Raw genomic sequence first — 118,891 nt, forward strand, 5'->3', positions numbered from 1 at the left:
CAGGATGAAAAGGGAGGAGTTATCAAGCTTTCATGCAATAGAAAGCCAAAGTCACGCCTCTTCCGGTGGACCGCCATGGGACCTTGTTTCGGAAAAAATATGAACAGCAGTCAACGGAGAGATATACAGTGCCTTCAGAAAGTATTCAGACCCTTTCACTTTTTTTCACATTTTGTTATGTTGCAGCCTTATTTTAAAATCGATAAAATTATTTTTTTCCCTCATCAATCTACACTCAAATTTATTAAAAAGGAAAAACTGAAATATCACATTTACATAAGTATTCAGACCCTTTGCTATGACACCTGAAATTTAGCTCAGGTGCCTCCCATTTCCCTCGATCATCTTTGAGATGTTTCTCCACCTTGACTGGAGTCCACCTGTAGTAAATTCAATTGATTGGACAAAACACCACCGAGAAAAATCCAGCGTTTTGCAGGATTTTGTAATATTGATGTTCTTGTTTGATATTTTTTTCATGTTTTTTTTTTGTGTGCAAATAACTGATGACTAACTAATGACTTATAAAGTATCTTTGATGCAAATGTTTGGGTTCTAGTTTTGTTTCCATTTATTCGATTTATGTTCATTCATTCATTCATTCATTATCCGTAACCGCTTATCCCATTCGGGGTCACAGGAGGGGGGAATGGAGCCGATCCCAGCTGTATGATTTATGTTCATATCACTGTTATTATATTAATGGTACTAAACCGTTGCTAGGTAGCAGGGCAGGCTATAGCCTTTGGTGATTTATGTTTTCTAATTTTTATTAATAACTGTATAATATCAATAAACAATTGGTCCCTGATATTGTTGGCTTAAAAGTGTTTAGTCAGTTTCACTACAATGAGAGTTAGTAGACCACAGTTGTGGTTCTGTGGTTCATCCCCACTGTAAGTAACATTGTGACTGTTACTATACTACTGATATCTACTACAGGAGGCTATGTGCACACAATGGATTCTTTGGCCATGACATTTAACCTGTGCATCAGCACATTCTACCATTGTGCTCAGTATAAAATCAATAAGAAACAACTAAATAGTAAACTTTTGACTCCAAAGAAAGTATTCTTATTATAATAATGAAATATGATCAAGTTAGACTTAGATAGTAACAAATAAGATCAATAACAATGTAAATAAGATAACAAAAAAAGAATCCAAAGTCAAGTATGTTGTTACTAAAAATATTGAAATCATCACCAAACAAACTTTGTTTGGACAAAATACACTTGGAGTATTGTTTTAGTAGCGTTACGGCCTCGTCTTTTAGAAACAATTCAGAAAAAAGACCAGCACAGCATTTTATGATGTTTTTAAAGGCAGTGTATTTAACACACACCTCAGCCGATCCTGGTATAGGTATGTCTATTTTTATTTAAAAATGTGTATATTTGGGATATTTAAACTCTGGTTTACAGCTAAGGTTGGAAAAGGAAGAATCATTCAGGAGTGGAGACATGGACACGTTTAAAGTGAATATTTAATTTAGATTAGATTGAATGGGCAACGTTGGCACCTTTAGCAGCCTCTGCATCAGTGTATGAATGTGTGTGAATGGGTGAATACTGACATGTAGTGTAAAGCGCTTTGAGTGGTCGGATGACTAGAAAAGTGCTATATAAATGCAAGTCCATTTACCATTTAAAGAGTTCAAATACAGGTTTATCAAGGCAGTGAGAGAAAATCAACGACTGTACTCTGAGAAACTCCAACAGCAGTTGTCAGTAAACGACTCTGCTTCTGTCTGAAAGGGTCTCAGATAGATACCAAATGCAAACCTAAAGCCCCCCCCACTCCCATAACGATGGCCAACGACCTGAATGAGTTCTACTGTCGTTTTAAAAGACAATGGGACAGTCCTGAACACCAACGACGACTCTCTCCATCCTGAGAGGGATGTTAACAGGCTGTTCAAGAGAAGCCACTGTAGACTACTTGCTCAGCAATAAACAGCAGACTCTAATCCAGAATGAACCAGATCAGCTGCAACTACTAATCAACAGACAGCACTCAAACTTATTAGTTTCTTCATACCCTTAAAATTAGAAAAGATTTACTGATAGTTGTAAATGAATTGGTTCATAATAAAGTATCAACTTGAAATGAAATCTTCAAACACACCGTGGTCGACCTGAACTTCAGCAGGTGGAAGCAGGAAGTCCAAAAGCACTTTTGTATAACATGGGTGATTTTAAGTTGAAATAAAGGAGGGCAAACAGAAGTTAAACCTCCAGTCAGCGAGTATCATGAACCGAACAATCAATAGTAAAGGCAATAATTTCAGCTTTTTTAACATTTTGAATGATGCCGTCCTAGAAAGTCTGTCTATCTATGCAACACAGTGGTTAAAAACTCTGCTCAGTTCTCTGTGACAAAGCTGTTTTCGTGAGGAAAGTTTTCAGGACTGTGACTGACTGAATCTAAACATGAACACTGTAGTTTGTGGTGTTTCAGGAGGAAAACTGTCTAAGTTCTACTCTCATATTATATTATATTGACTCCCTGACGAAGGCTTGATGCCGAAAGTTGGAGATTGCTTTTGCTAACGTGATTATGCCATTACAATAAAGGCATTTTAATTGTTTAAAAGGAAAGTGTCTTGTAGTTTTTTGTGTATACTCTCATATTAGTTTTACATTTTCTCCATCAGCTTTGTATGATACCCTGGAATGAGGACAGGAGAAAATACTTTGTTCTTGTTTGTTTATTCATCATGTAAACCTTCAGTTTGTTCACACATCCCATCAGTAATCATGTACAGATTCACTTCATCAACACAATCAGTTGGTTTGACCAGAATCTCAGCGATGTAAAAGAGAACAATGAAGGATCTCCTTATTGATTATGATCAGGATAATTACAGTGACAAAAAAGTGGGGAGAACATACGGTAAAGGAAGGTCTGGTGCCTTCTCTCTTAAGACTCATGCAGTAGAACAACCTAAAAATGCAAAGTCAGTTCAAGTAAACAAACATCATCATCATGAGCAGTGAAACAGACACAGGAAGGAGCGCCACTTGAAGACACTCGTGATTTACAGAACAACTCATGAGAAGATGTCAAAGAATCACCATAATGTTTGATCGACAGCTGATCTCAATGACACAACAATCAGCTCTCAGCAACAAACATTTAAGAGTTAAAACACAGAATTCAACCCTTAAATTACTTCTGTCTATTTCAGTTTACAGAACTCAGCAGTGACTCCATAATTGTAATAAAGCCAAATTCCAGCATAGAGAGGCTCAGTGAATGTGGTCTGGACTCTGTGGAGGAGGGTCATGGTTTGATTGTTGGTGGAGACGCTGAAGAAGGACAGAATACCTGCACTGTGATCCAGGTACACTCCTATTCTGGAGGACAGAGGACCTGAGACAGGAGTTTTAACATTGTTGTACCAAAATGCATAACGGTCTCTGTCAAATCTAAATGTCCAAGATTTGTCATTGTGTCCAAATCCACATTCATTCCAGCCCCCTTCTCTGCGGTTGTTCTTGTATGCGACTGCTATAAGAACTCCATTTCCTTGCCACTCCACCTCCCAGTAACAACGTCCAGTCAGGCTCTCTCTACTCAGGACCTGACCCCATACAGTGAATCTGTCCGGGTGATTGGAATATTTCTGATTTTGTTCGGTTGATGTTGCTTTTCTGTTCCCATCAGATAATAACACCACTTCGTGTGCTGTGTTTGGATCCAGTGTGATTTCTCGTGAATATTGTAAGAATCCAGCTCTGGTCTTGGGCTCTGGTTGTGACAGTAAAACATCCACTTCAGTCACTGTCTGTGAGACGTTTGTCCATTTCTCACTCAGAACGACGTGTAGTTTATCCATGACTTCTGACACAGCTGCCGTCACGTCCTCAAAGTAGCGCAGAGGACGGATATCGATGCTGGCTGTAGATTCACTGAGTGGTGACAGTGAGGGGTAGTTGTGTAGAAACTGGTTGTGATCCTCTGTGTGTGACAGCAGCTTCAGCTCAGCGTCTCTCCTCTTCAGCTCAGTGATCTCCTGCTCCAGCTTCTCCTGAAGCTCTTTGACTCGACTCACTTCACTTTTCTGCTGGGATCTGACCTGCTGCTTCACATCACAGCTTCTTTTCTCCATGAGACGGATCAGCTCGGTGAAGATCTTCTCACTGTCCTCCACTGCTTTATCAGCAGAGCGATTGACAGCCTTCACCTCCTGTTGGAGCAGCTTCACATCTTTCTCTCTGTCCTGGATCCTCTGCTGGATGTTGAGTCGACTCACCTCCAGCTCTCTCTGCCTCTCGGTCCTTTCTGCTGCAGCTGAGACGGTGTCGTGGCCTTTATGTTCCTCCACAGAGCAGAGATAACAGATACACTGCTGATCAGTACGACAGAACATCTTCATCACCTCGTCGTGACGAGAGCAGATGTTCTCCTGGAGCTTCTTGGAGGGCTCCACCAGCTTGTGATTTTCAAATAATTCATAATGAGGCTGGAGGTGTTTCTCACAGTAAGAGACCAGACACACCAGACAGGACTTGAAGGCTTTCAGTTTCCTCCCAGTGCAGACATCACAGGCCACATCTTCAGGTCCAGCATAGCAGTGATCAGCAGGAGCAGCTTGGAGTCCAGTCTTCTTCAGTTGCTCCACTAAATCTGCCAACATGGTGTCTTTCATGAGGACAGGCCTCGGTGTGCAGGTCTGCCGACACTGAGGGCAGCTGTAGATCGTCTTCTCTTCTTCTCCATCCCAGTGGGTTTTAATACAGTTCATGCAGTAGCTGTGCCCACAGGAAGTAGCCACCGGATCCTTCAGTAGATCCAGACAGATGGAGCAGGAGAATGACTCTCGGTCCAGCTGAACTCCTTGCAGCTCCATATCCAAACAGTGTGAGCTCTCAGAGTGGAGCAGGCTGTGTTTTAGAGCAGTAAGAAGAGGGAGGAGCAGGATGAGGGGGCGGGACCACAGCAGAGAGGGGGTGGGACCTGTGTGAGTAATGGAGTCACCCCATTGGTCAGTGGAGATGGGGCTTCCCCATTGGTTGGTTCAAAATGATTGTTATTATTTCAGCCGCTGAAGTCACGATCAGCTTATCCTCTTCTGTTGCTGGGCAACTTGTCCTCCCAGCAAAGCTCGAGCCAGAAAGAAGCATTTACAGGTTTTCTCAGAATTATTATTATTATTTTTTTACAAAACAATAAGATCAAAACTCGGAACAATTAGTTTGTTGTTCACAACAGATTAGAATTTCTCATTCATTCAAGCAAATTGCACTAGTTTTAGCACGTGTGCAAAAGAGTATAACCACTTGCACATCAAAACTGTCGTCCTCTTCACAACTTCTAAACATTCCTTCATCGTTTGAGCCACCACATGCAAAATGATCCATTCAGTTATCAAAATCTATTATATTAATATACATTTATATTCTATAAATTAGTACTCTGAGGAGGTACAACTTGTTTTTTTTTTTTGTTTTTTTTATTTATTTTATTTTACGACTTTACATGAAAAATCAAATCAAAACATAATTTTTTCTATTTACAGTATATGTAAAAATGTTGTTACACAAATAATTTTACTGTGTATATACAAATCCTTCTTCCGTGTAGCTACTACAGTATTGACATTTCCCAGTATACTTTGACCTGCAGTTGAAATGGGAATGTAAAAACGCTCAGTGTGATACACAACAACATTCACCTTGACCAGGAGTCAGCAACCTGCGGCTCTTTAGCTCCTCTCCAGCGGCTCCCTGTGGATTTATAAAAATGCAAATGAATAACTGTTTTTTATTTACATTTTTATTTATCATTATTGTAGATCTATTGTACGACGGATTATTAGGTCCACATTGAGGGAAAAAAATAAATCTGAGATTTGAAAATAAAATCATAATATTACAAGAAAAAAAGTCGTTATATTATGAGAATAAAGTCATAATATTATAAAGTAGTAATTTTCTTTTTTTTTTTCTTTTTTTCATGGTAAGTTATGACTTTATTCTCATAATGTTACTACTTTTTTCTCGTAATATTATAACTTTATTCTGGAAATCTCAGATTTTTTCCCTCTCAATGTGGCCCTAATACTCCGTAGTACATTTGCACTTTGGCCCTCACTGCATTAGACTTATATACTATATACTTAGACTATAAGCTGTGTTACCTTCATCACAATTATCAAATGTGTTGTGGCTCCAAACAGATTTTTTATTTATTATATTTATTTTTTTGCCTAAAATGGCTCTTTTGATACGATACGATACAACTTTATTGTCAGTTTGCACTGAAATTGATTTTGCATCCATAGGCAGCTCAGTTTGAAAAAAAGTACACATACAATAGACATACTGTTACCATAGACAGACAGACAAGTAAGACCCATCAGACAAAAAAAACAAAACACATCACCATTATTCATACAGAACCCATTACAAAATGACCATCTGTCCATTCACACGTCTTTAGCAGCACATTTATTATTATTTAGCAACAAGATGGACTGATGGACAAAATAGTAAAGGTTGCTGACCCCTGAGCTAGACTATACTGATATTCTGGTATGGTAGATAGATATCTAAATAGATAGATAGATAGATAGATAGATAGATAGATAGATAGATAGATAGATAGATAGATAGATAGATAGATAGATAGATAGATAGATAGATAGATAGATAGATAGATTTGATATAGATATCAATAGATCAATATATATTGATCCCAAATTGGGAATTCCTTGAGTTACAGCAGCAGGTTATCCAGAAAATGCACAGGACTGACCCATTGTCTTTCAAAACGACAGTAGAACTCATTCAGGTCGTTGGACAGGTGCAAGTCGTTAGTGGAGTGTGTGTGTGTGTGTGTGTGTGTGTGGGGGGGGGGGCTAGGTAGGTAGGTAGTGAGCAGGTAGTGTACAGTGGCTTCTCTTGAACAGCCTGTTAACGTCCCTCTCCAGGATGGAGAGAGTCGTCGTCAGTGTTCAAGACTGTCCCATTGTCTTTTAAAACATCAGTAGAACTCATTCAGGTTGTTGGACATGCAGACGTCGTTAGTGGAGTGGGGTGGGGGGGGCTTTAGGTTTGCATTTGGTATCTATCTGTGAAGCAGAGTCGTTAGTGGAGTGTGGGGGCTTTAGGTATGCATTTGGTATCTATCTGAGACCCTTTCAGACAGAAGCAGAGTCGTTTACTGAGAACTGCTGTTGGAGTTTCTCAGAGTACAGTCGTTGAGTTTCTCTCACTGCCTTGATAAACCTGTATTTTAACTCTTTAAACGTTGTAATGGCAATTTTCATATCTGCAGTTTAACACTGTACCTTTAGATAATCTCAGGGCCTCACATGTTCAATTTCGTCACCTAGGACAGTGACCTGACATTTTAGTTCTCTGTAACTGCAAACAACAGATTGCTGAAATACTTGTTATGTCTTGTGATGCTCTGTTGTCTGCTGTGTGCTGACGCATTGATACACTTTCTATCCTTCTCTTCTTTGCACTTATCTTCATGTTATGCTTTAAATGTATAAATACTGACTACTCTTTGTATTCGGGGCTCACTTGCCACAGTCCACAACAGGTGGCTGTGCTCGTGAGTCCATCTGCAGATGTTTTAGTTATTAATGTATCCCTTTTTATTAAATTCACTGAAAGACAAGTTGTTACGTTGGTTTGTGTCTTGTTTTAACAGAAACTGCCACCACAACGTGTCCATGTCCCCACTCCTGAATGATTCTTCCTACATTTTCCTACACGGCCACACTTCACTAAAAATATTGTATATTTCTCCAAATATTTTGTTGATTTCTTTTCATATTTTTTTCAATCTTTTTTTATTTAATTTAATTTTTTGTGTCTAAAAGATATGGTTTCAAAAAGTCATCAGAATCTGCCTTTAATGAGCTGCATGCCTCATTGTGTGGAAGTGACTGGGATCATAAGTGTCAGGCAACATCAGACTTGGCTTAAACATTACTTTCCCTAACTTTGTAAAACAAAATGTGACCAATAAATACATAGAAAATTCATTTAGTGAGTTGTTATTTATTCTTCAAATAATAAATCATACACCAGCAACTTTGTAAAAAATGTTGTAATGTAGCAAGAATTAAAATTAAGTGTAAACCTTTTTAATACAGCAACAAATTGGTCAAAATTTAAACAGGAATTAAAATTGTAGTAGATGATGTATATAGTATACAAAATAAAATTGAATTGAATAGATCGGCCTCATTGTCACCGATATCCAATCCAGCTATTTGAGTCTGTATCGGCCCGATATCTGTTCCGGTATCGGTGCATTCCTAATTATAACCTCTCCTATAACAGCATATTTAATGTTTACAACTGTATTTCTCTATATTGTCGTTAATTATCAGTTTGTTATGTTTAGTTATAATTACTGACAAATACTGTACAATCATGAACACTTAAAAATTTAATTATATGTGGTTTCAACTACTATTACTATAGTAAGTTATAAACCATTTATTTAATGTATATATACTGCGTATAAATGGGCTTAAAGTGACCACTTGGTTTCTTCAGCTTATTCTTGATTTTATTGGTAGACTTTACACCCTTATTATATATATTTTCTTTATCTCTTGTATTCTCTCATCGTCTTTACCTTTAAAAATGTGCACAGAATGCAATTCTCCGAGACTTTGCAGGAGGATGTCCTAAATTAAGATGCAAAAAAAAAAGACAAGCACGATCTATAATACCAATGTATATACAGTAGGAGTGGGAAAAAAAATCGATTCACCTATGTATCGCCATTTTTGTTTTTACGATTTTTAAATAAAACAATTTTTTAATGCCAGAATCGATATATTTGCTTCATTTGAGTCAATTTGGAGGTAGAAGGAAGTTACCACTTTTATTGTGGTAGTCAGAGTAACGTGACGTCATATCCGTTCTGTATCCGTCAACCAAACAAACCAGCCGGCCGCAGCGAGCCGAAACGGAAAAGTAGAAAACGGCGGAGGGTCAGCATGGATACGACCTGAACCCTCACATGTTAAATCCAGCGTGGTAAACACTACACATCCAGTAAAGAATGGAAACACTTTGGATTTCACACATTGACAGGAAAAGCAGAGCTAGACATCACGGCTAAAGCTGCATGCTAACTCTGTCACAGACAAGAAACGTCATCGTATCGCGGTAACGTGGCGGTCAAGCCGGCCGTCACTCTCATCTCCGTGGTCAAATGGGCCGACGCTACAACTGTAGAGCACCCAGATAATGACATTTATGTTAAATGCATTCAAACGGCCCCGATGGAGCTGACCATGGATGAATAAAGAGAACGGAGCTGACGGGAGAGCTAGAGACCACCTTGGAGAAGTTAGAGGAAGTAGACACGTGTGACTACGTCTGGTTTCCAAATAAGGTGTTAACAAAGGGAACTGTATATACAAAATAGATATATAGAAATAAGATTGATTGGATTATATTCACCAGAAGTATAAAACATTACATGTCCCTTATAAATTAAAAAGAAAATACCTCTAATTTGTGAGGGAAATGTCTTTATTCTTTGATTTATTAGTTGCTGGAAATTCTTTTATAAATAACTCCTGATAATGACTGATATATTTGACTTCAGGACATCTCTGACTACATACAGGCTGACATTTTTACTGTATTAATTTTGATATTTTCCAAAGTTCCTAGAAGTGTATGATTCAACTTTTCCCCATGGTCTAGTGTTAAAAAAGTGAATACAAATCGGGTCGAATCACAATACTTGTAGAATCGCAATACATATCGAATCGGTACCCAAGTATTGTGATAGTATCAAATTGTGAGATAGGTGAATCGTCCCAGCCCTAATATACTGACATATCTGCTCACAATACTCTGTCCTAAACATTGTACTTTGTGGTGTTTCAGGAGGAAAACTGTCTCAGTTATTCTCTCATATTAGTTTCACATTTTCTCCACCAGCTTTGTATGATACCCTGGAATGAAGACAAGGAGGAAAATACTTTGTTCATGTTTGTTTATTCATCATGTAAACCTTCATTTTGTTCACACATCCCATCAGCAAAGTCTGTTAAATGACTCTTGTTCAAGTATTTCATGTACAGATTCACTTGATCCGCACAATCAATGTTTCACAAAATACAGAATTCAACCCACTGTCCCTTAAATTACTCCTGTCTGTATTATTTGAGTTTACAGAACTCAGCAGTGTCTCCCTCAGAAACCCTGTGTGGCCCAAGTCCAGCATAGAGAGGCTCAGTGAATGTGGTCTGGACTCTGTGGAGGAGAGTCATGGTTTCAGAGACGCTGTAGAAGGAGAGAATACCTGCACTGTGATCCAGGTACACTCCTACTCTGGAGGACAGAGGACCTGAGATACGAGTGAAGGTACCGTTGTGGATAAAGCCATATTTCTGTTCGAAACAATACAATGACCAAGATTTGTCATTAAATCCGAATGTACAGTCTTCCCCTGTCCACCGGTCTCTGCTGATAGTCTTGTATGCAACTGCTATATAAATCCCTTTCCCTGTCCACTTCACCTCCCAGTAACAACGTCCGGTCAGACTCTCTCTACTCAGGACCTGAGGCCCTAAAGCACAGAACCTGTCTTGGTGCGGAGGATAAGTCTGTGGTCGTGTTATTAAAGTTACTTTTCTGTTCCCCTCAGATAATGACAGCCAATTTTGTGCTGTGTTTGGATCCAGTGTGATATCACGTGAATATCGTAAGAATCCAGCTCTGGTCTTGGGCTCTGGTTGTGGCAGTAAAACATCCACTGTCATCTTGTCATCTTCCACGCTGTCCAGTGTGAAGGTGTGCCAACACTCAGAGCAGATGACGAGTTTCTTCCCACGCTTTTCAAAGCAAGAGCGTTTAAGAGAGTTCTGCTGGGATCTGACCTGCTGCTTCACATCACAGCTTCTTTTCTCCATGAGACGGATCAGCTCGGTGAAGACCTTCTCACTGTCCTTCACTGCTTTATCAGCAGAGCGATTGACAGCCTTCACCTCCTTTTGGAGCAGCTTCACATCTTTCTCTCTGTCCTGGATCCTCTGCTGGATGTTGAGTCGACTCACCTCCAGCTCTCTCTGCCTCTCGGTCTTTTCTGCTGCAGCTGAGACGGTGTTGTGTCCACAGGGAATAGTCACCGGATCCTTCAGTAGATCCTGACAGAATAAACAGCAGAAGTTCTTTCGGTCCAGTTGAACTCCTTGCTGCGCCATTTCGCCTCGTGGCAGTGACTGTGTCAGAGTTTCTCTGACTTAAATCCAAACTCGGCTCCTTTTTATCATGTTCATATGCTAATCTGTACTGAATGAGGCTCGTCAGCTCCTGCCCTATCACAGGTTGGTTACACCCATCTTCACACTTGCATATCAGTGAGGGGGAGGGAACAAGGCGACATGTGCACAGAGCGGAGCTCGCTGTGTTTTAGAGCAGGATGAAAAGGGAGGAGTTATCAAGCTTTCATGCAATAGAAAGCCAAAGTCACGCCTCTTCCGGTGGACCGCCATGGGACCTTGTTTCGGAAAAAATATGAACAGCAGTCAACGGAGAGATATACAGTGCCTTCAGAAAGTATTCAGACCCTTTCACTTTTTTTCACATTTTGTTATGTTGCAGCCTTATTTTAAAATCGATAAAATTATTTTTTTCCCTCATCAATCTACACTCAAATTTATTAAAAAGGAAAAACTGAAATATCACATTTACATAAGTATTCAGACCCTTTGCTATGACACCTGAAATTTAGCTCAGGTGCCTCCCATTTCCCTCGATCATCTTTGAGATGTTTCTCCACCTTGACTGGAGTCCACCTGTAGTAAATTCAATTGATTGGACAAAACACCACCGAGAAAAATCCAGCGTTTTGCAGGATTTTGTAATATTGATGTTCTTGTTTGATATTTTTTTCATGTTTTTTTTTTGTGTGCAAATAACTGATGACTAACTAATGACTTATAAAGTATCTTTGATGCAAATGTTTGGGTTCTAGTTTTGTTTCCATTTATTCGATTTATGTTCATTCATTCATTCATTCATTATCCGTAACCGCTTATCCCATTCGGGGTCACAGGAGGGGGGAATGGAGCCGATCCCAGCTGTATGATTTATGTTCATATCACTGTTATTATATTAATGGTACTAAACCGTTGCTAGGTAGCAGGGCAGGCTATAGCCTTTGGTGATTTATGTTTTCTAATTTTTATTAATAACTGTATAATATCAATAAACAATTGGTCCCTGATATTGTTGGCTTAAAAGTGTTTAGTCAGTTTCACTACAATGAGAGTTAGTAGACCACAGTTGTGGTTCTGTGGTTCATCCCCACTGTAAGTAACATTGTGACTGTTACTATACTACTGATATCTACTACAGGAGGCTATGTGCACACAATGGATTCTTTGGCCATGACATTTAACCTGTGCATCAGCACATTCTACCATTGTGCTCAGTATAAAATCAATAAGAAACAACTAAATAGTAAACTTTTGACTCCAAAGAAAGTATTCTTATTATAATAATGAAATATGATCAAGTTAGACTTAGATAGTAACAAATAAGATCAATAACAATGTAAATAAGATAACAAAAAAAGAATCCAAAGTCAAGTATGTTGTTACTAAAAATATTGAAATCATCACCAAACAAACTTTGTTTGGACAAAATACACTTGGAGTATTGTTTTAGTAGCGTTACGGCCTCGTCTTTTAGAAACAATTCAGAAAAAAGACCAGCACAGCATTTTATGATGTTTTTAAAGGCAGTGTATTTAACACACACCTCAGCCGATCCTGGTATAGGTATGTCTATTTTTATTTAAAAATGTGTATATTTGGGATATTTAAACTCTGGTTTACAGCTAAGGTTGGAAAAGGAAGAATCATTCAGGAGTGGAGACATGGACACGTTTAAAGTGAATATTTAATTTAGATTAGATTGAATGGGCAACGTTGGCACCTTTAGCAGCCTCTGCATCAGTGTATGAATGTGTGTGAATGGGTGAATACTGACATGTAGTGTAAAGCGCTTTGAGTGGTCGGATGACTAGAAAAGTGCTATATAAATGCAAGTCCATTTACCATTTAAAGAGTTCAAATACAGGTTTATCAAGGCAGTGAGAGAAAATCAACGACTGTACTCTGAGAAACTCCAACAGCAGTTGTCAGTAAACGACTCTGCTTCTGTCTGAAAGGGTCTCAGATAGATACCAAATGCAAACCTAAAGCCCCCCCCACTCCCATAACGATGGCCAACGACCTGAATGAGTTCTACTGTCGTTTTAAAAGACAATGGGACAGTCCTGAACACCAACGACGACTCTCTCCATCCTGAGAGGGATGTTAACAGGCTGTTCAAGAGAAGCCACTGTAGACTACTTGCTCAGCAATAAACAGCAGACTCTAATCCAGAATGAACCAGATCAGCTGCAACTACTAATCAACAGACAGCACTCAAACTTATTAGTTTCTTCATACCCTTAAAATTAGAAAAGATTTACTGATAGTTGTAAATGAATTGGTTCATAATAAAGTATCAACTTGAAATGAAATCTTCAAACACACCGTGGTCGACCTGAACTTCAGCAGGTGGAAGCAGGAAGTCCAAAAGCACTTTTGTATAACATGGGTGATTTTAAGTTGAAATAAAGGAGGGCAAACAGAAGTTAAACCTCCAGTCAGCGAGTATCATGAACCGAACAATCAATAGTAAAGGCAATAATTTCAGCTTTTTTAACATTTTGAATGATGCCGTCCTAGAAAGTCTGTCTATCTATGCAACACAGTGGTTAAAAACTCTGCTCAGTTCTCTGTGACAAAGCTGTTTTCGTGAGGAAAGTTTTCAGGACTGTGACTGACTGAATCTAAACATGAACACTGTAGTTTGTGGTGTTTCAGGAGGAAAACTGTCTAAGTTCTACTCTCATATTATATTATATTGACTCCCTGACGAAGGCTTGATGCCGAAAGTTGGAGATTGCTTTTGCTAACGTGATTATGCCATTACAATAAAGGCATTTTAATTGTTTAAAAGGAAAGTGTCTTGTAGTTTTTTGTGTATACTCTCATATTAGTTTTACATTTTCTCCATCAGCTTTGTATGATACCCTGGAATGAGGACAGGAGAAAATACTTTGTTCTTGTTTGTTTATTCATCATGTAAACCTTCAGTTTGTTCACACATCCCATCAGTAATCATGTACAGATTCACTTCATCAACACAATCAGTTGGTTTGACCAGAATCTCAGCGATGTAAAAGAGAACAATGAAGGATCTCCTTATTGATTATGATCAGGATAATTACAGTGACAAAAAAGTGGGGAGAACATACGGTAAAGGAAGGTCTGGTGCCTTCTCTCTTAAGACTCATGCAGTAGAACAACCTAAAAATGCAAAGTCAGTTCAAGTAAACAAACATCATCATCATGAGCAGTGAAACAGACACAGGAAGGAGCGCCACTTGAAGACACTCGTGATTTACAGAACAACTCATGAGAAGATGTCAAAGAATCACCATAATGTTTGATCGACAGCTGATCTCAATGACACAACAATCAGCTCTCAGCAACAAACATTTAAGAGTTAAAACACAGAATTCAACCCTTAAATTACTTCTGTCTATTTCAGTTTACAGAACTCAGCAGTGACTCCATAATTGTAATAAAGCCAAATTCCAGCATAGAGAGGCTCAGTGAATGTGGTCTGGACTCTGTGGAGGAGGGTCATGGTTTGATTGTTGGTGGAGACGCTGAAGAAGGACAGAATACCTGCACTGTGATCCAGGTACACTCCTATTCTGGAGGACAGAGGACCTGAGACAGGAGTTTTAACATTGTTGTACCAAAATGCATAACGGTCTCTGTCAAATCTAAATGTCCAAGATTTGTCATTGTGTCCAAATTCACATTCATTCCAGCCCCCTTCTCTGCGGTTGTTCTTGTATGCGACTGCTATAAGAACTCCATTTCCTTGCCACTCCACCTCCCAGTAACAACGTCCAGTCAGGCTCTCTCTACTCAGGACCTGACCCCATACAGTGAATCTGTCCGGGTGATTGGAATATTTCTGATTTTGTTCGGTTGATGTTGCTTTTCTGTTCCCATCAGATAATAACACCACTTCGTGTGCTGTGTTTGGATCCAGTGTGATTTCTCGTGAATATTGTAAGAATCCAGCTCTGGTCTTGGGCTCTGGTTGTGACAGTAAAACATCCACTTCAGTCACTGTCTGTGAGACGTTTGTCCATTTCTCACTCAGAACGACGTGTAGTTTATCCATGACTTCTGACACAGCTGCCGTCACGTCCTCAAAGTAGCGCAGAGGACGGATATCGATGCTGGCTGTAGATTCACTGAGTGGTGACAGTGAGGGGTAGTTGTGTAGAAACTGGTTGTGATCCTCTGTGTGTGACAGCAGCTTCAGCTCAGCGTCTCTCCTCTTCAGCTCAGTGATCTCCTGCTCCAGCTTCTCCTGAAGCTCTTTGACTCGACTCACTTCACTTTTCTGCTGGGATCTGACCTGCTGCTTCACATCACAGCTTCTTTTCTCCATGAGACGGATCAGCTCGGTGAAGATCTTCTCACTGTCCTCCACTGCTTTATCAGCAGAGCGATTGACAGCCTTCACCTCCTGTTGGAGCAGCTTCACATCTTTCTCTCTGTCCTGGATCCTCTGCTGGATGTTGAGTCGACTCACCTCCAGCTCTCTCTGCCTCTCGGTCCTTTCTGCTGCAGCTGAGACGGTGTCGTGGCCTTTATGTTCCTCCACAGAGCAGAGATAACAGATACACTGCTGATCAGTACGACAGAACATCTTCATCACCTCGTCGTGACGAGAGCAGATGTTCTCCTGGAGCTTCTTGGAGGGCTCCACCAGCTTGTGATTTTCAAATAATTCATAATGAGGCTGGAGGTGTTTCTCACAGTAAGAGACCAGACACACCAGACAGGACTTGAAGGCTTTCAGTTTCCTCCCAGTGCAGACATCACAGGCCACATCTTCAGGTCCAGCATAGCAGTGATCAGCAGGAGCAGCTTGGAGTCCAGTCTTCTTCAGTTGCTCCACTAAATCTGCCAACATGGTGTCTTTCATGAGGACAGGCCTCGGTGTGCAGGTCTGCCGACACTGAGGGCAGCTGTAGATCGTCTTCTCTTCTTCTCCATCCCAGTGGGTTTTAATACAGTTCATGCAGTAGCTGTGCCCACAGGAAGTAGCCACCGGATCCTTCAGTAGATCCAGACAGATGGAGCAGGAGAATGACTCTCGGTCCAGCTGAACTCCTTGCAGCTCCATATCCAAACAGTGTGAGCTCTCAGAGTGGAGCAGGCTGTGTTTTAGAGCAGTAAGAAGAGGGAGGAGCAGGATGAGGGGGCGGGACCACAGCAGAGAGGGGGTGGGACCTGTGTGAGTAATGGAGTCACCCCATTGGTCAGTGGAGATGGGGCTTCCCCATTGGTTGGTTCAAAATGATTGTTATTATTTCAGCCGCTGAAGTCACGATCAGCTTATCCTCTTCTGTTGCTGGGCAACTTGTCCTCCCAGCAAAGCTCGAGCCAGAAAGAAGCATTTACAGGTTTTCTCAGAATTATTATTATTATTTTTTTACAAAACAATAAGATCAAAACTCGGAACAATTAGTTTGTTGTTCACAACAGATTAGAATTTCTCATTCATTCAAGCAAATTGCACTAGTTTTAGCACGTGTGCAAAAGAGTATAACCACTTGCACATCAAAACTGTCGTCCTCTTCACAACTTCTAAACATTCCTTCATCGTTTGAGCCACCACATGCAAAATGATCCATTCAGTTATCAAAATCTATTATATTAATATACATTTATATTCTATAAATTAGTACTCTGAGGAGGTACAACTTGTTTTTTTTTTTTGTTTTTTTTATTTATTTTATTTTACGACTTTACATGAAAAATCAAATCAAAACATAATTTTTTCTATTTACAGTATATGTAAAAATGTTGTTACACAAATAATTTTACTGTGTATATACAAATCCTTCTTCCGTGTAGCTACTACAGTATTGACATTTCCCAGTATACTTTGACCTGCAGTTGAAATGGGAATGTAAAAACGCTCAGTGTGATACACAACAACATTCACCTTGACCAGGAGTCAGCAACCTGCGGCTCTTTAGCTCCTCTCCAGCGGCTCCCTGTGGATTTATAAAAATGCAAATGAATAACTGTTTTTTATTTACATTTTTATTTATCATTATTGTAGATCTATTGTACGACGGATTATTAGGTCCACATTGAGGGAAAAAAATAAATCTGAGATTTGAAAATAAAATCATAATATTACAAGAAAAAAAGTCGTTATATTATGAGAATAAAGTCATAATATTATAAAGTAGTAATTTTCTTTTTTTTTTTCTTTTTTTCATGGTAAGTTATGACTTTATTCTCATAATGTTACTACTTTTTTCTCGTAATATTATAACTTTATTCTGGAAATCTCAGATTTTTTCCCTCTCAATGTGGCCCTAATACTCCGTAGTACATTTGCACTTTGGCCCTCACTGCATTAGACTTATATACTATATACTTAGACTATAAGCTGTGTTACCTTCATCACAATTATCAAATGTGTTGTGGCTCCAAACAGATTTTTTATTTATTATATTTATTTTTTTGCCTAAAATGGCTCTTTTGATATGATACGATACAACTTTATTGTCAGTTTGCACTGAAATTGATTTTGCATCCATAGGCAGCTCAGTTTGAAAAAAAGTACACATACAATAGACATACTGTTACCATAGACAGACAGACAAGTAAGACCCATCAGACAAAAAAAACAAAACACATCACCATTATTCATACAGAACCCATTACAAAATGACCATCTGTCCATTCACACGTCTTTAGCAGCACATTTATTATTATTTAGCAACAAGATGGACTGATGGACAAAATAGTAAAGGTTGCTGACCCCTGAGCTAGACTATACTGATATTCTGGTATGGTAGATAGATATCTAAATAGATAGATAGATAGATAGATAGATAGATAGATAGATAGATAGATAGATAGATAGATAGATAGATAGATAGATAGATAGATAGATAGATAGATAGATAGATAGATAGATTTGATATAGATATCAATAGATCAATATATATTGATCCCAAATTGGGAATTCCTTGAGTTACAGCAGCAGGTTATCCAGAAAATGCACAGGACTGACCCATTGTCTTTCAAAACGACAGTAGAACTCATTCAGGTCGTTGGACAGGTGCAAGTCGTTAGTGGAGTGTGTGTGTGTGTGTGTGTGTGTGTGGGGGGGGGGGCTAGGTAGGTAGGTAGTGAGCAGGTAGTGTACAGTGGCTTCTCTTGAACAGCCTGTTAACGTCCCTCTCCAGGATGGAGAGAGTCGTCGTCAGTGTTCAAGACTGTCCCATTGTCTTTTAAAACATCAGTAGAACTCATTCAGGTTGTTGGACATGCAGACGTCGTTAGTGGAGTGGGGTGGGGGGGGCTTTAGGTTTGCATTTGGTATCTATCTGTGAAGCAGAGTCGTTAGTGGAGTGTGGGGGCTTTAGGTATGCATTTGGTATCTATCTGAGACCCTTTCAGACAGAAGCAGAGTCGTTTACTGAGAACTGCTGTTGGAGTTTCTCAGAGTACAGTCGTTGAGTTTCTCTCACTGCCTTGATAAACCTGTATTTTAACTCTTTAAACGTTGTAATGGCAATTTTCATATCTGCAGTTTAACACTGTACCTTTAGATAATCTCAGGGCCTCACATGTTCAATTTCGTCACCTAGGACAGTGACCTGACATTTTAGTTCTCTGTAACTGCAAACAACAGATTGCTGAAATACTTGTTATGTCTTGTGATGCTCTGTTGTCTGCTGTGTGCTGACGCATTGATACACTTTCTATCCTTCTCTTCTTTGCACTTATCTTCATGTTATGCTTTAAATGTATAAATACTGACTACTCTTTGTATTCGGGGCTCACTTGCCACAGTCCACAACAGGTGGCTGTGCTCGTGAGTCCATCTGCAGTCCATCTGCAGATGTTTTAGTTATTAATGTATCCCTTTTTATTAAATTCACTGAAAGACAAGTTGTTACGTTGGTTTGTGTCTTGTTTTAACAGAAACTGCCACCACAACGTGTCCATGTCCCCACTCCTGAATGATTCTTCCTACATTTTCCTACACGGCCACACTTCACTAAAAATATTGTATATTTCTCCAAATATTTTGTTGATTTCTTTTCATATTTTTTTCAATCTTTTTTTATTTAATTTAATTTTTTGTGTCTAAAAGATATGGTTTCAAAAAGTCATCAGAATCTGCCTTTAATGAGCTGCATGCCTCATTGTGTGGAAGTGACTGGGATCATAAGTGTCAGGCAACATCAGACTTGGCTTAAACATTACTTTCCCTAACTTTGTAAAACAAAATGTGACCAATAAATACATAGAAAATTCATTTAGTGAGTTGTTATTTATTCTTCAAATAATAAATCATACACCAGCAACTTTGTAAAAAATGTTGTAATGTAGCAAGAATTAAAATTAAGTGTAAACCTTTTTAATACAGCAACAAATTGGTCAAAATTTAAACAGGAATTAAAATTGTAGTAGATGATGTATATAGTATACAAAATAAATTTGAATTGAATAGATCGGCCTCATTGTCACCGATATCCAATCCAGCTATTTGAGTCTGTATCGGCCCGATATCCGTTCCAGTATCGGTGCATTCCTAATTATAACCTCTCCTATAACAGCATATTTAATGTTTACAACTGTATTTCTCTATATTGTCGTTAATTATCAGTTTGTTATGTTTAGTTATAATTACTGACAAATACTGTACAATCATGAACACTTAAAAATTTAATTATATGTGGTTTCAACTACTATTACTATAGTAAGTTATAAACCATTTATTTAATGTATATATACTGCGTATAAATGGGCTTAAAGTGACCACTTGGTTTCTTCAGCTTATTCTTGATTTTATTGGTAGACTTTACACCCTTATTATATATATTTTCTTTATCTCTTGTATTCTCTCATCGTCTTTACCTTTAAAAATGTGCACAGAATGCAATTCTCCGAGACTTTGCAGGAGGATGTCCTAAATTAAGATGCAAAAAAAAAAGACAAGCACGATCTATAATACCAATGTATATACAGTAGGAGTGGGAAAAAAAATCGATTCACCTATGTATCACCATTTTTGTTTTTACGATTTTTAAATAAAACAATTTTTTAATGCCAGAATCGATATATTTGCTTCATTTGAGTCAATTTGGAGGTAGAAGGAAGTTACCACTTTTATTGTGGTAGTCAGAGTAACGTGACGTCATATCCGTTCTGTATCCGTCAACCAAACAAACCAGCCGGCCGCAGCGAGCCGAAACGGAAAAGTAGAAAACGGCGGAGGGTCAGCATGGATACGACCTGCACCCTCACATGTTAAATCCAGCGTGGTAAACACTACACATCCAGTAAAGAATGGAAACACTTTGGATTTCACACATTGACAGGAAAAGCAGAGCTAGACATCACGGCTAAAGCTGCATGCTAACTCTGTCACAGACAGGAAACATCATCGTATCGCGGTAACGTGGCGGTCAAGCCGGCCGTCACTCTCATCTCCGTGGTCAAATGGGCCGACGCTACAACTGTAGAGCACCCAGATAATGACATTTATGTTAAATGCATTCAAACGGCCCGAGGGAGCTGACCATGGATGAATAAAGAGAACGGAGCTGACGGGAGAGCTAGAGACCACCTTGGAGAAGTTAGAGGAAGTAGACACGTGTGACTACGTCTGGTTTCCAAATAAGGTGTTAACAAAGGGAACTGTATATACAAAATAGATATATAGAAATAAGATTGATTGGATTATATTCACCAGAAGTATAAAACATTACATGTCCCTTATAAATTAAAAAGAAAATACCTCTAATTTGTGAGGGAAATGTCTTTATTCTTTGATTTATTAGTTGCTGGAAATTCTTTTATAAATAATTCCTGACAATGACTGATATATTTGACTTCAGGACATCTCTGACTACATACAGGCTGACATTTTTACTGTATTAATTTTGATATTTTCCAAAGTTCCTAGAAGTGTATGATTCAACTTTTCCCCATGGTCTAGTGTTAAAAAAGTGAATACAAATCGAGTCGAATCACAATACTTGTAGAATCGCAATACATATCGAATCGGTACCCAAGTATTGTGATAGTATCAAATTGTGAGATAGGTGAATCGTCCCAGCCCTAATATACTGACATATCTGCTCACAATACTCTGTCCTAAACATTGTACTTTGTGGTGTTTCAGGAGGAAAACTGTCTCAGTTATTCTCTCATATTAGTTTCACATTTTCTCCACCAGCTTTGTATGAAACCCTGGAATGAAGACAAGGAGGAAAATACTTTGTTCATGTTTGTTTATTCATCATGTAAACCTTCATTTTGTTCACACATCCCATCAGCAAAGTCTGTTAAATGACTCTTGTTCAAGTATTTCATGTACAGATTCACTTGATCCGCACAATCAATGTTTCACAAAATACAGAATTCAACCCACTGTCCCTTAAATTACTCCTGTCTGTATTATTTGAGTTTACAGAACTCAGCAGTGTCTCCCTCAGAAACCCTGTGTGGCCCAAGTCCAGCATAGAGAGGCTCAGTGAATGTGGTCTGGACTCTGTGGAGGAGAGTCATGGTTTCAGAGACGTTGTAGAAGGAGAGAATACCTGCACTGTGATCCAGGTACACTCCTACTCTGGAGGACAGAGGACCTGAGATACGAGTGAAGGTACCGTTGTGGATAAAGCCATATTTCTGTTCGAAACAATACAATGACCAAGATTTGTCATTAAATCCGAATGTACAGTCTTCCCCTGTCCACCGGTCTCTGCTGATAGTCTTGTATGCAACTGCTATATAAATCCCTTTCCCTGTCCACTTCACCTCCCAGTAACAACGTCCGGTCAGACTCTCTCTACTCAGGACCTGAGGCCCTAAAGCACAGAACCTGTCTTGGTGCGGAGGATAAGTCTGTGGTCGTGTTATTAAAGTTACTTTTCTGTTCCCCTCAGATAATGACAGCCAATTTTGTGCTGTGTTTGGATCCAGTGTGATATCACGTGAATATCGTAAGAATCCAGCTCTGGTCTTGGGCTCTGGTTGTGGCAGTAAAACATCCACTGTCATCTTGTCATCTTCCACGCTGTCCAGTGTGAAGGTGTGCCAACACTCAGAGCAGATGACGAGTTTCTTCCCATGCTTTTCAAAGCAAGAGCGTTTAAGAGAGTTCTGCTGGGATCTGACCTGCTGCTTCACATCACAGCTTCTTTTCTCCATGAGAAGCATCAGCTCGGTGAAGACCTTCTCACTGTCCTTCACTGCTTTATCAGCAGAGCGATTGACAGCCTTCACCTCCTTTTGGAGCAGCTTCACATCTTTCTCTCTGTCCTGGATCCTCTGCTGGATGTTGAGTCGACTCACCTCCAGCTCTCTCTGCCTCTCGGTCTTTTCTGCTGCAGCTGAGACGGTGTTGTGTCCACAGGGAATAGTCACCGGATCCTTCAGTAGATCCTGACAGAATGAACAGCAGAAGTTCTTTCGGTCCAGTTGAACTCCTTGCTGCGCCATTTCGCCTCGTGGCAGTGACTGTGTCAGAGTTTCTCTGACTGAAATCCAAACTCGGCTCCTTTTTATCATGTTCATATGCTAATCTGTACTGAATGGGGCTCGTCAGCTCCTGCCCTATCACAGGTTGGTTACACCCATCTTCACACTTGCATATCAGTGAGGGGGAGGGAACAAGGCGACATGTGCACAGAGCGGAGCTCGCTGTGTTTTAGAGCAGGATGAAAAGGGAGGAGTTATCAAGCTTTCATGCAATAGAAAGCCAAAGTCACGCCTCTTCCGGTGGACCGCCATGGGACCTTGTTTCGGAAAAAATATGAACAGCAGTCAACGGAGAGATATACAGTGCCTTCAGAAAGTATTCAGACCCTTTCACTTTTTTCACATTTTGTTATGTTACAGCCTTATGCTAAAATCGATAAAATTATTTTTTTTCCTCATCAATCTACACTCAAATTTATTAAAAAGGAAAAACTGAAATATCACATTTATATAAGTATTCAGACCCTTTGCTATGACACTTGAAATTTAGCTCAGGTGCCTCCCATTTCCCTCGATCATCTTTGAGATGTTTCTCCACCTTGACTGGAGTCCACCTGTAGTAAATTCAATTGATTGGACAAAACACCACCGAGAAAAATCCAGCGTTTTGCAGGATTTTGTAATATTAATGTTCTTGTTTGATATTTTTTTCATGTTTTTTTTTTGTGTGCAAATAACTGATGACTAACTAATGACTTATAAAGTATCTTTGATGCAAATGTTTGGGTTCTAGTTTTGTTTCCATTTATTCGATTTATGTTCATTCATTCATTCATTCATTATCCGTAACCGCTTATCCCATTCGGGGTCACAGGAGGGGGGAATGGAGCCGATCCCAGCTGTATGATTTATGTTCATATCACTGTTATTATATTAATGGTACTAAACCGTTGCTAGGTAGCAGGGCAGGCTATAGCCTTTGGTGATTTATGTTTTCTAATTTTTATTAATAACTGTATAATATCAATAAACAATTGGTCCCTGATATTGTTGGCTTAAAAGTGTTTAGTCAGTTTCACTACAATGAGAGTTAGTAGACCACAGTTGTGGTTCTGTGGTTCATCCCCACTGTAAGTAACATTGTGACTGTTACTATACTACTGATATCTACTACAGGAGGATATGTGCACACAATGGATTCTTTGGCCATGACATTTAACCTGTGCATCAGCACATTCTACCATTGTGCTCAGTATAAAATCAATAAGAAACAACTAAATAGTAAACTTTTGACTCCAAAGAAAGTATTCTTATTATAATAATGAAATATGATCAAGTTAAACTTAGATAGTAACAAATAAGATCAATAACAATGTAAATAAGATAACAAAAAAAGAATCCAAAGTCAAGTATGTTGTTACTAAAAATATTGAAATCATCACCAAACAAACTTTGTTTGGACAAAATACACTTGGAGTATTGTTTTAGTAGCGTTACGGCCTCGTCTTTTAGAAACAATTCAGAAAAAAGACCAGCACAGCATTTTATGATGTTTTTAAAGGCAGTGTATTTAACACACACCTCAGCCGATCCTGGTATAGGTATGTCTATTTTTATTTAAAAATGTGTATATTTGGGATATTTAAACTCTGGTTTACAGCTAAGGTTGGAAAAGGAAGAATCATTCAGGAGTGGGGACATGGACACGTTTAAAGTGAGTATTTAATTTAGATTAGATTGAATGGGCAACGTTGGCACCTTTAGCAGCCTCTGCATCAGTGTATGAATGTGTGTGTGAATACTGACATGTAGTGTAAAGCGCTTTGAGTGGTCGGATGACTAGAAAAGTGCTATATAAATGCAAGTCCATTTACCATTTACCATTTAAAGAGCTAAAATACAGGTTTATCAAGGCAGTGAGAGAAAATCAACGACTGTACTCTGAGAAACTCCAACAGCAGTTGTCAGTAAACGACTCTGCTTCTGTCTGAAAGGGTCTCAGATAGATACCAAATGCAAACCTAAAGCCCCCCCCACTCCCATAACGATGGCCAACGACCTGAATGAGTTCTACTGTCGTTTTAAAAGACAATGGGACAGTCCTGAACACCAACGACGACTCTCTCCTACCTGGAGAGGGATGTTAACAGGCTGTTCAAGAGAAGCCACTGTACACTACCTGCTCAGCAATAAACAGCAGACTCTAATCCAGAATGAACCAGATCAGCTGCAACTACTAATCAACAGACAGCACTCAAACTTATTAGTTTCTTCATACCCTTAAAATTAGAAAAGATTTACTGATAGTTGTGTATAAATTGGTTCATAATAAAGTATCAACTTGAAATGAAATCTTCAAACACACCGTGGTCGACCTGAACTTCGGTAGGTGGAAGCAGGAAGTCCAAAAGCACTTTTGTATAACATGGGTGATTATGAGTTGAAATAAAGGAGGGCAAACAGAAGTTAAACCTCCAGTCAGCGAGTATCATGAACCAAACAACCACTGATAAAGGCAATAATTTCAGCTTTTTTAACATTTTGAATGATGCCGTCCTAGAAAGTCTGTCTATCTATGCAACACAGTGGTTAAAAACTCTGCTCAGTTCTCTGTTACACAGCTGTTTTCGTGAGGAAAGTTTTAAGGACTGTGACTGACTGAATCTAAACATGAACACTGTAGTTTGTGGTGTTTCAGGAGGAAAACTGTCTAAGTTCTACTCTCATATTATATTATATTGACTCCCTGACGAAGGCCTGATGCCGAAAGTTGGAGATTGCTTTTGCTAACATGATTATGCCATTACAATAAAGGCATTTTAATTGTTTAAAAGGAAAGTGTCTTGTAGTTTTTTTGTGTATACTCTCATATTAGTTTTACATTTTCTCCATCAGCTTTGTATGATACCCTGGAATGAAGACAGGAGAAAATACTTTGTTCTTGTTTGTTTATTCATCATGTAAACCTTCAGTTTGTTCACACATCCCATCAGTAATAGTGTACAGATTCACTTCATCAACACAATCAGTTGGTTTGAATAGAATCTCAGCGATGTAAAAGAGAACAATGAAGGATCTCCTTATTGATTATGATCAGGAGAATTGCAATGAAAAAAAATGGTGAGAACATACGATAAAGGAAGGTCTGGTGCCTTCTCTCTGAAGACGCATGCAGTGGAACAACCTAAAAATGCAAAGTCAGTTCAGGTAAACAAACATCATCATGAGCAGTGAAACAGACACAGGAAGGAGCGCCACCTGAAGACACTCACACATTTACAGAACAACTCATGAGAAGATGTCAAAGTACCACCATAATGTTTGATGACAGATGATCTCTGAGCAGTGAAGAAATTACACAACAATCAGCTCTCAGCAACAAACATTTAAGAGTTAAAACGCAGAATTTAACCCTTAAATGACTTCTCTCTATTTCAGTTTACAGAATTCAGCAGTGACTCCATAATTGTAATAAAGCCAAATTCCAGCATAGAGAGGCTCAGTGAATGTGGTCTGGACTCTGTGGAGGAGGGTCATGGTTTGATTGGTGGTGGAGACGCTGAAGAAGGACAAAATACCTGCACTGTGATCCAGGTACACTCCTATTCTGGAGGACTGAGGACCTGAGACAGGAGTTTTAACATTGTTGTACCAAAATGCATAACGGTCTCTGTCAAATCTAAATGTCCAAGATTTGTCATTGTGTCCAAATCCACATTCATTCCAGCCACCTTCTCTGCGGTTGTTCTTGTATGCGACTGCTATAAGAACTCCATTTCCTTGCCACTCCACCTCCCAGTAACAACGTCCAGTCAGGCTCTCTCTACTCAGGACCTGCCAACATTCAGTGAATCTGTCTGGGTGACTGGAATATTTCTGATTTTGATCTGTTGATGTTGCTTTTCTGTTCCCCTCAGATAACAACACCACTGTGTGTGCTGTATTTGGATCCAGTGTGATTTCTCGGGAATATTTTAAGAATCCAGCTCTGGTCTTGGGCTCTGCTTGTGAATTTGACAGTAAAACATCCACTTCAATCACTGTCTGTGAGATGTTTGTCCATTTCTCACTCAGAACGTCCTGTAGTTTATCAATGACTTCTGACACAGCTGCCGTCACGTCCTCAAAGTAGCGCAGAGGACGGATATCAATGCTGGATGTAGATTCTCTGAGTGGTGACAGTGAGGGGTAGTTGTGTAGAAACTGATTGTGATCCTCTGTGTGTGACAGCAGCTTCAGCTCAGCGTCTCTCCTCTTCAGTTCAGTGATCTCCTGCTCCAGCTTCTCCTGAAGCTCTTTCACTCGACTCACTTCACTTTTCTGCTGGGATCTGACCTGCTGCTTCACATCACAGCTTCTTTTCTCCATGAGACGGATCAGCTCGGTGAAGATCTTCTCACTGTCCTCCACTGCTTTATCAGCAGAGCGATTGACAGCCTCCACCTCCTGTTGGAGCAGCTTCACATCTTTCTCTCTGTCCTGGATCCTCTGCTGGATGTTGAGTCGACTCAGCTTGAGCTTTAAATGTTCATCTGGAGAGCAGATACCCTGCTGGTGAGTACAGCAGAGCATCTTCATCACCTCATCTTGATGACGAGAGCAGATGTTCTCCCAGAGCTTCTTGGAGGGCTCCACCAGCTTGTGCTTTTCAAAAGCTGGGGATTCATAATGAGGCTGGAGGTGTTGCTCACAGTAAGAGGCCAGACACACCTGACAGGACTTGAAGGCTTTCAGTTTCCTCCCAGTGCAGACATCACAGACCAAATCTTCAGGTCCAGCATAGCAGTGATCAGCAGGAGCAGCTTGGAGTCCAGTCTTCTTCAGTTGCTCCACTAAATCTGCTAACATGGTGTTTTTCATCAGGACAGGCCTCAGTGTGAAGGTGTGCCAACACTCAGGGCAGATGACGATTTTCTTCCCATTCTTTTCAAAGCAAGAGCGTTTAAGACAGTTCATGCAGTAGCTGTGTCCACAGGGAATAGTCACCGGATCCTTCAGTAGATCCTGACAGAATAAACAGCAGAAGGTCTTTCGGTCCAGTTGAACTCCTTGCTGCGCCATTTCGCCCTGTAGCAGTGACTGTGTGAGAGTTTCATTGACTTAAATACAAACTCTGCTCCTTTTGTTCATGTTCATATGTTAATCTGTACTGAATGGGGCTCGTCAGCTCCTGCTCTATCACAGGTTGGCTAAACCCATCTTCACACTTGCATATCAGTGAGGGGGAGGGAACAAGGCGATATTTGCACAGAGCGGAGCTGGCTGTGTTTGAGAGCAGGATGAAGAGGGAGGAGTTATCAAGCTTTCATGCAATAGAAAGCCAAAGTCACGCCTCTTCCGGTGGACCGCCATGGGACCTTGTTTCGGAAAAAATAGGAACAGTAGTCAATGGAGAGAGATAAATCACAGATACCACAGTATCAAGGAGAAAGTGAGGAGTATCCTGGCAGATAGATCCCATCCTCTCTTCAGCTAGTTTGAGCTGAACGAGGTGCTATAGAGTCCATCTGGCAACTAAAAATGTGGTTAAAAAATCCTTCATCCCAAATGTCATCAATATTCTTTACTCAGCAAAGTCACCGAGCAGATCTAAGCCACATGAACTGTTTTAATTTGTAACATAGCCTGTCTATATATCTGTTTTTTAATAACTCCTGTCTGATTTTAATGTTGTTTCTTGTGATTGGTGATTCGAAGACAAATTTCCTCCCTGGTGGATAATAAAGATGTATTGTATTGCATTGTAAATATCTTTTTGATCCCTTTTTAATTGCGTCATGAATCACACATTATGATGTTTGTCAATGTAAAAGATAATTTTGCACGTTAAGAAAGTCTCAGGGATTTCTTTCTTTGTAATTGTCTGTTAGATAAAAACATAGTAAACACAGTTTACTATCAAAACTATCAATTTGTGTATGGGGATATTGGATTTTACCGTTTGGGGTCTAGAATGTGACAGGGGGTCTTTCACAGGGTTGACACATATAATCTATAACTATGCATTATAAGCTTGTCATGTTTTGTAATGTAAAATTTGATAAGTTACCAGTAACTGTATCCTTCAGACCAATGCAGAAGAGGTTGTAGTGAAGTAGAAGTATAAAGTAGCCGAAAACAAGAATACTCAAGTCACAAAGTTGTACTTGAGTGTAGTACTTGAGTAAAACTATTTCATTATCACTGATGATTGTCTGAACAAACAGCTTTTACATGTCAAAGAAGGTAAATAGAAGATGAGTTGTTCTCAGTAAACGACTCTGCTTCTGTCTGAAAGGGTCTCAGATAGATACCAAGTGCAAACCTAACCCCCCCCCCACACTCCCATAACGATGGCCAACGACCTGAATGAGTTCTACTGTCGTTTTAAAAGACAATGGGACAGTCCTGAACACCAACGACGACTCTCTCCTACCTGGAGAGGGATGTTAACAGGCTGTTCAAGAGAAGCCACTGTACACTACCTACTCAGCAGCCAACAGCAGACTCTAATCCAGAATGAACCAGATCAGCTGCAACTACTAATCAACAGTCAGCACTCAAATGTATTAGTTTCCTCATACCCTTAAAATTAGAAAAGATTTACTGATAGTTGTAAATGAATCGGTTCATAATAAAGTATCAGCTTGAAATGAAATCTTCAAACACACCGTGGTCGACCTGAACTTCAGTAGGTGGAAGCATGAAGTTCAAAAGCACTTTTGTAAAACATGGGTGATTTAAAGTTGAAATAAATGAGGGCAAACAGAAGTTAAACCTCCAGTCAGCGAGTATCATGAACCAAACAACCACTAATAAAGGCAATAAGTTCAACTTTTTTTAAATTTTGAATGATGTCGTCCCATAAAGTCTGTCTATCTATGCAACACAGTGGTTAAAAACGCTGCTCATTTCTCGGTGACAAAATGTTTTAGTGAGGAAAGTTTTAAGGACTGAGACTGACAGACTCTAAACATTTACACTGTAGTTTGTGGTGTTTCAGGAGGAAAACTGTCTCAGTTATACTCTCATATCAGTTTCATATTTTCTCCACCAGCTTTCTATGATACCCTGGAATGAAGACAAGGAGGAAAATATTTTGTTTATGTTTGTTTATTCATCATGTAAACCTTCAGTTTGTTCACACATCCCATCAGTAATCATGTACAGATTCACTTCATCAACACAATCAGTTGGTTTGAATAGAATCTCAGCGATGTAAAAGAGAACAATGAAGGATCTCCTTATTGATTATGATCAGGATAATTACAGTGTAAAAAAAGTGGGGAGAACATACGGTAAAGGAAGGTCTGGTGCCTTTTCTCTTAAGACTCATGCAGTGGAACAACCTAAAAATGCAAAGTCAGTTCAAGTAAACAAACATCATAATCATGAGCAGTGAAACAGACACAGGAAGGAGCGCCACCTGAAGACACTCACACATTTACAGAACAACTCATGAGAAGATGTCAAAGAATCACCATAATATTTGATGACAGATGATCTCTGAGCAGTGAAGAAATGACACAACAATCAGCTCTCAGCAACAAACATTTAAGAGTTAAAACACAGAATTCAACCCTTAAATTACTTCTGTCTATTTCAGTTTACAGAACTCAGCAGTGACTCCATAATTGTAATAAAGCCAAATTCCAGCATAGAGAGGCTCAGTGAATGTGGTCTGGACTCTGTGGAGGAGGGTCATGGTTTGATTGGTGGTGGAGACGCTGTAGAAGGACAGAATACCTGCACTGTGATCCAGGTACACTCCTACTCTGGAGGACTGAGGACCTGAGACAGGAGTTTTAACATTGTTGTACCAAAATGCATAACGGTCTCTGTCAAATCTAAATGTCCAAGATTTGTCATTGTGTCCAAATCCACATTCATTCCAGCCCCCTTCTCTGCGGTTGTTCTTGTATGCGACTGCTATAAGAACTCCATTTCCTTGCCACTCCACCTCCCAGTAACAACGTCCAGTCAGACTCTCTCTACTCAGGACCTGCCAACATTCAGTGAATCTGTCTGGGTGATTGGAATATTTCTGATTTTGCTCGGTTGATGTTGCTTTTCTGTTCCCATCAGATAATAACACCACTTCGTGTGCTGTGTTTGGATCCAGTGTGATTTCTCGTGAATATTTTAAGAATCCAACTCTGGTCTTGGGCTCTGCTTGTGAATTTGACAGTAAAACATCCACTTCAGTCACTGTCTGTGAGATGTTTGTCCATTTGTCACTCAGAACGACCCGTAGTTTATCCATGACTTCTGACACAGCTGCCCTCACGTCCTCAAAGTAGCGCAGAGGACGGATATCGATGCTGGATGTAGATTCTCTGAGTGGTGACAATGAGGGGTAGCTGAGTAGAAACTGGTTGTTATCCTCTGTGTGTGACAGCAGCTTCAGCTCAGCGTCTCTCCTCTTCAGCTCAGTGATCTCCTGCTCCAGCTTCTCCTGAAGCTCTTTGACTCGACTCACTTCACTTCTCTGCTGGGATCTGACCTGCTGCTTCACATCACAGCTTCTTTTCTCCATGAGAAGCATCAGCTTGGTGAAGATCTTCTCACTGTACTTCACTGCTTTATCAGCAGAGTGGTTGACAGCCTCCACCTCCTTTTGGAGCAGCTTCACATCTTTCTCTCTGTCCTGGATCCTCTGCTGGATGTTGAGTCGACTCACCTCCAGCTCTCTCTGCCTCTCGGTCCTTTCTGCTGCAGCTGAGACGGTGTCGTGGCCTTTATGTTCCTCCACAGAGCAGAGATAACAGATACACTGCTGATCAGTACGACAGAACATCTTCATCACCTCGTCGTGACGAGAGCAGATGTTCTCCTGGAGCTTCTTGGAGGGCTCCACCAGTTTGTGATTTTCAAATAATTCATAATGAGGCTGGAGGTGTTGCTCACAGTAAGAGGCCAGACACACCAGACAGGACTTGAAGGCTTTCAGTCTCCTCCCAGTGCAGACATCACAGACCAAATCTTCAGGTCCAGCATAGCAGTGATCAGCAGGAGCAGCTTGGAGTCCAGTCTTCTTCAGTTGCTCCACTAAATCTGCTAACATGGTGTTTTTCATCAGGACAGGCCTCAGTGTGAAGGTGTGCCAACACTCAGGGCAGATGACGATTTTCTTCCCATTCTTTTCAAAGCAAGAGCGTTTAAGACAGTTCATGCAGTAGCTGTGTCCACAGGGAATAGTCACCGGATCCTTCAGTAGATCCTGACAGAATAAACAGCAGAAGGTCTTTCGGTCCAGTTGAACTCCTTGCTGCGCCATTTCGCCCTGTAGCAGTGACTGTGTGAGAGTTTCATTGACTTAAATACAAACTCTGCTCCTTTTGTTCATGTTCATATGTTAATCTGTACTGAATGGGGCTCGTCAGCTCCTGCTCTATCACAGGTTGGCTAAACCTATCTTCCACTTGCATATCAGTGAGGGGGAGGGAACAAGGCGATATTTGCACAGAGCGGAGCTGGCTGTGTTTGAGAGCAGGATGAAGAGGGAGGAGTTATCAAGCTTTCATGCAATAGAAAGCCAAAGTCACGCCTCTTCCGGTGGACCGCCATGGGACCTTGTTTCGGAAAAAATAGGAACAGTAGTCAATGGAGAGAGATAAATCACAGATACCACAGTATCAAGGAGAAAGCGAGGAGTATCCTGGCAGATAACTCCCATCCTCTCTTCAGCTAGTTTGAGCTGAACGAGGTGCTATAGAGTCCATCTGGCAACTAAAAATGTGGTTAAAAAATCCTTCATCCCAAATGTCATCAATATTCTTTACTCAGCAAAGTCACCGAGCAGATCTAAGCCACATGAACTGTTTTAATTTGTAACATAGCCTGTCTATATATCTGTTTTTTAATAACTCCTATCTGATTTTAATGTTGTTTCTTGTGATTGGTGATTCGAAGACAAATTTCCTCCCTAGTGGATAATAAAGATGTATTGTATTGCATTGTAAATATCTTTTTGATCCCTTTTTAATTGCGTCATGAATCACACATTATGATGTTTGTCAATGTAAAAGATAATTTTGCACGTTAAGAAAGTCTCAGGGATTTCTTTTTTTGTAATTGTCTGTTAGATAAAAACATAGTAAACACAGTTTACTATCAAAACTATCAATTTGTGTATGGGGATATTGGATTTTACCATTTGGGGTCTAGAATGTGACAGGGGGTCTTTCACAGGGTTGACACATATAATCTATAATTATGCATTATAAGCCTGTCATGTTTTGTAATGTAAAATTTGACAAGTTACCAGTAACTGTATCCTTCAGACCAATGCAGAAGAGGAAAAAGTTGAATATTTCTCTCTGAGTTGTAGTGAAGTAGAAGTATAAAGTAGCCGAAAACAAGAATACTCAAGTCACAAAGTTGTACTTGACTGTAGTACTTGAGTAAAACTATTTCATTATCACTGCTGATTGTCTGAACAAACAGCTTTTACATGTCAAAGAAGGTAAATAGAAGATGAGTTGTTCTCAGTAAACGACTCTGCTTCTGTCTGAAAGGGTCTCAGATAGATACCAAATGCAAACCTAACCCCCCCCCCACACTCCCATAACGATGGCCAACGACCTGAAAGAGTTCTACTGTCGTTTTAAAAGACAATGGGACAGTCCTGAACACCAACGACGACTCTCTCCTTCCTGGAGAGGGATGTTAACAGGCTGTTCAAGAGAATCCACTGTACACTACCTGCTCAGCAGCAAACAGCAGACTCTAATCCAGAATGAACCAGATCAGCTGCAACTACTAATCAACAGACAGCACTCAAACTTATTAGTTTCCTCATACCCTTAAAATTAGAAAAGATTTACTGATAGTTGTAAATGAATTGGTTCATAATAAAGTATCAGCTTGAAATGAAATCTTCAAACACACCGTGGTCGACCTGAACTTCAGTAGGTGGAAGCATGAAGTCCAAAAGCACTTTTGTAAAACATGGGTGATTTAAAGTTGAAATAAATGAGGGCAAACAGAAGTTAAACCTCCAGTCAGCGAGTATCATGAACCAAACAACCACTGATAAAGGCAATAAGTTCAACTTTTTTAAAATTTTGAATGATGTCGTCCCATAAAGTCTGTCTATCTATGCAACACAGTGGTTAAAAACGCTGCACATTTCTCGGTGACAAAGGTCTTTTAGTGAGGAAAGTTTTAAGGACTGAGACTGACTGACTCTAAACAATTACACTGTAGTTTGTGTTGTTTCAGGAGGAAAACTGTCTCAGTTATTCTCTCATATCAGTTTCACATTTTCTCCACCAGCTTTCTATGATACCCTGGAATGAAGACAAGGAGGAAAATACTTTGTTTATGTTTGTTTATTCATCATGGAAACCTTCAGTTTGTTCACACATCCCATCAGTAAAGTCTGTTAAATGACTCTTGTTCAATGATCTCATGTTCAGATTCACTTCATCAACACAATCAGTTTGTTTGAGCAGAATCTCAGTGATGTGAACGAGAATAATGCAGGATCTCCTTATTGATTATGATCATGATAATTACAGTTTCATAAAGCTCAAAGGTCTGCCAAACAAATAAATGTCAATGTAATTATAGTTTTTATTTCTAAAATATCTTTTAAAGCCAAAGAAGTTTACATATTCATGCAGAGCGATATCAGTTCAGGTGAACAAAGATCATCATGAGCAGTGAAACAGACACAGGAAGGAGCGCCACCTGAAGACACTCACACATTTACAGAACAACTCATGAGAATATGTCAAAGTAACACCATAATGTTTGATTGACAGCTGATCTCTGAGCAGTGAAGAAATGACACAACAATCAGCTCTCAGCAACAAACATGGAGACAAAATGAGTTTAAGAGTTAAAACACAGAACTTAACCCTTAAATGACTTCTGTCTATTTCAGTTTACACAACTCAGCAGTGTCTCCACAATAGTAATAAAGCCAAAGTCCGGCATAGAGAGGCTCAATGAATGTGGTCTGGACTCTGTGGAGGAGAGTCATGGTTTCAGAGACGCTGTAGAAGGACAGAATACCTGCACTGTGATCCAGATACACTCCTACTCGGGAGGACTGAGGACCTGAGACAGAAGTTTTGATATTGTTATACAAAAATTTATAACTGTTGTTGTCACATCTTAACGCCCACGATTTGTCATTTTGTCCAAACCCACATTCATCCGACCTCCCTGTTTTCCTGATACTCTTGTAGGCGACCACCACATAAACTCCTCTCCCTCTCCTCTCCACCTCCCAGTAACAACGTCCAGTCAGACTTTCTCTACTCAGGACCTGATGACATTCAGTGAATCTGTCTGGGTGACTAGAATAAGACTGATGTTGCATTGTTAATGTTGCTTTTCTGTTCCCCTCAGATAACAACAGCAGTGTGTTTGCTGTGTTTGGATCCAGTGTGATTTCTCGTGAATATTTTAAGAATCCAGCTCTGGTCTTGGGCTCTGGTTGTGGCAGTAAAACATCCACTTCAGTCACTGTCTGTGTGACGTTTGTCCATTTCTCTCTCAGAACGTCCTGTAGTTTATCTCTGACTTCTGACACAGCCGCCGTCACGTCCTCAAAGTAGCTCAGAGGACGGATGTTGATGCTGGATGTAGATTCACTGAGTGGTGACAGTGAGGGGTAGCTGAGTAGAAACTGGTTGTGATCCTCTGTGTGTGACAGCAGCTTCAGCTCAGCGTCTCTCCTCTTCAGCTCAGTGATCTCCTGCTCCAGCTTCTCCTGAAGCTCTTTGACTCGACTCACTTCACTTTTCTGCTGGTATCTGACCTGCTGCTTCAGATCACAGCGTCTTTTATCCATGAGACGGATCAGCTCGGTGAAGATCTTCTCACTGTCCTCCACTGCTTTATCAGCAGAGCGATTGACAGCCTCCACCTCCTGTTGGAGCAGCTTCACATCTTTCTCTCTGTCCCGGATCCTCTGCTGGATGTTGAGTCGACTCACCTCCAGCTTTCTCTGCCTCTCAGTCCTTTCTGCTTTCTCCTGGAGCTTCTTGGAGGGCTCCACCAGTTTGTGTTTCTTGAACGGAGCTGAGTCATAATGAGGCTGGAGGTGTTTCTCACAGTAAGAGGCCAGACACATCAGACAGGACTTGAAGGCTTTCAGTTTCCTCCCAGTGCAGACATCACAGGCCACATCTTCAGGTCCAGCATAGCAGTGATCAGCAGGAGCAGCTTGGAGTCCAGTCTTCTTCAGCTCCTCCACTAAATCTGCTAACAATGTGCTTTTCATCAGGATAGGCCTCCGTTTGAAAGTCTGCCTACACTGAGGGCAGCTGTAGATCTTCTTCTCTTCCTCTCCATCCCAGTGGGTTTTAATACAGTTCATGCAGTAGCTGTGTCCACAGGAAGTAGTCACCGGATCCTTCAGTAGATCCAGACAGATGGAACATGAGAATGACTCTCGGTCCAGCTGAACTCCTTTCTGCGCCATTTCACCTCTCAGTAGCAACGACTGTCTGAGTTTCACTTCCTGAGAAGTGAATAAAGTTTGAGCTCTGATCTAAACAGCATGTGTCTGTGCAGTGAATGGGGCCTGTCAGCTCTTGCACTTCACCACCATTTTGGCTACACCCTCCTTCAAACTGTAGATCTAAAGGGGAGGGAACAAGGAAATAAAAGGGCTGAGTGGAGCTGTTTGTGTTTGAGAGCAGGAAGAGGAGGGTGGGGTTATCACGCTATGATTCATTCAAGGAAGAGGAGCTCGTGAATTTTAACTCTGTGCGTTCCAATACCCATACTACCATACTATTTAGTCTGACAGAACAAGATTTAGTATGTCCCAATACATAGTATGTCAAATGCAGTATGCCAAAAAATACCAGGATGTCCTACTACATCTGGTCACATTTTGCAGAAAGAAAGTAAACATGCTTTTCTGGCTGTTCTGACCCACAATTAGTTTAATATTTTCTCCATCAGCTTTCTATGATACCCTGGAATGAAGACAAGGAGGAAAATACTTTGTTCATGTTTGTTTATTCATCATGTAAACCTTCAGTTTGTTCACACATCCCATCAGTAAAGTCTGTTAAATTACTCTTGTTCAGTTATTCCATGTATAATGAATGATCTCTTTATTGATTATGATCATGCTAAACAATTAAATGAAATAATACATTTCTCTACAAATTGTGAGAACAAAATATCTACAGTAAGTGAAGGTCTGATTGCTTTCTCTCTTAAGACTCATGCAGTGAGAGAAACAACAACCTACAAATGCATCAATACAAATATTCATCAAACATTTAGAGCACAGAGAAGTTTACATATTCATGCAGAGAATATCAGTTCAGGTGAACAAACATCATCATGAGCAGTGAAACAGACACAGGAAGGAGCGCCACCTGAAGACACTCACACATTTACAGAACAAAGTACAAAGTAGAAGATGTCAAAGTACCACCTTAATGTTTGATTGACAGCTGATCTCTGAGCAGTGAAGAAATGACACAACAATCAGCTCTCAGCAACAAACATGGAGACAGAATGAGTTTAAGAGGCAAAACACAGAATTTAACCCTTAAATGACTTCTGTCTATTCCAGTTTACAGAATTCAGCAGTATAAGAATAATGGAATACATTATGAAGTCCAGCATAGAGAGGCTCAGTGAATGTGGTCTGGACTCTGTGGAGGAGAGTCATGGTTTCAGAGACGCTGTAGAAGGACAGAATACCTGCACTGTGATCCAGGTACACCCCTATTCTGGAGGACTCGGGACGGGACCGGACACCTGAGACGGGACTTTCAACATTGTTGTACCAAAACCTATAACTATAATTTCTGTAAGAAAATAACGCCCAAGATTTCTCATTTTTTCCAAACTCACATTCCTCCGTGCTCCCTTCTCTCTTGATACTCTTGTATGCAACTGCTACATAAATCTCTTCCCCTCTCCATTCCACCTCCCAGTAACAACGTCCAGTCAGACTCTCTCTACTCAGGACCTGCCAAAAATGAGTGAATCTGTCTGGGTGACTAGGATAAGACTGCTCTGCAATTGTTACTTTTCTGTTCCCCTCAGATAATAACAGATGTGTGTTTGCTGTGTTTGGATCCAGTGTGATTTCTTTTGAATATTTTAAGAATCCAGCTCTGGTCTTGGGCTCTGGTTGTGACAGTAAAACATCCACTTCAGTCACTGTCTGTGAGACGTTTGTCCATTTCTCTCTCAGAACGTCCTGTAGTTTATCCCTGACTTCTGTCACAGCCGCCGTCACGTCCTCAAAGTAGCTCAGAGGACGGATATTGATGCTGGATGAGTGTGTAGATTCACTGAGTGGTGACAGTGAGGGGTAGTCGAGTAGAAACTGGTTGTGATCCTCTGTGTGTGACAGCAGCTTCAGCTCAGCGTCTCTCCTCTTCAGCTCAGTGATCTCCTGCTCCAGCTCCTCCTGAAGCTCTTTGACTCGACTCACTTCACTTTTCTGCTGGGATCTGACCTGCTGCTTCACATCACAGCTTCTTTTCTCCATGAGACGGATCAGCTCGGTGAAGATCTTCTCACTGTCCTCCACTGCTTTATCAGCAGAGCGATTGACAGCCTCCACCTCCTGTTGGAGCAGCTTCACATCTTTCTCTCTGTCCTGGATCCTCTGCTGGATGTTGAGTCGACTCACCTCCAGCTCTCTCTGCCTCTCGGTCCTTTCTGCTGCAGCTGAGACGGTGTCGTGGCCTTTATGTTCATCCACAGAGCAGAGATAACAGATACACTGCTGATCAGTACGACAGAACATCTTCATCACCTCATCGTGACGAGAGCAGATGTTCTCCTGGAGCTTCTTGGAGGGCTCCACCAGCTTATGTTTCTTTAATGGAGCCACGTCATAATGAGGCTGGAGGTGTTTCTCACAGTAAGAGGCCAGACAGGCGAGACAGGACTTGAAGGCTTTCAGTTTCCTCCCAGTGCAGACATCACAGGCCACATCTTCAGGTCCAGCATAGCAGTGATCAGCAGGAGCAGCTTGAAGTCCAGTCTTCTTCAGCTCCTCCACTAAAACTGCTAACATGGTGCTTTTCATCAGGACAGGCCTCCGTTTGAAGGTCTGCCTACACTGAGGGCAGCTGTAGGTCTTCTTCTCTTCTTCTCCACCCCAAAAGCCTTTAATACAGTTCATGCAGTAGCTGTGTCCACAGGGAATAGTCACTGGATCCTTCAGTAGATCCAGACATATCGAACAAGAGAAGGTTTCCCGCTCTAGCTGAACTCCTTTCTGCGCCATTTCACCTCTTAATAGCAACGACTGTCTGAGTCTAACTTCCTGGGAAGTGAAACTAGTTTGAGCTCTGATCTAAACAGCATGTGTTTGTGCAGTGAATAGGGCCTATCAGCTCTCACCATGTTGGTTACACCCTCCTTCAAACTGTAGATCTGAAGGGGAAGGAACAAGGAAATAAATGGACGAGTGGAGCTGCTGTGTTTGAGAGCAGGAAGAGGAGGGAGGAGTTATCAAGCTTTGCTTCATTCCGGGAAGAGGAGCGGTTAGAGAGAGATACGTGTGGTTTGTTTATATTATAGAGATCATTTCTCAGTTAAAAACACAGGAACCATAAGCTTTTAGGAGGTAAACTCTTCTTGGTACCTCTGGGTTTGGAGACAGCTCCCCAGTTTTCAGAATTAGCTCTTCTTTTTTCCTGAAATACTGTTTGATGATGCTGATACAGCAGATGAGAAATAGAAAAGTGAATCACTGCTGTAGAAGGAATGAAATCCCCAAATAGTTTTTACTTATGTGATAAAGTCCTTCAAATGTTTGTGTAGAAAACAGATTTAATCTAGAATATCATTTTGAGTAAAAGGTGTATTTTAATGTTAGATGCATTTAAACAAATAAATTAAATATGTTAGTTGTCCTGAATCCCACAGGACATGAATGCATCATTTGACTCTAATGGGAGATTACTGGCCTTATAATAAGTATATCCTAAATAAACAAATGCAATCTACATAAAAACAATCAGTGTGATAAAGGATCAGTGAGTAACAATTAGGGGGATCTATTGACAGAAATGGTATATAATATTAATAAGTATGTTTTCTTTAGTGCCTAATCACCTGAAAATAAGAATCATGTTTTCGTGACCTCAGAATGAGACATTTAGGGAGTGGGTCCTCTTCACGGAGTCCGCCACGTTACACCGCCATGTTTCTACAGTAGCCCAGAACGGCTTGGGCCGGAGTCGATAACGTTACTCGCTCCCGTTACTCGCTCCCGTTACTCGCTCCCGTCCTCTCTCTCTCGCTTCACCACTCACTTCCCTCGTACACACACACACTCTAAGCGCTGGCTCTGCTCCAGATGACGTAGGCTGCTCTTACAACAACTGGCTCTAGAGAGGATCTTTTGCGTTTTTGCGTCGGCCACTGTAGCTCTCCAACACGCTTGGCACACGGGAGAGATTTCAGTCGGTTGCAGTCTCAACCTCACCGCCAGATACCGCCAGATCCTACACACTGCTCCTTTAATGCCATTTTCCAAAAAAACAAACCCCTCGACATCACTTTTCGGTGGCGGTAAACACGTGCTTTATGTTGTGAATTAAAAAAAATTGCTTGTTTAGATTCAGGCTACAAAACCACTTAGTCAGGTTTAGGAAAAAAATAACATTGTTGGACTTAAAGCTACTATGTTTGTACAGTGAACATGAAACAGAATTTTGCAATGTACGGGACAAGAACAGCCGTCTCTGTGACAAATGACAAACAATAAATGAGAAGTCTATGGCCACAACGGCGGGTGCAACAAGCATTATTAAGCCACATAAATAAAATAAACTGACACTTCTTATAGAATCAACAGCAGAATAAAACATCACCAAGCAGACAACATGGAGTCGTATAAACTATATGAACTCTACAGCAGCTGCATACACACGTTACAGTAAAGGAGAGCTGCACAGTTTTATACACCATTTAACACACACACACACACACACACACACACACACACACACACACACAGAGACACGGTGCTCTGTTTCTATACAACACAGTGTTTGTTGACGTCCCTCTCTGTACAGTGAGTTACATCCATCAGTGAGTTTGCTGTACTCACCTGTCTGAACGTCATTCTGGGAGTCTCGTGCACCATGAAGTCCTCCATGATCTGCTCCAGGTTCAACTCTGCTGCTCCTCAAAGTTTTCAGACATGTTGAGTAGCATGTTAGCAGGTTGGCCAGATCCAGCATGCACCTTGTTGGTCTGCAACATCTAGGGTGTGATTGATTTGGGTCACAGAGCGTGCTGGCAGGGTGGTGCATTAAATCAGTGACAGTATGATTCCTGACTTAATAACTATAAGTAAAGAACTAATATCGGTTTGACACCATTTACCATGATGTATGACACAATGCACTTTTACTATAAAGGTTTTTTATCAGCCTAAAAAGATGTTCTTAACTGAAACTGGAGACAAACTGAGTTGAGGCGCTTTAACCTCCACTACTGATATTTATTGATCGGTGCTATCGACACAATTCTTCACAAAAAAAAGCATCGATATGAGAATAACCTTCTGACACACAACCCAAACACACTGTGGTCAACCTGAACTTCAGTAGCTGGCAGAAACAAACTAAAGTTAGTAGAAAATCTACTAGAACAGTGTTAAAACATTAAAAACACAGGTGAGGTTTTTAAAAAGTGAAATGAAGGAGGACATACAGTAAACGCCTCGGTTAGTGAGGGACACAAGCCAAACTACCACCAGGAAAATCACTCATTTCTGTTTGTTTTTTTACTAAAAAAAAGGAGAATTCACTTTAACTAAGAGAAATCCGACACCCTGACCATGATGTATGAGACATTATAAAGTTTCTGATGGGCTTAAAAACATGGTTTAAAACATGCAGACAGACTGAGTAGAGGTGCTTTAACCTCCACTACATCCCTGGTTAGCAGGATGAGGGCGCCCTCTTGTGTTGTGTATCAGGTTTCACATTTCTCTTGTTATTAACCTGCTGTGATGTTCACTCCAGGAAGACATGTCAAAACTTCACTGAGCCTTTGGCAGCTTCAAACAACATCAGTAAAGAGACATTTAAATAGATGTAATATCACACTATGTCAGTTTGTTCACAGGAGTCACACCCTGTAACACTGATGCTGCATTCAGGTCACATGGGCAAGATGGTAGAGAGGAATTTCCACTTTACAAATATTATTCTAACATCAGCTCTCAGGTTGTAAATAGTATTTGGGAATGTGAGATTTGAGGCTGTAGGTTCAATTTTCTCTGACTTCTTGAATTCTGATTAAACAACATTGAAATATTTATAACCAAATGTAGAGAATCATCTACACAATATCTGCTGTCTCATGTGTGTCAGGACTCAACAAAACCTCCTCATACCCAAACTTGACCAGACTGACTGACTCTAAACATGAAGACTGGACTTTGTGGTGTTTCAGGAGGAAAACTGTCTCAGTTATTCTCTCATATTAGTTTAATATTTTCTCCATCAGCATTGTATGATACCCTGGAATGAAGACAAGGAGGAAAATACTTTGTTCATGTTTGTTTATTCATCATGTAAACCTTCAGTTTGTTCACACATCCCATCAGTAAAGTCTGTTAAATTACTCTTGTTCAGTTATTCCATGTATAATGAATGATCTCTTTATTGATCATGCTAAACAAATAAATGAAATAATACATTTCTCTACAAATTGTGAGAATAAAATATCTACAGTAAAGGAAGGTCTGATTGCTTTCTCTCTTAAGACTCATGCAGTGAGAGAAACAACAACCTACAAATGCATCAATACAAATATTCATCAAACATTTAGAGCACAAAGAAGTTTACATTTTCATGCAGAGAATATCAGTTCAGGTGAACAAAGATCATCATGAGCAGTGAAACAGACACAGGAAGGAGCGCCACCTGAAGACACTCATACATTTACAGAACAACTCATGAGAAGATGTCAAAGTACCACCATAACGTTTGATTGACAGCTGATCTCTGAGCAGTGAAGAAATGACTTAATCAGCTCTCAGCAACAAACATGGAAACAAAATGAGTTTAAGAGTTAAAACACAGAATTTAACCCTTAAATGACTTCTGTCTATTTCAGTTTACAGAATTCAGCAGTATAAGAATAATAGAATACATTATGAAGTCCAGCATAGAGAGGCTCAGTGAATGTGGTCTGGACTCTGTGGAGGAGAGTCATGGTTTCAGAGACGCTGTAGAAGGACAGAATACCTGCACTGTGATCCAGGTACACCCCTATTCTGGAGGACTTGGGACTGGACTGGGGACCTGAGACGGGACTTTCAACATTGTTGTACCAAAAGCTATAACTACGATTTCTGTAAGAAAATAATGCCCAAGATTTCTCATTTTTTCCAAACTCACATTCCTCCGTGTTCCCTGCTCTCCTGATACTCTTGTATGCAACTGCTACATAAATCTCTTCCCCTCTCCATTCCACCTCCCAGTAACAACGTCCAGTCAGACTCTCTCTACTCAGAACCTGCCAAAAATGAGTGAATCTGTCTGGGTGACTAGGATAAGACTGCTCTGCAATTGTTACTTTTCTGTTCCCCTCAGATAATAACAGCTCTGTGTGTGCTGTGTTTGGATCCAGTGTGATTTCTCGTGAATATTGTAAGAATCCAGCTCTGGTCTTGGGCTCTGGTTGTGGCAGTAAAACATCCACATTAGACACTGTCCATGAGACGTTTGTCCATTTCTCTCTCAGAACGTCCTGTAGTTTATCTCTGACTTCTGTCACAGCAGCCGTCACGTCGTCAAAGTAGCTCAGAGGACGGATATTGATGCTGGATGAGTGTGTAGATTCACTGAGTGGTGACAGTGAGGGGTAGTCGAGTAGAAACTGGTTGTGATCCTCTGTGTGTGACAGCAGCTTCAGCTCAGCGTCTCTCCTCTTCAGCTCAGTGATCTCCTGCTCCAGCTTCTCCTGAAGCTCTTTGACTCGACTCACTTCACTTTTCTGCTGGGATCTGACCTGCTGCTTCACATCACAGCTTCTTTTCTCCATGAGATGGATCAGCTCGGTGAAGATCTTCTCACTGTTTCTCACTGCTTTATCAGCAGAGCGATTGACAGCCTTCACCTCCTGTTGGAGCAGCTTCACATCTTTCTCTCTGTCCTGGATCCTCTGCTGGATGTTGAGTCGACTCACCTCCAGCTCTCTCTGCCTCTCGGTCCTTTCTGCTGCAGCTGAGACGGTGTCGTGGCCTTTATGTTCATCCACAGAGCAGAGATAACAGATACACTGCTGATCAGTACGACAGAACATCTTCATCACCTCATCGTGACGAGAGCAGATGTTCTCCTGGAGCTTCTTGGAGGGCTCCACCAGCTTGTGTTTCTTTAATGGAGCCACGTCATAATGAGGCTGGAGGTGTTTCTCACAGTAAGAGGCCAGACAGGCGAGACAGGACTTGAAGGCTTTCAGTTTCCTCCCAGTGCAGACATCACAGGCCACATCTTCAGGTCCAGCATAGCAGTGATCAGCAGGAGCAGCTTGGAGTCCAGTCTTCTTCAGCTCCTCCACTAAAACTGCTAACATGGTGTTTTTCATCAGGACAGGCCTCGTTGTGAAGGTCTGCCTACACTGAGGGCAGCTGTAGATCATCTTCTCATCCTCTCCATCCCAGAAGCTTTTAATACAGTTCATGCAGTAGCTGTGTCCACAGGAAGTAGTCACCGGATCCTTCAGTAGATCCAGACAGATCGAACAAGAGAAGGTTTCCCGCTCCAGCTGAACTCCTTTCTGCGCCATTTCACCTCTCAGTAGCAACGACTGTCTGAGTTTCACTTCCTGAGAACCGACACTAGTTTGAGCTCTGATCTAAACAGCATGTGTTTGTGCAGTGAATAGGGCCTGTCAGCTCTCACCATGTTGGTTACACCCTCCTTCAAACTGTAGATCTGAAGGGGAGGGAACAAGGAAATAAATGGACCGAGTGGAGCTGAGCAGGAAGAGGAGGGAGGAGTTATCAAGCTTTGCTTCATTCCAGGAAGAGGAGCGGTCAGAGAGAGATACGTGTGGTTTGTTTATAATATAGAGATCATTTCTCAGTTAAAAACACCGGAGCCATAAGCTTTTAGGAGTTAAACTCTTCTTGGTACCTCTGGGTTTGGAGACAGCTCCCCAGTTTTCAGAATTAGCTCTTCTTTTTTCCTGAAATACTGTTTGATGATGCTGATACAGCAGATGAGAAATAGAAAAGTGAATCACTGCTATAGAAGGAATGAAATCCCCAAATAGTTTTTACTTGTGTGATAAAGTCCTTCAAATGTTTGTGTAGAAAACAGATTTAATCTAGAATATAATTTTGAGTAAAAGGTGTATTTTAATGTTAGATGCATTTAAACAAATAAATCAAATATGTTAGTTGTCCTGAATCCCACAGGACATGAATGCATCATTTGACTCTAATGGGAGATTACTGGCCTTATAATAAGTATATCCTAAATAAACAAATGCAATCTACATAAAAACAATCAGTGTGATAAAGGACCAATGAGTAACAATTAGGGGGATCTATTGACAGAAATGGTATATAATATTAATAAGTATGTTTTCTTTAGTGCCTAATCACCTGAAAATAAGAATCATGTTTTCGTGACCTCAGAATGAGACGTTTAGGGAGTGGGTCCTCTTCACGGAGTCCGCCACGTTACACCGCCATGTTTCTACAGTAGCCCAGAACGGCTTGGGCCGGAGTCGATAACGTTACTCGCTCCCGTTACTCGCTCCCGTTGCCGCCGTTCTCTCTCTCTCGCTTCACCACTCACTTCCCTCGTACACACACACACTCTAAGCGCTGGCTCTGCTCCAGATGACCTAGGCTGCTCTTACAACAACTGGCTCTAGAGAGGATCTTTTGCGTTTTTGCGTCGGCCACTGTAGCTCTCCAACACGCTTGGCACACGGGAGAGATTTCAGTCGGTTGCAGTCTCAACCTCACCGCCAGATACCGCCAGATCCTACACACTGCTCCTTTAATGCCATTTTCCAAAAAAACAGACCCCTCGGCATCACTTTTCGGTGGCGGTAAACACGTGCTTTATGTTGTGAATTAAAAAAAATTGCTTGTTTAGATTCAGGCTACAAAACCACTTAGTCAGGTTTAGGAAAAAAATAACATTGTTGGACTTAAAGCTACTATGTTTGTACAGTGAACATGAAACAGAATTTTGCAATGTACGGGACAAGAACAGCAGTCTCTCGATGAAAGCCTTGTTGTTTGTTGTTAAATCAAAGAACACCTATAGGCTACAAAATGAATTGCATTTAATGTCAATGATCGATTATAAACATACAACAACCGTCCTCGGTGCAGCCTTACCAGAAATTATTACAGAGGAGACAAAACTCAGACAATTAAACAAAAATGACAAACAATAAATAAGAAGTCTATGGACACAACGACGGGTGCAACAAGCATTATTAAGCCACATAAATAAAATAAACTGACACTTCTTATAGAATCAACAGCAGAATAAAACATCACCAAGCAGACAACATGGAGTCGTGTAAACTATATGAACTCTACAGCAGCTGCATACACACATGTTAAAGTATAGGAGAGCTGCACAATTTTATACATCATGTAGCACACACACACAGAGACACAATGCTCTGTTTCTATACAACACAGTGTTTGTTGACGTCCCTCTCTGTACAGTGAGTTACATCCATCAGTGAGTTTGTTGTACTCACCTGTCTGAACGTCATTCTGGGAGTCTCGTGCACCATGAAGAACTCCATGATCTGCTCCAGGATCAACTCTGCTGCTCCTCAAACTTTTCAGACATGTTGAGTAGCATGTTAGCAGGTTGGCCAGATCCAGCATGCACCTTGTTGGTCTGCAACATCTAGGGTGTGATTGATTTGGGTCACAGAGCGTGCTGGCAGGGTGGTGCATTAAATCAGTGACAGTATGGTTCCTGACTAAATAACTATAAGTAAAGAACTAATATCGGTTTGACACCATTTACCATGATGTATGACACAATGCACTTTTACTATAAAGGTTTTTATCAGACTAAAAAGATGTTCTTAACTGAAACTGGAGACAAACTGAGTTGAGGTGCTTTAACCTCCACTACTGATATTTATTGATCGGTGCTATCGACACAATTCTTCACAAAAAAAGGCTTCAATATGAGAATAACCTTCTGACACACAACCCAAACAAACTGTTGTAAACCAGAACTTCAGCAGCTGGCAGAAAAAGAAAAGAAAAGTTAGTAGAAAATCTACTAGAGCAGTGTTAAAACATTAAAAACACAGGTGAGGTTTTTAAAAAGTGAAATGAAGGAGGACATACAGTAAACGCCTCGGTTAGTGAGGGACACAAGCCAAACTACCACCAGGAAAATCACTCATTTCTGCTTTTTTTACTAAAAAAGGAGAACTCACTTTGACTAAGAGAAGTCCGACACCCCTGACCATGATGTATGAGACATTATAAAGTTTCTGATGGGCTTAAAAACATGGTTTAAAACATGCAGACAGACTGAATAGAGGAGCTTTAACCTCCACTACATCCCTGGTTAGCAGGATGAGGGCGCCCTCTTGTGTTGTGCATCAGGTTTCACATTTCTTTTGTTATTAACCTGCTGTGATGTTCACTGCAGGAAGACATGTCAAAACTTCACTGAGCCTTTGGCAGCTTCACACAACATCAGTAAAGAGACATTTAAATAGATGTAATATCACACTATGTCAGTTTGTTCACAGGAGTCACACCCTGTAACACTGATGCTGCATTCAGGTCACATGGGCAAGATGGTAGAGAGGAGTTTCCAATTTGAGGCTGGAGGTTAAATTTTCTCTGACTTCTTTAATTCTGATTAAACAACATTGAAATATTTGTAACCAAATGTAGAGAAACATCTACACAATATCTGTTGTCTCATGTGTGTCAGGACTCAACAAAACCTCCTCACACCCAAACTTGACCAGACTGACTGACTCTAAACATGAACACTGGACCTTGTGGTGTTTCAGGAGGAAAACTGTCTCAGTTATTCTCTCATATTAGTTTCATATTTTCTCCATCAGCTTTGTATGATACCCTGGAATGAAAACGAGGAGGAAAATACTTTGTTCATGTTTGTTTATTCATCATGGAAACCTTCAGTTTGTTCACACATCCCATCAGTAAAGTCTGTTAAATTACTCTTGTTCAGTTATTCCATGTATAATGAATGATCTCCTTATTGATTATGATCATGCTGAACAAATAAATGAAAAAATAAATTTCTCTACAAATTGTGAGAACAAAATATCTACAGTAAAGGAAGGTCTGATTGCTTTCTCTCTTAAGACTCATGCAGTGAGAGAAACAACAACCTACAAATGCATCAATACAAATATTCATCAAACATTTAGAGCACAGAGAAGTTTACATATTCATGCAGAGAAAAATCAGTTTAGGTGAATAAACATCATCATGAGCAGTGAAACAGACACAGGAAGGAGCGCCACCTGAAGACACTCACACATTTACAGAACAACTCATGAGAAGATGTCAAAGAATCTCCATAATGTTTGATTGACAGCTGATCTCTGAGCAGCGAAGAAATGACACAACAATCAGCTCTTAGCAACAAACATGGAGACAAAATGAGTTTAAGAGGCAAAACACAGCATTTAACCCTTAAATGACTTCTGTCTATTTCAGTTTACACAACTCAGCAGTGTCTCCAGAATCATAATAAAGACAAAGTCCAGCATAGAGAGGCTCAGTGAATGTGGTCTGGACTCTGTGGAGGAGAGTCATGGTTTCAGAGACGCTGTAGAAGGACAGAATACCTGCACTGTGATCCAGGTACACTCCTATTCTGGAGGACAGAGGACCTGAGACAGAAGTTTCGATATCATTATACAGAAAATTATAACTGTTTTTGTCACATCTTAAAGCCCAAGATTTGCCATTTTGTCCAAACCCACATTCGTCCCAGCCCCCTGCTCTCCTGATACTGTTGTATGCGACTGCTATAAGAGCTCCATCTCCTTTCCTCTTCACCTCCCAGTAACAACGTCCAGTCAGACTCTCTCTACTCAGGACCTGAGGCCAATTAGTGAATCTGTCTGGGTGACTAGAATAAGACTGTTGTTTCATCGTTAATGTTGCTTTTCTGTTCCCCTCAGATAATAACAGCTGTGTGTATGCTGTGTTTGGATCCAGTGTGATTTCACACGAATATTGTAAGAATCCAGCTCTGGTCTTGGGCTCTGGTTGTGACAGTAAAACATCCACTTCAGTCACTGTCTGTGAGACATTTGTCCATTTCTCTCTCAGAACCTCCTGCAGTTTATCTCTGACTTCTGACACAGCCGCCGCCACGTCCTCAAAGTAGCTCAGAGGACGGATATTGATGCTGGATGAGTGTGTAGATTCACTGAGTGGTGACAGTGAGGGGTAGTTGAGTAGAAACTGGTTGTGATCCTCTGTGTGTGACAGCAGCTTCAGCTCAGCGTCTCTCCTCTTCAGCTCAGTGATCTCCTGCTCCAGCTTCTCCTGAAGCTCTTTGACTCGACTCACTTCACTTTTCTGCTGGGATCTGACCTGCTGCTTCACATCACAGCTTCTTTTCTCCATGAGACGGATCAGCTCGGTGAAGATCTTCTCACTGTCCTCCACTGCTTTATCAGCAGAGCGATTGACAGCCTCCACCTCCTGTTGGAGCAGCTTCACATCTTTCTCTCTGTCCTGGATCCTCTGCTGGATGTTGAGTCGACTCACCTCCAGCTCTCTCTGCCTCTCGGTCCTTTCTGCTGCAGCTGAGACGGTGTGGTGGCCTTTATGTTCATCCATTAAGCAGAGATAACAGATACACTGCTGATCAGTACGACAGAACATCTTCATCACTTCATCGTGACGAGAGCAGATGTTCTCCTGGAGCTTCTTGGAGGGCTCCACCAGCTTGTGTTTCTTGAATGGAGCTGAGTCATAATGAGGCTGGAGGTGTTTCTCACAGTAAGAGGCCAGACACACCAGACACGACTTGAAGGCTTTCAGTTTCCTCCCAGTGCAGACATCACAGGCCACATCTTCAGGTCCAGCATAGCAGTGATCAGCAGGAGCAGCTTGGAGTCCAGTCTTCTTCAGTTTCTCCACTAAATCTGCTAACATGGTGCTTTTCATCAGGACAGGCCTCCGTTTGAAGGTCTGCCTACACTGAGGGCAGCTGTAGATCTTCTTCTCATCGTCTCCTTTCCAGTAGCTTTTAATACAGTTCATGCAGTAGCTGTGTCCACAGGAAGTAGTCACCGGATCCTTCAGTAGATCCAGACAGATCGAACAAGAGAATGACTCTTGGTCCAGCTGAACTTCTTGCAGCTCCATATCCAAACAGAAAGTGTGCTCTCAGAGTGGAGCTGGCTGTGCTTTAGAGCAGGAAGAAGAGGGGGGAGCAGGAGGAGGGTTTTGATTGGACCACAGCAGAGAGGGGGCGGGTCCTGTGTGAGTGATGGAGTCACCCCATTGGTCGGTGGAGATGGAGCTTCCCCATTGGCTGTTCCAAAATGACTGTTATGTTTCAACCAGTGACGTCTCCATCAGTCAGCTGATCCACTTCCTCAACACATGCTCATTGTTGTTGCTGAGCAATGTGTTCTCCCTTGAATGCTCAAGCTAGAAATACACATTTGAAGTAATTCTCATTCTCTCATTTCATGTCCTCACTACTGAATGACTCTTTCTTTTATAACCTTGTCTATCTTAACTTAGCTGTAAACCAGAGTTTAAATATACCAAATATACACATTTTGTAATAAAAATAGACATCCATTATTGGATTTCTATCCAATTTCTTTTCACTTTTGCTCAAAACTGAAGAGAACGTGACAAACACATCACCAAAAAAAGCTTTTGCATTTCTCAAATTATTTTACTTTTTCAGATATTATTGTTTAATTTGACCTTTTATTTCATTCATTTTTATTATTATTTTTTTGTCTAACACAAGTCAAGTTTAAAAATATGGAATCAAAAAGTATCAGAATATACCTTAAAATGTGAGACATTGAATTTGTGTATAATTTAAACTCCTTCTGTTGTTTTAAACTTCTATCTTAATTTAGCTGTAAACCAGAGTTTGAATATACCAAATATACACACATTTTCAAAACAATGAGATCAAATCTCTGAACAATTAGTTTGTTGTCACGGAGTCTTTACTAACTAACCAACACAATGCAGAAATCCACCGGTTACACACATCAAAACTACAACTACAACTGATGATCAATTATAAATATACAACAGCCCTTTGTCAGTGCAGCATCACTAGAATTAACCAACAGTTAAATTATATTTGTAAAGACTTTGTAGCAACTGATTATCAATTACAAATATACAACAGCTTTCCTCGTTGCAAACTTAATGAAAACAGAGACAAAACTCAGATAATTAATCAAAAAGGATGAATAATATATAAGAAATCTATGGACACAGCGGCGGGTGCAACAATCATTATTAAGCCACATAAATTAAATAGCCTGCCACATCTTATAGAATCAACAGCAGAATAAAACATCACCAAAGAAGACAACATGAAGCAAATATAAACTCAACAGCAGCAGCATACACATACATACTGAAGGAACTGGCCTTCTACCTCCGAGAGGTCAAGGCCCAGTTACGTGCTGGTTAATCTTGTGTGACAAAGAGATTTTCCAAACAGACGGGTTAAAGCATAATAATACAATTTATTCCGAACAATCAATGTTGCACAAGTAAAATAAAAGAGTTTACAGAATTCTGGATCCAGTCTACGTGTCCCTGACAACATACAGTGCATGGGTCAGTTCGTGAAGTCTGAACCCCGAGCTATCCCTGATCCAGCGTTTTATGGTTTACACAATATTAATATTCATGAGTTATGGCACGTGATGTTTTTGCTGCATATCTTCTTCTTTGTTTCTCCTTCTGACTCCTTTCTCTCTTTGACCTTGCAAAAGAACAGAACGTACATCCTCCCTGTCCTCGCAAACACTTCATGCACAACAAATCCAACAATCAGGTTATTGCAGGTCATTGTAAGCACTTTTGTACATAATAAATCCAACAGACCCTCTTTTGAACTTAACTAAGTTCACCTACAGATATATTTATTATAAGCATAGATAATGTTACGAACAGATGTATTAATTATAAGCATCATCACACAACCTCTTTAGGGTCAACATCTTCACTATCCCCCACCATTTCCAGGAGACCCTGTCTCTCAGCTTGGAACATGGCCATCTGATAAGAAGGAGGTGCATCCGGATGCTTTCGTTGCACAGCAGAAATAATCACACGCTCAATGAGGTGGCGAATACATGGAATACAGCAACAACCACATAATACTAAGCATGCACACACAGCAAGGATTGAGGAGAATAGAGATACCACCATGGACTTCCATTTCCCAAAGGTACGGTCTAACCAGTCGTTAATGGGGCTGTTGATACCTGAGTCATCGTGCATCGATTTAGACAGCGTCCGGAGCCCCTCTAGCGCCTTAGTTACAGTCCCGTCCGGCGCTGTATTGTTAGGGATGAAAATACAACATGAGTCTTGGAACATTGAGCATACACCGCCTTTCTCTGCCAGCAGCATATCTAATGCCATTCTATTTTGGATCACCATCAGTGACGTAGGAGCCATTTGTTCAGCTAGTCCGGCAATTGCATCATGGGTTAGATTAGTCAAACGGAGAACATTATAGTGGATGTAGTTAATGCGGTCAACATTTTTGTTAGGAGTGATAGGGATCAGAGCACTTATTAGAGGTATGTTTTTAAAACCTGCAGCTATTTGGTCAGCTAGTTTATATTCATTAGGGGAGCTACCTCACTACATCATTCTTTATAATCTTGGTTTAGCCTTCCCCCCCTTGTAGCCCACACCCTCCACCCTGCTTCTGAGTGAAAGCATTGTCTATTGTTAAAGAGTTACTTGTGATTAGCTATTTTTAGCAGAGTGCAGAGGCGAGGATGATAAGTAATGTATCTAAACTAGTACAGTCTGTGCTTTCCCAGGTTATTCAGATTTATCTGAGTACACAAATTCTACACAAGGGTCATGGTATTTTCTCTCACATTCCCTCCTTTTATCATGAATAACTAAAATGGTAACTGAAAACACGAAAATACATGATGAATTGCATTAAGATAGTAATATGAAATGAAAACATTTAAAATACATGACAAATCACATTAAGAAAGTTTGTACAGAAGAACGAGGACAAGAGAGGTAAACACAAATGCTACAGCAAACGCCACTAGCAGTTTGCCGCACTGCATGATGCTTCTAGTTTGTTTTCCTGTGCGCAACTGAAAAACTTTTATCCGGGTGGTCCTATTTTATACTGGTTTGGGAAAGGAAGTGAAACTTCTCTCTGGTGGATTCTCCCCACCTCTGGTTCCTCTTTTTATCTATTTTAGCATTTATTCTAAGCAACAAGTTTTAATACAATGTGATATATAATGTTTTTCAAAAAACACCTAGATGAGTCCACCTAAACAACCATGTTAGCCTGATTTAACTGTAAATACAGGCAAGACCTTGTAACCTTCTTTCCCTTATGTGTATCTCATCACAGTCACAGTTTATACAGTATATGAAAAATAAAAAATATACGTGACCCTCTTTTCACGTAGCCTGGGCTCCTTGTGGGGCTGCCTCCTCTACTGCTTCAGGTCCTGTCCTGCTGCTGGAGCACTGTGTTAGGTGCCACCAGTTGAGTCCTTTTCCTTCAAGCTGCACAGCTGTTGCAGTTCTGGCCAGAACCTTGTGTGGGCCTGTCCAACGTGGCTCCGACCACTTCCTCTTTAACACCTTCAACCAAAGGTGTTCCGGGGGTCCGGGGTCAGGTCCTGGAACGTCCTCTGTGACAGGGGTGACAGGTTTGTCACCTGTATAGGAGAGAGCTGACACAAGAGCATTAACCTTCCAATAGTATGGTCTGTAACCGAGGTCAGGAAGGGGAGAGGGGTTTTGGGACGGCCCTGGGAAAGGTCGGCCACACGTAAGCTCAAATGGTGTGAGTCCTGTTATTGTGGATGATACACAGTGCCAAATTTGTGTTGTAGTCCCAGAGCCTTTTCGACAGATTGCAGGTCTTTATTTTTTAAATGTGAACCATTATCTGACCTGATCAATTTAGGAAACCCATGTTTCGGAATGTACTCATTCACCAGACATTTAATGACTGATTTTGCGTCCTCTTTTCCCGTAGGGTAGGCCTCAACCCAACGTGAAAATGCGTCCACAATTACTAGGAGGAATCTTTTCCCCCCAGCCCTTACTCCCATATCTGTGAAATCCATAAAGATTTCCTGTCCCGGGGCAGTGGGAGAAGGATGTTTTCCTGCCCTAGGAGTGATGGTAGGTCTGATGTTACATGTACTACATACGTCACACTTAGTCAAGAAGTCAGTTATAGTAGCATGTTTCCGGGGAATCCACCAGTGGCGGAGATCTCGTAACATCTGTTTGTGGCTTTTATGGTCAAGTCCATGAGTCTGAGTCAGTATTGAGGACATCCAACAGGGGGGCATAACTATTTGATCTCCGTTATACCATATACCATCAAACTGTTCTATAGCTCCCTTATCTTCTGAAGGAATTCTCCCTCAGAGAATCGTCACCTTCATGCGTGTTGGTTTATCTTCTCAGCAGCTGCAAGCTCAGAGTTAAAATCATAAACAATGCAAATTAGGTTATCAATATCAATTTATTCCGAAGATATACTCATCAAAGTTGCACAGAGTTATTAACAGAAGTTCTGGATTCATCAATGTGTCCCTGATACCATGTAATACAGTGTTCAGTTCGCAGTGAATGAACCCCGAGCTTTGCTATACGTTTACTTTTATACACATTAGCTGGGGAGGGGTCAGGTTTTCTGCAGACCCAGTACTTTTCCATCCTATGTCACAATACATCCTCGTGTCTACCTACATCTGACTCCATCTTACACAACATTGTCTGCATCAAACATCCTGTCCCTTCCCCCATCCGCTTTGTAACTGTTTCTTTTACCGGCCCACTCAGCATTTCATCACGAGGCAAGCTCGTCTTACATCAGTCACTTATCTGTAGACAGTCTAAGCCTAGTAGTTAACACCAAACTCGCTAAACTCCCAACATAATTAAGTTTGTTACAGAACAACAGTTTTATCATGATATATTTCCAACACTTCCCAGATGGTTCGTTCTGCTGCTGTGGCAGATTCTTGAGCTTGTATAATGGAGAAATCAGTTATCTCAGAACCGAGATCTGCTGTGGTCATGACCATCATAGTAGGTAAATACCCTGCCGCCTTTTTAGCGGCTGCATCAGCTGCTTCGTTTCCTATACTCTCTAAATCAGTGCCCTGACTGTGTCCTTTCACTTTGATCACAGCTACCCTCTGTGGTAACTGGATTGCTTCCAACAACTCTTTCATCAACTCCTCATGAGCCATAGGTTTATTCTGACTAGTCTTAAAACCCGCTTGCACCCAGCCAGACATATCTCTGTGAATTGCATTGCACACATACGCAGAGTCTGTGAAAATATTCACTGCCTTCCCTTCCGCTAACCGCAAAGCACAAACTACAGCCGTAAGTTCTGCTGCCTGAGCAGATTGTTTCCCATCAAGAGGACCGTGATCGAGAGTACATGGTTCCTCTTCTGCTGTATTCATAGACACCACAGCATAACCTGCTTTTAACCCTTCGGTGGGATGACGGAAACAGCAACCATCTGTAAATAAGCTAAGGTCAGTTTCCGTTAAAGGGGAGTTTTCTAAGTCCAGCCTTAGTTTTACAAAGGGCAGCGATTTTTCTGCACAGAAGTGCTTCTCGCCATCAGTCATATTGTCAGCCATATTACAGCCCTCATGTACAAAGGAGATGTGTGGTTTCGAGAGTACTTGTAAGATCTTGGTCTGTCTGAGGGGGGTGAGAGTGAAACAGGAGGATGTGACATATGTTACAGTGCTGTGAGAGGTCAGAATCTGTAGAGGATGGTGCATGACTATATGACCTACTTTGTCTACAATTTTTGCCAGAGCAGCTGCATATCTGACACAGGGGCTGGCTCTCTGTTCTTGTGTGTCTAGCAAAATGCTACAATAGTACAATACGTTCCTATCTCCTCTGTGTTTCTGATATAAGACACCATGGGCTGTACTAAGCTGCTCTGAGACATCCAGATGGAATGGTTGAGAGTAATCTGGGAGAGCGAGTGCTGCGGCCTCTGCCATTTCCTGCTTGAGGTGGATAAACACCTCCTACTCCTATCCCCCAGGTTGTATCTAACAGGTTCTGTTGGAACTCATCTTGATACGTAAGATCATTATTTCTGTCATAATTCAGAGTGCAGTGGGGAGGATCGGGAACAGGGAGGTAAGGGTGTAGAGCCCTAATCCATGGTTGCCACATGTTGTAAAAGTCAATCAGAGGGTTTCTGTCGGCTAGCAGGACCCAATATATGTCTGCACAGGGTGGTGGGGCATCAGGTGAGGTATCAGGACTCAACATGCACATGCGATCAGCACTGGAGGGGGAGGAGCACACCATTTCTTCTCCTCTGGGGAAACTCACTATCACAGCTTCTGGTGAACAATGTACAGAAGCCCCCAGTGCTGCCAAAACATCTCTTCCCAGGAGATCACGTGGACAATCAGGTGCATACAAAAAGGGGTGCTCCATCACCTGTCTCCCAAGCCGGACAGGAAGGGGAACAGTAAAAGGCAGTCTTTGTTCAGTGCCGGAAAATCCCAAAACGGAAACATAGTGAGAGGAAAGGGAACACAGAGGTTCAGCTAAGGTGGAGTAACGTGCTCCCGTATCCACCATGAACCATCTTCGTTTTCCGTTCACTGTCAACTGGAGACAGGGCTCTGCCAGCCCCTGTCCCTCCATCTCCGTCGGGCACCCCTATGGGAACATTCCTGGTGTATATGGACCAGGTGGAGGTCCCTGCGCAGAGTACCCGCTGTATGCCTGCATTGGAGCTAGCTGTTGGTTTGGTGGAGTCTGTATTGTTGGCTGATATGACTGCTGTGGAGGCCCTCTCATCTGCTGTTGTTGTTTCTGAGGACAGTCACGTGCCCAGTGATCCGGGCTTCCGCAGATGAAACAACTGCCTCCTCTTGGTTGGGCATACCCCCTCCCCCTGCCTCCTCTCCCTCTCCCTCTGCCTCTATTCCGGCCTTCATGATAAGGGGGCTGCTGATATGGGGCAGCTTGGTAAGGAACATGATACTGGGGTTGATACATAGCCTGTGGCGGGCCCTGCAGTGGATAAGGATTCTGTGGCGGGGCTGGAGCTGGTGTTACAATTTGAGCCATCTGGGTATCTTTCTCTTTCCCTCCCTTTTTCTTATCTGTTGCACGAGTCCGTGCATCTGCCAACTGTAATTTAGTCAACTGAGCTACCATCTCTTTTAATGACTCATTTTCCTCTTCCTCCTCCTTGGTTTCTGCATCCTGATGATGGCAGAAATGTGTTTCCCATCTTGATGATTTTGCCCCTGCCATATCTAGATTCTCTTGCATCTTTCTCTTAACTCCTTCCGGAGCATGTTTTAACAGAGCTATTCTGAACAGAGGCTGCTGTGATTCTTTATCTGGGTTCACCCCCGTAGCCCCCGCCCACTCTGTCTTTGCTCTTTCTATGAACGTGCGTCCACTCTCCCCGTTCTTAATCTTAAGCACCAAGCTGTGGAGCTTGCCCGCTGGTCTGGGATACTTTTGTCTAATATCATTACCGAAGGAGGTAGCGTAGGGGTTAAAGTTCCAAAGTACCACCTAACACTTGAAACAATGGTGCCATAACTTCGTTTGTATAATCACTGTCCTGTGGGGTTGGTACCGGACTAGGGGTAGGAGGAGGATAAGGAGGGGGGTTGGGATTTGGGCCAGGTGGGTACTGCTGATGGAGGGACATGTAATGTGGCGGCTGGCTGGTATGTGGGTTTGGTGGTGGGGGTGCGCTATGACTGGGTGAGGGTTTCACTGGTGGTTTTGCTTCAGCGGTTTTTGCGTGGGTGGCTTTCGTCTGGCTGCCTAAGGCTGATAGTGCAGCCATCTGTATCACATTATATTTTACCAATTTACTTGCCAACTCGTCTTCTTTCTTCCTCAATTTCCTCCTTACAAACATATGTCCCTTTTCTTTGTCTTGTCCTGCTTGCAGCAGCTTTCTATGAACCACCTGTATTAATGCTCTCATCACTGGCATGAATTTGGCTTCACTTCCCGTGGCTGGAAAATGCCCTTCCTTCACTGTCATGTTATACCACTCATCTAGGTCTTGAGTCTCTTTATTTCTAGTCTTGGGATCAAATGTACAGATTACATTGGTCTTGACTTTAGCCCATTGCTGTCCAAATGATAAACGGGGAGGCCCACAGCCATCCCGTTCCTCACAGTCTTTGTCAAATTCTCCGTCCATTCTGTCCAGTACTATTTCACACAGGTTTATTCAGTTTATGACAGTAACTAGATTCAGAGTAAATGGGTCGCTATGCCCCTCGCTGTGATCCTACCAACATAAGCTTCTACTGGACACTTTGATGTTCCAGCGATGTTGGCCCAGTATCAACAGTAAGTTTTAATTTTCCTCTGAATACTAGTTATTAATGTACACTCATACAGGCGTTATTTTTACACGCTACTAAAAGGGCAGCTTTCCTCCTCCCAGTTTTCACTAAAAGGGCAGCTTTAATCCTTCCAGTTTTCGTTACTAAAAGGGCAGCTTTCCTCCTCCCAGTTTTCACTAAAAGGGCAGCTTTAATCCTTACAGTTTTATACGCCACTAAAAGGGCAGCTTTCCTCCTCTTAGTTTTACACGCTACTAAAAGGGCAGCTTTCCTCCTCCTAGTTTTCACTAAAAGGGCAGCTTTAATCCTTATAGTTTTACACGCCACTAAAAGGGCAGCTTTAATCCTTCCAGTTGTTACCAAAAGGGCAGCTTTCCTCCTCTTAGTTTTACACGCTACTAAAAGGGCAGCTTTCCTCCTCCTAGTTTTCACTAAAAGGGCAGCTTTAATCCTTATAGTTTTACACGCTACTAAAAGGGCAGCTTTAATCCTTCCAGTTGTTACCAAAAGGGCAGCTTTCCTCCTTTCAGTTCCACCAAAAGGGCAGCTTTCCTCCTTTCAGTTCCACCAAAAGGGCAGCTTTCCTCCCTTCAGTTTTACCAAAGGGGCAGCTTTCCTCCTTTCAGTTTCACCAAAAGGGCAGCTTTAATCCTTTAAGCTTCACTAAAGGGCAGCTTTTCCTCCTTCCAGTTTTTACTAAAAGTCTTTACTTCTGCAACATCTATCACTACAAAGGAGATTCAGCACGACAAGAGAGATAATTTAGAGTAAGCCAATATGCAGAGTTCGATACAACAGGTTCTGCTCACCTTTAAGATTTCAGGGATCCCTTTCTCTCTCTCGCCGGTCTGTCCGTCCCTTGGACACGCTTCTCAATGCCGAAGATCACGTCGGGGTCACCAATTGAAGGAACTGGCCTTCTACCTCCGAGAGGTCAAGTCCCAGTTACGTGCTGGTTAATCTTGTGTGACAAAGAGATTTTCCAAACAGACGGGTTAAAGCATAATAATACAATTTATTCCGAACAATCAATGTTGCACAAGTAAAATAAAAGAGTTTACAGAATTCTGGATCCAGTCTACGTGTCCCTGACAACATACAGTGCATGGGTCAGTTCGTGAAGTCTGAACCCCGAGCTATCCCTGATCCAGCGTTTTATGGTTTACACAATATTAATATTCATGAGTTATGGCACGTGATGTTTTTGCTGCATATCTTCTTCTTTGTTTCTCCTTCTGACTCCTTTCTCTCTTTGACCTTGCAAAAGAACAGAACGTACATCCTCCCTGTCCTCGCAAACATTTCATGCACAACAAATCCAACAATCAGGTTATTGCAGGTCATTGTACACACTTTTGTACATAATAAATCCAACAATACATATTGAAGTAAAGGAGAGCTGCACAGGTTTTACACCTTGTATCACACTCACACGCACACACAGACACAATGCTCCGTTTCTATGCAACACAGTGGTTAAAAATCGCTGCTCAGTTCTCTGTGACGAAGATGTTTGAGTGAGGATATTTTTAAGGACAGAGACTGACTGACTCTAAACATGAACACTGTAGTTTGTGGTGTTTCAGGAGGAAAGCTGTCTCAGTTATACTCTCATATTATATCATATTGACTCCCTGATGAAGGCTTGATGCCAAAAGTTGGAGTTTGCTTTTGGGTCTAACATGACTATGCCATTACAATAAAGGCATTTTAATTGTTTAATTGTTTTTTTTGTGTATATTCTCATATTAGTCTCACATTTCCTCCATCAGCTTTGTATGATACCCTGGAATGAAGACAAGGAGGAAACTACTTTGTTCTTGTTTGTTTATTCATCATGTAAACCTTCAGTTTCTTCACACATAGCATCAGTAATCATGTACAGATTTACTTCATTAACACAATCAGTTGGTTTTAACCAGAATCTCAGCGATGTGAAAGAGAATAATGAATGATCTCCTTATTGATTATGATCAGGATAATTACAGTTACAAAGTGGTGAGAACAACATATGGTAAAGGAAGGTCTGGTGTTTTTTCTCTTAAAAGTCATGCAGTGGAACAACCTAAAAATGCAAAGTCAGTTCAGGTGAACAAAGATCATCATGAGCAGTGAAACAGACACAGGAAGGAGCGCCACCTGAAGACACTCACACCTTTACAGAACAACTCATGAGAAGATGTCAAAGTACCACCATAATGTTTGATTGACAGCTGATCTCTGAGCAGTGAAGACATTACACAACAATCAGCTCTCAGCAACAAACATGGAGACAAAATGAGTTTAAGAGTTAAAACACAGAATTTAACCCTTAAATGACTTCTGTCTATTTCAGTTTACACAACTCAGCAGTGACATCATAATCTAAAAGCCAAAATCCAGCATAAAGAGGCTCAGTAAATGTGGTCTGGACTCTGTGGAGGAGAGTCATGGTTCTAGAGATGCTGTAGAAGGACAGAATACCTGCACTGTGATCCAGATACACTCCTATTCTGGAGGACGGAGGACCTGAGACGGGAGTTTTGACTTTGTTGTACAAAAATATATAACTGTTGTTGTCACATCTTAACGCCCAAGATTTGTCATTTTGGCCAAACCCACATTCATCCCAGCTCCCTGCTCTCCTGACACTCTTGTAGGCGACCACCACATAAACTCCTCTTCCTCTCCACTCCCCCTCCCAGTAACAACGTCCAGTCAGACTCTCTCTACTCAGGACCTGCCCACATACAGTGAATCTGTCTGGATGAGTAGGATAAGACTGTTGTTGTTTCTTTAATGTTGCTTTTCTGTTCCCCTCAGATAATAACAGCCGTGTGTGTGCTGTGTTTGGATCCAGTGTGATTTCACGTGAATATTTTAAGAATCCAGCTCTGGTCTTGGGCTCTGGTTGTGACAGTAAAACATTCACTTCAGTCACTGTCTGTGAGACGTTTGTCCATTTCTCTCTCAGAATGTCCTGTAGTTTATCTCTGACTTCTGACACAGCCGCCGTCACGTCCTCAAAGTAGCTCAGAGGACGGATATTGATGCTGGATGAGTGTTTAGATTCACTGAGTGGTGACAGCAAGGGGTAGTTACGTAGAAACTGGTTGTGATCCTCTGTGTGTACCAGCAGCTTCAGCTCAGCGTCTCTCCTCTTCAGCTCAGTGATCTCCTGCTCCAGCTTCTCCTGAAGCTCTTTGACTCGACTCACTTCACTTTTCTGCTGGGATCTGACCTGCTGCTTCACATCACAGCTTCTTTTCTCCATGAGACGGATCAGCTCAGTGAAGATCTTCTCACTGTCCTCCACTGCTTTATCAGCAGAGCAATTGACAGCCTTCACCTCCTGTTGGAGCAGCTTCACATCTTTCTCTCTGTCCTGGATCCTCTGCTGGATGTTGAGTCGACTCACCTCCAGCTCTCTCTGCCTCTCGGTCCTTTCTGCTGCAGCTGAGACGGTGTCGTGGCCTTTATGTTCATCCACAGAGCAGAGATAACAGATACACTGCTGATCAGTACGACAGAACATCTTCATCACCTCGTGGTGAAGAGAGCAGATGTTCTCCTGGAGCTTCTTGGAGGGCTCCACCAGCTTGTGTTTCTTTAATGGAGCCACATCATAATGAGGCTGGAGGTGTTTCTCACAGTAAGAGGCCAGACACATCAAACAGGACTTGAGGGCTTTCCGTTTCCTCCCAGTGCAGACATCACAGGCCACATCTTCAGGTCCAGCATAGCAGTGATCAGCAGGAGCAGCTTGGAGTCCAGTCTTCTTCAGTTCCTCCACTAAATCTGCTAACATGGTGTTTTTCATCAGGACAGGCTTCCGTTTGAAGGTCTGCCTACACTGAGGGCAGCTGTAGATCTTCTTCCATTCCTCTCCATTCCAGTGGGTTTTAATACAGTTCATGCAGTAGCTGTGTCCACAGGAAGTAGTCACTGGATCCTTCAGTAGATCCAGACAGATTGAACAAGAGAAGGCTTCCTGGTCCAGCTGAACTCCTCTCTGCGCCATTTCACCTCTCAGTAGCAACGACTGTCTGAGTTTCACTTCCTGAGAAGTGAAGCAAGTTTGAGCTCTGACCTAAACAGCATGTGTCTGTGAAGTGAATAGGGCCTGTCAGCTCTCACCATGTTGGTTACACCCTCCTTCAAACTGTAGATCTGAAGGGGAGGGAACAAGGAAATAAATAGACCGAGTGGAGCTGCTGTGTTTGAGAGCAGGAAAAGGGGGGAGGGGTTATCAAGCTTTGCTTCATTCCAGGAAGAGGAGCGGTTAGAGAGAGATACGTGTGTGTTTAGTTTACAATATAGAGGTAATTTTTCAGTTAAAAACACCGGAGCCATAAGCTTTTAGGAGGTAAACTCTTCTTGGTACCTCTGGGTTTGGAGACAGCTCGTCAGTTTTCAGAATTAGCTCTTCTGTTTTTCCTGAAATACTGTTTGATGACGTTGATACAGCAAATGAAAAAAAGAAGAGTGAATCACTGCTGTAGAAGGAATTAAATCCCCAAAAAGTTTTTACTTATGTGATAAAGTCTTTCAAATGTTTGTGTGGAAAACAGATTTAATCTAGAATATAATTTTGAGTAAACGGTGTATTTTAATGTTAGATGCATTTAAACACATAAATCCGATATGTTAGTTGTCCTGAATCCCACAGGACATGAATGCATTAGATCATTTGACTCTAATGGGAGATTACTGGCCTTATAATAAGTATATCCTAAATAAACAAATGCAAACTGCATGAAAACAAACAGTGTGATAAAGGATCAGTGAGTAACAATTAGGGGGATCTATTGGCAGAAATGTAAGAGACATTATAAAGTTTCTGATGGGCTTAAAAACATGATTTAAAACATGCAGTCAGACTGAGTAGAGGAGCTTTAACCTCCACTACATCCCTGGTTAGCAGGATGAGGGCGCCCTCTTGTGTTGTGCATCAGGTTTCACATTTCTCTTGTTATTATCCTGCTATGATGTTCACTGCAGGAAGACATGTCAACACTTCACTGAGCCTTTGGCAGCTTCAAACAACATCAGTAAAGAGACATTTAAATAGATGTAATATCACACTATGTCAGTTTGTTCACAGGAGTCACACCCTGTAACACTGATGCTGCATTCAGGTCACATGGGCAAGATGGTAGACAGGAGTTTCCAATTTACAAATATGATTCTAACATCAGCTCTCAGGTTGTAAATAGTATTTGGGAATGTGAGATTTGAGGCCGTTGGTTAAATTTTCTCTGACGTCTTGAATTCTGATTAAACAACATTGAAATGTTTATAACCAAATGTAGAGAATCATCTACACAATATCTGCTGTCTCATGTGTGTCAGGACTCAACAAAACCTCCTCATACCCAAACTTGACCAAATTCATTTATACTGTTTTTAAGTCTGTGTAATAAATCCTGTTTATTGACTAAGTGCACAAAGAAAATGTTGTTTTTAAAAAGAAGCAGTTGATGTATAACTCTGCTCATTTCTCTGTGACAAACTGATTTAGGACAGAGACTGACTGACTCTAAACATGAACACTGGACCTTGTGGTGTTTCAGGAGGAAAACTGTCTCAGTTATTCTCTCAGATCAGTTTTATATTTTCTCCATCAGCATTGTATGATACCCTGGTATGAAGACAAGGAAGAAAATACTTTGTTCATGTTTGTTTATTCATCATGTAAACCTTCAGTTTGTTCACACATCCCATCAGTAAAGTCTGTTAAATTATTCTTGTTCAGTTATTCAATGTATAATGAATGATCTCCTTATTGATTATGATCATGCTAAACAAATAAATGAAATAATAAATTTCTCTACAAATTGTGAGAACAAAATATCTACAGTAAAGGAAGGTCTGATTGCTTTCTCTCTTAAGACTCATGCAGTGAGAGAAACAACAACCTACAAATGCATCAATACAAATATTCATCAAAAATTTAGAGCACAAAGAAGTTTACATATTCATGCAGAGAAATATCAGTTCAGGTGAACAAACATCATCATGAGCAGTGAAACAGACACAGGAAGGAGCGCCACCTGAAGACACTCACACATTTACAGAACAACTCATGAGAAGATGTCAAAGTACCACCTTAATGTTTGATTGACAGCTGATCTCTGAGCAGTGAAGAAATGACACAACAATCAGCTCTCGGCAACAAACATGGAGACAGAATGAGTTTAAGAGTTAAAACACAGAATTTAACCCTTAAATGACTTCTGTCTATTTCAGTTTACACAACTCAGCAGTGACATCATAATCTAAAATCCAAAATTCAGCATAGAGAGGCTCAGTGAATGTGGTCTGGACTCTGTGGAGGAGAGTCATGGTTCCAGAGACGCTGTAGAAGGACAGAATACCTGCACTGTGATCCAGGTACACTCCTATTCTGGAGGACGAAGGACCTGAGACGGGAGTTTGGACTTTGTTGTACAAAAATATATAACTCTTGTTGTCACATCTTAACGCCCAAGATTTGTCATTTTGGCCAAACCCACATTCATCCCAGCTCCCTGCTCTCCTGACACTCTTGTAGGCGACCACCACATAAACTCCTCTTCCTCTCCACTCCCCCTCCCAGTAACAACGTCCAGTCAGACTCTCTCTACTCAGGACCTGCCCACATACAGTGAATCTGTCTGGGTGAGTAAAATAAGACTGTTGTTGTTTCTTTAATGTTGTAATGTTGTTTAAACACATAATTCCGATATGTTAGTTGTCCTGAATCCCACAGGACATGAATGCATCAGATCATTTGACTCTAATGGGAGATTACTGGTCTTATAATAAGTATATCCTAAATAAACAAATGCAAACTGCATGAAAACAAACAGTGTGATAAAGGATCAGTGAGTAACAATTAGGGGGATCTAATGGCAGAAATGTAAGAGACATTATAAAGTTTCAGAATTCACTTTGACTAAGAGAAGTCCGACACCCCTGACCATGATGTATGAGACATTATAAAGTTTCTGATGGACTTAAACATGGTTTAAAACATGCAGACAGACTGAATAGAGGAGCTTTAACCTCCACTACATCCCTGGTTAGCAGGATGAGGGTGCCCTCTTGTGTTGTGCATCAGGTTTCACATTTCTCTTGTTATTAACCTGCTGTGATGTTCACTGCAGGAAGACATGTCAAAACTTCACTGAGCCTTTGGCAGCTTCAAACAACATCAATAAAGAGACATTTAAATAGATGTAATATCACACTATGTCAGTTTGTTCACAGGAGTCACACCCTGTAACACTGATGCTGCATTCAGGTCACATGGGCAAGATGGTAGAGAGGAGTTTCCAATTTACAAATATTATTCTAACATCAGCTCTCAGGTTGTAAATAATATTTGGGAATGTGAGATTTGAGGCTGTTGGTTAAATTTTCTCTAACGTCTTGAATTCTGATTAAACACCATTGAAATATTTATAACCAAATGTAGAGAATCATCTACACAATATCTGCTGTCTCATGTGTGTCAGGACTCCTCACACCCAAACTTGACCAGACTGACTGACTCTAAACATGAACACTGGACTTTGTGGTGTTTCAGGAGGAAAACTGTCAGTTGTTCTCTCACCTTCCAGTAACAACGTCCAGTCAAACTCTCTCTACTCAGGACCTGACGATATGCACTGAATTTGTCTGGGCAAATCCACATTTAAATAGGGTTTCAAATGGGGTATGAAGCAGAAAAAAATTAAAAGTGGTAAAAAAAAAATATACATTCCATATCAGCCAATTGCACAACTACAAAGGTGGGTTGGTTATGTGATCATCATTATTTAGACTATTGAAATAACAATGTTCATTTTACAGCATATACTACAAAATGTCAGAAGTGCTTTTATCTCAGGAACAGCATTGCAACTGATGGAAACTGATGCTTAAAAATACCATAGATATTAATGACAAAAATATTTTATACCAACAATAAAATCCAGTCTTTAGCTATCACTGTGGAAACTGAGGACATGGCATTGATATTGTTTCTGAAATGTTCTCCTTATGTTTTAGACAACATAGGATATTAAATTCTATACAAATGAAATGCCTCACATTTTTAAGGCATATTCTGATACTTTTTGATTCCATATCTTTAAAGTTGACTCGTGTTAGACAAAACATAACATTTTATAAAAATGAATGAAATAAAAAGGTAAAATATAACAATAAAATCTCAAAAAAATTAAATAATTGGAGCAATACAAATACTTTTTTGTGAAGTGTTTGTCACGTTCTCTTCAGTTTGGAGTAAAAGTGAAAAGAAATAGGATAGAAATTCAATAATGAATGGTCTATTTGTATTTAAATATTTGTATATTTTATAAACTCTGGTTCACAGCTAAGCACAGACAGCTAAGGTTGGAAAAGCAAAGAGTAATGCAGGAGTGGGGACATGGACACGTTTTAAGGGTTAAAATGCAAATTAATCAAGGCAGTGAGAGAAACGACTGTACTCTGGGAAACTCCAATAGCAGTTAACAATAAATGACTCTGCTTCTGTCTGAAAGGGTCTCAGATAGATACCAAATGCAAACCTAAAGCCCCCCCCACCCCACTCCACTAACGACGTCTGCATGGCCAACGACCTGAAAGAGTTCTACCGTCGTTTTAAAAGACAATAGAGCAGTCCTGAACACCAACGACGACTCTCTCCGTCCTGGAGAGGGACGTTAACAGGCTGTTCAAGAGAAGCCACTGTACACTACCTGCTCAGCATCAAACTGCAGACTCTAATCCAGAATGAACCAGATCAACTGCTTCTGCTGTTCTTTTGTTGATTCATATGAATTGATGAATCTGTAGCATTGATTTACTTTTTAATTTAACTAGTCCTTTTATTTTTTCAAAACTAATCAACAGACAGCACTCAAACTTATTAGTTTCTTTGTACCCTTAAAATTAGAAAAGATTTACTGATAGTTGTAAATAAATCGGTTCATTATAAAGTATCAGCTTGAAATGAAATCTTCAAACACACCGTGGTCGACCTGAACTTCAGCAGGTGGAAGCATGAAGTCCAAAAGAACTTTTGTAAAACATGGGTGATTTTAAGTTGAAATAAAGGAGGGCAAACAGAAGTTAAACCTCCAGTCAGTGAGTATCATGAACCAAACAACCACTAATAAAGGAAACAATTTTAGCTTTTTTAAATTTTAAATGATGCCGTCCTAGTAAGTCTGTCTATCTATGCAACACAGGGGTTAAAAACTCTGCTCAGTTCTCTGTGACAAAGGTGTTTTAGTGAGGAACGTTTTAAGGACTGAGGAAAACTGTCTCAGTCTTATATTATATTGACTCCCTGACAAAGGCTTGATTCCCAGAGTTGAAGTTTGCTTTTGGGTCTAACATGACTATGCCATTACAATAAAAGCATTTTAATTGTTTAAAAAGAAAGTTCCTTGAAGTTTTTTGTGTATAGGGGAGAGTGGGGTAAGATGAGCCAATTTTTACTTATGCTGTTCTCGAGGTTAGGAAAAATGAGACAGAAGCAGAATGAAAACTTGAACCTTAAATTCAGGATCTCTCCTATCAAATGAAATGATCAGCATGCATCCATCACAAAGCTGTCTGGAAAAAATGACCTTCCCAAAAAAAGTGCTCCTGTGGCTCAACTTGCCCCAGGTAAGGGGTAAGTTGATCCGAGTCAGTGGGTAAGTTGAGCCATCGTGAGGTAAACTGAACATCTGAGTTTTTAAGTTTAAACCTCAGCATAAGTGTGTTAACAAACAGTTTCACAGTTATGAACTTGTGAGAACAAACCACCTGTGAGTTTCAAGACCATTGAACAATCAAAATATCATTCAATATTCGACAATATTCCAGTCGTCAAGGTTGCAGTGAAATATGAACTGTTGCTCCCTCCTTGCAGTTCCTCCAGCCTTTTGAGGTTGAGGTAGCTCCTTCAGCACATCACTCAGTGGAAAAGATGCCTCATCCTTTTCCTTGAATACAAAGGTGGGCTTCTCACGTCAAGTGTTCCCCCGGATTCTTCTGAGAAATCTTGCACTCACTTCGTTGCCCTCCAGGCTCTCAACCAAGCCAATGTAATGGTAGCTTCTGCCTTTGGATACAAAGTTTACTATGACAAAGTCACCAACTGACAGATCTGAGATGTCTGATTCATTTCTCTCATCATTAGAACTCTCATGCTCAGAAGTGTCATCAAATGGGATGGCATCACACTCTCCTCAGAACTGCTGTACGCTGTGATTTTCGTCTTGGTCTTTGGTTTGACCTAGGCCTACCTGCTAAACCCTGCTCTTTCCAGTTGTTGGGGACAGGAAGGTTGTTCTTTCTGCCAATTCCAATGCCAGTTCACAGCATTTCTTTGGAGTAAGGCTGTGGAACTGTTCAGCCAGCTTCTTGATATGGTCTGCAAGCTCCTTCTCTACCTCCTCTGTGAGGACCCTCTTTGCCTCTGCTGTTCCACTATAACCACCTGTTTTAACTTCCTTTATCTCCCTCTTCTATAAAGGTTAACACATAAAAAAATCAAACCAAGTTGTGTAACACTCAACAGTAATACCATTTTATACATCAGAGAATTCATTTGGTTAATTTATGGTGGGGTAAGTTGAGCCAGTGGCTCGGAATAACAGTAGAATATTAGTGAGCCAGTGGCTCAACTTACCCCATAGCCTTTGGCTCACTTTGCCCCATAGCTACCATTTTGTTAAAAAATGGCCCAGTTTAGCAATTCAGGCTAATCTTTAGCGAAGGGATTAACATGGTGTTATATCTTAGTAAATCACCAACATGTATAATATATTTTTTTAGACCTGGATAAATTTGCTTTGACCTAACATTCATTATTCCTGACATGCAGAAAATTTACTTTGACTGGGAAAAAAATGTTTTTGGTGTAAAAAAGTACTTACTACTTCTCCCATGTGCTTCACTTCATCACAGCAAGATAGAAATGATGGGTACTTCCTGAATTTATGGTCACATGACAAAACATAATCACAGTTGCCAAGATACAGGGGGTGGGTAAACTTACCCACTGGCTCATTTTACCCCACTCTCCCCTACTCTCATATTAGTTTTACAGATTTCTCCATCAGCTTTGTATGATACCCTGGAATGAAGACAGGAGGAAAATACTTTGTTCTTGTTTGTTTATTCATCATGTAAACCTTCAGTTTCTTCACACATCGCATCAGTAATCATGTACAGATTCACTACATCAACACAATCAGTTGGTTTGACCAGAATCTCAGCAATGTAAAAGAGAATAATGAATGATCCCCTTAGTGATTATGATCAGGATAACTACAGTGACAAAGTGGTGAGAACAACATATGGTAAAGGAAGGTCTGGTGCTTTCTCTCTCAAGATCCATACAGTGGAACAACCTAAAAATGCAAAGTCAGTTCAGGTAAACAAACATCATCATCATCATGAACAGTGAAACAGGCACAGGAAGGAGCGCCACCTGAAGACACTCACACATTTACAGAACACCTCATGAGAAGGTGTCAGAGTACCCTTAAATGACTTCTATTTCTGTTTACAGAACTCAGCAGTGTCTCCGTAATAATAAGGAAGCCGAATTCCAGCATAGAGAGGCTCAGTGAATGTGGTCTGGACTCTGTGGAGGAGGGTCATGGTTCCAGAGACGCTGTAGAAGGACAGAATACCTGCACTGTGATCCAGGTACACTCCTACTCTGGAGGACAGAGGACCTGAGACGGGAGTTTGGACATCGTTGTACCAAAATATATAACTGTTATTGTCACAACGTAACGCCCAAGATTTGTCATTCCACCCAAACCCACATTCATCCCAGCCTCCTGCTCTCCTGATACTCTTGTATGCAACCACCACATCAACTCCTTCCCCTCCCCTCTTCACCTCCCAGTAACAACGTCCAGTCAGACTCTCTCTACTCAGGACCTGCCAACAATCAGTGAATCTGTCTGGGTGACTAGGATAAGACTGTTGTTCTCTCATTAATGTTGCTTTTCTGTTTCCCTCAGATAATAACATCTCTCTGTATGCTGTGTTTGGATCCAGTGTGATTTCACGTGAATATTTTAAGAATCCAGCTCTGGTCTTGGGCTCTGGTCGTGACAGTAAAACATCCACTTCAGTCACTTTCTGTGAGACGTTTGTCCATTTCTCTCTCAGAACGTCCTGTAGTTTATCTCTGACTTCTGACACAGCCGCCGTCACGTCCTCAAAGTAGCTCAGAGGACGGATATTGATGCTGGATGTAGATTCACTGAGTGGTGACAGTGAGGGGTAGTTGGGTAGAAACTGGTCGTGATCCTCTGTGTGTGACAGCAGCTTCAGCTCAGCGTCTCTCCTCTTCAGCTCAGTGATCTCCTGCTCCAGCTTCTCCTGAAGCTCTTTGACTCGACTCACTTCACTTTCCTGCTGGGATCTGACCTGCTGCTTCACATCACAGCTTCTTTTCTCCATGAGACGGATCAGCTTGGTGAAGATCTTCTCACTGTCCTCCACTGCTTTATCAGCAGAGCGATTGACAGCCTCCACCTCCTGTTGGAGCAGCTTCACATCTTTCTCTCTGTCCTGGATCCTCTGCTGGATGTTGAGTCGATTCACCTCCAGCTCTCTCTGCCACTCAGTCATTTCTTCTTTCTCCTGGAGCTTCTTGGGGGGCTCCACCAGCTTGTGTTTTTCAAAGGCAGGTGATTCATAATGAGGCTGGAGGTGTTTCTCACAGTAAGAGGCCAGACACACCAGACAGGACTTGAAGGCTTTCAGTTTCCTCCCTGTGCAGACATCACAGGCCACATCTTCAGGTCCAGCATAGCAGCGATCAGCAGGAGCAGCTTGGAGTCCAGTCTTCTTCAGTTGCTCCATTAAATCTGCTAACATGGTGTTTTTCATCAGGACAGGCCTCGGTGTGAAGGTCTTCCGACACTGAGGGCAGCTGTGGATATTCTTCTCATCCTCTCCATCCCAGAAGCCTTTAATACAGTTCACGCAGTAGCTGTGTCCACAGGAAGTAGTCACCGGATTCTTCAGTAGATCCAGACAGATCGAACAAGAGAAGGTTTCCCAGTAAAGCTGAACTCCTTGCAGCGCCATATCCAAACAGACTGAGCTCTCAGAGTGGAGCTGGCTGTGGTTTAAAGCAGGAAGAAGAGGGAGGAGTTATCACGCTGTCCAGCAGGAGGAGGTTTTTGATTGGACCACAGCAGAGCGGGGATGGGCCCTGTGTGAGTAATGGAGTTACACCGTTGGTCGGTGGAGATTGAGCTTCCCCATTGGCTGTTATCTCAGGAACAGCATTGCCACTGATGGAAACTAATGCTTAATATAATATAGAAATTAATGACAAAAATTATTTTATACCAAATATTAAATCAGGGCTATCTGAGGACATGGCCTCGATATTGTTTCTGAACTTTTGGGAGTTTTTAAGGCATATTCTGAGCTTGACTTGCATTCGACAAAAGAAAATAATAATAATAAAAATGAATGAAATAAAAAGGTAAAATTAAACAATAAAATCTGAAAAGGTAAAGAATTTGATTTTAAGAATCAAATTGTAGAATTGTAGATAATTAACGACAATATAGAGAAATACAGTTGTAAACATATAAAATATGTCCTCATAGGAGAGGTTATAATTAGGGATGCACCGATACCAGATCGGATATCGGGCCGATATTGACTTAAATAGCTGGATCGGATATTGGCGACAATGGGGCCGATCTATTCAATTCAATTTTATGTTAATATACTATATACATTATATACTGTAATTTTATTATTATGTTATTTCATTAAATTCCTGTTTAAGTTTTGGCCAATTTGTTGCTGCATTAAAAAGGTTTACACTTAAATTCTAATTTTTTTTCCTGTTAATTTTGAAAAAAATTTACAAAGTTGTTGGTGTATGATTTATTATTTTAAGAATAAATAACAATTCACTCAATTCATATCTATGTATTTATTGGTCACATTTTGTTTTACGAAGTTAGGAAAGTAATGTTTAAGCCAAGTCTGATGTTGCCTCACACTTATGATCCCAGTCACTTCCACACAATGAGGCATATGGCTCATTAAAGGCAGATTCTTTTGAAACCATATCTTTTAGACACAAGAAATCAAATTAAATATAAAAGATTGATTTAAATCTGAAAAGAAATCAACAATATAATTCGAGAAATATGCAAGATTTTCTTGTGAAGTGTGGCTGTCACATTCTCTTTGGTTTTGAGCAAAAAAAAATATTAAAAAAATGTGTATTTTTGGTATATTTAGACCTTGGTTCACAAGCTCAGTTAGCTACGGTTGGAAAGGGACAAATCATTCAGGAGTGGGGACATGGACAGGTTTCAAGAGTCAAAGCACAGGTTTAGCACGGCGGTGAGAGATACTAAACGACTGTACTCTGAGAAACTCCAACAGCAGTTCTCAGTAAACGACTCTGCTTCTGTCTGAAAGGGTCACAGATAGATACCAAATGCAAACCTAAAGCCCCCCCCACCACACCCACTCCACTAACGACGTCTGCATGGCCAACAACCTGAATGAGTTCTACTGATGTTTTAAAAGACAATGGGACAGTCCTGAACACCGACGACGACTCTCTCCATCCTGGAGAGGGACGTTAACAGGCTGTTCAAGAGAAGCAACTGTACACTACCTGCTCAGCAGCAAACTGCAGACTCTAATCCAGAATGAACCAGATCAGCTGCTTCTGCTGCTCTTTTGTTGATTGATATGAAATGATGAATCTGTAGCATTGATTTACTTTTTAATTTAACTAATATTATCTTTGTATTTTTTCACAACTAATCAACAGACAGCACACTCAAACTTATCAGTTTCATCATACCCTTTAAATTAGTAAAGATTTACTGATAGTTGGAAATAAATTTGTCCACATTAAAGTATCACCTTGAAATAAAATCTTCAAACACACCGTGGTTGACCTGAACTTCAGTAGGTGGAAGCATGAAGTAGAATGAGTCCAAAAGAAAACAACACTTTTGTAAAACATGGGTGATTTCAAGCCGAAATAAATAAGGGCAAACTAAAGCAAAACCTCCAGTCAGCCAAACAACCACTAATAAAGACAATAATTTCACCTTTTAAATTTTGAATGATGCCGTCCTAGAAAGGCTGTAAAAGGTGAGGTATCGGAGCAGCCCTCTCTCCTACAACATTATATATACGTATGAGTTGATGTACTGAGAGTTGTGCACACAGTGTCACCAGCCTACTGACCGACATCCACGAGAGAACTCTCATCCGTAACGAGTTGGTGCAGGTTATGCATGTTCTCCTGCTCATGTATGATTAGTGAATATAGTGACATGGAGACCTGGCATTGTATGGTTGAGGTTAAGTACTGTAGAATAAAGTAACAGTGTGGAAATCACTCTTCTGTTGTCTGTCAACAGAATTAATGAAACTCAGACAATTAAGGAAAAGGGACAAACAATAAATAAGGAATCTGTGGACACAGCGGCGGGTGCAAAAGGCATTATTATGCCACATAAATTAAATAACCTACCACATCTTATAGAATCAACAGCAGAATAAAACATCACCAAAGAAGACAACATGGAGCGAATATAAACTCAACAGCAACTGCATACACATACACACATATTAAAGTAAAGGAGAGCTGCACAGTTTTTACACTATGTATCACAAACACACAGACATAATGCTACGTTTCTATGCAACACAATGGTTAAAAACTCTACTAATTTCTCCGTGACAAAGCTGTTTTAATGACTGACTCTAAACATGAACACTGTAGTTTGTGGTGTTTCAGGAAGAAAACTGTCTCAGTTATTCTCTCATATTAGTTTCCCAGGTTTGTACGATACCATGGAATGAAGACAAGGAGAAAATACTTTGTTCATGTTTGTTTATTCATCATGTAAACCTTCAGATTGTTCACACACCCCATCAGTAAAGTCTGTTAAATGACTCTTGTTCAATTATTTCATGTACTGATTCAATTTATCCACAAAATCAGTTTGTTTGACCAGAATCTCAGAATAATGAATTACCCTTTTGATTATGATCAAGATAATTAAAGTTAATAACTCAGATCTGCCAAACAAAAGAATGTAAATGTAATAATAGATTTCTTTACAAATTTACAAAGTGGTGAGAACAAAATATCTACAATAAAGGAGGTCTGGTGCTTTCTCTCTTAAGACCCGTGCAGTGGAAGAGTGACAACAAAAAAAATGTGCATTATTATAAATATTTAAACATTTAGAGCACAGATAGGTTTACATTTTCATGCAGAGAAATATCAGTTCAGGTGAACAAACATCATCATGAGCAGTGAAACAGACACAGGAAGGAGCGCCACTTGAAGACACTCACACATTTACAGAACAACTCATGAGAAGATGTCAAAGTACAACTATAATGTTTGATTGACAGCTGATCTCTGAGCAGTGAAGATATGACACAACAATCAGCTCTCAGCTACAAACATGGAGACAAAATGAGTTTAAGAGTTAAAACAGAATTTAACCCTTAAATTATGTATGTCTATATAATGTCATTAAAGAACTCAGCAGTGTCATAAATGTAATAAAACCAAAGTCCAGCATAGAGAGGCTCAGTGAATGTGGTCTGGACTCTGTGGAGGAGAGTCATGGTTTCAGAGACGCTGTAGAAGGACAGAATACCTGCACTGTGATCCAGGTACACTCCTACTCTGGAGGACAGAGGACCTGAGACGGGAGTTTTGACTTTGTTGTACAAAAAATTACAATATTTTTTGTAACAATTTAACGCCCAAGACTTGTTATTGTGTCCAAATCTACATTCATTTGAGCTCCCTGCTCTGCTGATACTCTTGTATGCGACTGATACACAAACTCCTCCTTCTTTCCACTCCACCTCCCAGTAACAACGTCCAGTCAGACTCTCTCTACTCAGGACCTGACACCAATTAGTGAATCTGTCTGGGTGACTAGGATAAGACTGATGTTGACTTTTTAATGTAGCTTTTCTGTTCCCCTCAGATAATAACAGCTGTGTGTATGCTGTGTTTGGATCTAGTGTGATTTCACGTGAATATTGTAAGAATCCAGCTCTGGTCTTGGGCTCTGGTTGTGACAGTAAAACATCCACTTCAGTCACTGTCTGTGAGACGTTTGTCCATTTCTCTCTCAGAACGTCCTGTAGTTTATCTCTGACTTCTGACACAGCCGCCGTCACGTCCTCAAAGTAGCTCAGAGGACAGATATTGATGCTGGATGAGTGTGTAGATTCACTGAGTGGTGACAGTGAGGGGTAGTTGAGTAGAAACTGGCCGTGATCCTCTGTGTGTGACAGCAGCTTCAGCTCAGCGTCTCTCCTCTTCAGCTCAGTGATCTCCTGCTCCAGCTTCTCCTGAAGCTCTTTGACTCGACTCACTTCACTTTTCTGCTGGGATCTGACCTGCTGCTTCACATCACAGCTTCTTTTCTCCATGAGACGGATCAGCTCGGTGAAGATCTTCTCACTGTCCTCCACTGCTTTATCAGCAGAGCGATTGACAGCCTTCACCTCCTGTTGGAGCAGCTTCACATCTTTCTCTCTGTCCTGGATCCTCTGCTGGATGTTGAGTCGACTCACCTCCAGCTCTCTCTGCCTCTCGGTCCTTTCTGCTGCAGCTGAGACGGTGTCATGGCCTTTATGTTCATCCACAGAGCAGAGATAACAGATACACTGCTGATCAGTACGACAGAACATCTTCATCACCTCATCGTGACGAGAGCAGATGTTCTCCTGGAGCTTCTTGGAGGGCTCCACCAGCTTGTGTTTCTTTAATTGAGCCACATCATAATGAAGCTGGAGGTGTTGCTCACAGTAAGAGGCCAGACACACCAGACAGGACTTGAGGGCTTTCAGTTTCCTCCCAGCGCAGACATCACAGGCCACATCTTCAGGTCCAGCATAGCAGTGATCAGCAGGAGCAGCTTGGAGTCCAGTCTTCTTCAGTTCCTCCACTAAATCTGCTAACATGGTGTTTTTCACCAGAGCCGGCCTCTGTGTGAAGGTCTGCCTACACTGAGGGCAGCTGTAGATCTCATTGTCATCCTCTCCATCCCAGTGGGTTTTAATACAGTTCATGCAGTAGTTGTGTCCACAGGGAATAGTCACCGGCTCCTTCAGTAGATCCAGACAGATCGAACAGCAGAATTTTGCTTGATCCCTCAGATTTTCTTGCTGCGCCATTTCACCTCTCTGTGACAATGACTGTCAAATAGTCTTACTTTCGATGAAGAGAAACAAACTCTGTGCTCTGACGGACAACAAATCTCTGCTCGTTCTGCTCTTGTTCAGTTGCTGCAGTGAATGAGGTTTATCAGCTCAACATTTCACAACATGTTGTTTACACGTATCCTAATACCTGCAGATCTGTGAAGGGAGGGAACGAGCAAATAATTTGATAGGGTGGAGTTCGCTGTGTTTGAGAGCTGGAAAAAGGGAATGATTTTCAGGCTTTACTGCATTCCACAAAGAGTCTTTTTCAAGAGGCAAGGTGTGTTATCTGTCATTTACAACATGCAGTAAGAATAGCTGGACTTAAAGCTAGGACACTTAGTTCACAACAGTTCTGCATTTAATTACCAGCCCTGACAGTATATTGTTTTCACCTTGTGAGTCTGTGTGTGTGTCATCATGACAAAATGTGGTCCTGGAGAAACCCTCTGTAGCGGGAACTTCCACAGAAGCGGTTTTGAGTGCTTTGCCATGTGTTAATATGTCTGTGTGTAGTGCACGTGAGGTGGAGCGAGCTGAGTGAAGGCAGGCAGAGGAGCAGAGGAGCAGAGTACAGCAGAGACTCCGGCCCTGGAGACCAAAGCTACGGTCTCCCCCGCGTCCTCCACCAACAGTGTTTTGCAAGATGGGCTTCAGTAGATATAACTTTGGTGCTTCCGTGTAGTTTGTGTTGGAGTCTGAACAGCGTAGCCACACGCGAGCGCGCATGGGACACCGACCCGGATTGATTTATACGTGTAAGATGTTACAAACAGTCCCTTTAATTAAACTAATATTATCCTTTTATTTTTTCACAACTAATCAACAGACAGCACTCAAACGTATTAGTTTCTTTATACCTTTAAAATTAGAACAGATTTACTGATATTTGTAAATAAATCAGTTCATGATAAAGTATCAGCTTGAAATGAAATCTTCAAACACACCGTGGTCAACCTGAACTTCAGGAGGTGGAAGCAGGAAGTCCAAAAGCACTTTTGTAAAACATGGGTGATTTTAAGTTGAAATAAAGGAGGGCGAACAGAAGTTAAACCTCCAGTCAGCGAGTATCATGACCCAAACAACCAATAATAAAGGCAATCATTTCAGCTTTTTTTTTTATTTTAAATGATGCCATCCTAGAAAATCGGTCTATTTATGCAACACAGTGGTTAAAAACTCTGCTCAGTTCTCTGTGACAAAGGTGTTTAAGTGAGGAAAGTTTTAAGGACTGAGAATGACTGCTCTAAACATGAACACTGTAGTTTGTGGTGTTTCAGGAGGAAAAATGTCTCAGTTATACTCTCATATTATATTATATTGACTCCCTGACAAAGGCCTGATGCCAAAAGTTGAAGTTTGCTTTTGCTTTTGGGTCTAACATGACTATGCCATTACAATAAAGGCATTTTAATTGTTTAAAAGGAAAGTGCTTTGTAGTTTTTTGTGTATACTCTCATATTAGTTTTACATTTTCTCCATCAGTTTTGTATGATACCCTGGAATGAAGACAGGAGCAAACACTTTGTTCTTGTTTGTTTATTCATCATGTAAACCTTCAGCTTGTTCACACATCCCATCAATAATCATGTACAGATTCACTTCATCAACACAATCAGTTGGTTTGACCAGAATCTCAGCGATGTGAAAGAGAACAATGAAGGATCTCCTTATTGATTATGATCAGGAGAATTACAGTGACAAAGTGGTGAGAACAACATACGGTAAAGTAAGGTCTGGTGCTTTCTCTCTCAAGACTCATGCAGTGGAACAACCTAAAAATGCAAAGTCAGTTCAGGTAAATTAACAGTAAATAAGCAGTGAAACAGACACAGGAAGGAGCGCCACTTGAAGACACTCACACATTTACAGAACAACTCATGAGAAGATGTCAAAGTACCACCTTAATGTTTGATTGTCAGCTGATTTCTGAGCAGTGAAGAAATGACACAACAATCAGCTCTAAGCAACAAACATGGAGACAAAATGAGTTTAAGAGTTAAAACACAGAATTTAACCCTTAAATGACTTCTGTCTAGTTCATTTAACAGAACCCAGCAGTGTCTCCGTAATAAGGAAGCCAAAGTCCAGCATGGAGAGGCTCAGTGAATCTGGTCTGGACTCTGTGGAGGAGAGTCATGGTTTCAGAGACGCTGTAGAAGGACAGAATACCTGCACTGTGATCCAGGTACACTCCTAGTCTGGATGACCGAGGACCTGAGAGGGGAGTATTGATAATGTTGTACCAAAATGTATAACTATTTTGTTTACATTCTAACGCACAAGATTTGTCATTGAATCCAAACAGACATTCATTCGACATCCCTGCTCTCCTGATACTCTTGTATGCGACCGCTACATTAACTCCTGTCCCTCCCCTCTTCACCTCCCAGTAACAACGTCCAGTCAGACTCTCTCTACTCAGGACCTGAGGACAATCAGTGAATCTGTCTTGGTGACTAGGATAAGGCTGTTGGCGTCTCACTGATGTTGCTCTTCTGTTCCCCTCAGATAATAACACCACTGTGTGGGCTGTGTTTGGATCCAGTGAGATTTCTCGTGAATATTGTAAGAATCCAGCTCTGGTCTTGGGCTCTGGTTGTGACAGTAAAACATCCACTTCAGTCACTTTCTGTGAGACGTTTGTCCATTTCTCTCTCAGAACGTCCTGTAGTTTATCTCTGACCTCTGACACAGCCGCCGTCACGTCCTCAAAGTAGCGCAGGGGACGGATATTGATGCTGGATGAGTGTGTAGATTCACTGAGTGGTGACAGTGAGGAGTAGCTGAGTAGAAACTGGTTGTGATCCTCTGTGTGTGACAGCAGCTTCAGCTCAGCGTCTCTCCTCTTCAGCTCAGTGATCTCCTGCTCCAGCTTCTCCTGAAGCTCTTTGACTCGACTCACTTCACTTTCCTGCTGGGATCTGACCTGCTGCTTCACATCACAGCTTCTTCTCTCCATGAGACGGATCAGCTCGGTGAAGATCTTCTCACTGTCCTCCACTGCTTTATCAGCAGAGCGATTGACAGCCTCCACCTCCTGTTGGAGCAGCTTCACATCTTTCTCTCTGTCCTGGATCCTCTGCTGGATGTTAAGACAACTCACCTCGAGCTCTCTCTGCCTCTCGGTCCTTTCTTCTTTCTCCTGGAGCTTCTTGGAGGGCTCCACCAGCTTGTGTTTCTTTAATGGAGCCACATCATAATGCTGCTGGAGGTGTTGCTCACAGTAAGAGGCCAGACACACCAGACAGGACTTGAAGGCTTTCAGTTTCCTCCCAGTGCAGACATCACAGGCCACATCTTCAGATCCAGCATAGCAGTGATCAGCAGGACCAGCTTGGAGTCCAGTCTTCTTCAGTTCCTCCACTAAATCTGCTAACATGGTGTTTTTCATCAAGACAGGCCTCGGTGTGAAGGTCTGCCTACACTGAGGGCAGCTGTTGATTTGCCTCAGATCCTCTCCATTCCAGTGGGTTTTAATACAGTTCATGCAGTAGCTGTGTCCACAGGAAGTAGTCACCGGATCCTTCAGTAGATCCAGACAGATGGAACAAGAGAAGGTTTCCCAGTAAAGCTGAACTCCTTGCAGTGCCATTTCCAAACAGAAACTGTGCTCTCAGAGTGGAGCTGGCTGTGTTTTAGAGCAGGAAGACGAGGGAGGAGTTATCAGGATGTCCAGCAGGAGGAGGTTTTTGATTGGACCGCAGCAGAGCGGGGGCAGACCTTGTGTTAGTCACATTTTACTCCTTGGCGTATCTTGACTTTTTCTTGTGTACCGGCACTTCTCACAAGCTCCTGATACTCTCCTCTGCCCTCTCCATATCAGGTTCTCAGGGAGATACATAACGTCCATTTTAGTTTTGTAAAATAATCTGTGAACTGTTGGTCATAACTTTTTTTAAATTTGTGAACAAATATAATTAATGAAACATTATTTTAAAGTTTTCTGAATCTGCTCTTTTAGGACAAACATGTACAAGAATAATTAAATGTTCAGACCAAGGCTGTGATATGTGTAAATAATAAAATAATCATTTAACTAGTAATAATAATGGTCCAAAATGATGTAAAATGTCATAGTTCTAATTAAAAAATCCTCCAATTTTGGTGGGGGAGGACCCCTAACCCAATATCTCCTTGTATCTTTTATTCACTCTAGAAATTCAGAATATGTCTCTATCCTGCTGCTAAAACCTCAATGATACCGAACTATAGGCTACAGATAACACAGGAAAGCACTTTAAGTATTAACACTAAACACACAAGCTTAACCCTAGAATGTTCCAGTGTGAATATTATTGGAGTATTAAGGGCCTACAACAGAAGATGCATAGCACAAGTATAATAATATAGCACTAAAACCACAGCTGATTATGACTGACACAGTACAACATGCTAAAAGAAATAATGAATACATAGGAATAAGTCACAAGAGATTGCTGATACCGGCCGATACACACAACAACATGTGAATAAGAGAGAACTAGCACTTTTTTTTCCCCACTTCAAGCACTGTGTAAAAATACTGCATTACAACTAAAACATCTGCATTCAAAATCCTACTTAAGTAAAAGAACAAATGCACTTGAACTATCACAAGTGAAAGTATTTATTCTGCAGACAGTTGGCTCCTGTGACTGATTATTAGACTATAATAAACTATAATCCTGATGCATCAGTGTGCATCATGTTTTAACTACTTTATATACAGTTAGGGAGTAGTCCGGTGGTTCCCAGCCTAGAGGTCAGATCACAAGATAAATCTGAGAGAAGAGGGGAAAAAAAACATAGGTTTTGCTACACAAATTAGTGCGTGGGGATATTGAGGTCTAGAATGTAACAATGGGTCTTTCTCAGGGGACACAAATATAATCTATAACAATGTATTCTGTTTTATAAACTTTATAACCCATATCGTCCCATATCGTGCTCATTTCCAGGTTTATGCTTGTATTTTATGTTTCTACTAGAACATGTTTACATGCTGTAATGTTCAAACAACTCTTTATTTTCCTCATACTGTCTGTCTGAATATACCTGTATTTACCCTCTGTCTGAAACGCTCCGTTTTAGTGCATTTCAACAAAATTGCAATGAAACTGCGTTGCTAGGCAACAGTTTGGGTCCATGTTTATTTCCTGTCAGCTGATATTATTTGCATACACTGCAACAGGAAATAAACTGGGACACATTTAGAATGTTTATGTTTAAAACCATGTGATGATCTAAATATTGTATATTTGTGACATCACAAATGGACAGAAATCCTAACGGCTTGTTTCAAACGCACAATTTCTGAATACGGGCTGTGTGTATTTCTCTGTATATTGAGCGTTTTGATAGTTTAACAGTATTCATATAGCACTTAAGCCTGCTTTATAATATAAAAGACATGGATATCTCAATATGGGACCTTTAAATTGAGTCTCCAAAAATCCATGCTCAAAAAAACAATGAGGCATGAGCTTGAAAGTGGATGAGAGTCTTTGATCGTCACATCCTGCTCTAGCAGCTCACATCGCTCCACTGTTATCAACCTTAAACTGGTGCCTGTGGTGTCCCTGCATGGAGAGGAGTTTGGTTCAAATCATTCAAAGTGGAGTTTCCGGAGCTTCTGGGCAGCGAGCGGTCTGTTCAGTGTTTCGTGTTGCCCCTGCAGAGCCAAACAAACGCGCCATGTTCCTATTTTCAGTCAAGAATGTCATAACAGGAAGGCGGGACTGGAGACTGCAGGAGATCCTGCATCGTGTTAAAAGTGAAGCTCATTAAATCTCGCTGTTGCTTCGCTTATACTTATAATCTTAAGTGATGAATTGAATGTTGTACTGGGTTGTTGGTTGTGCCAGCAAATCATCATGAATTGACATTTATTTTGGTATCTGATGTATTTTTTTATTTTAAAGTCTAGTTTTGATTCCATTAATTTGAGTAATGTTCATATTACTGTTATTATATTAAAGTTACTAACAAATTATTAAGTAGAATATGTCTTTCAAGGCATAATTTAATATAAAGAAAATATAAATTGTAATAAATAATAGTAATATAATAAAATTATAAGATCATTGAAACAGGGATCTTCATTTTACAGAACATAAATAAAAAAGATGCTTTTATCTCACGAACAGCATTGCACTGATGAAATAGAACCCATTTTCATTCACATATTTTGAGGTCAGAGGTCAAGGGACCCCTTTGAAAATGGCAATGACAATTTTTCCTCACCAAAATTTGGCGCAAGTATGGCGCGTTATTTATCCTCCTTCCTGACAAGTTGTATGACATAGCTTTAAAACTGAGCCCTAAAAATCGCAATTTGCGTTAAAGAAATTAGTAATTTACGTTAATGCGTTATTATCACATTAACTTTGACAGCCCTACTTTAAAGCAAATAAAAATGGATGAAATAAAACTTTAAAATAAAACAATAAAATCTGATCTGTCATATTCTCTTCAGTTTTAAGCAAACGTGAACAGAAGTTGGATAGAAATCCAATAATGTATATCTTTTTTCATTTCAATATAGACATAATACCCTAGTTCACAGCTAAGCTCAGACAGCAAAGGTTGGAAAGGACATGTTTAAAGAGACAAAGTACAGGTTTAGCACGGCGGTGAGAGAAACTAAACGACTGCACTCGGAGAAACTCCAACAGCAGCAAACGACTCTACTCCTGTCTGAAAGGGTCTCAGATCATCTTCACCCACTTCACCAACGACTTGTACACGGCCAACGACCTGAATGAGTTTCACTGTCGTTTTGAAAGACAATGGGTCAGTCCTGAAACCAACAACGACTCTCTCCATAACAACAAGAGAACATAACGCCCCCCGCACTCTCTCTCTCCATTCACCCTGAAGCACTGTGCTGATCCAGCCCGTTCTCATTCATAGGGCGTCAAACACCGATGCAACAAGAGTTGGCAGTGAGAACTGAGGAATATTTAGACCACTAAAAAGACTGTATCATCTGTCTGTCAAAACCCTTACAAAAAAGAATTTTAATTCAAGTTTATTTCATGATGTAAACTTAAGTATAGGTCAAGTATAATCCCAAGTATAGTTTATGTAATAAGCATAATAATATCAATGTATGAGTAGTATACTTTTAAGTGTACTACTTCAATACATCTTGGGACTAAATTGGCCCACTTTTTAGTTTATAAAAGTGTACTTTAAATGTAATGAGTACACAACTAGTTTGCATCCAAGTTGTATTTTGTACTGCAACTACAATATGAACTATACTACAAGTGAACTTATAGGTATACTGTTAGTTATATACTTGTAGCCCACTTTTTAGTTTATGAAAGTACACTTTAAAGAATACTCTCAGTAAACTACTAGATTAGTAGTTTTTACTGCAGGTTCTTTAAGTAAACGTATAGTGCCAAGCCAATTATACTTAGACTTTTCTGTATACTTGCCAATGACACTTAGACTTCTCTGTATACTTTTCAGTATAAGCCAAGTATACTTGGACTTTTCTGTAAACTTGCCAAGTACACTTATATGTATATTTGTCGGTATAAGGCAAGTATACTTGGACTTTTCTGTATACTTGCCAAATACACTTAGACTTTTCTGTATACTTTTCAGTATAAGCCAAGTATATTTGGACTTTTCTGTATACTTTTCAGTATAAGCCAGGAATCCTTGGGCTTTTCTGTAAACCTGCCGAGTACATTTAGACTTTTCTGTGCACTTGTCGGTATAAGCAAAGTATACTGGGACTTTTCCGTATACTTTTCAGTATAAGCCAAGTATACTTGGACTTCTCTGTATGCTTGCCAAGTATACTTAGACTTTTCTGTATACTTGTTGGTATAAGTCAAGTATACTGAAGTATAATTCTGATAAGTACATAAAAAGTAATCTGAATGCATATTATGCATACATACGTTTTAAAAGAAGTATACTAATAGCATACTTGAATAAACTTCTTCTTTGTAAGGTAAAATCTGAGCCAGGACAGCAGCTCTCTGCTAAGCTTCAAGTCTGAAGGATGGTTGGTAAGACTGGAGGAGAACGTTACAGCTACTCTCCCATAGTTTCTACTTATTCTGCTCGACACTGTGTGCAGGACTCAGGAGCAACAACCAGATGGTGATGTTGTGCTCGTCTGCCTGAACTGAAATCTTACAGGCTTAGTTTCACTGAAACTAAGCAGGCACTGACTCTTCTTCACTTGCTGTGCATCACTCATCTGCTGTGAGCTGCTCTCCAGAATCCCACCGATGGATTGGATTTCCTTTTAATTGTGGCTGCAGGCGCTCACTCTTTGTTGTATCAGACAGGCTAAACCGACTGTGGCAGTAAAACAGCCTTTTGTTTTCAATAAACCCATCAGACACGCCACTGTTAATAACGTAGTAACCCAGTGTAATGTTTAAGCCAGATCTGATAAAATGATTCCTTCATAGTTTAGCAAAGTTTTCTAAAACTACTTTAAAAGTCCAACATATATTTCAACCACTAACAGAAATACTCGAGGAAAACTGTTTTGAGAAAGTTACTTTCTAACTCTTTTCAATTCACTCCCCCCCCCCCCCCATTTTACTTTACTTTAATACAGACCACAATTACCATGCCCACCATGTTCTATCTAGAGACACCGACGAGCAGTTATCACCTCATTTCTCACCATTTGTTTTACCACTTTCATCTCCTTCGGATTTTAACAGACAAACCAGATTACAGGGGAAATGGAGGAGCATGGATGCCTTTAGTGACACCATTAGATAAAAGGTGTCTTATATCCATTGTATCTAAATGCAGTTAAACTGTACATGAAGAGTCTTATTAAACCTTATATGGCATTCAAGTCAGATGTTTTCCACAGACTCATGGGAAAGAACAGGAAAAAGCCGACATGGTCTCATTCACAGGGCGTTAAATACAACACAAGGCACGCTTTAGTTAATGTAACTACAATGTAAACCCATATGAGTCAATGTTAAACGCTCAGAGAAAGTGCTCCGGGAGTGTGTTGACATAGTTTAAAGACCGACAAAAAAATAAAGAAATATATATACGTATATAGTAGTGGCTAATGTAGCCTTGAGTTGCTAGACTTAAAGGGATAGTTTGAGTTTTTGTTTTGAAGTGGGGTTGAATGAGGTATTTTTCCATAGTAGGTGTATTACCTACAGTAGATGGTGGTCCACACCACTGTATTGCTTTGATCCGGTGTCGGTACTCCTGTCTGTTTCTCCAAGCTAAGGGCGTGTCGACCGTCATCTACTGTAGGTAATACACCTACTATGGATAAGCCCCCACTTCAAAACACTATCACAAGTATATCTTAGATGTGGAGCGGGCTACAGGTCTGGTAAACTCACTCCTCTCTAACTCCACACCTCCAGATTTTTTTCATTTTCAAACTTAGTGTTAGTTCGGGCTTAAAATAACTACAGTTATGGTTAAAAGAAATCAATGTAACCATCACCCTGTTACTTCCTGTATCCCTGCATATAGTCCCGGCCAGAAACTCCCTCTAGTCAGAGAGAAACTTCTGTCTCATCTGAACCAGCCACAGAATTGGACCTGACCTCAACGAGGTCCAACATTTGGCTCCGTGGCCTCCCAGCATGGCTCTTTAATCAGCTCATCAGCAGACCACACAAAGCAGCCAGCTACTGTATAGGATCAGCACTGTGCCCGTTAATTGCAGAATTAGTGTCTCGTTCCAAGAATATGCTGGTTAAGGGCAGTGACCTGTAAACTTTAGAAGCCACTGACATGCTCTCAGCTTGTTTACATCCCTTTGAGACGTGTAAACAGTTCACTGTAGGTTCAGTGTGGATACGATAACTGTCATGACAGATAACCATGGTGGCGTCAGGTTTTACATGCTGGGGACACACAATGAACCATCTCTTGTGGAGCATTACCCATCCGTGCATGATATTCTCTCTGTTTAGACCCCTATAGCGAGAGGAACATCTTCATTATTGATGACAGGATGCAGAATGTCAAGAATTCCTCATGGGCACCAAACTGGAACGTGACTGGAGCTGCCAGAGGAGGTATCAGCCTTGAACGCATGCACTCACACTCACCATCTCTATGCAGAAGATATGCTCTTTTTTTAGATTTAAAATACTAAAAGGGAATTGTTGAGGCTGTCTCTCTCTCTCTCTCTCTCTCTCTCTCTCTCTGAGCCAACTGAATTCAATCCCAGCATCCCTGTTGTCGTGGTGACAAAGTGTAGCATGTGCTTCAGTATTGTTCCAGAGACTAATTCTCCTCTTGGCAGCGGTGGAGGAAGTTAGTAATAACTTTATTGATACAGAACTTTTCGGCAGGACGACATCGTTTGTCAGTGACTTCCAAAACAAGTCACTGTTGGAAAATAAATGTGTTTAATGACAACACAGTCTCATGTCAGTTCATACCACAGTTATGAAATGTAATATATTTGATTCGTGAACATAGACACGAATTTCCCTTTTTTTCATGACGCTCAGCACGACTTTCAACAACGTATTTTTTGTGTGTTTTCCTACGAATGTCCAGCAACACATGATGCAATTTTAGCTCCAGTCTTTTTGAAATAAAACCACTTAGTTAGGTTTAGCTCATGCATTAGCCGAGGCCGCAATGACGGCAGTGGTTGTCCTTCCTTCATCCGTCAGCTTGGTTCTTGGGGTTCCCCACACAGAACAAAGTGTCAAAAGCTTTCACAGGGTCAGTTTCTGTAGTAGCAGACCATCACAAAGACGGTTTCCATTTGCAGTTCAGTCAGTCAACTCACTGGAATAGATTATTTATGTACAGCATTTATGGTTTGGTGTTCAGGTTCCCAACAGGGAAACATCAGGCTCAGCTCAGCTGGGAGCCACATTTTCTAACTCCCCCGCCCCTAGATGGAAGCTAGACTGGGAGCCTACAGGTGGATGCTGGGTAGAGGGTGCTGACAGCAGCAGGCGGCAGCCAGCAGCAGCTTTCAGGAGGGATGGATGGGTAGATGGGTGGGTCAAACAAACACAGAACTTTCACCCAGGAGACCGCTGTTCATGTCCCGTGTGAAAGCAAAAGTCACCATTGACTTATTTGACCTTACTTAAGTGGTGGGCACGCTACCAACGTCAGGAGCGCGTGGCGGCTGCGTCGCGTGGTGGCTGCGTGACGGCTGTGTTTCTGCTGCTGCTGTCAGCCCTTTCTTTCTGCATAGAGTTTGCCTTTTAATGGCCATTTAACTTCATGATAAATATAATTTATATTTATTTTAGACAGAGAAAGGTTCAGAAACGTGTGGTAATTAGTAAATAATAGTAATAATCCACAATTAAAACTCCGTACTATATTCATTCATTGAGCTCTCCAAGTCACTCTATGTTCTAGAACATTGTCCGGCACATATTTCAGAATAAAAGCCTCGTGTTAACAAATGAAGGAATTCTATACAAAGAAAAAACGCTTGAGGGCTTTTATTTCGAAATGAAAGCAGGAAGTGTTGATTTAAACCCCAAACCACCAAACTTTATCAATTCATGAAGCTCTCAAAAATGCCTGAGGGCTTTTATTTTGAAATGAAAGCAGGAAGTGTTGATTTAAAAATAATTCTTTACTTTTTTTCATCTCCGTAACATATTCTACAGATAGACATCAAAACTGTAGTAAAGTCTTGCTGGTATGAAGTTAATATACTGTCAATAGATCACCTTCCCTGTCTGTTGCAGCCGAGACGCGCGCGGCTCACGTGAAAAATAGGCGAGCCCTCTATCCTATAAAATAGACGCGCGTCTCATGCGGGCAGTGTGGCTGCTCTAACCTGTTAACATGGACGCCGAAATAAAAAACAACACGCCACGCAGCCGCCACGCGCTCCTGACGTTGGTAGTATGTCCACTACTTTATGGCTATATCTTACGAATGAGCATTCCGTAAGATATCATACGAACCCTTGTATGAGGCTACGTTGCACAGACAGAACTAATCTGGTCCATTAATACTCAATATGCCTCCCTTGAGAATAAACTAATTTTCAGTCATTTGTTGTATCGCTGATTGTGTTTATCTGCTGACGTCAAGCTGTGCACATTACTGTCATCGCTGGTTTCTCACAGCATGTTCCTCTTTATCAGAGTTTCTATGGGTTTTTCTGTAAATGGGTGACAAGGCGAGTTGAATTTTAATGGTTGACTGGGAGCATTGACTATATATCCTTCATGGTGTGTTGGTTCAAACCTGTTTTTATGTGCATGCAGGTCATGCATCTGCTGCTCTGGAAAGCACTTTGCGATGACCTCTTTTTTGAAAGTATTAATTAATGACAGAAAATACAAAAATTATACGGTCACAGCTGTAAATTAGAGCTAAAAATTGACCCATTTTCATTCTGAGTAGAGTCACGTCCAGAGTGACGCGTAGATGGTGGAACAGAAAACACAAAGGCACTTTCATAAACTTTATAGGGCACGTCTTTCCACAGAGAACAGAATATCTTGAGAGCTTCCAGCCAGGAAATACTAATTTGCTGTCAGGCAGCTGTGAGGGAGCATCATAATCGTAGAAAAAAAGATTATTTCATGTGTGACAGCGACAGTGAGTGGTGATGTTATCCTGAGGACGTCAGCTAGGCTTGAGTGTGTGTGTGTGTGTGTGTGTGTGTGTGTGTGTGTGTGTGTGTGTGTCATCTGAAGACATTTTGATTCTAACACGACATGACACAAGAATCCAGCCGCCCTGTTACAACATGGATTTCACATGTAGCGGTGAAATCCAGATAGTCGATTGAGTGTCGTCTGCCATACAGTTTTACACCCCCCTTCCGCAGTTAATATAGTCCTGTACACAGATCACTACACCAGTGGTTAAAGGAATAGTTTGAAATACAAAGCTAGCGGCTGCAGCTGTGTCAGAAGTCACTCCCTCGTGCACCCTATATACCACAAACTAACATGTTTACTGTATAAATAATAAGTGAATAAATAGTAAAATTGGATTTTGTCATTGCCAATTTAATGTTTGTATATAGTATTTCTGTCAATTGATTAAAAACGTTTTTTTTATCTGTTCAAAATGTACCTTAAAGGGAGATTTGGCAAGTATTTAATACTCTTATTAACATGGGAGTAGACAAATATGCTGCTTTATGCAAATGTATGTATATATTTATTATCTGATATCAATTAACAACACAAAACAATGACAGATATTGATCCAGAAACCCTCACAGGTACTGCATTTAGCATAAAACAATATGCTCCAATCATAACATGGCAAACTGCAGCCCAACAGGCAACAACAGCTGTCAGTGTGTCAGTGTGCTGACTTGACTATGACTTGCCCCAAACTCCATGTGATTATCATAAAGTGGGCATGTCTGTAAAGGGGAGACTCATGGGTACCCATAGAACCCATTTACATTCACATATCTGGAGGTCAGAGGTCAAGGGACCCACTTGAAAATGTCCGTGCCAGTTTTTCCTTGCCAAAATTTAGCGAAAGCTAGTATGACATGGTTGGTACCAATGGATTCATTAGGTTTTCTAGTTCATATGATGCCTGTTTCTGCAATCTAGGCTTAAAACTGAGCCTACAGCCTAAAAATCACAATTAATGGCGTTGAAAGGAATTTCCGTTAATGTGTTTAAGAAAATCTAAATATGAAATCAATAAGAATTGTTGACTTCTTAATCATTTTGTTGAAAAAGATTCATATACTTAAGTTTTTTTTTTTTCTCTCTGTGATGTCAAATCCTTTGACACTATTTCAAAGTTCCACATGAAATATAATAATATTCAGAAATGCAAAGGTCTCCATGTAATTTTCAGTGCAGCTGAACCTTTCAACTTGATCATTTGAAATTCTGTTCAGGTTGCAAACGGCTGGCAGAGATCCTTGAAGAAAAGGACGTGTTGTGCTCATTTGTTGTCGAGTAAGAGCTCAACAAAAGCTCAGAAACAGGAAATCAATTTGAATTTCATTTGAATCGATGACGGTTCGGATGATTGACGGCGGCCCGATTGTTGCAGATTTACCACACATCTTGGCTTTTGTCGGCTGAGGCGGAGTGACAGCTCACCCTCCCGACGCCTCTGGTTGTTACCGTAATGCCGCGCTCCACCGATGACCCCTGAACCCCGGCGACGTCAAGCCTCCACCGACCACCACTTGCCCCACGCTGCGCTGTCAGTCTTATATCACCCGTTCCCCTCAGTTATACACACAAACACACGCCGTGGTGTCCCCTCACAGCTCTCTCAGACACAATCTCACCATATTCAAGTGACGGGTAGAGGACACATCAGAAAGAACAAATGAAGAAAAACAATCCGAGTGCTGTGCTCAAGGCTTGGACCCAAACACAGGTAAGGATGAGGCGACAGCCGGCAGAGTTCAATGATTTTATAACGAAAAACTTAGAATGCAGAACAAAAATGCAGCTGATCCGGCAGAAACGTCAGCAGAGTCAAACCAATTCATTAAAAGTTTGGTCACAAATGGATAAAATTAATAATCTTTATTGTCCACAAATGTGGAAATTAACCTTCGGCTTTACAGTTTGGTTAAAACACATCATAGTGAATCACAATAAATACAATAAATAGCAAGACATGCAAAGTGCTGACTACAATAATGTGTGAATGGTGTTTATGAATTTAGTAAAGTTATTGCATTTAGAAAGACTTTTTGTAAATGTTCTTGGTTGCTGCGGCGGATCTGTAGCGTCTTCCCGAGGGCAGTTTTATAAACTCTTTAAAAAGAGGATGAACGGGATCAGACACAATTTGTCAGGCTTTTTGTCCCGCCTGTGTTTTATATCTACATCCCAGTTGTTTTTGTTCTTTCCCAATAATTTTACTGGCCATGTTTGTGATTCTGGATAGTCTAGTTTTGTTCTTAGCCCCCAGGTGCCCATACCATGTACACATATTAAAAGTTAAGACAATTTCAACAAGACTTTTGTAGACAGTCTCTAAAATGTTCTTGCTTATACAGAAAGAATAGACTTGAATGGGAGAAAAACTCAGACAAGAGTGAAAGACATGAGGAGAACGAACTCACACAGAGACAGGGAATCACACAGACTAAATATACTGAGGAGGTGAGGATAATTAGGACAGGTGAGGATAATTAGGGGCAGGTGAAACCAATCAGGGCGGAGTAGACAATCACAAAGGCGGGAAAATCCAAAGGCAGGAAGTAACGCTAGACATGACACACATGGTGAGTATATAAAAATAAAACAGGAAACACTAAATGAAAGAAACAAGGGATATAACAGAAAACCCCAAAACCTACAAACCAAAATCCTCCGGACAAAATCAGAAGCCACAAAAAAGATAAACACAAGATAGTTTAAAGTCTTAAAGGTCCCATATTATGCTCATTTTCAGGTTCATACTTGTATTTTGTGTTTCTACTAGAACATGTTTACATGCTGTAATGTTCAAAAAAACTTTTATTTTCCTCATACTGTCTGCCTGAATATACTTGTATTCACCCTCTGTCTGAAACGCTCCGTTTTAGTGCATTTCACAGAATTGCAACGGAATTGCGTTGCTAGGCAACAGTTTGGGTTCATGTTTACTTCCTGTCAGCTGATGTTATTAACATACACTGCAACAGGAAACAAACTGGGACACATTTAGAACGTTTACATTTAAAAACGTGTAATGGTCTAAATATTGTATATTTGTGACATCACAAATGGACAGAAATCCTAACGGCTTGTTTCAAACGCACAATTTCTGAATACGGTCTATGTGTGTTTTTCTCCATATATTGAGCGTTTTGATAGTTTAACAGTAATTATATAGCACTTAAACCTGCTTTATAACATAAAAGACATGAAAATCTCACTTTTTACAATATGGGACCTTTAACAAAAGGTCCAAGGACCTCTGGGAACAGAGCCAGACCGTGACAATATCAACATAAAAGTTGCTTATTTCCACATCCAGCAGTTATAGAGCAACATGATGATTCATTAGGAGTCTTTGTGTTTGTGTCCACCTGATGAATGTAAGTCCAATTTTCTCTTTTTTTTAGCTCTGTTTTTGGTCTCCATCTCCAACTCCTAAGAAAAATATGTCTCTTTAGATGTTAAATGCTCCACTTTCTGCAGGTGTTTAGACAGCAGACATTACAGCACAACTCAGATCACCTCCCTCTGCTTGTTTTCCTCCGGTAAGTGACATCTTGCAGATGCCAGATTTTTTTCAGGTTACCTGTTTCATGTACTACTGTCACGATATAGCGACCATTTTATAAAAATAACTTTTTTAAAATCATATTTGCTCCAATCTTGCCTACTTCAGCTTTGACTTTGACAGCCCTAATAATAAACAATAAATACATGTTCTTGCTGACCTCCCTCTTTTAAACTGTTTCCAGTATGTGTGTGAGTGCACCAACACAAGATTCTAAAATACATTATAAATACATTACAGACATCGTATCAGTAACCTGGATGAGATGTTAGAAACGTGATTACACCCGTTGGGACACCTGGGACACATCCAGAAATATAAATGGTTTAATCTGTAGAGGAATGACGGAGACTGGCAGGTTGTCAAAGATCCGCCTACGTTGTGGAAATGATGCATCATGACAGATAATGACACCTATCACATCCTCTCCTCCTGTCAGTTCATATTGATGTATGCCAACTGTGCAGTGTGTGTGTGTGCAGTGTTAAGTGTAGGAAATACTGTTACACCTCAGCAGAAAAAAAGACAGATTTGGCCTCATCTCACCGGACTACAGATGCATCATTTTGGGGCATGAGGTTTTACAACAGTGAAACATGTATGTCACAACACAGTCTCACGGCAGTTTGTGAAATAGTCAGAATATGTAATCTGTTTGATTCGTGTACACAGACACGAATTTCCCCTTTTTTTCGTGACGCTCAGCACGACTTTCAACAACGTATTTTTCATGCATTTTCCTACGAATGTCCAGCAACACGTGACACACGTGTCAATTTCCGCTCCAGTCTTTTTAAAAGAAATAGACAATGCTGGCAAGAAAAGCAATGCCGTTCACCGGCTTCATTCCTTGTTATATCTTTTTTTTATTCCTCCTGGTAGCTCCTGCTGTTGTTGCAATATGCAGATATATCCAGGATTTCTGTTTGTTGTGCAATTTGACAGTATTTTCAAGGCCTCGTGACCAACTCCGCCAACTGTCTCTCAGCGTAAGAGGAGTTGTTATACGTGTTCAAATTACACTCGATATTCAACACAGTCTCACGGCATTTTGTGAAATTGTATTAATTTATTTTTTATTAATTTATAGTCAAATTTAATCTATTTGATTTGTGTACATTAGACGCAAATTTCCCTTTTTCTTTTCATGACACTCAGCACGACTTTCAACAACGTATTTCTGGCGTGCTTTCCTACAAATGTCCAGCAACACGTGACGCACGTGTCACTTTCCGCTCCAGTCTTTTCAAAATAAAACTACTTAGTTAGGTTTAGGAAAAGATTGCTGTTTGGGTTTAAATAACTCCGGATGTTATGGGACAAATAAATCAATGTGAACTTCTGGTTTCATACGGGACACAAACAGTGATCTCCTAAGTGAAAGTACTGTAAAATGTAGGTATGTAAAATCTGTATGTAAAAATAAAATCTTGGATTCTGGCTGTCTTGATCATCTTGATTTTTTGCAACCAGAAGTGATACGAGAGGGTGGAGCTATATTAACTTTGATGAGCTGTAAACACTGTGAAAGGGTTAAAGTTGTACGACGAAAACACGGACAACTCTCAGACCGGACAACGCCGTGGTAGCGACCTGTCAATCACAAGGTAGCCCCGCCCTAAAGCATTTCCTGCTTTATGGTCTATTTGACTCTAAAGGGGACCATAATTTACTAAATGAACATCATGCTGTATTGAATAAGACTTGAAACTAGCGATTGAGACCATAATATTTAGAATGTTTACTGAGGTAATAAATCAAGTGAGAAGTCGGCTCATTTTCTCATAGACTTCTATACATTCAGACTTCTTTTTGCAACCAGAGGAGTCGCCCCCTGCTGGCTGTTAGAGAGAATGCAAGTTTAAGGCACTTCTGCATTGGCTTCACTTCTGAGACCCGGACGTTGCCGCATGTTTGACACTGGCTGAGTCATTGCAGAACCTGTCAGTGAAATGCCTCAAAGGTCAAATATTTTCTGTATTTTGCTGTCTCCTCTATGTTTTTATTAATGGCTGTTAAAGAAACTGCAGTAAAGACTCAGTTTCCCCCTTCTGGAGGACTCTGGTTTCCACGCACAGCAACCAGCAACATGAAGCCAAGTGCTCAGTCATCGCCCTAACACCGACCCCCTTCCCCGCCCAACCCACCCTCTCCCTCCCAATTAGCGGCGCCATCGCCTCAAGTCGCTCTGTCAGCTCTGATAAAGGCAACTCGTCTTCTCAGAGATGACTGAACATCCAGCTCGCCACCTCCAGGCCGGGCAACCCCGGGGATGGAGCCGACATGTAGGAAGGACACGGGAGAGGAGGAGGAGGAGGAGGAGGAGGAGGAGGAGGAGGAGGAGGAGGAAGAAAAATGAGGGAAAATGAAGAAGTTATAAGACTCAATGTCAAGTTTTTTTAATTTTTTTTTTTAAATTGTGTGTTCCATCTCTGTTGCCGAGTGTTGCTCAGTCAGACAGTTTGAATGTGGCATCTTTTTCTTTGGATTTTCTGTCAAATTTGAGTGAAGCTCTTTCCTTCATCTCTTTTGACTTGACATCCATATTAACTAATTACCGTCCTTCGGTTCACTTCAGACTATTCAGAAAAATTAACAACTTTCTATTTGCCACGTGCAACCAGACTGAGTGTTTAGTTCATTGAATATTACAGCTTTCATGGACTAATTATGTTATATTACTAATATGCTTCTGTTAACTGCTATTTATGGTCATCAAACAGGTCTTTTTATTCGTCCTAGATACACTCACATCGTCCTCAGTACAGCTGGATTTCTGCAGAGAGATCAGAGTGAGGAGTGTTCGGCAGCTGTAATGGTGCAGTGTTTGGCTCATCATTAGCAGGTATCATACTTGAGAATATCTACTACCCTATTTATTTTTATAGCCACTTCTGGAGTGGTATATGTGTCTTTTTTTCTTGAGGAAATACCTACTATATACATATCTGTTATTTTAAAACACTCTCTTATTTATTTATGAAATACAATTGGCCACAAAGTCTGACTATTATTCCTATAACTATAGGCAGATTCTGGATCCATACGTCACCTTCGGGAACAGAAATGGGTAATTTAGTGTATCCTTAAAACACACTTTCATACAATCTCAATTGTATTAAAAATATCAAAAAGTCCCCATTCATTTCAAAACATTTTTTTTTATTGTCATAAAGAGTTTCTAAAGTTGGAGCTGTATTTTTTTGGTTACTTGATTAACATTTCCGCCTCTGAATGCTTTCAATCTTTTTATTGAATCAGAAAACATGTCATATTTGTTCTATAGTCTCCCCATAAGCCTTATATGAAATGTATTTTTACTTTTTTTGTACCTTATTTCAGGTAGCAGCTGCTTGTTATGTACCATACTTTATCTGATCTGTCATAATGTAAATCATTGTGCCAAGTTCATTTAGTTAATAAGTCAGTTAATTTGAAAATAAAGAATTTCAAAGAAAGATGAGTTATGGGCCCTTAAATATTTATTCATTTTATCGATAAATATTATCAATGTTTGTTTAACTGGCCCTTGGCCTCCAAGTTGCAGAGCAAATTGTAATATAACTGCAGTAAAGCGTTGTTTTCCAACTTAAATTCAGTGTATTGAGTTTTTCTCAGAACAGGTCAGAAGGTAAACAAAACCCAAAACAGATATTTAAATCAAAATTCTAGCTCGCTGTTGCCATGGTAACACAGCTAAAACCCTGTTCCACTCTGTACACCTTAGTGTTGTTCCTTCCCTTTGAGTGATGTCATCACATTCTAATTGTGTTGTCATTAGAATGTGAATCGGAATTTCCATTCAGTGATGTCATCACTGACATCTAAGCCACTGTCAGTGATGTCAGTGATAACATCGAGTCTTTTTTACAATACAATACAGAGACTCTCTACAGTCTTCTACGCACATCTCAAGTCTGCTACAGACAGAGTCGAGAAGATGACACCTTCCCAGAAACTGAGGATGCATGCCCAGATGGAGAAGCAGATCCAGCAGCAGAAAGCTCAAATTATGGATCTCATTGGAGAGAAGCAGCATCTCGCTGAAAAGCTCAAAGAGCAAGAGGAGTGGGGGCAGAGGCTTTTTGAATACGCCGACAAAGAGGACAAGAACCTCCGTCAGAACCTCAGTGAGACGATCATCATGCTGAAAAACAAACAGGTTGAACTCCTGCAGAGCTACAGTTCTTGGGAGGAAAGATACACGGCTATGGAGAAAAAGTGCACACAGGCCTTGAACAAACAGGGATTGAAGACGGAAGTCACACCGGGAGACACTACCGCAAGACAGTTCGAGGATGAAAAACAGGAACTTGTGACCCACTACAGCAAGATCGTGGCCGACCGAGAACAGTGGGCATCGCATATGTACCATCGCCTGCACGGGAAAATAAAGGAACTCACTCAGAAGCTCTTTGAGGCCGACAACCTGCTGACCAAAGCTGTACAGCCACAGAGTGACACTCTTTGCCATGAAAAGTGCACTGCTCAAATTCAACTAATGGAGACCAAACTAAATCAAATGGAGGGTGAGAAGAAGGAGCTCAAGGACAAGTTTGCTAAAGACCTGTCAGCAAATGACCAGAGATGGGAGTCAAAAATTCAGCTCATGGAGACAAAAGTCCAACAAGCTGAGGTTGAAAAGATTGAACTTGAAGACAAGTGTGCTAAACACCTGGCAGCAAATGACCAGAGCTGGGAGTCAAAAATTCAGCTCGTGGAGACAAAAGTCAAACAAGCTAAGGGTGAAAAGATTGAACTTGAGGACAAGTGTGCTAAACACCTGGCAGCAAATGACCAGAGCTGGGAGTCAAAAATTCAGCTCGTGGAGACAAAAGTCAAACAAGCTAAGGGTGAAAAGATTGAACTTGAGGACAAGTTTGCTAAACACCTGGCAGCAAATGACCAAACCTGGGAGAAGCTGCTGATGAAATACCAGCAGGATTTGTTTCAGTTAGAGGAACAGGTTGACCAGAAGAAAACCGAGGTCCTGAATCTCAGCAACGAAAAGGAAGGTCTCTTTCAGGAACTCAGAGAGACCACGAGCCAGCTGACCAGCAAGGGAGGTGAACTCCTACTGACTGAGGCAGCTTGGCAGAAAAGATTCAACGAGCTGAAGGACAACAAAGAACAACAGCGGATGGAATCCCACGAGCAGGTCAATCAGCTGAAGCAGGAGATGCATCTCAGAGACTCTGAGATCTTGGATCTCAGCAAGAAGAATGAGAGCCTTTCTCTTACGCTGACGGAGACAACAAGTCAGCTACAGAGCAAAGAAGCCGAACTCTCACAGTCAGACCGAGCCTGGCGGGACAAGCACGACGCTCTTGAGGACAGGATGACAAGAGCCCTGGCCGAAAAAGACCAGAGCTTGGATTCGCTGACGCTTAAGATGCATTTCAGAGACTCTGAGATCTTAGATCTCAGCAAGAAGAATGACAGCCTTTCTCTTACGCTGACGGAGACAACAAGTCAGCTACAGAGCAAAGAAGCCGAACTTTCACAGTCGGACCGAGCCTGGCGGGACAAGCACGACGCTCTTGAGGACAGGATGACAAGAGCCCTGGCCGAAAAAGACCAGAGCTTGGATTCGCTGACGCTTAAGATGCATTTCAGAGACTCTGAGATCTTGGATCTCAGCAAGAAGAATGACAGCCTTTCTCTTACGCTGACGGAGACAACAAGTCAGCTACAGAGCAAAGAAGCCGAACTTTCACAGTCGGACCGAGCCTGGCAGGACAAGCACGACGCTCTTGAGGACAGGATGACAAGATCTCTGGCCGAAAAAGACCAGAGCTTGGATTCGCTGACGCTTAAGATGCATTTCAGAGACTCTGAGATCTTGGATCTCAGCAAGAAGAATGACAGCCTTTCTCTTACGCTGACGGAGACAACAAGTCAGCTACAGAGCAAAGAAGCCGAACTCTCACAGTCGGACCGAGCCTGGCGGGACAAGCACGACGCTCTTGAGGACAGGATGACAAGAGCTCTGGCCGAAAAAGAGCAGAGCTTGGATTCGCTGACGCTTAATAACCAGGAGTCAGCGTCAATGGTGGAGGAGCTCTTGCAGATCTGCAAAGAGAAGGACAGAATCTCTAAGAACTTCAGAGAGACTGCTGACCTGATGTGCACCAGAGGCAATGAACTCCTGGAAAGATGCAAAGCGCTGACCAACCAATCAAGAAAGATGGTCTCGACCAAACAAGAGGAGCAGACGGAGAAGAAGGAAAAGAAGAAGAAGGGTTGCTTTAGCTGGTTTTGCAAGAAGACGTGTGCCGACGACACAAGAGTGGTTGAGGAAGCTAATGATTGTTCAGCTCAGGCTGGACAACAGTAGCTCTCTCTTCCTCCACCTCTCCACTTCTTCACCCTCCATCTTTTCACCCCTCCTCCATCTCCATCACCCCTCCTTCTATCCACCTTCCCTCCATCCCCCCTCCACACTCTCATCCCATTAGTCCCATCCCTTTGTGGTTTTGCTCCTGTTGATCAGGTTCCCACAATCTAAAATGTACGAACTTGAGGCTTATGTGAAATACAGTCAAAAGTTCGATCATATAGGGTGTCTCCTGGTGATCAGGTTTCTCCCAAATATATATATATATACTAGATTGAAGATTTGGATAGGGTGTCTCCTGGTGATCAGGTTTCTCCCTTAATCCAAGTATACATCAAATCAAATAAACAATAATGATCATATATGGTTTTCTCCTGATGTCTAGGTTTCTCACACAATCCAAATATATAAATTGAAAAATCGTTAAAAATCAAATAAACAATCAAACAAAAGTTCAATGTGTTTGCCTCTCTGAATAAACATAGAGATTATGCAAACATTATTGTATGATATTTTGGTCACTATAAAGTAAAAGCACTGGTATCTGTTTAAGTTATGATTTTATAACTGACGCTGATCAATAAAACGATCAATGTTACGAATTAAAAGAGGTTCCAAATGTTATTTCAGGCGCTGGTTAACAACAAGAGCTCAATAGAGAGGTCCTATGGGTACCCACGAGTCTCCCCTTTACAGACACTTTATGATAATCACATGCAGTTTTATGCAAGCAGTATAAATGTGTTATTTTCTCCTATTCTAAAATGGTGTATTTGAATATTTCTGCATACTGGGGTCCCTAGACAGTTTTGAATTACATTAATTGGGTATCACTGTAAAGCTGAGACTCTTGTGGATCCAATGATTCCAACTGTATTCATGTGTGATGATGTTAGTCCCTATAGGAGACATGTCATTGTAGTGAGACCATTTTTTTAAACTTGACCTCACTGTATAAAATGACTTGTGGTGACCTCTAGGATAATCACAGCCTCATGAAACGTTACAGTCACAAACTAAAGACCTCGAGCATTCAGAGGATGGATGGCTTTCCTAGCTAGATTGACAATAAGGGGGTTTCTGAGAAGTTTACACAACAGAAGTGTTCGCCATCCAATCGCCGCAAAAATGCAATTCTTGCAGAAATCTCCAAATGTCAAAAGTTTTTGATCCCAAATCACAGCATGGCTTTTTCTGTGTTGTTCCTCAAGGTCTTGGTGTCTTAATGTGGTATTCTGGAGGGATTATTGATCATTTTTATCAATTTTCCAGTGGAAATAAATGGTTATATTTAGCACCAAATCTGTGTAACGAATAGTAACAACCCCAAAAATTGCAGCAACAACTTATGAGACATAATAGAGCATGGGGAATGGACATCATATACTTCAATCATAATGTTCTAAACCCTTATACACTTTAATAATTTATTTTAATATATTTAATTAATTTATGTTTATTTCTGATTTATGACTAGAAGAACTTGTCACGCAGTGCTGAGCAGCATTTCAAATTAATCTACAGGTTCCCAGCTTTCTGTTAAATTGAGCAATATTTTAAAGGAGTCTGGCAGTCAGAGTTTTATCGTACGATGAATGTCCTTTAACAAGATTTCTCATTTGTTTTTACTTTAATTGACAGGGGAGATTGTGTGAAACAAACTTAAAGTTTTAAGCATATATGAGACTTCATTTCTCTCTCTCTCTTTTCATAAAATCGATACACAGGATTTTGTGAAAGAACGTAATGCATGTCTCAAGATTATTCATTAAAATGTTAAAATGTGTGTTTGTATTTCCTGCTGCGCTGAGTCAGACAGATTGCATTCTTTGCTCATGCTGTTTACACTCTTACCAGATTAATTATCCCCCCGCTCATTCAGAAAGCCGTCTTTAATGATAAATAGTTCATCATGTGCAGAAAACCTTTCAAAAGCAGCTTGATGCAAAATGGGAAGAGGAATAGAAGGCTGACAGGGAGTCCATCACCAATATTAGACTCACAAAGCAAACAAAACAGAAAAACTCATTGCTTTTCTCACCCTCAGCCTGCTGACTACATGAGGATTAGTAGCCTTACATACAGTACACAGGTGCTTTCAGTTTTGTCTAATTGGAAGTCAACTAAATGTTAACAGATGCGTCAGAGAGTCAGGGAGGAAAGTCTTTACACACTCCACAGCCCTGGGAACGGAAGAGGTCCAATCAGACAAAGCAAGCAAGTACACCTGTGTGTTGTTGTTGCTCCCATCATGTGAGAGTTACCATAATCATCAGTTTCTGACTGTTCCCGAAATATTGTTCACATCAACATCCAATTTGTAGTTACGACTGAGAAACTTCAAAAACTTTAATAGCTCCGACGTGGCTTTAAATAATATGAAAGGGCCTGAAAAAGCAATTAATGGATGTCTCACATCAGTCAAAGAAAGTCGTTCAAGGTAATTAAATACATATTTGATGGTGCAATATAATCAGAAAGTAGTTTGTCCTCTATGTAGCGAGGCCCCGTGTTTACCTGGTATTAACAGGTGATCGGTATCTGAGTAGGCTACATTATTAATGACATCCGATCCACGGCTGTTTGCATTTACACCTGGTTTTAATGGTTATCTCAATTTTGCCGGCAATGTGATCTTATCTCAGTATGCAATTAGTAAGTTAATTAGTTAGACAAAGCTGGCAAAAAAAGCAATACCATTGACCGGTATCATTCCTTGTTATACAGTATATATTTTTTTATTCCACCTCGTAGCTCCCGCTATCACTTGTAGCTTTTGTGGGCTTGCTAGCAGCGTGATACAACATCTGACATCTGAGTTCACCTCCTGTTACAGGCCTGCAATTAACATGACTGATTTTATTAACTGCAGCCATTATCTTTATCTAAACTTGACCATTCTGGTGTTGCAGTATGCACATATATTTGCAGGATTTTTCCGATGTTTGTTGTGCAATTTTGATGACGCACAGTATTTTCAAGGCCTTGTCAACAACTCTGCCAACTGTCTCTCAATGTTCAAATTACACTCGATATTCAACACAGTCTCACGGCAGTTCGTGAAATAATCAAAAAGGTATTTATTTATTATTAATTTAATTTACAGTCAAATTTAATCTATTTGAATTGACGCAAATTTACCTTTTTTTTCATGATGCTCAGCACGACTTTCAACAACGTATTTTTTTAGTGTTTTCCTACGAATGTCCAGCAACATATGATGCATGCGCCAATTTCCTCTCCAGTCTTTTCAAAATAAAACTACTTGGTTAGGTTTAGGAAAAGATCGCGGTTTGGGTAAAAATAACACCGGACGTTACGTGACAAATAAATCACCGTTGACCTCTGGTTTCACACGGGACACAAACGCTGGTCTCCTGGGCTAAAGTCCTGTGTTTTTTGACCCACCCATCCACCTAAACCTCTGCTCTGTACACGAATCAGTATATTCAATTTTCACAAACTGCTGTGCAACCGGGCTGCGTTATTAGTAGCCATTAATGGAGCATATTGATATCAAATAATATATTTGCCAGGTTATTTTACCCCTAATGACCGTTGACAGCAGCCAGAGATGATCCACTGCCTCAGATGTTTCAGAAACGTTATTTTGGTCTGATCAATCCACATTTGGAACCTGATCATCGAAACATCATATCTGAAACATCGTAAATTAATAAATATACCAGCAGTAAGCAGTAAGCGAAACAATGTGCAGGAGTTTTTCATTTTTATTCACGTCGTGATTTCCTCCAACACACCAGTCACATATTACGCTGTCCCTTTAAATTAAAAAACTAAAATGCCACCACATCAATCATAAATAAGCGACAAATGTGTTTTCAATATGCTGGTAATACACAACAAATGTAGCTGCAGAGATTGTTTGAAGACGCTTCCCTTCTCAAAGACCTCCAGTGGACAGTTGACACAGCCACATTTGGTGGACATTATTAGTTATGTACATTTGGTGTCTACATTACAGAACTGCAGATAGTAAGACAGTAAAACAGCTGGAATCTCCACTAAGGAGCAAAAAAGCAAGAGCACATTAAGACTCGCTGTTGCTGTCTTCAGTTGTCAGATAATGTGAACACTTGCAAATCGTAAACATGGGAATCCCACATCGCTACCTTCCATCCCACATAATATGAATGTGGCATTAACTCTGGAGGAGCTGTTTGCTTAGATGGGCTACATCATGGAAGATGTCAGAAGGGCACAAAATACACACTTGTTATCAGCCGATGAAATGGCCATTATCAGTCCTAATTGAATCAGTAGGCATCTGTCGGTAAACTGGATTACCGCAGGGAGGTTCAAAATTATTCCACGGAGACCTCTAGCGGCCGTGGTAATTATGACGGAAGCAAAGGCGGAAGTCAGGTAACGTAGTATTAAGATTGACAAAGACAAACACAAACAAACACGGGACTTTCACCAAGGAGACCGCTGTTTGTGTCCCGCGTGAGAACCAAAACTAAACACTTATTTTAATTTACGTACATAACTTGAGTTCTGTAACAATCATACGACCCAAACCGTGATCTTTTCCTAAACCTAACCAAGTAGTTTTGTTTCAATTCACAAAGTTAACCACATGTTTAAAACTTAGACCGATTCACAGTGTGCAGGTAGGTGCAGTTAGCCCCGTCTGAGGCATTATAATGGCAGTGATAATGGCCATTCAATGGGCTGATACCATTTGAAATGGGTGCACGAAACAGATTAGGATGTTACCATAATCAGTGCAAAGTTTCCGGAATTTATAGAATTGATTTCAGGCTCTACGCGTCGCTGAGGGGCTTTGTTACCCAGAAATCATCACCTATCATTAAGTACGATAAAAGCACAAACAGTATCAAAATGCAAAGTTTTAAAGAGTTACATTCACACAGTGCAACGCTTACAAAGATAGCCTTTTTCAATCATCTTTTGCATGACATTCATGGTGTCTCAAATACAAATACATGTGTTGAATAAAGACATGATACTCAGCATCATGGCAGTCAACATTAAATACAGTAACATTACAGTTACATAGACGTCTTATGATACACTGAGTAACATGGTGACATCCTGTTTGTAACATATTTGGTAACACTTTTCTTAAGGCATACAGCTGTATTGGATTTTAAAGTTTGCTTTTTGCATGGCAGCTATCAGAACCTCTTTTTATTCCTCACAAATGTATTTCTTTGTTTGCCTTGACAGGATTAACAGGGTCTTTTATAGCTGAACAAACAACAGAAAATTAATCAGATTTAACAAAAGATACCAGAATTCGATACCTAAAACTGCAACCAAAACTGTCAAGGAAAACAAGTATGATAATTGCTTACAAAAACAATATCTTAGACTAGATGAAGCTTTTCCAGTGTATATTTTGACGCTTTACATCCTCTTGAGAAACTTGTATGTAAAAAAAAAAAAAATTGCATTAGGAGGTGATACCTTAAAGAAGCATATCGACAGATTTCTCAGCAATTCTCAAAATTTTGCAAAAACATGTATGATTTCCTTATTTTGCTTCCCAGATTCAACAACAACTAAGAACACATCTAAATGTGCAATTGGTCCAGACCTGTGTTGAATAATATATTTTAAGGCACAGCGGAGTCTGGCTCCTAGGAAATGTTATATTAGAGTGCAAGTTTGGTTAAATATGTATCTCAAAGAAATCAAAATTTAATTTAAAAAGTAGGACATACAATTAAAGGTAGTACAAATTAAACAAAATATGCCACTTATCCAGGACAGTAAGGGGTTTTAATCTTCTGTTCACAAAAGATTTTAACAGGACGGAGTACTGTTTTACAGATAGTGACGAAGTAATAACCAGTAGTGTGAAAATCTGATTACCCAAAATAAACCCTTATTCTGTACGCCTTAAGCCAAGTGTCACCAGATTTTTTTTGTCTTGTGGCAACAATTAAACACAACATGTAGACAAATATAGCATGCTGCACAAAGCAAGCATTTTCTTTTTTTTTCTTGTCATCTCAGCACAATTTACATGAGATTCAACAAGAAATTGACACATTGACCAACAGCAATGAAAAAAAGGCAAAAACTGAGAATATCATGCAACTGCTGCGTAGCACTTGCTGCATGAATAAAAGCAACATTATTCCCATTCATAAGCAAATAATTATCATTTCCTTTTAGGTTCCTGTATCCACCTGGCACTTCTGCTTTAACTGGTGACTGTTGGTATAGAATATGTTTGAGGCAGATTGTTGACTTGTTTTAAATGTGCTCTTTTTTATCGCGAGGGGGACGCACCACTTCCCAGCATTGGACGCTTGGTGGGCAGTCACTAGACACAAGGCACTAGACACCTGATTGGACGAACGCTTTCCCTCCGTGGGCTGCTGCTCCCGGCTTTCAAACCAGAAAAAATATGGAGGCCCGTTTGGAAACTTTCTTCTCTTATTTCACGAAAATAGTTCACCGAAATGTGTTTCTGAAAACATTTTAGGTGAGAAATAAGCCATGCCGCTGCTAAATCTGTCTTTATTTTGGATCAACAACGTTTATTTAAAAAAATTCTCGGGAGTTTCGAAAGGCTGTGAGTCGCGTCGGACGCCAGTGATTTGCACAAAGTAGACCAGCCCTCAACTTTATGCAAATGAGGAGCGGGCGTCGTGACGCTCCGTTTCTCGAATCGCGCTGCCACGCTACCAGAATGCATTGCACGGCTGCTTACATAGACGATGAATGGGGAGCGTGGAAGGGACGGAGCCTGTGAACACGTACCATAAGGTTCAGACAAGCAAACCACTTAGTTAGGTTAAGGGAAAACATCATGGTTGGGCCTAAAATAAGAACGTAAACTAAGTAAAATACGTAAGGAAACAATAAAACCCAACTACGGAAAACACGTTACAAATACGTAACTTATAAACATAACAACGGTCAACATCGGTCTCAAACACCAGTCTCCTGGTTAAAAGTTCGGTGTTTGTTGCTTCTTATGCTACGTCACTAACTCTTACCGTAGCATTTATACGTGGATACGTTTACATTGCAGTCAGTACAGGATACATGGTGTACAAATGACACAAAAAGGTGTGCTTATTGCACGCTAAATGCCTTGCACAATATCGTGGCATTCATACGCCTTTTCGTTCAAATGGGCTGTGAGTACACATCTGGATCACTACAGCAAGGTAAGTTAAACCACTGGTGTTAAATTGATCTTTCATATCAGTGATCTAAGTACTATGATTGTACTGCACTTGAGCACGGTTGAGAATGATATTAAATACAAAATTTATACAACAACAACAAATCTTTTTAGAGGGCCACATTGTGGCTCTATTTGCACCAAAAATGAATCGGTTCTTGCGTTCCTCAAGGCCTTAACCTCCATCGAATTCCACTGACATATGTTGGGTCATTTTTGAGATATTCTGCTCCCCAACAGACAAACAGACTGACAAACTGTTCCGAAAACATTTAACCTCCTTGATGTAGGTCGGAAAATAAACTTTCAATTTGTCGCCACTTACCCACTCACTTTCTTTTCATCTGTGCAACCTGTTGGCTTTCACATACTTTGAAAGAAATAGATGGAACTTTTTGGAAAATAACACTATCACGGTTGAAGTATTTTTTGTGATCCCTATCATGTCAACTACTTAAACGCCTTTAAGAATGCTTTTTTCCAGTCTTTAAGATTTGGCTTACTGAACCATTTCTTCAGATTAAAAACATTGCTCTAAGGATATAAGGGTCTTATTTTCCCTGTGGGATGGGGCAGAGAGGATTTTCAACAGAAAACAGTGTTGTGGGTGGGAGTGATCAAAATCGCTGCATGAGCAGGTGGGAATGGATGGAAATCCTACAGCGTAGATCAACACACATCATTGTGGGATGTGATCCCTCACTGGCTTCCCACGGAAACATCAGTCCTGCTCAAATTGTGCATTAAAAATCTGTGAAATATATCCTGTCCTCTCCCAGCTACCCATGGTGTGAAAACTGTATAGTTTGAGTACAATAATTGTGGTGGTTGTATTGAGCTTGTCAACAAATCAAGTGACAAATGGTTACGCCACCAATCGCAACAGAAGTTCCCGGTGGACACAACAAGTTTTCCCTTTTCATTAACATGGCATCTTCAGTCTGAGCACCTGCATTGTTTCATCATAACAGATTAGCACAGTATCAAAACCATCATAGCACAGATAAACGGTTTGGAGCATGCACAGCACTTCTCGATAACATCATATCATTAAATGTACATTAAAATGATGCAGTTTAGGGTTCTGAATCGGTACAAAACAACCCTGTTTACCAGTGTTTTAACCAGCAGCCCAGACAACCAGGGCTCATGTGCTGACCTGGGTGAAAAATGTATTCTTTAATCATTTTTATAAGTGATTTTAACAAGCTTCAAGTATCAGATGGGTGGGCGTGGGTGTATGAACCACAATATACGTCACTAAAGTAAGAAGTTGCCACCTTTTCCTGCAAACTTGTAGGAAAAACCAGCTGCTGCATTTGAGCTGGAATGAAAACTTTGACCTGCACATAACATGGTCTGAAAACCATCGATTAATTTTACCAAACACACGTAGCTTGATTGTACAAACTTCTTGGGTAGTAGACCTGCTATTATGTTGCTTGGTTGAGTAAAACCTTGATGGGCGAACCCAAAGAAACAGTCTTTAAAAGTTATCCACCTGATCTTGTTGCCTCAACAAGTCCTTCAAATTAAACGATAAGATAAGTGTTTTCTGATTTGACACCACTATCGGCAAGACGACACTGTTTGTCAGTATCTTCCAAAACTGTTACAACTCAGCGTTTAAACAATACAGTCGTCATGGTTATGGTTTGATGAGTTTTAGACAGAAAAATGACTTGGCTAGGGTTAGGGAACAACCGTGGTCATGGTTAAAAGAAACCAACATTGACTCGCGGTGGAAAACGGGAAATAAGCAGCGGTCTCACGCGTTTATGTCCAATGTTTTGTTGGCAAAAACGACACACTGTTTCCTCTTTTTCTCCCAACCCGTTCTCTCTCCCAACTCGTCAAATACTGCCGTTTGGTCAGTGCCTCTCGGCGTCAGAAACACTTTCAACTAACTCCAATGTAAACGTGACGTAGTCCGTTCAGGGTTGGCGGGAGGGTCAAACAAACACAAGACTTTCAACCAGGAGACCGCTGTTTGTGTCCCGTGTGAAACTAAAAGTAACTTTACTTATTTTGTCACGTCAGTCTTTAGTCACGTGAGTCATCGGTGTCGTCAGCCCTGTGAGTCAGTGAGTCAGTAGTCACGTGAGTTTTAAGTATCGCCAGCCCCGTGTGTCGCTAGTCAGTGAAGTTAGCATCAACCACGACCGTTTCCTAACCTTAACGAAGTGGTTGTGTTTCCTAAACCTAACTTCCTGTGAAAACGGAAGTTTATTTTGAAAGGACACTATGCATGTAACGAGGGTATATTGACACGCCGTCCCTGGTCCGTCCAAAAGTAACGCAAGAGGGGCACCCCGTGCGTTGGTCTCCGATCCGGAGGGGCACTGAACCAAGTGGCGGTATTTGACTAGTTGGAAGGGAGAATGTGTTGCTGCTCCCGATGGACAACAGTCATTATTCCATACAACCACTAGAGAGCTTTGTCACTTGACCGCAAACACGCTGTTTTGGGGCATTTGTTGAAACGACTGATGCTGTCATTGGGCTGTCATTTCCTCAGGCTTAAGGGCCTTTCACACAGAACGCATTAACAGTACCACTGCGCTCTGAAACTTATTATTTCCAATGGCATGCACCGCGCAATGACAACTTTTTTGCTGTGCCGAGCAATGCGCAAGCACAGCGCACTATGATGTGTGCAATCTGCAATTATGTCTGCGATTATGAATTCCAGTTCAGTTACGCTAACTCACGAACACGACCGCATTTCAAGATTTCCCTTTATAGCTAATGTACGAGGCTTCATAAAATACCTATTTCTCTCATAAATGTTTCACTTATATCAACCGCACATTGTCACAATATTATGGCTCTGACAAAGTTTGTACATTTCTTACCTTTCTGATGTGCACAGGTCCTGAAAAACAGAGTAAAAATGAGGTTGTTGCAACGATTGTCTACAAGACCTGTCCTTTCTTGACTCACTGAATAGGAATGGTTCTTTCTCGGCAGCAAACACAAGCACACCCTCATAGGATGAATCAGAACTGCTTCAGGCCCACTTAAGGTACATTTTGAAGGCTCGCAGACATACAGTATGTAAAGCTAAAACCAAAATCTGCTCTGAAATGATGTGCAGGTCCCACCCATGTGGTACTTCACCTCAACTTTGTGTTAAAACCGTTTTTACAGAACAACTCATGAGAAGATGTCAAAGAATCTCCATAATGTTTGATTGACAGCGGATCTCTGAGCAGCGAAGAAATGACTCAATCAGCTCTCACCAACAAACATGGAGACAAAATGAGTTTAAGAGGCAAAACACAGCATTTAACCCTTAAATGACTTCTGTCTATTTCAGTTTACACAACTCAGCAGTGTCTCCAGAATCATAATAAAGACTAAGTCCAGCATAGAGAGGCTCAGTGAATGTGGTCTGGACTCTGTGGAGGAGAGTCATGGTTTCAGAGACGCTGTAGAAGGACAGAATACCTGCACTGTGATCCAGGTACACTCCTACTCTGGAGGACTTAGGACCTGAGACAGAAGTTTCGATATCATTATACAGAAAATTATAACTGTTTTTGTCACATCTTAAAGCCCAAGATTTGCCATTTTGTCCAAACCCACATTCGTCCCAGCCCCCTGCTCTCCTGATACTGTTGTATGCGACTGCTATAAGAGCTCCATCTCCTTTCCTCTTCACCTCCCAGTAACAACGTCCAGTCAGACTCTCTCTACTCAGGACCTGACGCCAATTAGTGAATCTGTCTGGGTGACTAGAATAAGACTGTTGTTTCATGGTTAATGTTGCTTTTCTGTTCCCCTCAGACAATAACAATTCTGTGCGTGTGCTGTGTTTGGATCCAGGGTGATTTCACGTGAATATTTAAAGAATTCCGCTCTGGTCTTGGGCTCTGGTTGTGGCAGTTAAACATCCACTTCAGTCACTGTCTGTGAGACGTTTGTCCATTTCTCTCTCAGAACCTCCTGCAGTTTATCTCTGACTTCTGACACAGCCGCCGCCACGTCGTCAATGTAGCTCAGAGGACGGATATTGATGCTGGATGAGTGTGTAGATTCACTGAGTGGTGACAGTGAGGGGTAGTTGAGTAGAAACTGGTTGTGATCCTCTGTGTGTGGCAGCAGCTTCAGCTCAGCGTCTCTCCTCTTCAGCTCAGTGATCTCCTGCTCCAGCTTCTCCTGAAGCTCTTTGACTTGACTCACTTCACTTTCCTGCTGGGATCTGACCTGCTGCTTCACATCACAGCTTCTTTTCTCCATGAGACGGATCAGCTCGGTGAAGATCTTCTCACTGTCCTCCACTGCTTTATCAGCAGAGCGATTGACAGCCTCCACCTCCTGTTGGAGCAGCTTCACATCTTTCTCTCTGTCCTGGATCCTCTGCTGGATGTTGAGTCGACTCACCTCCAGCTCTCTCTGCCTCTCGGTCCTTTCTGCTGCAGCTGAGACGGTGTCGTGGCCTTTATGTTCATCCATTAAGCAGAGATAACAGATACACTGCTGATCAGTACGACAGAACATCTTCATCACCTCGTCGTGACGAGAGCAGATGTTCTCCTGGAGATTCTTGGAGGGCTCCACCAGCTTGTGTTTCTTTAATGGAGCTGAGTCATAATGAGGCTGGAGGTGTTTCTCACAGTAAGAGGCCAGACACACCAGACAGGACTTGAAGGCTTTCAGTTTCCTCCCAGTGCAGACATCACAGGCCACATCTTCAGGTCCAGCATAGCAGTGATCAGCAGGAGCAGCTTGGAGTCCAGTCTTCTTCAGCTCCTCCACTAAATCTGCTAACATGGTGCTTTTCATCAGGACAGGCCTTCGTTTGAAGGTCTGCCTACACTGAGGGCAGCTGTAGATCTTCTTCTCATCGTCTCCTTTCCAGTAGCTTTTAATACAGTTCATGCAGTAGCTGTGTCCACAGGGAGTAGTCACCGGCTCCTTCAGTAGATCCAGACAGATCGAACAAGAGAATGACTCTCGGTCCAGCTGAACTCCTTGCAGCTCCATATCCAAACAGTGTGAGCTCTCAGAGTGGAGCAGGCTGTGCTTTAGAGCAGGAAGAAGAGGGGGGAGCAGGAGGAGGGTTTTGATTGGACCACAGCAGAGAGGGGGCGGGTCCTGTGTGAGTGATGGAGTCACCTCATTGGTCGGTGCCTGTTATGTTTCAACCAGTGACTTCTCCATCAGTCAGCTGATCCACTTCCTCAACACATGCTCATTGTTGTTGCTGAGCAATGTGTTCTCCCCTGAATGCTCAAGCTAGAAATACACATTTGAAGTAATTCTCATTCTCTCATTTCATGTCCTCACTACTGAATGACTCTTTCTTTTATAACCTTGTCTATCTTAACTTAGCTGTAAACCAGAGTTTAAATATACCAAATATACACATTTTGTAATAAAAATAGACATCCATTATTGGATTTCTATCCAATTTCTTTTCACTTTTGCTCAAAACTGAAGAGAACGTGACAAACACATCACCAAAAAAAGCTTTTGCATTTCTCAAATTATTTTACTTTTTCAGATATTATTGTTTAATTTGACCTTTTATTTCATTCATTTTTATTATTATTTTTTTGTCTAACACAAGTCAGGTTTAAAAATATGGAATCAAAAAGTATCAGAATATACCTTAAAATGTGAGACATTGAATTTGTGTATAATTTAAACTCCTTCTGTTGTTTTAAACTTCTATCTTAATTTAGCTGTAAACCAGAGTTTGAATATACCAAATATACACACATTTTCAAAACAATGAGATCAAATCTCTGAACAATTAGTTTGTTGTCACGGAGTCTTTACTAACTAACCAACACAATGCAGAAATCCACCGGTTACACACATCAAAACTACAACTACAACTGATGATCAATTATAAATATACAACAGCCCTTTGTCAGTGCAGCATCACTAGAATTAACCAACAGTTAAATTATATTTGTAAAGACTTTGCAGCAACTGATTATCAATTACAAATATACAACAGCTTTCCTCGTTGCAAACTTAATGAAAACAGAGACAAAACTCAGATAATTAATCAAAAAGGATGAATATATGAGAAATCTATGGACACAGCGGCGGGTGCAACAATCATTATTAAGCCACATAAATTAAATAGCCTGCCACATCTTATAGAATCAACAGCAGAATAAAACATCACCAAAGAAGACAACATGAAGCAAATATAAACTCAACAGCAGCAGCATACACATACATACTGAAGGAACTGGCCTTCTACCTCCGAGAGGTCAAGGCCCAGTTACGTGCTGGTTAATCTTGTGTGACAAAGAGATTTTCCAAACAGACGGGTTAAAGCATAATAATACAATTTATTCCGAACAATCAATGTTGCACAAGTAAAATAAAAGAGTTTACAGAATTCTGGATCCAGTCTACGTGTCCCTGACAACATACAGTGCATGGGTCAGTTCGTGAAGTCTGAACCCCGAGCTATCCCTGATCCAGCGTTTTATGGTTTACACAATATTAATATTCATGAGTTATGGCACGTGATGTTTTTGCTGCATATCTTCTTCTTTGTTTCTCCTTCTGACTCCTTTCTCTCTTTGACCTTGCAAAAGAACAGAACGTACATCCTCCCTGTCCTCGCAAACACTTCATGCACAACAAATCCAACAATCAGGTTATTGCAGGTGTAGGGGATTTACAAATGGAACAGGTTTGGTTATTAGCTAATTTAATAAATAATATTCATAGAATTATTATTATTAATAAGAGTTATTAATCAACATTAATAATGAACGGGGCACCACCCTGGAATCAGGGACCAATAACCAAAACGTTAATCCAGTCTCATAAAGGGAAATATTCCCTCCAAAGGTCAGTATTTTAACACTACTTTACACTTAGGAGGTGAATAGCGAAGGGTGAATCCGAGCACTAACTCTCATAACCAGTTGTTATTACAATATGAATGCACAATAAAACACAGACAACTGCTAGTTAAAATAAGAACATTTATTTAAATACAGTAATCTCAATCAATAACAAACACTCTAACAACATTAATCTAAATCAATATTTATCACAGCAGTAATTACTCATTAACAATACTTAATAAACAAATGGATATCCTACAATGCAGCTCTAAGCCCTAAACTAGAATTAAACAAACACAAAGGCAAAAGAAGAGGTGTGTGTGTGTGTAAGAGAGGTGTGTGTGAATGCAAATGTATATACGTGTGGTATGGGAGGAGCAAAGGACACCCTAAGTGGACGTCACCACGCAAGTGGTACGTCACGCGAGGGGGGGGGGGTTGCTCGAACGTTACAGATCACGCCCAAACGGATGTGAAAGTCCCGCGTGATCAGTAAGGTGGGAACGTGAGGAGGCGTATCTACGTGTGTGCGTATGTGGGAGGAGCAAGGGGAATCCCGAGGCGGCGTCACCGTCACGAGGGAGGGGTTGCTCGAACGTTACAGATCACGCCCAAACGGATATGAAAGTCCCGCGTGATCAGTAAGGTGGGAACGTGAGGAGGCGTATCTACGTGTGTGCGTGTGTGGGAGGAGCAAGGGAACTCCCGAGGCGGCGTCACCGTCACGAGGGAGGGGTTGCTGAAATCAACGACCTCGCGCGAACGGAGCCGTTAAGTCCCACGTGGTCGGAGAGAGAAAGAAAGAAAGAAAGGGAGACGCTCTGATGCAGCACAAAGAGATTTTCAAGGAAAATCCCACGGCGGGGTGCACACAGCAGTCAACAACAACACAGTATAACACAGTAAAATACAGTACAATACACAGCAAAATACAATAACAAGCCAAGCAAAGCAAAGCAAGCAACAACAAGCAACAAGCAAAGTACACAAGCAAAACAAGCGGACTCGGCGGTCCGTACGTTTACTATACAGCACAATAATTATGAACTATTGTGATACACTTTCACTAATCTCTGCCCAGATACAAGCCTCTTACTTGAATCGCTTCTTCGGAGCGATAGTGGTGTAGATCTTCGTTAATTGGTCCGGCGGCTTCGTCGCGCTGGCTCGGACAATAACGGGCCGTTATGATGCTCGTCAGCGGGGGGAAGAACGGCAGGGCTGGCTCTCCGTGTGGCAGCGGATGGAAGCAGCTGATGTGAAGACGGCGGGGCGGTCTCTTCCTTGGTGAAGGACGCGGATCCGGGTCTTCCTTCTATAGGTATGGTGGTCTGGACGTCTGATGAACCCGACAATGTCTTTACTCGTCCGGCGAGGTCAGTTACTGTGGCTCGGTCTTAAAGGGAAACGCTGCAGCGTTGGGTACCTCCTGGAGCAAACGTGAGTTGCAGTGGAAAAGGGACGAGTTCCTCAGGTGGCGTGCTTTTATCCCTTGAGATAGTGGGCGTTTCCCCGGAGAAGACCCCACGTTTCCTGTTAGCCTCATCCAATGGGGCTGCTCCCGTTTGGACTCAACTGAGATCTCGCGTGAAGACGCGAGATTTCATGAGATGGCGGCTGGGTCCCCTGCTGTGATCAGGCTTTGAATCACCCATGTAGGCCGGTAACTCAGGCTTAGGCCTAGGCTCTGCTCTAGGCCGCTCTTTGTCTCGTGAGGTCCCTACAGTCCCCCTTTGTTCTGAAGAGTGGGACGCAGGTCCCGGTCTTTAGAGCATGAAAGGGCCGAACAGTCCGTGTAGGTGATGGTAACCTGAGGGTTACACAGTCCATATTCCCGAATGGGAAAGAGTTTGGGTAGTCCATGCCGTTCAGCGCATGACGTTTACAGAGGCTCTAGTATCTGGGCAGATGACTATCTACAGCTAGTTGCATTGTTTTACATTCATACATCGTTCAACCTGAGGGGAAAAACACCAATCTTATTACATTCTTTGCTGCGGAGAGGGAGGAAAGATTGTTAGGGTTAACCAGCTTACTCCTTCAAAGGGGTGGAGCCGGTTAGAGGTGTGGTTGAGGTCGGTTGTATGAAGCGTGGTGACACAAACAGAAGTGAATCTAGTTTGGCCTGTAGTGTCTGAATGTACTTGTACATTGCGTATGCCGCAATGGCCGTGATGATCCAACCACTAAGCAAAAGCACCAGGGCTATCCAATTCATAGGATGATCTTGATAGGACGACAACCCATTCACATGTGATCTAAATGTGGTGGTAAGTCCAGTCGGTTTGAGACTGAACTGAACCAATTTTGTCCCTACAGTCAGAAGCTGCTGTTGAAGGGTGTCGCCTATCGTGAGGTTGTGACCTCTGAATGCGTCCATGATCTCAATCTCCACGTCATGCCTGTCGGGGTTGAGATGATGGAGGACAATGTCATCGATATGTATTGTAGTTCCCACTGGAATTGTTAAAAACACTGTCTGGTTGGGTAGCGTTAGCTTAGTGGCTGTATCATGGCGGTCATGACACAATAAGGCTTCGGTGGCCGGTGTACTCACGAGCCAGCGGTTGCCCGCCCGCTCCACCCGTGTCTCCGTGGTCTCATCCCTGATGGTCATACTACCTTGGCACTTTTGTTCGGGAGTGTCCGATCTCAGGCCGCAGAGGTAGTTGGTCACATCTCGAACGAAGGGGTTGCTTGGGCACACCCAGTGTATGTCCTTTGTTTTGGCACACATGTTCAGGTTAGGAATGAGGTAGAAAGACGGGTCATCATCGTGGTAGGCAATGGTTGGAGGTGTTCTAAGGTGTACATGGGTGTTGTCTTGCCAAAAGCCAACATTCAGTACTGACTTTAGTCTATATATGTTCTGCCTTTCGATGATGGGTAAGTTTAGAATGAATCCTATTTCTAGTTTCTGTGGGTTTACTGAAATAGGAATTGCGCTGCCGAGACTATATGCCAGGTGTACCTGAGCAGGCTGCACCACTGTGGTAGTAGCGGAGGTAAGTATTCGCTCTACCAGGTCCAGGGATACCAGGTAAGGTGGAATCTGTCCACCGCTCAGGCTGTTGACTGAGGAGCTTACTTCTCTAATGAGGTCCTGCATTAAATCTCTGACTACTCGCACGTACGTGATGTCTTCTCTAACCACTTCTGACAAAGTCTCTAGAGCATGCAAAGTGTTATTGAGGAGAGCTGAGTGCAGGTTTACAGCCACTATGGTACCCTTGAGGGTTTTACCCATGTCCTGTAACTGCTCTTGCTGGAGGAGAAGTCTTTGTTGGATCTCTGGCATCTCTTTATCGAGTTCACCCATGTGATTCTGAAGTGCCCTCAGGCTGACCGAGTTGGCTGCTGAAAGTCCAATGGAGAACAGGGACCCAATGGCTGACGCCGCAGCGAGCAGTCCACCGAGGAATCGTTTTTGCCGTTTCTTGCCGCTGAGGTCCTCCTCAGTGACGAGAAACTTCTGTAGCTGCTCAAGAATGTGGACAGTTGTCTGCTTAGCGCGTTCAACTGTATCCTGAGCTTGTACTCCGCTTAGTCGCCCCTCGGTCAATCGCGGGGGTAAGCGGATATGCTGGCGAAACGTATTCCAAGGATCAAGTCGTACATAGATCCTCTGGGTGTAGAGGCCACAATGTGTGATTATGAGTCCGGGGGTTTCCTGTAGGACTGTGCCGGTTGGTGGACCTGGTTCGACCACCTCAAAAGCCAGGGTGACTTGTAAAGTGAGGAGAATGCCAAAGATCCAAGTGATATTCATCCTGGTACTCGCGATGAGACGCTTTCCTGTCGTAGTAGGCTTTGTATCCCTTGGCGCTGGCCTCTAAGTTTCCTTGAGCCCATGCGAACGTGGCCCGTAGATGGTCGCGCAAGTCTGTCACGTACTGGTGTGCCGTATAGGCGGTAGCAACACTGACGTCTTCGGGACGGTACAGGAGGTGTAGCGGGAGGGTCATTTCTCTTCCAGTCATCATTTCGAAGGGTGTGACTCCTGTAGAGCGGTGCGGAGTGGACCTGATGGCCATCAGCACCAATGGAAGTTTCATGTCCCAATCTTTGCCACTACTGTTGACGTACTTCTTGAGCATGCTGACAATAGTGCGATTGGCCCGTTCTACTTGGCCGGATGACTGGGGATGATACGGGATGTGGAATCTTACATCCACTCCCAATATGTCATACATTGTGGTCATGACACTGGACGTGAAATGGGTGCCTCGGTCCGAATCAACGGAGAGGGGTAGCCCCCAGCGGCTAAACACATGGTTCAACAGCAGGACTGCAGTTGTTAGGGCTGTGTCGTTGGCGGCTGGAAGGCATTCAACCCATTTGGTGAAAGCGCACGTGACGGTAAGAAGGTACTTGTTACCACGTGACGACTTGGGGACTGGTCCGATCCAATCGACTTGGAGGTGGGACCAAGGGAACGTGATTCCTCTCATCTGGAGTGGAGCTCGACCCAGTGGTCGGGATGGCTGAAACTGGCAACATACGAGACATCCCCGGACATAAGACCTTATGTCGCGTGCCATTGATGACCAGTAAGCAAACTGCTGGAGGGTTTTGAGGGTGGCTTTGTAGCCCCGATGCCCCCCGACTGGTGAGTCGTGGGCGTGGGCTAACATCACTCCCCTGTGATTGGTTGGGACAACCCATCGCATGGGACCCTGGCCCTTGTGGGTGTAGACCAACAAACCTTTTTCCATCTTAAAGTGCACCTGGTTGGCGCGGAGGGCTTTTAGCTCCTCTGATTCAGACGGCAGGGTTTGTGGGGGGACACCTGACGGAGGGTTCAGCATGAGTTGCCGGATGGCTTGAATATCCGGATCCTGTTCTTGCATAGTGACCAAATCTGTGTCGTCGGGTTTGCGACCCAGATGTAGAGTCTGTGCGCAGGTCTCAGGATTTTGTTGCTTCTCCCTTACCTGGCGACGGGTAATAGCATTTACCGCACAACTTTTGGCAATTGGAAGCCACTCACTCTGGAACTCCCAGGGCGTACCCTGTTCTGCCCCTAGCTTGGCTAGGCGGTCGGCTTCGTCGTTACCGTCCTTGTCGGGACCGACGACCTGGGAATGACCCTTAACTTTCTTCCAGTACACGGTCATTCCCTTGTCGGTCACAAGTTGGTCACAAGCCAGGAAGAGTTCCGCGTGTTTGACTTCTTTGTTCCGGGCGTTTTTCATGTCCTTTCCCTTCCACGTGGGGAAGTGAGAAACGAAGCTGTGTCGAGCGTAATTGGAGTCGGAGCAAATCACCAGCTGCGTCTTAGCCAGCTTGTCGGCCTGTTGAAGCGTGATGAGTATTGCCGCAATCTCCGCATACTGGCTCGTCTTGGGACCCAGTTGGTAGTGGTTTGGTTCGTTGACATGGGGTTTGACCCACAGGATTCCAGCTCCGGCCCGGACTTGGCTTTCGTGGTGGAACGAACAGCCATCCACATAGACCATTGGGAGTTCCTTGCAAACATTTTCATCATAATAATAATGATTGGAAGGAAGTGATGGAGTGGTGACGAGTAGAAAGTGGGAGTCTGGTTGCTCCTCACAATTGCAGTGTTGACATTCGGCCAGACCCTGGCCCAAAGCCATCTTATGGTTCTGGGCGTACTTGACCTCGATGTCGTAGCCTTGCAGTGCCATCATCCAGGAGGCAACGCGGCTATTGGATACCCGCCCCTCCCTCAGCCGCTGGCTGTTCAGGAAGGTGACAGGTTGGTGACAAGTCTCGATGATCACTTTCTGGCCCCCAATGTAGCTGCGAAAGTGTTCCACAGCCCAGACCGTGGCAAGAAGGGCTTTCTCGCAGTCCGAGAACTTAATCTCGACACTGCTCAGAGGTCGGCTTGCGTAGGCGACGACCCGCTTGTTCGTGTCATACTTCTGTGCCAGGGCGGCACTGAGGCAGTGGGAGGAAAAACTCGCCTCCAGATGAAACTCTTTGTCTTTATCTGGGTACGCCAGACAGGGTGCAGAGCAGAGTTTTTCTTTCATCTGG

General features: G+C 41.4%; 13 protein-coding genes and 1 long non-coding RNA gene across 15 annotated transcripts; all 14 read right to left on the bottom strand.

Moving 5' to 3' along the window:
* Positions 1 to 3,113: 3,113 nt before the first annotated feature.
* LOC141776254 (tripartite motif-containing protein 16-like) lies at positions 3,114 to 4,874 on the bottom strand. Its single transcript, XM_074649724.1, has one exon. The coding sequence runs from the start codon at positions 4,855 to 4,857 to the stop codon at positions 3,184 to 3,186; it is 1,674 nt and encodes a 557-aa protein (XP_074505825.1). The 5' UTR covers positions 4,858 to 4,874; the 3' UTR covers positions 3,114 to 3,183.
* A 5,142-nt stretch (positions 4,875 to 10,016) lies between these two features.
* LOC141776812 (tripartite motif-containing protein 16-like) lies at positions 10,017 to 11,199 on the bottom strand. The gene is made up of 2 exons (XM_074650624.1): positions 11,125 to 11,199; positions 10,017 to 10,830 (listed from the first exon to the last, which is right to left on the bottom strand). The coding sequence occupies exons 1-2, from the start codon at positions 11,197 to 11,199 to the stop codon at positions 10,156 to 10,158; spliced, it is 750 nt and encodes a 249-aa protein (XP_074506725.1). The 3' UTR covers positions 10,017 to 10,155.
* Positions 11,200 to 14,526: 3,327 nt separating this feature from the next.
* LOC141776462 (tripartite motif-containing protein 16-like) lies at positions 14,527 to 16,287 on the bottom strand. The gene has a single exon (XM_074650080.1). The coding sequence runs from the start codon at positions 16,268 to 16,270 to the stop codon at positions 14,597 to 14,599; it is 1,674 nt and encodes a 557-aa protein (XP_074506181.1). The 5' UTR covers positions 16,271 to 16,287; the 3' UTR covers positions 14,527 to 14,596.
* Positions 16,288 to 21,443: 5,156 nt separating this feature from the next.
* LOC141776468 (E3 ubiquitin/ISG15 ligase TRIM25-like) lies at positions 21,444 to 22,626 on the bottom strand. Its single transcript, XM_074650088.1, has one exon. The coding sequence runs from the start codon at positions 22,624 to 22,626 to the stop codon at positions 21,583 to 21,585; it is 1,044 nt and encodes a 347-aa protein (XP_074506189.1). The 3' UTR covers positions 21,444 to 21,582.
* A 3,155-nt stretch (positions 22,627 to 25,781) lies between these two features.
* On the bottom strand, positions 25,782 to 38,812 carry LOC141776454 (tripartite motif-containing protein 16-like). Its single transcript, XM_074650072.1, has 2 exons — positions 37,324 to 38,812; positions 25,782 to 26,228 (listed from the first exon to the last, which is right to left on the bottom strand). The coding sequence occupies exons 1-2, from the start codon at positions 38,810 to 38,812 to the stop codon at positions 26,035 to 26,037; spliced, it is 1,683 nt and encodes a 560-aa protein (XP_074506173.1). The 3' UTR covers positions 25,782 to 26,034.
* On the bottom strand, positions 29,692 to 31,861 carry LOC141776471 (tripartite motif-containing protein 16-like protein). The gene is made up of 2 exons (XM_074650091.1): positions 31,553 to 31,861; positions 29,692 to 31,330 (listed from the first exon to the last, which is right to left on the bottom strand). Exons 1-2 carry the CDS (start codon positions 31,859 to 31,861, stop codon positions 30,182 to 30,184), a joined length of 1,458 nt encoding a protein of 485 aa, XP_074506192.1. The 3' UTR covers positions 29,692 to 30,181.
* LOC141776467 (E3 ubiquitin/ISG15 ligase TRIM25-like) lies at positions 33,905 to 36,177 on the bottom strand. The gene has a single exon (XM_074650087.1). The coding sequence runs from the start codon at positions 36,020 to 36,022 to the stop codon at positions 34,466 to 34,468; it is 1,557 nt and encodes a 518-aa protein (XP_074506188.1). The 5' UTR covers positions 36,023 to 36,177; the 3' UTR covers positions 33,905 to 34,465.
* Positions 36,551 to 62,207, bottom strand: LOC141776463 (tripartite motif-containing protein 16-like). Of its 2 annotated transcripts, none has more exons than XM_074650081.1 (2): positions 60,304 to 62,207; positions 36,551 to 36,935 (listed from the first exon to the last, which is right to left on the bottom strand). In XM_074650081.1, exon 1 carries the CDS (start codon positions 62,162 to 62,164, stop codon positions 60,491 to 60,493), a length of 1,674 nt encoding a protein of 557 aa, XP_074506182.1. In that variant the 5' UTR covers positions 62,165 to 62,207; the 3' UTR covers positions 36,551 to 36,935; positions 60,304 to 60,490. The 2 variants fall into 2 exon arrangements, with proteins under 2 accessions (XP_074506182.1, XP_074506184.1); XM_074650083.1 differs by lacking the exon at positions 36,551 to 36,935 and adding an exon at positions 42,093 to 42,473.
* LOC141776455 (tripartite motif-containing protein 16-like) lies at positions 42,583 to 44,472 on the bottom strand. Its single transcript, XM_074650073.1, has one exon. It carries the CDS (start codon positions 44,341 to 44,343, stop codon positions 42,658 to 42,660), a length of 1,686 nt encoding a protein of 561 aa, XP_074506174.1. The 5' UTR covers positions 44,344 to 44,472; the 3' UTR covers positions 42,583 to 42,657.
* On the bottom strand, positions 48,178 to 49,927 carry LOC141776457 (tripartite motif-containing protein 16-like). Its single transcript, XM_074650074.1, has one exon. The coding sequence runs from the start codon at positions 49,925 to 49,927 to the stop codon at positions 48,251 to 48,253; it is 1,677 nt and encodes a 558-aa protein (XP_074506175.1). The 3' UTR covers positions 48,178 to 48,250.
* LOC141776474 (uncharacterized) lies at positions 53,431 to 112,372 on the bottom strand. Its single transcript, XR_012595771.1, has 3 exons — positions 112,285 to 112,372; positions 58,974 to 59,088; positions 53,431 to 53,499 (listed from the first exon to the last, which is right to left on the bottom strand). It is a non-coding gene; the product is annotated as an uncharacterized LOC141776474 (long non-coding RNA).
* LOC141776593 (tripartite motif-containing protein 16-like protein) lies at positions 69,667 to 71,223 on the bottom strand. The gene has a single exon (XM_074650299.1). The coding sequence runs from the start codon at positions 71,221 to 71,223 to the stop codon at positions 69,667 to 69,669; it is 1,557 nt and encodes a 518-aa protein (XP_074506400.1).
* LOC141776461 (tripartite motif-containing protein 16-like) lies at positions 74,015 to 76,523 on the bottom strand. Its single transcript, XM_074650079.1, has one exon. The coding sequence runs from the start codon at positions 76,342 to 76,344 to the stop codon at positions 74,668 to 74,670; it is 1,677 nt and encodes a 558-aa protein (XP_074506180.1). The 5' UTR covers positions 76,345 to 76,523; the 3' UTR covers positions 74,015 to 74,667.
* Positions 78,416 to 79,966, bottom strand: LOC141776597 (tripartite motif-containing protein 16-like). Its single transcript, XM_074650303.1, has 2 exons — positions 79,658 to 79,966; positions 78,416 to 79,552 (listed from the first exon to the last, which is right to left on the bottom strand). Exons 1-2 carry the CDS (start codon positions 79,964 to 79,966, stop codon positions 78,416 to 78,418), a joined length of 1,446 nt encoding a protein of 481 aa, XP_074506404.1.
* Positions 112,373 to 118,891: the final 6,519 nt, after the last annotated feature.

This window comes from Sebastes fasciatus, chromosome 11 (genome assembly GCF_043250625.1).
Source record: "Sebastes fasciatus isolate fSebFas1 chromosome 11, fSebFas1.pri, whole genome shotgun sequence".
Taxonomy (NCBI): domain Eukaryota; kingdom Metazoa; phylum Chordata; class Actinopteri; order Perciformes; family Sebastidae; genus Sebastes; species Sebastes fasciatus.

Coding starts and splice junctions, on each gene's coding strand:
- LOC141776254 (XM_074649724.1), bottom strand. CDS start 4,857: ATGGAGCTGCAAGGAGTTCAGCTGGACCGAGAGTCATTCTCCTGCTCC.
- LOC141776461 (XM_074650079.1), bottom strand. CDS start 76,344: ATGGCGCAGCAAGAAAATCTGAGGGATCAAGCAAAATTCTGCTGTTCG.
- LOC141776471 (XM_074650091.1), bottom strand. CDS start 31,861: ATGGCGCAGCAAGGAGTTCAACTGGACCGAAAGACCTTCTGCTGTTTA. Junction 31,331..31,552: donor CTGAAGATTTGGTCTGTGAT/GTCTGCACTGGG, acceptor TGCTCTGTGGAG/GAACATAAAGGCCACGACAC.
- LOC141776457 (XM_074650074.1), bottom strand. CDS start 49,927: ATGGAGCTGCAAGAAGTTCAGCTGGACCAAGAGTCATTCTCTTGTTCG.
- LOC141776467 (XM_074650087.1), bottom strand. CDS start 36,022: ATGGCGCAGAAAGGAGTTCAGCTGGACCGAGAGTCATTCTCATGTTCC.
- LOC141776455 (XM_074650073.1), bottom strand. CDS start 44,343: ATGGCGCAGAAAGGAGTTCAGCTGGAGCGGGAAACCTTCTCTTGTTCG.
- LOC141776463 (XM_074650081.1), bottom strand. CDS start 62,164: ATGGCGCAGAGAGGAGTTCAGCTGGACCAGGAAGCCTTCTCTTGTTCA.
- LOC141776468 (XM_074650088.1), bottom strand. CDS start 22,626: ATGGCGCAGCAAGGAGTTCAACTGGACCGAAAGAACTTCTGCTGTTCA.
- LOC141776593 (XM_074650299.1), bottom strand. CDS start 71,223: ATGGCGCTGCAAGGAGTTCAGCTTTACTGGGAAACCTTCTCTTGTTCG.
- LOC141776454 (XM_074650072.1), bottom strand. CDS start 38,812: ATGGCGCAGAAAGGAGTTCAGCTAGAGCGGGAAACCTTCTCTTGTTCG. Junction 26,229..37,323: donor TGTTGAAAGTCCCGTCTCAG/GTGTCCGGTCCC, acceptor CTCCTGTCTCAG/GTCCTCAGTCCTCCAGAATA.
- LOC141776597 (XM_074650303.1), bottom strand. CDS start 79,966: ATGGCACTGCAAGGAGTTCAGCTTTACTGGGAAACCTTCTCTTGTTCC. Junction 79,553..79,657: donor CTGAAGATGTGGCCTGTGAT/GTCTGCACTGGG, acceptor GCTCCATTAAAG/AAACACAAGCTGGTGGAGCC.
- LOC141776462 (XM_074650080.1), bottom strand. CDS start 16,270: ATGGAGCTGCAAGGAGTTCAGCTGGACCGAGAGTCATTCTCCTGCTCC.
- LOC141776812 (XM_074650624.1), bottom strand. CDS start 11,199: ATGGCGCAGCAAGGAGTTCAACTGGACCGAAAGAACTTCTGCTGTTTA. Junction 10,831..11,124: donor AGGATCTACTGAAGGATCCG/GTGACTATTCCC, acceptor TGCTTTGAAAAG/CGTGGGAAGAAACTCGTCAT.